The following is a 144,179-nucleotide window of genomic DNA, read 5'->3' on the forward strand; positions in this document are numbered from 1 at the left end:
TCATTGCCAACTGGGTTTCAGCCTACCCTTCATAGCTCATTTGGGGGAAATTAATGGTAGTTTCTCATTGTTCCTAAAAGATAATGGGCAGTTCTTGAGGGCAGGGTTGCCTTTTACTCAGACTGCCCTTTTACCCCTGTCCAGCTCACCCCAGCGCAGTGATGGTTTAGGGCCTTGTAAATGCCTGTTGTTCTGTCAGACTGCCCTGGGACATTGACATGCAAATGAGGGCAGGATCACCTTACTTGTTTTGCTGTCAGGGTTTGCATTATATGCCCTGAAGATTGGTGGGAGTAACAGCAAGCAAATCATCATAGAAAACAACAGATCGTCACAAGGTTAGTGAGTTATAGAGAACTATCTTACAAGGTAACAGTAGTCATATTAGTGGCTGCACACCAGGCCCTGAGCTAAGTACTTTTTACTATTGACTCATTTAACTATTACACTAAGAAGAAGGTCATATTATCCCCATTTTATAGGTGAGGAAACTTGAAATTGAGAGATTAAGACAAACGTCAAAGTGGTGCAGCTTGTAAGAGGCACATCTGGGGTTTGAACTTGGATAGGTGAGGTCTGCATTTTGCTTTCTGCCCACAGGCTCCTTAGGGGCTTCCCTGTAGCTTAGCTGGTAAAGAATCCGCCTGCAATGTAGGAGATCCCGGTTCGATTCCTGGGTCAGGAAGATCCCCTGGAGGAGGGATAGGCCACCCACTCCAGTATTCTTAGGCTTCCCTGGTGGCTCAGTCGGTAAAGAATCCACCTGCAGTGCGGAAGACCTGGGTTTGATCCCTGGGTTGGGAAGATTCCCCTGGAGGAGGGCATGGCAACCACTCTGGTATTCTTGCCTGGAGAATCCCACGGACAGAATGGACAGAGGAGCCTGGTGGGCTACAGTCCATGGGGTCACAAAGAGTCAGAAATGACAGCGACTAGGCCCACCGCAGCGTAGCTGCCTTCCCATTCCTGTTGACCTTGAATAACCAGAACCCCACTGCTGCCTTCTGCCTGGAGCCCCATGCAGGGTGCATCTGAATCACACCAGGATTCCGTACCTTCTAGGCTTTAGTTGGGGAAGAATTATGAGTGATGGGGAAATACCACCACCTCTTTAGTAGTCTTTCTCATTTTCAGTTTAATGATTCCCACAGGAAAATAAGTCACAGTTAATTTCCCTACCAGGTTATCTTTACATATTCCTCCTCTTTTTTATCAAGCAGTGTCTCTTTACTGGTTAAAATAAGTTCAGGGTGTCTGCTCCTTTTATTGTTTCCTCCAGTTGTTTCCTTCCTGCTGAGTGTTGAGATGGTCCAGAAGATTGTTCAGGAATTTGTCAGGCTCACTTTTTAGAGAGTGAGACTTTTGGCCGGCACCAGCATCATTGACGTCCCCTCTCATTCTCTCTTTACTGTTCATCTATTAGCTCTCTGCCGTGCTTTGAACCTCAGGGTCCTGCTTGTCCGTATTGGTGTACATCTTGACGCTTTCTTCTTTCTCTCCTCTACCTGTCACTTGGAAAAAAGGTGGTCTGTCATAATAGTTCACTGAAGGCTGTGCAGTCAGAGAGCCTGCATTTGAATCTCTGCTTTGGTCAGAGCAGCTGAGTGAACTCTGGTGAGTTTCCTAATGTTCCATGCCAAGATTTTTGTTGTTTTGTTTTCCTGTGAATAAACCAGGGGTAATAGTAGTCCTACTTTTATGGCCCTCCTGTGAAGAACGTAGTAAATAATACATGGAACTTACATAGCACATAGTAACTGCATCAAGTGCTCAGTACATACTGGATGTTATTACTGTTGTTGCGGTTATTTTAAATAAGGTGTATTTCTCTTCCAGTCACCACATCCATCTCACTGAGTCTCACAGATCCTTAGAGGGCATTTCAGTTTATCGTCCTTTACGTTTTTATGGTTGTATTGTCAACACCTGTGGATTACTGAGCACGTGTTCCACTGTGGTCATTCTTTTTTCTTGGTTTTGTTCTTGCTCTTCTATGGCTATTTCCTATTAACCTGGGCATCTTTTTAAACTCAGAAGCCACGTGGGCACCTGTCATATGCCATGCATCCATGCAGCCGGGACGTAAGGCTGAATATAACAGGGCTCCTGCATTGAAGGAACTCGTGGTGTAGGATGGTGGGGGTTGGGTGGTGAAGACGAAAGCAGGAGGCTGTGTAGTCAAGTATGATACCCTAGTCACAGTAGAAACAGTCCTGCGAGACACAGAAGAGAATAGTTAGGTCAGAAAGCGGCATGAACAGAGGTCCCGAAACTTAAAGGTCTATGAAACATTCAAAGAGAAAACACAAAAAGTAGTTTGAGGCTAGACCGCAAAGGGCATTGAAAGCTTGCAGAGAACTTTGGCAGTAGGAGCCTTAGAAGGTTTCACAACAGGGACATCTCATCAGAATTATCCTTTAAGAACCGTGCAGACAGGGGAAAGGTTAGAGGGAGGAAAGCAGAGAGGTCATTAGGAAGCTACTGAGTAAGCCTGGGAAGGGTTAGTAGAGTGGGGATGAGAGGTGACGTGACGGCTGTATGGGATTCACATGGACTCATTCATCTGTGTGCCTACTGTGTGCCAGATCCTGTTCTAGGCCCTGAGCTGGGGATGCAGAGAACACATAACTCCTACCCAGGATCTAGTGGTGACAGAACGCGTGTGTTGGTGGTAAGAGAAGAGTCAGAAGAAAATTTTGAAGCTTCTGCTTGGGCAGCTGCTGAGATAGTGACATTTTTATTTGAGACTAAGGAATGTGGGCACTGGGGCCTTGAAGATCCCCCTTCACGGATTACAGCCTTGTTGTGGCGAAGGGACTTGGATAACTCACTGAAGCTATGAGCCATGCTGTGTAGGGCCCTCCAAGATGGACAGATCATAGCGGAGAGCTCTGACAAAGTGTGGTCCACTGGAGGAGAGAATGGCTAGCCACTCCAGTATTTGTGCCTTGAGAACCCCATCAACAATATGAAAAGGCAGAAACATACAACACTGGAAGATGAGGGCCCTAGATTGTCAGGTGTCCAGTATGTTACAGGGTGGGGGAGGGCAACGGAGGGTGAGATGGTTGGATGGCATCACTGATTCTATGGACGTGAGTTTGAGCAAGCTCCAGGAGATAGTGAAGGACAGGGGGAACCTCACATGCTGCAGTTCACAGGGTCACAAACAGTTGGGCATGACTTAGCTACTGAGCAACAACAACAATGAACATGGATGTGGGAGCAGATTTGAGAAGATGGAAGATACTTAGTTTAGTTTTCTTTAGTTGTAGACTTTCTAGCTTATATTTGGGAGGGTGAAGATTAATGAGTCTGGTGCTCAGAAGAGATGCTGAGGCAAGAGTGACATTTTTTTTCTTCCCTTCAGACACATTGTAAGCAGATTTTTGTGAGATAACCTTCAGATGTGGCCAGGATTCCAGCTTTCTGATGTGGAAAGCCATATTGTGGGAAAGATTTCTAGTTGTCTACTTGTTTTCACGATATGGGGTTGGTTTTAATCAGGAATGGTATGATGACAGAGGCAGCTGTCTGTGAGAGAAGAGCTCCTTACTTGCAGTTCTCGAGTGGAGGGCATGGGCCACACCGTGCTCACATGGGGAGGTGCCAGGGTAAGTCAGGAGGCAGCAGGAGCAAGGGGGAAGCGTGGGTGAGACAGGATAGGGGAGCCGAGCAAGTTTAGGGTTAGTCAGCTCGAATACATTTCAGTAGGCAGTGGGTAATGGGTCGTCCCTGGGTGTCGGGTACCAGGCTGTGGGGGGATTTCAGGCAGAGGAATAGTGTCGTGGTGAGGGCTGTGAGCTCAGGAGGCTGATGGGGGCTGTGAACTCAGGGCTGCTTGATGTGCCTATCAAAGGCATGCTTGTGGGCAACTCCTCAACTGTTTCTAGGAATCAGCTACCGTTTGGGGGTGGGGTGGGGGCGGTGGCTCCCATGGTCTGCCGGGCCCCAAGATGTCAAAACATCGTAAAATACAGAAAATAAGACGCATTGTTTAAAAGAAGAAGCATGCATTTGCTGCCCAGTATCTGTTATTCTTTCTACATTTACGGAACCCATACTTTTTGGGGGTGATGGTGTAAACAGCAAAAGTACTGCATTCCTATTCTCCTCTGCAGTTAAGAATTGCTCGGGGCCTGGGGGGTGGGGGGCGCGTGTAAGCAGAAGTCATCTGTTGGCATTTCCAGGAAAGTTCCTTCAGTGACCTAAGTCTGCCGGGAGGCTCATCCTGTGTGCTTCTCTTCACCGTCATCTGACTCTTTCTTGCCTAAAATGTGGCCGTGGTGGCTGAATCTTCAGTAGCCATCTTGAAGCGTGAGATGGTCTTCGGGCTGTGGAAGAAAGAGGAAGCTGGGATCCGTGATGACCGTGGAGCCGCCATACCAGTCCCGGACAGTCTACTCTGGACTTCTTTTGGCGACACAAATAAATCTACCTTATAGCCACTTGTTTGTGCTTTGCAGTTAAATCTAATTAACAAATTCACGCATTTGTAACCTTTTATCTCCATACACGTGATCAGCTCATTGCTCTCACCTTTCTCCTGCATGACTCTCCACTGAGAGTAGAAGTGAAATCTTACTTCTGCTCACACAGTCCTCCAGGCTTTTCGCTTAACGTCTTATTCTGAATTCGAGGAGGAGATTGGGACATAAGACCTACACAGAACCTTAACAGCATTAAAAAGAGTGAATCTGAGCACCCTGTCAAATAAATACTGCATAATTTTGCTTGAATCCCTAATGAGGACCCTTAGTTTAACAACTCCCTGTTAAATAAAGAAGCACTTAAGAACAGAAATACTACCCTCATACTTCCCCTGCCAGTATAGCAGACCAAGTAATCTGGAGTGAGGTTTCCCAGAGGAAAAGTAACTGAATCCTGAGTTTAACATAGTTTTTATTGCATCATTGAATGTCTTAATTGAGGGTGCTATAAGAAAGTACTATAGACAAAGTGACATAAACAACAGACATTTATTTTGTCACCATTATGGAGGCAGGGAGTCCTAAGATCAGGCTGCCAGCATGGTTTCTTGTGAGGCTTGTGCCCCTGGCTTCGAGGTGGCCGCCATCTTACTGTGTGCTCACATGACCTCTTGTTTGTGAGTGCTGGTAAAGAGAGAGCTCTCATGAGGAACTAATCCTGTTGTATTGGCACAGTGAGGAAGGGGAAAGAAAAAAGTATTAAGATAGCAAAGAAAGTTGCAGATGCTGGGATTCCATAGAGTATACAAGGGAATCAATAGATGAGTAGTTAGGAGTTGCTGGAAATAAGATCAGTATATGAAAGTCAATTGCAGACAGCCAAGAAAATGTAATTTCAAAAAGATCCTATACACAAGAACATCAGAAGATGGAAGGTGTCCTCAAGTGTGTGGTCCCTTTGGAGGATGTTATAAAACTTTTGAAATGCATGAAAAGAAGACAAACATGGTATGTCATGTTTATTGGAAGCATCAAAATGTAAAGATGACAGTTCTCCCCTAGTTGATGTTTTACAGATCAAAAAATTCCCACAAGTGTTCTGGGGGCAACTGGACAAGCTGATAGTAAAGATGTATTCTTGAGCAAAAGTCTGAGACCAGGCAGTATGCTCCAAAAGAGGAAGGGTGAGAGGGGGGCTTGCTCTGCCAGTTGGCAAGACAGGTGTTTTTTTCTTTTTTAAGTAATAAATGAAGTATACTATGGGTGCAGAAATAAGCAAATAGAACAGTGGTATAGAATAGAGAACTCAGAAACAGGCCATGCATATATGGAAATGATAGGGTGAAAGTGGCATTATAGATCACTAGATTAAGTATAGATTATTCAATAAATGTTGCTAGGAAAATTTGTTATCCATATAGGAAAAAAATGAAATCGAATCTCTACATCTTATACAAAAGTCAATTCTTGGTTATTTAAAAAGTGAAAGGCAAAACAAAATTTTAGAAGAAAGTACAGGACAATGGCTAGGTTTTTTAAAATAAAATCTTGAACATAGAAACAAGCAATAAATTTAACTTAAAAATAACCTTTTTAAACCAGAAATCACCACAAAGCAAAAGGACAAGTCACAAACTGGCAGAAAAGTTATTTGAAATAATACACCTGAAATAGTCTGGAATATAGAAAGGCCTAGAGAGTAAAAAATATGAGCTGGAATATATGAAAAGCACAAAGCAAGGAAATAAGAGCTTAGTAAGAAAAATGGTCAAAGACAGAAGCACTTAACAGGAAATATAAATTATCCACTAATGTATGAAAAACTGGTCAATCTCGTTAATCCAGGAAATGCAAAACCAGAAACTTCAATAAACTCTGACTTTAAGACCTCCGTGCTAGCAAGTTTCAGCACATTTGATAGAACAGAGTGTGAAGGAGGAGGTTGTAGACCATGGAAACTAGCGGGGGGATTAAATTGACACTTTTGAGGCAGATAACTTGCATTTGAGAAAACATTTTGACATTAACTTGTAATGTTGACATTTCACCTAGTTATTCTACCTTTAAGATAGACTCTATAGACCAGTCTTGACCGTGTAGACTAAGAAACAAGTCCAGAGGTGCTCATAGCAACAGTATGTAATAGTGCAAAACTGGAAACAATCCAAGGTTTGTCCACATAGAATGGGTAAATAAATGCCCACACAGTGGATTATCATACAGCTGGGTAGATACAGTTATATCGTGACAAGAATAACTTTATAATACACTGCATTAGTATCAGGTTGCAGGAGATGTTTGTATAGCATGTTGTTTTTATACAGGTTAAAACCAAGCAAGTATACAATATTTTTAACAGATAGGGACCTATATAATGAAATTATTCAAAAAGGGAAGGAGTGATAAATACAGAATTCAAGGTGAGTTTCCACAGGAAACGGGCAAGGCACAGGGGTAGGACAGAAGCAGCGCACACACACGTGCCACTGTACACTTTGTGATACCTAAGTTGGATGGTGGGATTATGGGTACTTACTTTGTTTGCTTTATAGCTTACATATATGTTACATGTATTTTTATATGTATTAAATATCACAGTAAACAGCAGTTTTCATAAAAATATCCCAAGTATGGTTAGTGTATAGGGCAGTGACCCTGTTAATAGCTAACGTTTAAAAAAGACCCCTACGGATTTCCCTGGCCATTCAGTGGTTAAGACTGTGTTTCCAGTGCATGGGGCCTGAGTTAAATCCCTGGTTGGAGAACTAAGATCCCACATGCCATGTGGTGTGGCCAAAAAAAAAAAAATTTTTTTTTTAAAAGCTTGCATTTTACATTTTTATACTCACTGTCTTACTTAATGACTGTAACAATTCTATGAAATAGGTACTAGTATGCCTGTTTTACAGATGAGTGCATTGAAGTTTAGGAAGATTCGTTTGCTTCAGATAATATAACTAATGAGCAGAGCAGTGGCACTCAGATTTCAGATCTAGGCCTGATTCCAGAACCCAGGTCCTTAAACGATTCATTCATATTGACTGTCTGCTACCTCCTCACCCTTCCAACCTGAGGATCAGGGAGATCAGGAAGTTTGCCAGATGCCACCCACACAATTAGCTTAAAGCATTTCTATGGCAAGGGTGCAGGTAGCGTAGGTTGCTGTCTTCGGGGATTTTTCCAGTTTATCAGATCACCAATTGATAAAATGTGTTACACAGATAAATGAGGAATGTTAAAGGCAGAGAATGGGACCCAAATGTTTCTCAGTGAAACACCTGTTGGTTTAAGGTACATCCCATGATTTGGGAGTTTATAGGGATCATTAGGAACCAGAGCAGATGAAGCAGTGTGATATAAAAGAAAGGGGCTCTAAGATCTTGTCCCTGACTAACATTACTGCTCCAGGCCCTATTTTTTTCTCTTATATTTATTGAGGTGTCACCAGTAGGTGGTTTTTGCGATCTTTAGTTAAGGCAGTGGATTCTGAAGCCCTGCCTGGGTCAGAATCCTTGCTGTGCTGCTTACTAGCTCTATGAGAATCTCTGAGCCTTAGTTTTATCCTCTTTAAAAATGAGGACAATAATAGAACTTACCTCATGTCTTGAAAATTAAATGACTTACTCCAGTTACCTTAAAACAATTTGTAGCATATAATTAAGTGCTATGTATATTTATTATTTTACAAGTGCATGGTTAGTTGCTCAGTCGTGCCCAGCTCTTTGAGACTGTTTGGACTGTAGCCTACCGGGCTCCTCTGTCTGTGGGGTTTTCCAGGCGAGAATACTGGAGTGAGTTGCCATTTCCTCCAAGGGATCTTCCTGACCCAGGGATCGAACCCACGTCTCCTGCATTGCAGGCAAATTCTTTACCCACTGAGCCATTGAGGAAGTCCATTATTATTTGATATGTATTATATATTGGTCTGTGGATATATTGGCAAATAAATCATCACCACCATTATCGCTTCTATTTTTGAGGTACATGGAATTCCCTTTTCTTTACCTTGCCTGCCAGGTGAAAAATGTCATCTCTTCTTTCAAGCCTGTGACTATTCCAGGGAAAACTTGTTCCCTTGTCTGTGCAGACATGTATATTTTGTATCTATCTCTTACAGCATTGGTCATATCTTTTTTTTTTTTTATCTTTCTCAATAGCAGTCTTTAATTTTTTTTTTAATTTTAATTTTTACTTTATTTTACTTTACAATACTGTATTGGTTTTGCCATGCATTGACATAAATCCACCACAGGTGTACATGTGTTCCCAAACATGAACCCCCCTCCCACCTCCCTCCTCATAACATCTCTCTGGGTCATCCCTGTGCACCAGCCCCAAGCATCCTGTATCCTGCATCGGACATAGACTGGCGATTCGTTTCTTACATGATAGTATACATGTTTCAATGCCATTCTCCCACATCATCCCACCCTTTCTCTCTCCCTCAGAGTCCAAAAGTCTGTTCTATACATCTGTGTCTCTTTTGCTATCTCGCATACAGGGTCATCATTGCCATCTTTCTAAATTACATATATATGTATGGTCATATCATTACATCATTTTTTTTGTAGATATGTCTCTCTTGCTTACTAGTCCATGAATTCCTGTACCTAGTACACTGCCTGTCACATTAGTAGATTCTCAAGAAATGTTAGATGAGTGAATGGCAATACAGAAATAAGATTTAACTTTGAGTTCATCTATTTCCATTATTTTCCCTGAAATCCAACAAAATGAATCCAGTACTAGAAAATGAATCTAAAGCTTGAGATAAAAACAGTAATCAAACTTCTGGGAAATTTATTTATTCAATATGTATTTATTGAAGTTCTGCTGTATTCCCAGGACTGAGCTTAGGGCCTGAGTGTTCAGTGAGTAAAACTTCAAAAGGGGGCATTATTAATAGTTACTTGGAGTGACAGTTACATAACCATGATTGCCCTAGACAAGTGGGAAATATGATCACTCTTATTACAGGAAATTTATACTGTAAAGAGGAAGGTTGTCCAGAAATAACCCTTAGAGTTCAATCTAGGTTGCTTGGATGACTCATTATCTGGGCAAAGAGAGGCTCTTGCACTTACATGAAGCACTTATGTATTTCACATAAGCTCAGTTCCCTCAGAATTGATGATTTTCTCCTTCTGACACTGGGAACTAACATCAAGGTCCTCAGGTGTTGGTCAGGTGGCCTTCCTGACCACTGTAGTGGCTGGCTTCCTAAATCCAGATTTTTCTGACATTAAGCAGACTGCTTATTTTCCTAGTGGTGATTGCTTTCACACTTTGATTACAAGAAGTGAGACCAACAGAGAGCATGAGGTATCTCTCTGGCATACATATGTCCACTGCTGACCTAGCAGTGCCCAGATCCCTGGGTGGAGAATGAGGAGGAGCCAGGCTTTCATTTCTGTTGTTACCTAGAAGGTTCCTCTTACTCCAGTAAAGCCTGTTTCTTAACTCAGACCATGTGGTATTAGACAGTTTATTTTGAATTCTGTTGAATGCAGAAGGTTATTTAGAAGAGGTTCTCAGTATAATGCACAATGTTGTCAGGAAGCATTTACCAGGAGGCTTCCTGTGTGCTGTTTTGGATCTGTCATGAATCCTCTGTCCCTTATTAATTCCTGAATATTCAGGAATTAAGAGGAGTTGGCAAACCGCTCCCAGGGCTGAGGAATGCATGCATTTCCTTTGTTAGTTTTTCCATACGGTGATAAGTAACTATTTACGATCCTCTTCCTTTTTATGAACCATACGGTAAAAGTGGTTATTTACAACCCTCTCTCTTTGATATGGATTGCCTTATGATAATTTGTAAGTCTGGACATTTGATTTTTATCTTTGCTGAAAATAGCTACCTTGTAAGACAGTATATATACCCACACTATGTTGAATAAAATACCTTTGCTCCATCAGAGCTTGGGTCCCTGAGTCTGTCTGTCTGTCTTTCTTTCTCTCTCTCACTCTCTCTCCAGCTAATTCTCTGGAGCGTAGAAACCCGTCGTGCTCACTCTCCTGCCCGGGCTTCTAAGACCCTTTCGAGAAGGCACATTGTGCCTTCACTCCCTCAAGAGGGCGCTCGGTGCCTTCGTGAGTGACTCAAGCTCTGTGTCAAGAGCTTTATTGGTTTTCTGCGTAAAACAAGGAATATCAGCCTCTTTCTCTATCTCTTTTACTTTCTTATTGTCGACTCCAAACCACAAGGTTCTGGTCCATTAAAGGACCTCAACATATGAGGAGTTTATGGTTTGTGTAGTTGTACTGGGAAACCAGGGAAGTGTTTTAAGTAGTGGAGTGGAATGATCTAATTTACATGTTCAGAGGATCATTCTTGTGGCTGTGTGGAGAATATATTATGGGGGAAAAGGTTAGAAGTAGAGAAATGAGTTAAGAGGCCATGAAGCAGTTTAGAGGAGAGGTCGTGGAAGTCTGCACCAGAATGGGGCAGTGGAGATGGAAAATTATCTATGTTATTCATGTTAGCCACATTCAGAATGTATTTATGCATATAAGGTTTGAAGGTGGGCCTTCAGGATCCTAATTAAATGCTCACTTAGACTTATTAACTGGATTACAAGATGGTGGAGGAGAAGGACGTGTGGTCATCTTCTCCTGTGAGAACTCCAAAATTAGAACTTGCTGTTGAACAACCATCAGTAGGAGAATGTTGGATCCCACCAAAAAAAGATACCCCATGTTCAAGGGCAAAGGAGAAGCCCCAGCAAGACGGTAGGGACAAAATCATGTTTAGAATCAAACTCCATACTCGCCAAAGATACTCGGAGGGCTCCAACAAAGCCTTGTGCACACTGGGAAACCCCGCAGAGACTGAGCCAGACCTGCCTTTTGAGTGTTTGAGTGTCTCCTGCGGGGGTGAAGGTCAGCAATGACCTGCTGCAGGGGCAGGGGCTCTGGGTGCAGGAGGCCTGGGTATGGCATAAGCCCTCTTGGAGGAAGTCACCATTAACCCCACCATAGAGCCACCGGAACTTACACAGGACTGGGAAAACAGTCTCTGGGAGGGCACAAACAGAATCTTGTATGCACCAGAACCCAGGAGAAAGGAGCAGTGACCCCACAAGAGACTGACCCAGACTTGCCTGTGAATGTCCAGGAGTCTCTGGTGGAGGCGTGGTGCAGGGTTGGAGCCACTGAGTGTGTCAGTGAGTGCACAGGTCCTTTTGAAGGAGGTCGCCATTTTCTTCATTACTTCCACCATAGTTTGGCCCCAGGTAAATAGCAGGGAGGGACACAGCCTTACCCATCAACAGAAAATTGGACTAAAGATTTACTGAGCATGGTCCCGCCCATCAGAACAAGACCCAGTTTCCCCCTCAGTCAGTCTCTCCCATCAGGAAGCTTCCATAAGTCTCATCCTTCTCCATCAGAGGGCAGACAGACTGAAAACCACAATCACAGAAAACTAACCAATTTGATCAAATGGACCACAGCCTTGTCTAACTCAATGAAACTATGAGCCATGATGTGTAGGGCCACCTAAAATGGATGGGTCATGGTGGAAAGTTCTGATAAAACGTGGTCCAGTGGAGAAGGGAATGGCAAACCACTTCAGCATTCTTGCCTTGAGAACCCCATGAACAGTATGAAAAGGCAAAAAGATAGGACACTGAAAGATGAACTCCCCAGGTTGGTAGGTGCCCAAAATGCTACAGGAGATCAGTGGAGAAATAACTCCAGAAAGAATGAAGAGACAGAGCCAAAGCGAAAACAACACCCAGTTGTGGATGTGACTGGTGATGGTAGTAAAGTCCAGTGTTGTAAAGAACAATATTGCATAGGAAACTGGAATGTTAGGTGCATGAAGGTAGGCAAATTGGAAGTGGTCAAACAGGAGATGGCAAGAGTGAACATTGGATGTTTTAGGAATTGGTGAATTAAAATGGACTAGAATGGGTGAATTTAACTCAGATGACCATTATATCTACTAGTGGGCGAGAATCCCTTAGAAGAAATGGAGTAGCCCTCATAGTCAACAAAAGAGTCCAAAATGCAGTATTTGGGTGCAATCTTAAAAACGACAGAATGATCTCTGTTCGTTTCCAAGGCAAAACATTCAATAATCACACTAATCCAAGTCTGTGCCCGAACCAGTAATGTTGAAGAAGTTGAAATTGAACAGTTCTATGAAGACCTACAAGATCTTCTAGAACTAACATCCAAAAAAGATGTCCTTTTCATCATAAGGGACTGGAGTGCAAAAGTAGAAAGTCAAGAGATACCTGGAGTAACAGGCAAATTTGGCCTTGGAGTACAAAATGAAGCAGGGCAAAGACTAACAGAGTTTTGCCAAGAGAACATACTGGTCATAATAAACACCCTCTTCCAAGAACACAAGAGAAAACTCTACACATGGACATCACCAGATGGTCAATACCAAAATCAGATTGATTATATTCTTTGCAGCCAAAGATGGAGAAGCTCTATACAGTCAGCAAAAACAAGACTGGGAGCTGACTGTGGCTCAGATCATGACTCCTTATTGCCAAATTCAGACTTCAATTGAAGAAAGTAGGGAAAACCACTAGACCATTCAGGTATGACCTAAATCAAATCCCTTATGATTATACAGTGGAAGTGACAAACAGATTCAAGGGATTAGATCTGATAGAGTGCCTGAAGAACTATGGACAGAGGTTTGTGACATTATACAGTAGGCAGTGATCAAGACCATCCCCAAGAAAAAGAAATGCAAAAAGGCAAAATGGTTGTCTGAGGAGGTCTTACAAATAGCTGTGAAAAGAAGAAAAGCTAAAGGCAAAGGAGAAAAGGAAAGATATACCCATCTGAATGCAGAATTCTGAAGAATAGGAGAGATAAGAAAGCCTTAGTGATCAATGCAAAGAAATAGAGGAAAACAGTAGAGTGGGAAAGACTGGAGATTTCTTCAAGAAAATTAGAGATACCAAGGGAACATTTCATGCAAAGATGGGTACAATAAAGGACAGAAATGGTATGAACCTAACAGAAGCAGAAGATATTCTGTGCAAGAATGCACAGAAGAACTATACAAAAAAGATCTTCTTAACTCAGATTACCACAATGGCATGGTCACTCACCTAGAGCCAGACATCCTGGAATGAGAAGTCAAGTGGGCCTTATGAAGCATCTCTGTGAACAAAGCTAGTGGAAGTGATGGAATTCCAGTTGAGCTATTTCAAATCCTGAAAGATGATGCTGTAAAGTGCTGCACTCAATATGCCAGCCAATTTGGAAAACTCAGCAGTGGCCACAAGACTGGAAAAGGTCAGTTTTCATTCCAATCCCAAAGAAAGGCAATTCCAAAGAGTGCTTAAACTACTGTACAGTTGCACTCATCTCACATGCTAGTAAAGTAATGCTCAGGATTCTCCAAGCCAGTCTTCAACAGTATTTGAACTTCCAGTTGTTCATGCTAGATTTTGAAAAGGCAAAAAAGATCAAATTGCCAACATCTGTTGGATCATCGAAAAAGCAAGAGAGTTTCAGAGAAATATCTGTTTCTGCTTTATTGACTATGCCAAAGCCTTGTGTGGATCACAACAAACTATAGAAAATTCTGAAAGAGATGGGACTACCAGACCACCTGACCTGCCTCCTGAGAAATCTGTATGTAGGCCAGGAAGCAACAGTTAGAACGGGACATGAAACAACAGACTGATTACAAAATCGGGAAAGGAGTATGTCAAGGCTGTGTACTGTCACCTTGCTTGTTTAACTTATATGCAGAGTACATCATGTGAAATGCCAGGCTGGATGAAGCACAAGCTGAAATCAAGATTGCCGGGAGAAATATCAATAACCTCAGATATGCAGATGACACCGCCCTTATGGCAGAAAGCAAAGAAAAACTAAAGAGCCTCTTGATGAAAGTGAAAGGGGAGAGTGAAAAAGTTGGCTTAAAACTCAACATTCAGAAAATTAAGATCATGGCATCTGGTCCCATCACTTCCTGGCAAATAGATGGGGAAACAATGGAAACAGTGAGAGACTTTATTTTGGGGGGCTCCAAAATCACTGCAGATGATGACTGCAGCCATGAAATCTTTTAATTTAACACTTGCTCCTTTAAAGAAAAGTTATGACCAGCCTAGACAGCATATTAAAAAGCAGAGACATTACTGTGGCAATAAAGCTAGTCAAAGCTGTGGATTTTCCAGTAGTCATGTATGCATGTGAAAGTTGGACTATAAAGAAAGCTGAACACTGAAGAATTGATACTTTTGAATTGTGGTGTTGGAGAAGACTCTTGAGAGTTCCTTGGACTGCAAGGAGACCCAACCAGTCAATCCTAAAGGAAATCAGTCCTGAATATTCATTGGAAGGACTGACACTGAAGCTGAAACTCCAATACTTTGGCCACCTGATGTGAAGAAATGACTCAGTGGAAAAGACCCTGATGCTGGGAAAGATTGAAGTGAGAGGAGAAGGGGATGACAGAGGATGAGATAGTTGGATGGCATCACCAACTCGATGGACATGAGTTTGAGTAAGCCCTGGGAGTTGGTGATGGACAGGGAATCCTGGCATGCTGCAGTCCATGGGGTTGCAAAGAGTTGGACACAACTGAGTGACTGAACTGAAGTAGACTTATTACTGGACATGGTGCATTCTTCAGGTCAGGACTTGAAAGGCCCTGCAAGGCTGCAGACCAGTTATCATTTTATTTGTATTGCTGATATCTCTGCTCTGTACACTCAACTCTGCTGATTTCCTTCTGTGTTCTTCAGATTAGTGAACTTTGATCGGTATAAATGCATATTGTCTAAGATTTGTCTTGATGTCAGTCTGAGTATACTACTAACATTTAGCCACACAGTTGTCATGTAGAGTAGTATCAGAAGCAGGAATGATGCAGAGACTTGGACCATGATGTCTAAGTCCTTGGGGAGAAAGTGCCAAGAATAATGAAGGGGTGAAAGATTATCTGAGAATGCCTTGTTAGTCTGCTGACCGGTATTCTCTCAGCTGACTCTCTTCAGGGTCTCCCAGCTGAAAAAAATCTCAGCTAACGGTCTGGAGGTCCCCTCTACACACAGGTGTCTCTCTGGGAGTGGTATCATATTATAGTGCCCTCTCTTCCTGCCCTGGAGTCCTAAACTATCTGTATATAGTTTCCCTAATACTCTGTCTTCATTTAAAAAATAATTCCTTTTTAAAACACTTCTGGAATGACCTAGTCTGCAAATTATTTTGGCCAGTGCCCTGACTTTCCTTACTTACTTTGGTCTTTTACTGAAAAGAATGGTTGAGAGCAAATGTGTGATCTCAGTATTCTTTCTAGGTATCTGCAGCCTGGGTTGCCACAATATCACAGCTCCAGTATTGATTTCTCCAACAAACTGCAGGCTTAATAGAATGGAAATACGTGTGTTTACTTGGTAGACTGTGGTCAATGTACATTTTGGAAGCAGCCTTTAGTAATGCTGTGGTTTTAGTTATAGTATGATGGTTCTACTATTTATGTTAAGAAATGAGAATAGTTATAACTGTGGGCTCATAATTCATATCACTGATACCTGATGGAATGATGGCAGTGATAATGATGATATTCAACAAAGTCATTTGAGAAATTGAATTCTGGTCACCAGCTAATGAGATATACATGGAAGTACACTGTCCTAGGAAATTTGTAAGGCACTGTTTTGGTTCACAGAGAGTGTCTATATATGTTTTTTTGGTCAGCCTGAATTATTACTGACATGTCAATACAGTTCAGGCCCTCTGAAAAAAATCCATCCTTTGAGCAGCTTTTATGATACTTCATTATTGTTATCATTTAAACATTCAGGTACTTAAGAATTTCCGATATCCTGGCTCCCTAGAGATGAGCCTGTAGCCCCTTCATGTGAGGCATACTCTAAGAAAACAAGGAAAGAGGCACTAAGAGGCACACCATTTAATTCTGATTCAGGACCACTGACTCTGAGTTTTTCCTGTTTTATGAATGTAAACCTCCCTCCAGGATGATTGTGATAGTGCCATATGGTGAAATTTTGATATTTCCCCCTTTTGTATGTGTCCCTGAGTCGTTCCTCCTGAATGATTCTGTGTGACCCTTCTGGTGACCCACCTTTCCACTCTGGGTTTCCACTCCACTTTCCACTCAGAGCCCTACTACCTTTGAAATGGAGTCCAAATCCTCCATCTTCTTGTGACTCATCTCTTCCTTCTTTGCGTGACACTGGACACTATTTGCATTTTGGCAAAGAGCTTCTGAGTTTAGATCGTAGATGGAATGTGACAAACCAAGTCGTTCTCTGAAGAGGACAGACTAACCTGAAAGAGCCAGAAGAAGGTTTGCTGTGTTGTGTCTACAACAGACCAAACTGGGCAGAGATAAGAGACAAGTACAGAGAAGCAGCAGATAGAGGTGATTAACAGGAATTTCAAATCAGGAAGAGAATGTTTCTCAATGGAAAGAACAAAGATCAGGTCTGCTGAACAGCTAACATGTTGAGACTCAGCAATTTGGGGTTTCTGGTTCTGACCACCATTCAGTTCATCCTGGGAATGCTGGGGAATGGTTTCATAGGGTGGGTCAATGGCAGCAGCTGGTTCAAGAGCAAGAGGATCTCTTTGCATGACTTCATCATCACTAACCTGGCTGTCTCCAGGATTGTTTTGCTGTGGATTCTCTTGATCGATGGTGTTTTACTGGTGTTCTCTCCCAAACTACACGATGAAGGGATAATCATGCAAATTATTGATGTGTTCTGGACATTTACAAACCATCTGAGCATTTGGCTTACCACCTGTGTCAGTGTCTTCTACTGCCTGAAAGTGGCCAGTTTCTCCCATCCTATGTTCCTCTGGCTCAAATGGAGAGTTTCCCGGGTGGTTGTATGGATGCTGTTGAGTACCCTGCTGTTATCATGTTGCAGTGCCATCTCTCTGATCCGAGAATTTAAGATCTCTTCTGTTCTCGGTGGAATTGATAGAACCGGGAATATGACTGAGCTCTTTAGAAGGAAAGAAAAAGAATATAAACTGATCCATGTTCTTGGGACTCTGTGGGACCTCCCTCCCCTAGTCGTATCTCTGATCTCCTACTTTCTGCTTATCCTCTCCCTGGGGAGGCACGTGCGGCAGATGCATCAAGACTGTGGCAGCTCCAGAGATCCCAGTACCGAGGCCCACAGGAGGGCCGTCAGAGTCATCCTCTCCTTCCTCTTTCTCTTCCTACTCTACTATCTTTCCTTTTCTGTTTTAACATCCAGTTATTTCCTACCAGCAACTAAGACGATTGCGAAGATCGGAGAAGTAATTACAATGTTCTATCTTGCTGGCCACTCTTATGTTCTCATTCTGGGAAATAGCAAGCTGAAGCAGATGTTTGTGGCGATGCTCCGGTGTGAGCCTGGTTGTCTGAAGCCTGGATCCAAGGGATCTGTTTATCCATAGAGCATCGTGGGGTGTGGGAGGGAGCCTAGGGGTCCATTAGACCTAGGAGTCCTTAGCCAGGATCACAGGGCTCTTCCTTACTCTCCTGTGGCACCAATTCTATAACTATTGCTTCATCCTGTCCCCCTTGGGGACACTTCCCATGGCCTCTCCTTTTGTAGTTGCTTTGAAGAGGCTGAAATAGTCTTTGGAACATGTAGACAAGGAGTTGTATTTTAATAAATATCAACTCAACATAATGAGCTGATTACTAGCTTTAAGTTGAAGTTTATACTGACAGTGTTGTAGTGAACTAGAGGGGAGAGAGCAAAAAAAGCATTGTAGTCCCACAGGCTCGGGTTTGAATTCTGATTCAGTCTGTTTTTCAAGACTTCTTTTTGGCCTTAGGGGAGTTACTTTAATTACCTGTTTGATTCTGTCTTTCCCCATTTTAAAATGCAGACTGTGATACTGACTTCACAGGGTTTTAAAGATTCAGAAGACAGTGTGAGCTGTCATTTCAGCACAGTGCATTGTGTCAGGATTATATCAGAATTAGAGGAGAAGGGGGCAGTTGAATGGCATCACTGACTCCATTTACATGAGTTTGAGAAAACTCAGGGAGATAGTGATGGACAGAGAAGCCTGGCGTGCTGCAGTCCACGGGGTCACAAAGAGTCAGACATGACTGAGTGACTGACCAAGAAGGAAATCTGCAGGCGGTGAAGCTGTTACTATAACAGTGAAGTGTGCCGCCGCAGCAGTCACCGCAGGAGACCTACTTCCACAAATCCATGTACTGATAAGCAGAGAAATGCAAGTCAAGACCCGTGGATACTAGGTTCCAATCCAGTCTGCTGGTTAAGTCATTTTACTCTAATTTCAATAGTCCTTTGCTTTCCTTTATAATTTTGCTGAAGCAAATTTTCAAGTAATCTTTAATTTTTTAGATTGGCCAAAATGTCCAAGCATTTTTAAAAAAATTATCCAAGATGCATATCTGTTTTTAAAATGTCAGAGTTTTATGCAAAATAAGTGGTTTTTCTAAATGTAATCACTTTTATTTTAATAAAATTATGTAGGCTTTGATTTCTTTCCTGTCACTGAGCATTGCTGACAGGTCAGTGAGAATGTTATTGCTTGAGATCTCAAACTTGTAAACATATTTAAGACACATGGCAACTCTAAATCTGGATTTCTGTCACTAATGGAGCTCTCAGGTATAAAGTTTTGTGGCTAAAAATGTAGACCAGGTGGCCTGAGCTCAAATCCTGACTCAGACCCTAACAAACTAAGTGACCTTGGGGATGTTTCTTAACCTCTCTCTATTTCACTTTCCTCATATAGTCAAAGGTATGGTTTTTCCAGAAGTCATGTACAGATGTGAGAGTTGGACTGTAAAGAAGAATGAGTGCTGAAGAGTTGATGCTTTTGAACTGTGAACTGTGGTGCTGGAGAAGACTCTTGAGCGTCCCTTGGACAGCAAGGATATCAAACCAGTCAATCCTAAAGGAAATCAACCCTGAATTGGAAGGACTGATGCTGAAACTGAAGCTTCAGTACTTTGACCCACCTGATTCGAAGAGCTGACTCATTGGAAAAGATCCTGATGCTGGGAAATATTGAGGGCAGGAAGAGAAGGGGGTGACAGGATGCGATGTTTGAATGGCATCACCAACTCAAAGCATGAGTTTGAGCAAACTCTGAAAGATAGTGAAGAACAGGGAAGCCTGGCATGCTGCAGTCCCTGGGGTTGTAAAGAGTTGGATGTGACTTAGCAACTGAACAACAACAATTTGTAAAATAGAAATAGTATTTTCTTAATAGATTGTTGAAAGCGATGAGTGAATCAACACATGAAAACTAGAGTCCCATGTGGAGTAAATCAGTAAATACTGCTATTATTATTGTTTTTGTTCTTGTTTTGTGAAAAAGGTTACATTCTGACATAGCATAAAGAGTTAACATATTTCTTAGCACTTTGTCATATGTAGCCCAAAGTGAGTTTCCAGGTTGTTCTGATTTATACATTCATTTTCAAAATTATAGAAATAAAATGTCTTTTGGTCTGAATTGTCTGCTTTCAAATCGATAATTTGCCTCTTGGAGGTGCTAGGAAAATTCCTAATTCTGACATAAAGTTCTCTTTGAAAAGGTATCTATTGAAACTTAAAATAATGATTTTTTTCTTAATAAAAATTTAATATGAAGGAAGAAGGAATTTTCCAAGACACACAGAGAGAAACAAATGGGGAAAAAAAAGCTAAAAATATATAGAGAAAAATTGTCAGTGGAAATAATGATTTAATATTCATGCATAATTCACTAACATTGGATTCTAAAAGGGGAAATTCTGTAATTAAAAAATCTGTGCTTCTTTTCAGCACAGGGAAGTTTAACTGGAAAAACTGCAGTCTCAACTGATATGTGCTTTGTTCACCTTGAACCCTACTCTTGGATTTATCTTCTTTGACTCTTGAACACTTGTTCTTACTTCTTGTCATTTTGACAGCTTCTCCACCTAGCCCTGACTTTCTGGTTCTTTAGTCCTTACTGGAATTCCTAATCCTGCCTTCTGCCTTGGGTATGGGGATTTTCTTCTCTTTTAATTGAACATAGCATTGTATTAGAGATTTTGGCTTGGCTGTTGTTTGTTTCTTGGTGCCTTTGGCTAACTCCTGGATGTTTCCTCCTCCTTTTTCTACTGAGGTTTCATTAAATCCTACCCCAATCTAACAGATTCAGATGGGTGGGTCCAGTAATCAGACGGGTGGGTCCAGTAAACTTGCTCAGGCTACCACTAATGTTCATTCCACTGGAGCCTGGAGTATGGATGGAAAATGTAGAATTCCCCAGTAGGGAGTCTGTTGTGGTAGTCAGTTGGCTGAGTGCAGAGTTGTCGCTCCCTGAGAGCAAATGAAATCAGATTCATAGGTGTGGCATTCCCAACCCCTCCCATTTCCTCTTTCAGAGAAATCTGGAGGTGACTCCTGGGAAAGCTCAGGCTTCGTTATGTGACTTCAACAATATATTGGCTGCCCTTAATCAAAGACTGGGGTGGGAGTGGGGACGTGAGTCTCAGTAGTAGGTGATTTGCTGAGGAAAGGAGTCTTACTTGTGGCTAGAGGCACACTGAAGGGAAGTTTAGCTCTTTTGGAGAGGATATGGTCTTCTGAACCCACCAGGGAAAATACTTAATCTGCCTTCTCCTAACTGAGTCCAAGGCCATAGGGGAGAATTACCTAATACCTCACTCCCATTTTTGGGAAATCCTGCAAGTGGCCATCTTGTTTATTTTGTTTTCATTAAATTAGCTTTAGTTGCTAAATCTCTTAAGACTCTTATATCTGGCCGTTTTAGGCACAAAGGACCAGAGCATATCTTTGCTCCACTGTGACCAGGTTCTTAGGGTCAAAGTATGAGAACAAGAATTGTCCTTGCATTTGGAGTCCAGTTACAGGCTAGAGCTTGTTCCTGAGGCCACGTGTCTCCACCAAGCACATCTGTTCTTTGGTGTATGGTGGAGAGGCCTTTAACACATGAATCCACAGTAAATTATGACAGTACCTCATGAAACATTCCACCAGGTTTCCACCAGGGCCCCCTATATATCCTGTGTCTCATGGAACTACTTCTCGTTTTTTATACTCTCTGACCTCTCTGGCTTATCTTGATTCTACTTGATTCTTTCACACTACAGACACTTATTTAACACTCTCTCTGCACCAGTGTACTAGATCAACCATTATTCTCAGAAGAGTTGCATGTAGTGGGCAATACAGATGCAGAAATCAGTATTCCATCTCTCCATCACTGAAACATGCTTCAGGTATGATGGAGGGATCCTGTCATTATCAGGGTTCTGGCCCAGGTGATCTTTATCTCTAGCTCTCTCTGACAGCTATTAAAATGTACTGTTACAATATTGTAAAGTAATTAGCCTCCAATTAAAATAAATTAAAAAAAAAATAAAATGTACTGCTCATTTCTCTTGCCCTGGGGAACAAAGCTGACTGAGGGCTCCAGCTGCTGAGGCCATACTTCCTGAAGACTGCTCCCAGCCAGTGATGGAGACTGGAGGTCTAAGGTAGGTCTGCTCCACTGAGACATGAGACTCTTCCAACAGGCAGTTTTGGCCCAAGGACTCTCCGTCAGCTTGGGTGACCCTTTTTTGAAACTGTGCTGCAGTCTAGAGGTCTTCTTTCCTAATTCTTTCTTCTCCCTCCCTTTTATAGGTATCAGACGTACATTGCTATCTGAATATTCACCTTCTTTCGCTTCCTGCCACCTAAAATCTCTTGCATGTCTAATCCTATTTCTGCCTATGTTTCTTGTGTAAAAGGTATGTGTTGTGTTTTTTCAAGTGAACTAGAATTTTGAAAATCATCCCAGATTCTTCCTTTTCCTTCAGTTTTGATATTCATTTGGTCACTAAATCTGTTTGGTTGTACTCTAAAAATTTTTCTCTCAAATGCCCCGCTAGTCTCTATTTGTACTCTTTTCATTCCTTAAGAGTGACTGCAGCAGGATTTATTTATTTATTTATTTATTTTAATATCTGTTTATTTAGCATCACTGGGTCCTAGTTCCAGTGTGTGGGATCTAGTTCCCTGACCAGGTATTGAACCTGGGCCCGCTGCATTGGGAGCTCAGCGTCTTAGCCACTGGACCACCAGGGAAGCACCTTAAGCATGATTTAACTAGTTCCCTTTTCCAATTCCATCCCTTCCAGCAAAGCATTTCCACATTACTGGGTTGTGGGCTTCATGCAGTGAACACAGAATCACAGTGCTCTTCTCAAAATCCTGCAGTGACTCTCCATTGCTCACTCCAGTCTTTTGCTTGGATAACCTCTTTGCATCTTCAATAGTTAATTTATATGTTTCCTTAAGGATGCCTTTTGTGAATCCTCAAAGCTGTGTTAAAGGCTCCTCTGGAACACTCCCAGTGTACCCTTTGTTTTTCCTTGTTATAACACCTAATACATGATCTAATTGTCTATTTGTCTGTCTCTCCCACTATTCTGTATGTTCTTTGAAGGCAAGGTGTGCTGTGGGTGATTCTTCCCTGTTTCCTTAGCACCTAATATATAAGTGACTGGCTGATAATAACAATTTACTGAATGAATAAACCAATGAGGAGCTGCCTAGTGTACTGGACAGAGCTCAGTCTCAAAAGACCTTCCAAATTAGCCAGTGATTTTCTGTGACATTTGGCAGTCAGAGAAAAGGAAAGATATAAGCATCTGAATGCAGAGTTCCAAAGAATACCAAGAAGAGATAAGAAAGCCTTCTTCAGCGATCAATGCAAAGAAATAGAGGAAAACAACAGAATGGGAAAGACTAGAGATCTCTTCAAGAAAATTAGAGATACCAAAGGAATATTTTATGCAAAGATGGGCTCGATAAAGGACAGAAATGGTATGGACCTAACAGAAGCAGAAGATATTAAGAAGAGGTGGCAAGAAAACACAGAAGAACTGTACAAAAAAGATCTTCACGACCCAGATAATCACAATGGTGTGATCACTCATCTAGAGCCAGACATCCTGGAATGTGAAGTCAAGTGGGCCTTAGAAAGCATCACTACGAATAAAGCTAGTGGAGGTGATGGAATTCCAGTTGAGCTGTTTCAAATCCTGAAAGATGATGCTGTGAAAGTGCTGCACTCAATATGCCAGCAAATGTGGAAAACTCAGCAGTGGCCACAGGACTGGAAAAGGTCCGTTTTCATTCCAATCTCTAAGAAAGGCAGTGCCAAAGAATGCTCAAACTACTGCACAATAGCACTCATCTCACACGTTAGTAAAGTAATGTTCAAAATTTTCCAAGCCAGTCTTCAGCAATACGTGAACCGTGAACTCCCTGACATTCAAGCTGGTTTTAGAAAAGGCAGAGGAACCAGAGATCAAATTGCCAACATCCTCTGGATCATGGAAAAAGCAAGAGAGTTCCAGAAAAACATCTATTTCTGCTTTATTGACTATGCCAAAGCCTTTGACTATGTGGATCACAATAAACTGAACAATTCTGAAAGAGATGGGAATACCAGACCACCTGACCTGCCTCTTGAGAAATCTGTATACAGGTCAGGAATCAACAGTTAGAACTGAACATGGAACAACAGACTGGTTCCAAATAGGGAAAGGAGTACGTCAAGGCTGTATATTGTTACCCTGATTATTTAACTTCTATGCACAGTATATCATGAGAAATGCTGGGCTGGAAGAAACACAAGCTGTAATCAAGATTGCCGGGAGAAATATCAATAACCTCAGATATGCAGATGACACCACCCTTATGGCAGAAGGTGAAGAAGAACTAAATAGCCTCTTGATGAAAGTGAAAGAGGAGAGTGAAAAAGTTGGATTAAAGCTCAACATTCAGAAAATGAAGATCAATGCATCTGGTCCCATCACTTCATGGGAAATAGATGGAGAAACAGTGTCAGACTTTATTTGTGGGGGCTCCAAAATCACTGCAGATGGTGATTGCAGCCATGAAATTAAAAGACGCTTACTCCTTGGAAGAAAAGTTATGACCAACCTAGATAGCATATTGAAAAGCAGAGACATTACTTTGCCGACTAAGGTCCGTCTAGTCAAGGCTGTGGTTTTTCCTGTGGTCATGTATGGATGTGAGAGTTGGACTGTGAAGAAAGCTGAGCGCCGAAGAATTGATGCTTTTGAACTGTGGTGTTGGAGAAGACTCTTGAGAGTCCCTTGGACTGCAAGGAGATCCAACCAGTCCATTGTGAAGGAGATCAACCCTGGGATTTCTTTGGAAGGAATGATGCTAAAGCTGAAACTCCAGTACTTTGGCCACCTCATGTGAAGAGTTGACTCATTGGAAAAAACTTTGATGCTGGGAGGGATTGGGGACAGGAGGAGAAGGGGACGACAGAGGATAAGGTGGCTGGATGGCATCACTGACTCGATGGACGTGAGTCTGAGTGAACTCCGGGTGTTGGTGATGGACAGGGAGGCCTGGCTTGCTGCGATTCATGGGGTTGCAAAGAGTCAGACATGACTGAGTGACTGAACTGAACTTTCTTTGATCTAAATTTTCCTCATCTGGAAGTAGGAATAACCAGATTTCCCTCTTAGAACTGTTTTAAAGATGAACTGAGGTTTATAATGCCTGGCAACATAATCACTCAAGTCTAAGAAATTTTAATAAATGTTTTCTTCTTTCTTCTAAGCAACATTGGTACTCTTTTGAAAACAATTCAAAGTTTTTAATTCCTGTTTATCCGCGCCTGATCTCATTCTTCAAAATCTTCATCAAAGAAACCAAGGCATCCTTTTGCTTTAGCTGTTTGCCCTAAGACTTTTCCTACAGATCTACTGAGTAGCAAAGTATGGGCTCAGGACTGCACTGTATCCACCCTGGGTCGTCTTGGGCTCTATAAATAAAACAAGTAAACTGTCAGGCTCACAAGACTGTCTTAGGCCACTCTGGCACTAGTGTACTCAGATGGGTATAGTTCAGGGATCCAGTTCAGCATCAGGGGAATGTAAGACCTTCTTCTTTTGCAGTGTGCTTGCTGCCAGTTACACAGTTCAGGTACAAGAAGAGATCCACCTTTAGGTAAGGTTAGAAGCTGCCCTAAAATAAAAGCTTCATGTTTCAAAGAATCAGTTTCTCTTGTAATAATTTCATGGCCTTAGTTTCCAGGTTGAGCCAAGGGATACACACCTAGGAGTTATCCATCACATTCAAGGAAGCAAGAGGTCTCCATAACATATTTAACTGAAGGTCAAATTCTCATGCAGGGGGAGAAGGGATTTTGTTAACACTTTGCCTATAGTGACCCTTTCAGGAATGACTTCAGATAGAACCAGCTTACTCATTGCTCTTGCTAGTTAACATGATCACATCTTAATTCCATGCCTCCTGCTGCTGAGAACTCAACCACTTCATGTATCAGCCTCTGAATGTGGCCTATTACTGCAAGACACTGGGTTTTCTCTTCTTTTTTAGAACATTTACTACTTTTTTCTTTCAATTAAAGTATAGTTGATTTACAATGTTGTGTTAGTTATTGGTATATAGAAAAGTGGTTAAGATACACACACACACACACACACACACATATATTCCTTTCAGATTTTCCCACGATATTACAAGATCTTGACTATAGTTCCCTCTGCTATACAGTAGCTGCTTGTTATTTATTTTATACATAGTAGTGTGCATCTGATAATCCCAAACTCCTAATTTATCCCTCCCTTATCTTTTCCCTTAGGGTTGCTTTGGCAGCTCTGGGTCTTCTGTGGTTCCATATAAATCTTAATACTTGTTTTAGTTCTATGAAAAAATATCATGGGTAATTTGGTAGGGACTGCATTAAATCTGTAGATTGCTTTGGGTGGTATGGCCATATATTCTTTTAATCCAGGAGTGTGGGATAACTTTCCATGTGTTTGTATCACCTTCAGTTTCCTTTATTGGTGTTTTATAGTTCACAGTATATAAGTTTTTCACCTCATTTGTTAGTTTTATTAAGTAGTTTTTTAGATGTGATTTTAAAAGGGATTTTTTTTCACTTTCCTTTTCTGATATTTCATTGTTGGTATAAAGAAATGCAATTGATTTCTGTATACTAATCTTCTATACTGCTACCTTTCTGAATTTGTTTATCAGTTCTAGTAGTTTCTGTGTGGAGTCCTTAGGGTTTTCTATATATAGTATCATGTCATCTACATATAAAGATGATTTTACCTCTTCCCTTCCAGTTTGGATACCCTTTATTTCTTTTTCTTGTTGGATTGCTGTGGCTAGGACTTCCAATAATATGTTGAATAGAAGTGGTGAGAGGGGACATCCTTTTCTTGTTCTGGATTTAGTGGGAACGTTTTTAGCTTTTCACTTTTGAGTGTTATGTTGGTTGTGTATTTGTCATAAATAGCTTTTATTATGTTAAGATAAGTTCCCTGGATATCCACTTTGGTAAGAGTTTTTGTATCATAAATGGATGTTAAATTTTATTAAAGCCTTTTCTGTATCTATTGAGGTGGTCATGTAGTTTTTGTTTTCTTTTGTTGATGTGGTGTATCACATTGATCGATTTCCATATGTTTAACCATCCTTGTGACCGGGAATGAATCCAGCTTGATCATGGTGTATGATCCTTGCAGAAGCTAACAAATCAGGAGAACACATTGGTCATAGAAATACCTTCTTCCAACAACACAAGAGATGACTCTACACATGGACATCGCCAGGTGGTCAATACTGAAATCAGATTGGTTATATTCTTTGCAGCCAAAGATGGAAAAGCTCTATAGAGTAAGCAGAAAAGAAGACCTGCAGCTGAGTGTGGCTCAGATCTTGAGCTCCTTATTACAAAATTCAGGCTTAAATTGAACAAAGTAGGGAAAACCACTAGGCCATTCAGGTATGACCTAAATCAAATACCTTATGATTAAACAGTAGAGGTGATGAATAGATTCAAGAGATCAGGTCAGGCAGACAGAGTGCCTGGAGAACTATGGATGGAGGTTCATAACACTGTACAGGACATGGTGACTAAAACTATCCCAAAGAAAAAGAAATGCAAGAAGGCAAAGTGATTGTCTGAGGAAGCTTTACAAATAGCTAAGAAAAGAAGAGAAGCAGAAGGCAAGGGAAAAAGAGAAGGACATACCCAACCAAATGCAGAGTCCCAAAGAATAGCAAGGAGAGATAAGAAGGCTTTCTTAGGTGAAATGTAAAGAAATAGAGGAAAGCAATAGAATGGGAAAGACTAGAGATCTCTTCAAGAAAATTGGAGATATCAAGGGAACATTTCATTCAAGGGTGGGCATGATAAAGGTCAGAAATGGCAAGGACCTAACAGAAGCAGAAGAGATTGAGAAGATGTACCAAGAATACACAGAAGAACTATGCAAAAAAGATCTTAATGACCTGGATAACCACAGTGGTGTGGTCACTCACTTGGAGCCAGACATCCTGGAGTGGAAATCAAGTGGGCCTTAGGAGGCATTATTATGAATAATGCTAGTGGAGGTGATGGAATTCCAGAGGAGCTATTTACAGTACTAAAAGAAGATGCTGTTAAAGTGCTGTACGTAATATGCCAGGAAATTTGGAAACTCAGCATTGGCCACAGAAGTGGAAAAGATCAGTTTTCATTCCAATCCCAAAGAAGGGCAATGCCAAAGAATGTTCCAACTACCATGCAATTGCACTCATTTCACATGCTAGCTAGGTTATGGTCAAAATCCTTTAAGCTAGGCTTCAGCAGTATGTGAACTGAGAAATCCAGATTTACAAGCTGGATTTAATAAAGGCAGAGGAACCAGAGATCAAGTTGCAAGCATTCATTGGATCATAGAGAAAACAAGGGAATTCAGAAAAACATCTATTTCTGCTTCACTGACTATGCTAAAACCTTTGACTGTGTGAATCACGACAAACTATGGAAAATTCTTAAAGAGATGGGAGTACCAGACCACCTTACCTGCCTCCTGAGAAACCTGTATGTAGGTCAAGAAACATCAGAACTGGACATGGAATAACAAACTGGTTCAAAATTGGGAAAGCAGAATGTCAAGGTTATATATTGTCACCCTGCTTATTTGACTTATTGCAAAATACATGATGTGAAATGCTGGGCTGGGGGAAGCTCAAGTGGGAATCATGGTTGCTGGGAGAAATATCAGCAGCCTCAGATGTGCTGATAATACCACCTTAATGGCAAAAAGTGAAGAGGAACTAAAGAGCCTTTTGATGAAGGTGAAAGAGGAGAGTGAAAAAACTGTCTTAAAAGTCAACATTCAAAAAACAAAGATCATGGCATCTGGACCCATCACTTCATGACAAATAAATGGGGAAGAAATGAAAACTGTCACAGACTTTCTTTTTTTCTTGGGCTCCAAATCCACTGGGGACAGTTACTACAGCCATGAAATAAAAAGATGCTTGCTCCTTGGAAGAAGAGCTGTGACAAACCTAGACAGTGTATTCGAAAGCAGAGACATCACTTTGCTGACAATGGTCGTATAGTCAAAGCTATGGTTTTTCCAGTAGTCATGTATGGATGTGAGAGTTGGATTGTAAAGAAAGCTGAGTGCTGAAGAATTGATGCTTTTGAATTGTGGTGCTGGAGAAGACTCTTGAGCGTTCCTTGGGCAGCAAGGAGATTAAACCAGTCCATCCTAAAGGAAATCAACGCTGAATATTCATTGGAAGAACTGATGCTGAAGCTCCAGTCTTTGGCCACCTGAGGTGCAGAGCCAACTCACTGAAAGAGATCCTGATGCTATGGAAGATTAAGGGGAGGAGAAGAAGGGAGCGACAGGGGATGAGATGGTTTGATGGCATCACTGACTCAATGGACATGAGTTTGAGCAAACTCCAAGAGATATTGAAGGACAGGAAAGCTTGGTGTGCTGCAGTCCACAGGGTTGCAAAGAGTCTGAAACGACTGAGTGAACAAAAACAATTGATAGATATGTATTTATTGCTGCTCTAAACCTTGTTTTCCAGTTGATTTTGTATTTCTTTTTGTTCCTTTCTTTTTCTTTTTTGTTTTTCCTTTTGTGGTTTGAAGGTTTTCTTTGTCTCATGCTTGAGTTCTCTTGTTTTTGTGTTTGTGAATCCATTGTATGTTTTTGATTTATAACTACAAACCTTGGTTTTCAAATATTGAACGTTAATTCTTATCAGTTCAGTTCAGTCGCTCAGTCGTGTCCTACTCTTTGTGATCCCATGGACTGCAGCATGCCACGCTTCCCTGTCCATCACCAACTCCCGGAGCTGGTGATATAATTAAGATGTAATTCTTGTATCTTATTCTATATTGTTTATTCTGTTTAAATGTGGTAGGTATAATATTTCAGTGTAGTTACTTCAATGTAATAATCAATTTTGTAGATAGTTAAGTGGCAATATGTGCTCTGATACAACCTTTCCTTTAATTGTTGCCTTGCTTGCTCACTCTGTGTTGCCTGTTTGATGTGGCCACCTGTGGTTGTGTGTGTGTGTAGGAGCGAGGCATGGGAATTCCCACCATATTCTGAGGTTGCTATGAAGAGAAGTCCAGGCATGCTGGACCAGAATTCAGTCATTTGATTTTGATAACCTTGGAGTCTGCTGTAGTTTTTCCCTCTAGCTTTCCTTCTCCTGGAGAAGTGGACTCCCAGCTTCACTTTGGTGGTTTTAATTAGGCATTTCTAAGGAAAACAGGATATGAATGAAGAAATAGTAATGCAATCCTTGGAAGATTTGCATCTCAGTAAAAGCAGCTGGCTCTTAGATCACTAATGGTTCATTTACCACAGTGGGGAAATTAAAATAGGAAATATCTTTTCTGGCTTGGTATTGGTGCCTGCTTGTACATTACAATATTTTCCCTGCTCCCAGCATCAGCACCACATCTCCTGAGTCCTCAATGAGTAAAGATGCTTCGGATAGTCTTTTTTTCTTCTATCGTTGTCTCTGAAATTTTAACTTTTGTAGGACTCATTGTGAATCTCTTCATTGTAGTGGTCAGTTACAAGACTTGCATCAAAAGCCACAGGATCTCTTCTTCTGACAGACTCCTGTTCAGTTTGGGCATCACCAGATTTTTTATACTGTTACTGAATGTTGTTGTCATCATCTCTCCAAATGTGGAAAGGTCAGTCTCCTTATCCTCTTTCTTCCTGTCATGTTGGATGTTTTTGGACTCTAGTAGTCTTTGGTTTGTAACCTTGCTCAACGTCTTGTATTGTGTGAAGATTGCTAACTACCAACACTCCGTGTTTCTCCTGCTGAAACGCAATCTCTCCACCAGGATGCCCCGGCTGCTGCTGGTCTGTATGCTCCTTTCTGTCTTCACCACTCTCCTGTATGTTATGCTCAGACAGTTGGCACCCCGTCTTGAATTTGTGACTGTGAGAAATGGCACAGTATTTGACATCAATGAGGGACTCCTGTCTTTGGTGACTCCTTTGGTCTTGAGCTCATTTCTCCAATTCATCATTAATGTGACTTCTGCTTCTTTGTTGATCAATTCCTTGAAGAGACATATACGGAAGATGCAGAGAAGTGCCACTGTTCTTTGGAATCCCCAGACTGAAGCTCATGTGGGTGCTGTGAAGCTGATGACCTGTTTCCTCATACTCTACATTCCATATTCAGTTGCTACCTTGCTCCATTATCTCCCTTCTTCTATAGGGATGGATTTGAGAACCAAGTCTATTTATGTTATTATGTCCACCATTTACCCTCCAGGACATTCTCTTCTTATTATTCTCACACATCCTAAACTGAAAACAAAAGCAAAGAATATTCTTTGTTTCAGTAAATAGTGGAATTTCAGTAATAAATGGCGCTAAAGTCACTGCAGGGGGAGCAAGATTTTCTTTGTTGGTAGTTTTCCCAGTGATCTGAGAAATTCATTTTTGTAATTACTGATCTGACTCCATAAACCTTTAAGTGCCCGTATTTCAGTTCATTCTACAATATATTGTTTAGTAATATTCTAAAATCAGGCACTTTCTGTAAGGAACTTGTTGGAGGCATTGCTTATCATGTTTTGCATGGGCATCACATCCCTGGATCATGGACATCACCACACTGTTCCACTGGCTACTGAAGTGTAATGGCTAGTTCCCCCAAATTAAGCAATATATTAGAGGTCACTTCATTAGTTAAATTTTTGAAGTTTAGCTGAGGAACCCTGGGTAAGAGATCAGCAATGGGTAAATGGTCATCGGGAGCCACTCAACTGGCTTAGGCATAACAAGAGGGTGCAGCGAGAAAAAGAGGAAGGGAAAGTTTCAGAGAGAAAAGAGAGGAAAGAGAAACATCAAAGGAGATACATGAACATTATGTTAGATGTAGAGAAAAAGGGTCCTCAACTTCCTGACAGTAACTGCCAGGAAACTCAGGACTGAATTTCTACTTTTGTTCTGGAAAAAAGGGAAGGGTCAGAATTAATGGGTGGAGGGAAGTGACCAGCATTAAAGAAGCCCAATCCAGGATGGCTTTAAGGATCTTCAAATCTGGGAAGCCAAGTTCAAAAGCATGTGCCACAGAGTGAAATCAACACATTCTGAGTGCCACTTTACAAAAGATTTGACCCTATCATATGATACGGAATTCAGTAGAAAGCTGAGAGGAGCCACTGGACTAGTGGTGGAAACACCTGACCTTTGGTGAACTTCCGTCATCTCTGTGTGAATTTATGCACTGAATTGTATGGGCACTGCATAATTCTCCAGAATGTTGCACTTTCTGTTTATTTGTTTGTTTGGAACAGCAGGACTGTGGCTACAGGGGAACAGAAATCTGAAGTTGAAATACTGATGTTTTGAAACGGGATTTGGGAAATAATAATTTATATAGTTTTTCGTGTGTTTACAGGATATGTAATATTTACACATCTCAAAATCATCTTATTAAAATAACATTTTCCTTATTAAAAATTATCCCAAGAAATCACCAAATTTTACAGTCTACCTGACATCTCTCATCCAAGCCACCAGAATCTTGACTAGAGTATTCAGTAAGGTTACCCAAACCAATATTTTATACTCCGAAACCTGGAGGTATCTGTTGGATTAGAATCTGAAGATTAGGAGATAAAAGGATTGCTGAGAGTGATTAAGCTACACTATGACATCAGAACTCTAAAGGAATAGCAGAAACCCTGATGGACCCCAACATCTTTTCTTTTCCCCCATAAATTGATAGTTATGGAATTTTTAGCTGCTTAGAATTCTGGTAGCTTTCTCTTGTAATTAGGTATTGCCATATGATTGAGTTCTGCCAATACAGTATGAGCAGAAGCTGTGTATATGATTTCTAGGTGGTGCCCCCAGAACAGGTGTTAAGAGGTGCCTTGCCTTCCTCTTTTCCCTTCTTTCCTGTGGGCTGGAACGCTGATACAAGGATTGGCTGTCTTGCATCACAGATGAGGTGGCGGCCTGGCGACAGTGGAGCAGATTTTCATCCTAGGCTTGGCTGTTTGGTTCCTAACGCTGTGGAACTGCCTTACCTAACTCCAGGACCGCTTATGAAAAATAAACATCTCCATTCTTTTCGACTCTGTAGTTTGATGTTTCTATTGCCTTACTCAAATGACTTATGCTATACCGTATGTACAATAGCATATATCTTTATGATGAAGTAGTGTGTAGCTATTTACCATTTTATAGTCAAGGAACATTTTTATATGATCTGATAAAATACTTACACTAAGTGAAATAAAAATAAAGTAATGCATATGCAAAAAAATTGAAAACAATTATTTTTAGGTAGAAAGTTTTGAGTTTTGCTTTCCTGGTGGCTTAGATGGTAAAGAATCTGCCTGCAATGCAGGAGACCCAGGTTTCATCCCTGGGTCACGAAGATCCCCCGGAGAAGGGAATGGCAGCCCACTCCAGTATTCTTGCCTGGAGAATCCCATGGACAGAGGAGCCTGGTGGCTACAGTCCATGGGGTCGCAAAGAGCTGGACACGACTGAGTGACCAACACTTTCACTTTCAGAAAGTTTTGAGTAATTCCACCCCCCCACCCCACCACCAAGTTTCCAAGTTTTCTATGGTGAACATATATTTATTTGGTAATCAGGACAAACTACATACTTTAAAATATAAACAGTAAGAAATTATCTGTCTGTCTGTCTGTCTAGAGGAGCTATGGGGTCTTCTGATGTCAAAATTCTAATTTTCCTCACTAAGAAAGGCTGCGTGAGTAACTATTCTTCGGGTTTATCTGGATTCTTTTTCTAGTATTGACAAAGTTCTGCTAATTCATTTCTTGATTGTCTTATATTGTATTCATTTATTTCCTATTTGGACTGGATGTATTGGTTTTGTATTAGGAATTTTTAAAATTAGGTTTTGCTATTTGAAGAAAGTCTAGAACCTTCCTTCAACTTGAGACTCTTTCTTCAAACTCTTTCTTGAGAAGAGTCACTTTCTGAAATGAATGGCAGTCACCAGGACAATGTCTGTATAACATCATGAAATATTCCTGAGTGAGTAGAAGGTGGAAGTGGTAATTTGATAAAACTCCCTAAGGATTTAGATAACTGACCCTTGGCCAGTCTGATTCCTTAAGTGAAAAAGGGAGAAAAGAAACTCCATGGATGTGTGAGAATTTGCCTGGCATGGAAATTGACAACAGGTAGGTGATAGAAGTTAATGGAGGTTAGGGAGGGGTGGGAGGAGGAGAGGGATCAGAGGGTAAGGACCACAGCAGGGGGACGGGCACAGACTGCACGCCAACCTCCCCAAGTGGCTGGGGTGGGTGTAAGGTCAGCCTTCTTGGGGCATGCCAGTAGTAACTTCACATCAGAGCAGCTGGCTTGTTCTCTGGATGATGACTGAGGGCTGGGTAGGGTCTGGGAAAAGGCAGAAATGTAACTCGATGTCAGGAGGAAGGGGCCTGAGGCCCTGGGTGATTGCTCCATGTGTGCACAACTCGCAAATGAGGTGTCTAAACACAGGTATATGATTTGTTTCATGCTTTTCTGACCTATTTTATATATAAAGTGAAGTTGCTCAGTCGTGTCTGACTCTGCAATCCCATGGAGTGTAGTCTACCAGGCTCCTCCATCCGTGGGATTTTCCAGGCAATAGTACTTGAGTGGGTTGCCATTTCCTTCTCCAGGGGATCTTCCTGGCCCAGGGATTGAAGCCAGGTCTCCCGCATTGTAGACAGATGCTTTACCATCTGAGCCACCAGGGAAGTCCTATTATATATATATATATATATTTTTTTTTTTTTTAATTAGAGTATAATTGTTTTATAATGTTGTACTGACTTATTTTAAATACAGAAAATTATTTGTCTCAGTTTTGCTACTTTCATAGTTGGGACAATGACTGTATAATGACCTGAATTCAGGGCTCTCAAGAAATAATCAAACATAGTGATATTACTCAGAAAAATCTCTCTAATTCCCACTTGTTCCTCTAGATCTTTGACTTCTCTGCCTGTTTTTAAAGGCCTGTCTCCTATCATCACTCTTACTGTCCAGAAATTCTGAAATTGTGTAGAGCTGATCACCTTTTTAGAAGCACCATCCCAGTTCTTATATTTGCATACTGTGAATACCAGCAGACTTCAGATGTTCCCCTACTTTGTTGACAGGAGTGAGTATGGAGAGAAATCACCAAGGAAGGAAAGAAAAATACTGACGTTAATTTGTAGGAACCAGGCTAGGCAAATTCATATGTCCTTTTGTCATCACAATATCCCTGTGAGGTAAGCATTATTATCAAAACTTTCTTTATAAGGAGGAACCAGGAGCTCTGAGATCTTAATTGACTTGTCTAAGAACATGGCTTCTGACTGGTTGAGTGGGGAGGCACACCCAAACCTGTCGGATTTTGAAGCATGGTGCCTTTCTGTGAGTGGCCCCAAGCACCCCTCTAAATTCCCCTTACAAGGAGCTGGTCAAGAGATTTGTGTCCCATTGAGGGTTAGCGTTAGCACGGGACTGTGGACACTTAACTTTGGATGAACAGATAACCATAACATCCTGTCTGCCATCTCTGTCGCTCAACTCTTTTCTTAGCATGATCTTGCGAGGGGAAAACCTCCATCTCCCAAATTTCCTCTGGAAAAGCACAAGTCCCAAAATGTTAAAAATGTGATTGTCATGCAAACAGCATTCTGTAACTGGGTTTTATGTAACTTTTCAAAAATAAAGTTTTAATTTTATTTTGCAGAAAAGTTGCAAAGAGAGTATGTCGGGTTCTTATATTCTCTTCCATCAGCTTTTCTGATGTTAGTACCTTACATAACCTGATACATTTGTTGAAACCAGGAAACCAGCATTCATACACTGGTAACTAAACTACAGACTTCATCCAAATTTTACTGGTTTTCTCATACATGTTCTTTATCTGTTCCAAGATCCAATCCAGGATATCACCTTGCAGATAGTGTTGGTCTCCTCTGGTCTCTGATGTTTCTCAGTCTTTGCTTGTTTTTCATGACCTTGACAGCCTAGAGGGTTACTGTTTGGGCATTTTGTAAAGTGTCTCTTCACCTGAGTTAGTGTGATGTTTTCCTCATGGTTAGACTGGGTCTGAATGCCTTTGGGGAAGAGTACAGCAGCGGTGAAGCACCTTCTCACCACATCACGTCCCATCAGGGGTGCATGACGCCGTGATGACTATTCACTGGTCCTGTTAACCTGGATTGCTTGCTTAAGGTAGTGTCTGCAGGTTTCTCCACTGCCTGCTTACTCTGCCTCCCTTTCCAGACATTCTAGTTTAGAGGTAAGTCTCTACGTCCGGTTCACTCTCAAGGGAAGCAGCATTAAGCCATGCTTCCTAGAGGGTCTCCCAAATCTTGTCTGTCTTACTTATTTCTCCTCCGAAATTTTCATACTAATGGAACCAGATAAAATAGCTTCTGCTCTCCTATCTTGGAGAAGGCAATGGCAACCCAGTCCAGTACTCTTGCCTGGAGAATCCCATGGACAGAAGAGCCTGGTAGGCTGCAGTCCATGGGGTCACTAAGAGTTGGACATGACTGAGTGACTTCACTTTGACTTTTCACTTTTATGCATTGGAGAAGGAAATGGCAACCCATTCCAGTATTCTTGCCTGCAGAATCCCAGGGATGGGGGAGCCTGGTGGGCTGCCATCTGTGGGGTTTCACAGAGTTGGCTACAACTGAAGCGACTTAGCAGCAGTAGCAGCAGCAGCAGCTCCCCTATCTGCCAGGTCCCCTCACTACCGTTTCCTTTTTCTGTCCCAGCATTGCTGCTGCTGCTTATATTTTTACACTGATCCTTGCTGCACACAAGCCATGGAGGATGATATAATTTGGCACTTCCTTCTCCCTGCAGACATCTGAATTCCAGTACCCAAGACATGGTACCAACCCAAGAGAGCAAGAACTCCACCTCTTCATAAAGTGATGGGAAAGAAGCTGGAAAGACAATAAATATATGTATATTGATAGTTTTGGTTACACATGCTTATTAATAACATGCTTAATTTGCTCAGTTTCTGAATGTTTAGACTCATACAGTGTATTAAGAGAAGAATTAATTTGCTCAGGTGAACACCTGCTATTGGTGAGTTGCCTTCTAGATGCCTTCTGATGGCAATGCGGGCACATTTCTGGGAAGCATTGAAAAAGGCTGTGTGCAGGAGTACAGAATGGTTGAGTCCCCGAGATATGTCAGATGTAGGAGATGGAGCTGGACTGAGTCTGGTAGTTTGTAGGCGGGAGGCATTTTTTGGATGAAAGTGTCAGACTTGAGCCTTTGAAACCAAAGTCTCTTAGCTGCTTCTTCCTTCTTCATGTGGCTTTCATGCCTTGGCTAGCCTCTCTGCCATCCTGTCCAGCTCTTCCTCTGCTGAACCCACCACTGGCTCATCTCTGAGATACTCATGGCTGCCTTTATGTATTGGGCTTCCCTTGTAGCTCAGCTGGTAAAGAATCCACCTGCAATGCAGGAGACCTTGGTTTGATTCCTGGGTCGGGAAGGTTCCTGGAGAAGGGATAGGCTACCCACTCTAGTATTCATGAGCTTCCACTGGTGGCTCAGATGGTGAAGAACTTGGCTGCAATGTGGTTAGATCCCTGAGTTGGGAAGATCCCCTAGAAGAGGGTATGGCAGCCCACTCCAGTATTCTTGCCTGGAGAATCCCCATGGACAGAGGAGCCTGGCAGGCTACAGTCCATGGGGTCAAAGAGTTGGACATGACTGAGCGACTAAGGACATTTAGATTATAATGGTTAGGAGGAATCAGACCTGTTGAAGAATTCTATGGAGGGTGTCCATGACATGGGAGGGAGATCGAGTCAGCCCTTACTCTAGAAAACTGCCAATAGTAAAATTCACTTACTGTAAAATTAACTTATTATAATTAACTTACTGTAGAGTTAATGAAATTTCTGTTCTCTTTTTCTTATTTCTTCTTTAAGTTTGAAATAAAATGAGAAACTAGTGTGAAAAGCAGAATAGAAATCAGAGCTATTGCTCTCTAAGCAATGCTAAGTGCTTGTTTTGTTAAACTCCAGGTGTCAAAACTGAGTTTTCATGTTTTGCATGGAAAGGATCACATTTTTCTAAATTATTATAGGTAATCCAATTCTCTTTGCCAATGTAGACTATATATCCCCTGATGAAAGGAAGTAAACAATTAGCTGTAATTTTGAAATAATGAGTGTTAAAAAGACTTGAACCTTGTGTTAGTTGCTAGATGTTTTTTAGACAAACATTTTTCTCATTAGAGTTAACTAATTATCTCAGTTCTCTATGTGGTTTCAGTTCAGTTCAGTTGCTCAGTCGTGTCTGACTCTTTGCGACCCCATGAATCGCAGCACGCCAGGCCTCCCTGTCCATCACCAACTCCCGGAGTTCACTCAGACTCACATCCATCGAGTCAGTGATGCCATCCAGCCATCTCATCCTCTGTCGTCCCTTTCTCCTGCCCCCAATCCCTCTCAGCATCAGAGTCTTTTCCGATGAGTCAACTCTTCACATGAGGTGGCCAGAGTACTGGAGTTTCAGCTTTAGCATCATTCCTTCCAAAGAAATCCCAGGGTTGATCTCCTTCAGAATGGACTGGTTGGATCTCCTTGCAGTCCAAGGGACTCTCAAGAGTCTTCTCCGACACCACAGTTCAAAAGCATCAATTCTTCGGTGCTCAGCCTTCTTCACAGTCCAACTCTCACATCCATACGTGACCACAGGAAAAACCATAGCCTTGCCTAGACGGACCTTAGTCGGCAAAGTAATGTCTCTGCTTTTGAATATGCTATCTAGGTTGGTCATAACTTTTCTTCCAAGGAGTAAGCGTCTTTTAATTTCATGGCTGCAGTCACCATCTGCAGTGATTTTGGAGCCCCCACAAATAAAGTCTGACCCTGTTTCCACTGTTTCTCCATCTATTTCCCATGAAGTGATGGGACCGAATGCCATGATCTTCGTTTTCTGAATGTTGAGCTTTAATCCAACTTTTTCACTCTCCTCTTTCACTTTCATCAAGAGGCTTTTTAGTTCCTCTTCACTTTGTGCCATAAGGGTGGTGTCATCTGCATATCTGAGGTTATTGATATTTCTCCTGGCAGTCTTGATTCCAGCTTGTGTTTCTTGCAGTCCAGCATTTCTCATGATGTACTCTGCATATAAGTTAAATAAACTGGGTGACAATATACAGCCTTGACGTATTCCTTTTCCTATTTGGAACCAGTCTGTTGTTCCATGTCCAGTTCTAACTCTTGCTTCCTGACCTGCATATGGATTTCTCAAGAGGCAGGTCACGTGGTCTGGCATTCCCATCTCTTTCAGAATTTTCCACAGTTGATTGTGATCCACACAGTCAAAGGCTTTGGCATGGTCAATGAAGCAGAAATAGATGTTTTTCTGGAACTCTCTTGCTTTTTTGATGATCTAGCGGATGTTGGCAATTTGATCTCTGGTTCCTCTGCCTTTTCTAGAACCAGCTAAACATCAGGAAGTTCATGGTTCACGTATTGCTGAAGCCTGGCTTGGAGAATTTTGAGCATTACTTTACTAGTGTGTGAGATGAGTGCAATTGTGCAGTAGTTTGAGCATTCTTTGCCATTGCCTTTCTTTGGGATTGGAATGAAAACTGACCTTTTCCAGTCCTGTGGCCACTGCTGAGTTTTCCACATTTGCTGGCATATTGAGTGCAGCACTTTCACAGCATCATCTTTCAGGATTTGAAATAGCTCCACTGGAATTCCATCACCTCCACTAGCTTTGTTCGTAGTGATGCTTTCAAAGGCCCACTTGACTTCACATTCCAGGATGTCTGGCTCTAGGTGAGTGATCACACCATTATGATTATCTGAGTCGTGAAGATCTTTTTTGTACAGTTCTGTGTATTCTTGCCACCTCTTAATATCTTCTCCTTCTGTTAGCTCCATACCATTTCTGTCCTTTATCGAGCCCATCTTTGCATAAAATGTTCCCTTGGTAGCTCTAATTTTCTTGAAGAGATCTCTAGTCTTTCCCATTCTGTTGTTTTCCTCTATTTCTTTGCACTGATTGCTGAAGAAGGCTTTCTTATCTCTTCTTGCTATTCTTTGGAACTCTGCATCCAGATGCTTATATCTTTCCTTTTCTCCTTTGTTTTTTGCCTCTCTTCTTTTCACAGCTATTTGTAAGCCCTCCCCAGACAGCCATTTTGCTTTTTTGCATTTCTTTTCCATGGGGATGGTCTTGATCCCTGTTTCCTGTACAGTGTCACGAACCTCATTCCATTGTTCATCAGGCACTCTATCTATCAGATCTAGGCCCTTAAATCTATTTCTCACGTCCACTGTATAATCATAAGGGATTTGATTTAGGTCATACCTGAATGGTCTAGCGGTTTTCCCTACTTTCTTCAATTTGAGTCTGAATTTGGTAATAAGGAGTTCATGATCTGAGCCACAGTCAGCTCCTGGTCTTTTTCTTATTGACTGTATAGAGCTTCTCCATCTTTGGCTGCAAAGAATGTAATCAGTCTGATTTTGGTGTTGACCATCTGGTGATGGCCATGTGTAGAGTCTTTTGTGTTGTTGGAAGAGGGTGTTTGCTTTTCTTAGCCTTTCTTAATACCACTCATAATTTGTCAAGAAACCATCTTTTTGTTTCCAGTGATTTTTTTTCTTTTGAGGCAAGACTGCGCTTTCTGGATACATGTCAGTGGCTACCCTGCTTTGCCTGAGGTTGTACTGCCCAAGACCTTGAGTGCGACAGGTAGGAGAGAAGGACAGTTGTACCTGCTACCTGAAAAGTCACCACAGAAGCCTTGCTCTTGGAGAGGTTCATGCCTTATTCCAGCTCTCTTACCAGTGGCAGTTGTGGTCTTCCCCTTTGTCTCTCCACAGCTGCAGGAGGAGTTCTCAGGTGCCAGGTCCTCAGGTGGGTGGGGTGAGGTATAACATGTGCACCCTGGACACAGGGACTGTTCACTGCTGTGTGTCTGTGCCTGCTACACTGCCTGGCACACGATGAGTGCTCTGTGTATCTGACCTAAATGAACTGAAATCCAGTCCTACAATCCATTATATTTTTAGTGGAACAGCTGAGACCTCGAGCGGCTGGTGGCTCACTTGCAGCTTCATAGAGTGCCCAGGTACTGCTGGGACGTGGAACAGAACTCTTTTCACTACAGCCGTGCTGCCCTCCTAAGAAGCCAGCTTGGCCTTTCCCCTTCTCTCCAATCCAGTTCCACTGTCTTCTCGCTTCCTTTATAGTTGTTTCTAGCCTGTATCAAATACCATACTGGTTTTCTGTTCTCTGCATAGCAAGACAAGTTTAGCAGCTTAAAACAGTATACTTTTATTGTGTCATGGTTTCTGTAGATTAGGCTCCCAGCATAGCCCAAGTGGGCTCAGTGCAGGCTTCTCAAAAACCACAGTTAAGATGTTGGCTGGGCTGTGTGCCTTCTGGAGCTCCGGGTGCTCTTCCAAGCTCTTGGTTATTGGCAGGATTCAGTACTTTGCATTTGTGGGATGAGGTCGCATTTTCTTGCCAGCTGTCAGGTGGGGGTGTCAAATCTAAGCATCTTGGGGCCTCCCATAGTTCCTCAACATGTAACACTCTCATAACATGGCAGCTGGACTCTTCAGGGCCAGCAGAAGGGCTCCGTTCCTCCTCTAGGACATTAACTGATTAAATCAGGTGAATCTCCTTTTTGATTAACTCAGACTTGACTGATTAGGGCCTTAATTACATCTGCAAAAGCCCTCTGTCTTTGCCGTATCACCTAATCACAGGAGTGACACCCCCTGTTATTCATAGCTCTACACCTGCTCAAGGATTATTCAGGGTGTGTGCACCAAGGGGTGGGGACTTTGGGGGCCAGTTTAGAGTTCGGCCTCTCACAAACACGTTTACTTTTGGCTGGTCCCAAGGAAGTTGGAATCTGAACAATAAATGAAGCACTTTCCCTGTATTTCATGACTGTGCTAGTTGTTTTTTCCCCTTCTTCGAGCCCATCTCCTTTCTCTTAAGATTTTGATGTGAGATATACACTAAGTCAAGTGTGTGTGGATAATTGATCATGAGGGCATATGACCTCAGAGATCTTGATTAATAGTGATGGTTTCTGTACCCTATCTCCTATATATTTTTTTTATTATTTGCCGCTTAAGTGAAATATGTTCTGGTTCTCTGATTGTTTTCTTTCCCTGGACTCCCCTAATTCTGTCTTTAATAATAAAATATATTTTGAAGTTCTGAGTTTATTCAGCTTTCATGCTTACATGTTCAAAATTCTTTTTATGAAAATAGATTTTCTTTTTTATGTGAACAAGCTCACATCTGGCATGGTGTAGAACTAAGAATGTTTTGATTTGGTCTTTCTTGTTGATGTGCATATATGCTAAGTTGCTTCAGTTGTGTCCAACTCATTGTGACCCCATGGACTGTAGCCCAACAGGCTCCACTATGCATGGGATTCTCCAGGCAAGAATACTGGAGTGGGTTGCCATTTCCTACTCCAGGGCATCTTCCCAACCCAGAGATCAGACCCGCGTCTTCTTATGTCTCCTGCATTGGCAGGAGAGTTCTTTACCATAGTGCCACCTGGGAAGCCCTTATTATATGATGTGTTAGTATCTAATGTTAACCCAATATCCTTGAGAAGTAGACTTGGTATCTCTGATCTTTCAAACGTCTTGTTTCAGAGTTTGTCCGTGTTCATTCACGTGAATGCAAATACAGAGAGATTTGTAACTTCTAAACTCTTTGTTCCTGGTCAGAGCTGTTCAGTCCATGCTTGAGAACAGATTGCAGAAGGGTAAGACCAAATCCAGATTTTGTGATCTAAGAATTTACCTTGAGTGTGGTATCACCTTCAGGGAATCTGCAGTGTAGCCAGGAGCGGTATACACTTATCTGCACTAAAGCAGAGCACCTTCTGCGATAGCAGTGAGAGACTTCTCCAGCCATGCCGACTTCTATCCCAGGACTGATGATGCTGGTGGCAGTGGCTGAATGTCTCATTGGCCTCACTGGAAATGGAGTTCTTGTGGTCTGGAGTTTTGGAGAATGTCTTCGAACGTCCAGGGAGTCCTCGTATAACCTCATTGTCCTGGGCCTGGCGGTCTGTCGGTTGCTTCTACAATGGTTGATTATGGTGGACTCAAGTCTGTTCCTGCTTTTCCAGAGCAGCCATTGGCTTCGCTGTCTCAGTGTCTTCAGGGTTCTGGTAAGCCAGGCCAGCCTGTGGTTTGTGAGTTTTCTCAGTGTCTTCTATTGTAGGAAGATCATGACCATTGAACACCCTGTCTCCTTGTGGCTGAAGCAGAGGGCCTGTTACCTGAGTTGCTGGTGCTTTCTGGTGTACTTCATGATCCATTTGTTACTTATAGTCAGGGGTAGCTTAGACTTCTCCAGTCCTTCCCAAGGAAACAGCAGCATCTTATTCCCCTTTTCAAACTGGCACTATATATGTATATTACAGCTCAATACAGGAAGTATGATGCCTTTCATGATGTTTCCTCTGGGCTGCTGATTGTCTCTTTATATAGACACGACAGGAAGATGAAGGTCCGTACAGCTGGCAGAAGAGATGCTCAGGCCAAGGCTCGCATCACTGTCCTCAAGTCCTTGGGCTGTTTCCTTGTACTTTACATGGTCTACGCCCTGGCCAGCCCCTTCTCCATCAGCTCCAAGACTTTTCCTGCGGATCTCATCACTCTCTTCATCTCTGAGACACTCGTGGCTGCCTGCCCTTCTCTTCATTCTGTCATTCTGATCATGGGGAACCCCAGGATGAAGCTGACATGTCAGAGAATCCTGTGGAAGACTGTATGTGCTTGAAGAGTCCAGGGCCTGTGAGCTGGAGAGAGAGGAGTGGTCAGGAGACTGTTTTGAGATAAGTTTTTGATAGCTCTCCCAAAGAGGACTGACTTAAAAATTTATCCCTCTTTAAAATTTTTTTTATTTTATATTGGAGTATAGTTGATTAACAATGTTGTGTTAGTTTCAGGTATACACAGAGTGATTCAGTTATACATATATATGTATCTATTCTCTTTCAAATTCTTTTCCCATTCAGGCTATTACACAATATTGAGCATAATTCCTTGTGCTATACATTAGGTCCTTGCTGGTTATCTGTTTTAAATTTACCAGTGTGTACATGTCAATCCCAAACTCCCAATCTGTCCCTCCCTCAAACTCTTTCCCCCTGGTAACCATAAATTTGTTCTCTTAAGTCTGTGAGTCTGTGTCCCTTTTGTAAATAAGTTCGTTTGTATCAATTTTTTCCTTTTAGATTCTGCTTATTACCTCAGCTGGTAAAGAATCCACCTGCAATGCAGGAGACCCAATTCCTGGACCCAGTCCAATTCCTGGGTCATGAAGATCCACTGGAGAAGGGATAGGCTACCCACTCCAGTATTCTTGGACTTCCCTGGTGGCTCAGCTAGTAAAGAATCCACCTGCAATGCAGGAGACCCAATTCCTGGACCCAGTCCAATTCCTGGGTCATGAAGATCCACTGGAGAAGGGATAGGCTACCCACTCCAGTATTCTTGGACTTCCCTGGTGGCTCAGCTAGTAAAGAATCCTCCTGCAATGCAGGAGACCTGGGTTTGATCCCTGGGTTGGGAAGATCCCCTGGAGAAGGGAAAGGCTGCCCATTCCAGTATCCTGGAGAATCCCATGGACTATATAGTTCATGGGGTCACAAAGAGTTGGACATGACTGAGTGACCTTCACTTTTTATAAGTGGTATCATATATTTGTCTTTGTCTGACTTATTCCACTTAGTATGACACTCTCTAGGTCTTGAAAAATTTTTTATTGGAGTATAGTTGATTTACAATGTTATGTTAGTGTCAGGTGTATAGCAAAGTGAATCAGTTACATATATTCACATATCCACTCTTTTTGCAGACTCTTTTCCCATATAGCCATCACAGAGTATTGGGTAGATTTCCCTGTGCTATACAGTAGGTTCTTATTATCTATTTTATAGTGTGAATATTTCACTTTTTAATGGCTGAGTGAAAACTTTCCTTCTTTAACAGTAAATCAACAAATGGGAAATAGAAAATACAGAATAAAAATCAGTAGTGTTTCTCTCTTGACAGTACATTATTTTCATGTATTATAGAAATCAAGGCTGGAGCTTCATGTTTGGTAAAAGAAGTGTTATATTCTGTTTATATATAACAAATAATTCATTTCTTTTAAATTTACATATGTAAGTTGTGTTTTTCCTATTATATGAAATAGAGGTTAGGAACAATTAATATAGTGTTCATTAATTTGTATGAAATTTCATCTATCTGTTAATGTTAGTCATTTTCGATAAGTTTAATAAAAGTATCAATGGGTTTTCCCATTTCTCTAGTTATCTAACTGAAAAACAAAAAATATATTAATTTCTATTTCTGGAAGTTTCTTTGAGCCTTAGACCTGCCTTTTAGGATAAAAGTCAATTGGCTGCCATAATTGGTATTAAGTTCTGATGCCCAGGGTCTGGGGGAAGCAAGATGGGAGCGAGGGGCACTTGCTTCCGCTCCCCAAAAGAACACCGCTCCCTTCAGAGGTCAAACCTTATTTTCTTGGTCATTTAGCCATCCTGACTGTCCACTCCGGCCTCTCCACAGCCTAAAGGCAGAGTTTTAGCACGTTGAGTCTTTGAGTTGAATGGAGATCATCCAGCACATCGCATCCATGGCAGTAGGAGCTGTGCCTGTTTTTGTCTCCTGCGTAGGTTCCTGGAGCCTGGAATATTACCTGGCCTATAAGAAACAGTTTCTAAATGGTTGATTTGCTGTGTGAAGTAGCCTTTTAACTCCTTTTATATATTATAGAGAAAATGAGGCCCAGGGAGGGCAATGGGCTGCTCCAGAGTTTCACAGAGAGCCAGAACTAACTTTCCTGACTCCTGTCCCAGGCTTTCTTTATATCACACTACTTTCCTAAGGAGTTAGCTTTGTGTTCTTTGTATGTACTTCCTCAGCCTTCTTTTTAGGCTTATTTGAACACATTTCCCCTCTGTAATCTAAAGAACAGTGCTTGATATCCTTACACTGCTTTCATTTCTTACTAACCATGCTAGTCTACTTTCCTAACATGTTCTAACACTTATCTTTCCTTACCCAAAGCTGTGAACTGAGCAGTGGGCCAGGCGCATGTGGGTGCTGGCATCATTCAAGGGAGGCATGGCTCCACTGACGTCACTGTGAGTTGTGTGAGGTCAGCACCATGTTAGTCTTCCGGAAATGATAATAATCATCCTTTTCAAGAAGAGAGATACCTCTCTCTGGCTATATTTTTAGTAGTAGTATAGATTTTCCATTATGCCATGCCTATACAGCTGTCTGTTGTGACCAGTTGTTGTAATAATGATAATTACCTAACATTTGTATTGGGCTTTATATCAAGTATTCTTCTATGTAGTCTGTTCTCTCATTTGATTGAAATAGCAACTCTATGCAAGTGGTAATTGTTTTCCCATTATGTAGATGACAAAACTTAGGCTAGAGTGATGATTTGCTCAAGATCATCAGCTAATAAAACAGTCTCAGATGTTTGAACCCCAAATCTTGTGCTTTCTCCAGTAAACCTTAAGTTCCTCTTGTTTGTACTTGTGAGACTTCATTCTGGGATTAGCCTGTGGCATGCTCAAGTTTTTGAGTATTTTTAAACAGGTGAAATAAGCAGCTAATCTTTCAAGTTTGGTGTTAGTGGGATGCTTGGGAGCCAAGATCCAAAATCATGACAGACTGAAGTTTCTGTGACTTGCTTTTCTCAGGGACAGAACACTTGCATTTTCATCTTTTGGGATTGAATTTCCTTCCTCTTCTGTATGTGATTTAGCTCATGATGGATGTGAGGCTACTTTGTGTTTTACCCAAGGAAACAAATCTGGAGGCAAATCTGTGCTCTTGAGTTAAATCCTGTGTAATTAAATCTTTTATAGTTTGCATTCTCAGAGCTGCAGCTGGGTCCGTGTGCATGTGTGTATATGTGTGTGTGTTGGGGGGCGGGGGGTTCAGCTAACCTTCCTTTCTCTTATGGACTGGGATCTCTAATGGTGCAGCCTAGAGGGGAACTAGAAGAGATGTGCGCAGTACAGGAAGGCAGAAAAGGTACAGCAGCATTTTCCCATTCCATGCCCTGAAGTTAGTCCCAGATGTAGTCACATCTTACCTTTCATCTTCATTCTTCTGGCGATGACTTTCACAACTCGAAATATTTTGCCTCTCTTACTTGGTTTATTAACTTTGAACTGTAACTTTTGAATCCCATTCATCAACGTTTGGGGATTGTCTCACTTAACCTCAAATTTATTCCCCTCTCCAATATTTGATTATTTTTACATACTTGTCATTCTTCTGGTCACTAATTTTTATGACTTTAAGTAATATATTTTTCACTTTGCTTTTTAAAAATCATAACTTATGACAGTATCTACTGAATCTGAACTATGTAGAAGGGAGAAATTAGTTCTTTAACTCTCCTGTACTCTCCCCACATCCCAACTCATGTGTCCAACTTGATATGACTTAAGAATAAATTTAATTTATTGGAAGGGAATTGGCTATCTCTTGGGATCCAAGGGATGTCTGAAGAATCAATATCAGAAAGAGAATCAGGGGGTTTAAACAACTGAGAACACAACCAAGTCATTCTTGAGGGACTGATGCTGGCACCACCATTCATGTTTCAACTGTTAGCATTGTGTCTTTGACACTGCCACTGCCTCTGTGAACATGTCCCTTTGAATTACAGTACCAAGGTCTAAAATCCTGGCTAAGAGCCTCTGCTTGGTTGATTCTAGGTCATACGTGCCATAGATGACAGGTCCTGTGGCGAGGAAAAATCTGATTCCACTTTGGTTTCTGAAACATGTATTTTTAGATTAGATGACATATTCAACAGTGACATTAAGCATCAGAATTGATACAGTTGATGGTGAATTAATGAACTGGAAGTTCAGCTCAAAGAACGCTCTGAGAAGGTATCAGCAAACAGTAAAAAGATGGAAATAGGAGAAACAGACCAAATAAATTAAGCATATAGACTGAAGACAAAATGAACTGTTGGAGACACCTTACTTTCAATTAAAAGAGAAAACATTAGCAATGTATGAGCATTTTAAGAACAAAGCTGAAAACTTTGCTGAGGTTCTTTCCTTTAGTGCAAGCTAGTGGAATAGCTTCAAAACTTCAACATTCTACATTAAATACAGTTACTATATAAGCCAGCAGTTCCTCTCATAGGTATATAGCCAAGAGAAATGAGAATGTATGTCCACACAAAAACTTACCAATGAATGCTCACAGCAACACTGTTCATACTAGTCAAGAAGTGGAAACAACCCAAATGTCTGTTGTCTGATGAATGGATAAACAAAGTGTGATGTGTGTGTGTGTGTGTGTGTGTGCGCGCGCACATAATCATATAATAGAATATTATTCAGCCATAAGAAGGAAGGAAGTACTGATACATGGCACAGCACAGATGGACCTGGAAACATGCTAGCTGAAAGAAGCCTGTCAGAAAGACTTCATGTTTTATGATTCCCTTTATATGAAAGGTTCAGAATAGGCAGATCTGTAGAACAGAAAGTAAATTAGTAGTTTCCAGGTGCTGGGACTGTAGGTATTGGGTAGTAACTTTTTATGGATATATATGGTTTCTGTCAGGGTCATGAAAATGTTCTAGAATTAGATAGTGCAATATTTTTTGCTTAAGTCTGTGACTATATGAACAAAACCCACTGATTTATATGCTTAACAACACATTAAAGAAATAAAAAACTTTACATATTAGAAAAGAAGAAATAAAACTGTCATTATTTTAAGCAGATATGGTTGTCTACATAGACAATCCAAACAATTAAAAAATTTTAGGAAATAATTTAATTTAGAAAGGTAACTATATATAAGGTCAATATCTAACAGTTAATATGTTTCTATATTAGCAGTATGAAGCAATCAGTAAACATGAGTTTTTAGAAAACCATTTTTTGTAGCCTCTAGTGTTCTATAAAATTCTGGGAAAGCTTTAGATAGTACATGCTTCATGGTAAAAGTTAGTTTCAAGTTCTCAGTCTTGGCAGCATATGAGAATCACTTTGGCAGACTAAAAGGTATCACAAATACCCAAGTCTTGCCCAAGAGCAATTCTGTCAGAGTCTCTGAGATAGGACTCAGGCATGATGTCTTTTAAGTGTGCAAAAGAGGTTAGGAAGAGCAGAGTATTAATCTCATTGTAGTTTTCTTAGCATAGTGTCATTAAGATGAACTTATCCTGAATTTAAGGTAAAAGGTAACTGAAAATCAGGTATCAACAGTTTAGGCTTTCTTTTAATAAGGTTTTGTAGCTTGGCACTGGATATCTCTGAGGAGCTAGTAGAAGAGTTGGGGGACTACCTGATGGCAGCATCTTTCACTCCCAGGCCCCTAGCTTTGTAAATTGGTTTGGGGCTTTCCCAGTATCTCCAGAGGAATGGTAGCCAATTCAACCCTTACTCCTGAGATTCCTGTCCTGGACGTTCCCTTGATGGATCTCTTATCCTCTTCCCTTCTTCTGCCCATTTGTCAGCATCAGTGCCTTCTGGGTACGTTCAAGACTCAGGAGCCACATTCCGTCACACTTTACTATCACAGCTTGTCATAAACATGCTCCTCATCCTCACTTCCTCACTCCTGATCGTCGCATTTTGACTCTTCTGTGTTAATCACGATTTCTCTAGGAGGGCAGACACCGCCTTTCCCAAGCACCTTTCAACTCTATTTTCTGCATCTCCAAGAAGATTTCATAGAACCTACTCCAGTTTTGGGGATCCTTGTTGAGTAATTCTCAATGTATGTTTTCTTTAAAATGTTACCTCAGTGTTCCCAGTTTTACTCTAGTTTTTTTTCATAGTACTTACCTGACATAATACATTTTAAAATTTACCTGTGTCTCTAAACTAGAATGTATACTCCATGAGGACAGAAATCTTTGATTTTCTCCTGTGTCTTCAGTGTTTAGAACAGTAGGTATTATTGAATGACCACACGTATTATTGTGTATGATTGTACTGCCTTTTAAAAAATGAGCCACACTCTGTGGCCCCCCACCCTACCAGTGTTTTGCTCTCTATGGTGTCACAGTGAACATCCTTGTAAAACTCTAAAGGTAGACGTCAGAGAATATGCGAATGCGTAGTTCTAAGATTTATCCTATGCATTGCCAAATTCTTATGGAGGATGAACACGCGCCAGAAGTGAGGTCCTAATTTTAGATAGGGTAGTCAGACAAGACTTTACTAATAAGATATTTATTATTACTTAAAAAATTGTTTATTTAATTTACTTATTTGATTGCACTGGGTCTTAGTTATAGCATGTGGTCCTAGTTCCCTGACCAGGGATTGAACTCAGGGCCCCTATATTGGGAGCATGGAGTCTTAGCCACTGAACCACCAGGGAAATCCCTGTATGCTTTTAAAAAATGTATTTATTTATTTACTTTTGACTGCTCTGAATCTTAGTTGCTGTGTGGGGGCTTTTTCTAGATGCGATGAGTAGGGGCTGCTTTATTACCATGTGCAGGCTTCTCATTGTGGTGGCTTCTCTTGTTGCAGAGCACAGCTTCTGGGGTGCACAGGCTTCAGTGGATGTAGCACACAGGCTCAATAGTTGGAGCTTCGGGCTGTATAACGCAGGCTCAGTAGTTGTGGTGTATGGGCTTAGTTGCTCTGAGGGATGTTAATCTTCCCAGACCACAGAGCAAACCCATGTCCCCTATGTTGGCAGGCAGATTCTTATCCACTGTGCCACCAGGGAAGTCCAGGAAATATTTAAACAAAGATTTTAGGGAGTGAGGGAAGTAGCCATTCAGGAATCTGGGAAGAGTGTGAAAGTTTTGAGTCAAATAGTGTCAGATGTGTTCAAGGGAGAGCAAGGAGGCCAGTGTGGCTGGAGTAGAGGTGTGGGTGATGAGGTCAAAGGGGCGGGGGTGGGGTGGCATGGTTTTAGGGCCTATATAGTCCATTGTACACATTTTTTGTTTATTCTGAGTGAGGGAACCATTGGAGAGTTTTTAGCAGAGACAAGTGACAGAACTTGACTTATGTTTTAAAAGAAGTTGTATTGAGAGTAGGTTGAATTTAGTAAGGCAAAAGTGGGAGATACTGCAATACTCCAGGTTTACCAGAGTGGTAGCAGTGGAGGCGGAGAGAAGAAGTAAGATCTGATAGACAGAGTGCCTGACAAACTATGGACGGAGGTTCATGACATTGTACAGGAGACAGGGAGCAAGACCATCCCCAAGGAAAAGAAATGCAAAAAAGCAAAATGGCTGTCTGAGGAGGCCTTACAAATAGCTGTGAAAAGAAAGGAAGCCAAAAGCAAAGGAGAAAAGGAAAAATATACCCATTTGAATGCAGAGTTCCAAAGAACAGCAAGGAGAGATAAGAAAGCCTTTCCTCAGTGATCAGAGCAAAGTAATAGAGGAAAACAATAGAATGGGAAAGACTAGAGATCTCTTCAAGAAAATTAGAGATACCAAGGGAACATTTCATGCAAAGATGGGCTTGATAAAGGACAGAAATGGTATGGACCTAACAGAAGCAGAAGATATTAAGAAGAGGTGGCAAGAATACACAGGAGAACTGTACAAAGAAGATCTTCATGACCCAGATAATCACGATGGTGTGATCACTCAGCACGAGACATTCTGGAATGTGAAGTCAAGTGGGCCTTAGGAAGCATCACTACGAACAAAGCTAGTGGAAGTGATGGAATTCCAGTGGAGTTATTTCAAATCCTGAAAGATAATGCTGTGAAAGTGCTGCACTCAATATGCCAGCAAATGTGGAAAACTCAGCAGTGGCCACAGGACTGGAAAAGGTCAGTTTTCATTCCAATCCCAAAGAAAGGCAATGCCAAAGAAAGCTCAAACTACCACACAGTTGTACTCACCTCACACGCTAGTAAAGTAATGCTCAAAATTCTCCAAGCCAGGTTTCAGAAATATGTGAACCGTGAACTTCCTGATGTTCAAGCTGGTTTTAGAAAAGGCAGAGGAACCAGAGATCAAATTGCCCAGATCCGCTGGATCATGGAAAAAGCAAGAAAGTTCCGGAAAAACATCTATTTCTGCTTTATTGACCATACTAAAGCCTTTCACTGTGTGGATCACAATAAAGTATGGAAAATTCTGAAAGAGATGGGAATACCAGACCACCTGACCTGCCTCTTGAGGCCTTACAAATAGCTGAAAAAGAAGAGAAGCAAAAAGCAAAGGAGAGAGGTACCAGGGAACAGAATCCAGTATCTGTTGTAATGCTATGGACTTGCCTATAATTTCAAGGGTAAGAGCACAGGGCTAAGAATCCGGCATTTTGGGGTTCCATTTCAGGCTCTGCTAAACTACCACCTATAGATAATGTTAAGTAACTTCTCTTTGTCTCATTTTTCCCATTTGTAAAGTGGGAAGAAAAGACAACCTCACGGATTTGTTATAAGCTTTAAATGGATAGTAGGTATAACCCAGGACAGTGTGGAAAGTGCTTATTTCATGTTTCATTCTTGGTTCTTCAGCTCATTGTGGGATATGCGCAGAGATACAAATGAGAGAACACGAGACACTGGTGTGATAAATCCAAATATTTCTATTTGGATGTTTTATTTTGAATTTGGGGTAAGTTGTGGTTGGTATCGTCCATGGCAGGGCCACTGGGACGCTTAGGGAGAAACATGGTCTCATTTGTCTTTAGTGGTGCTCTCAATCCAGCTGACATATTTCTGAACGTTGGTGTAGATGCCCACATCCCCTCCCATGAAGTGTCCGACCTCGATCCCCTGCAGCTTGTTTTTGCAGATGACAGTAGCAACGGCCACCTCCTACAAGGGATCACACAGAGAGAGGGAGGCAGACAGATGCGGTCAGATCTCCTTATAGGCACTCTCTAGTCCCCATGTGGATGCACCCTGGCTAGAGGTAGCGTGCTGCATCAAGATAAGAGTCCGCAGACTGGAAGCTTGATTCATTCATCTGACTTTGTCGCAACTAGCCTTGCGTGACATTGAGAAAGTCAGAGAAAAGCCTTTCTAGAACTCACATGTAAAAGGAGTCAAACTCCACTTACTTGAACTGGTAAAGCCTGTTTCAATTTGTGAAGTATTTGAATTATATTTTTTTAAGCGCTACCCATTTTCAGTTGCAGCTATGAGAATAAAAACCAATTATTAACTCTAGGTGTTGCGTGATGCCCCTTAATGAATACAGACATCTCTAATGAGGGTCCTTTACTGAAGATAATGGGAGGCTTTGCTGCAGCCTTACCAAATTCTCAAAAATTTATGAAGTTGTGGGCTTTCTATTTTTTAAATACCGTGGTTAAATAGTTAACTAGACGTATCCAAATGAATGAAAATTGGATAGAGAGAAAAGATTACCCCAAAAATTCGACTGAACACTTTTAGAAATTTAACACATATGGAGTTTCTGTGGCTTTTTCCTTGTTCGGTTTCCTGGCAGGCTGTGTTGGACATCACAGGGGCCTCCAGGTTCTGCCTTAAATCAGGGTGTCTGCCTGAGGGAAGACAGAGATAAAAGAAACCTTCCTGTTCACAAATGCCATTTAGCTCTCCAATCCCCAGTCTCTGTTTCAACTGATGTTTTGTGTCTGTCTGAACAATACTTGAGCCACCTGATGTGAAGAGCTGACTCATTTGAAATGACCCTGATGCTGGGAAAGATTGAGGGCAGGAGGAGAAGGGGACTACAGAGGATGAGATGGTTGGATGGCATCACTGACTCAATGGACATGGGTTTGGGTGGACTCCGGGAGATGGTGATGGACAGGGAGGCCTGACGTGTAGCAATCCATGGGGTCGCAAAGAGTCAGACACGACTGAGTGACTGAACTGAACTGAACAAAATAATGAGGAAGAAAGAAGACGTGATTTTGTGCATGGTTATGAGAGTTAATCTTGAGGATTTTGAAATGGCCTTTATGCCTCTTTAAAAAGCAGCATTTTCTTTCTGCTCTGTGTCTGTTCTTGGAGGAATAAAAGGTGACCTGACTCAAGTTCTCAGGTGTCCTCCACAAGAGAAGTGAGCCAGTATGGGAAAGAGAAGCCTTTTTAATGTGAACTCTGACCATCAGGAGGCGTGGCTTCTGTGCTGAGTCAGGTGGCCTGGTGGCTCCATCTGCCAAAGCTCTGAAGAAGCAGTAGGGCTTTAGACACCCTGGGAAAGGAGGACTCTGGGCTTCTGGGAGGGTCTCTTTTTGCCAGACCCCTCAGATAGTACCTCCCCTTTGTCTCCCTTCAACCCTCTTCCACTCTCAGTTACACAGACATGGGGCTCCTTCCCCACCTATCTCAGCAGATATAACTGACAACCTGATGTTCGGGGGCAGGTGCACTCACCATTGTTGTTTTGGCTCCAGTCCAAACCGGAAAGCATGCAGATGGTGCCTGGCTTGACGGTGCTGGTGGCGAGGGCAATGGGCTGGACTTTTTCGTTGAGGATGGCGGGCTTAGCCAGCCTAATGAGCATGAGGTCGTCTTGGGGCGCACTATGACTGTGGTTCCAGTAGCGGATAATCTGGATAGGGCTAATTGTCTGCTCTGTCCCATCTCTGATTCTGATCCTGAAGTTTCCCAGCATCACCTTCAGATTTCTGGAGGGATAAGGGGTTGGAAGTCACCATCATCATCACTGTTGGTATCATCATCAAAGCTGAGGTTACAGTGGCCCAGGTGCTTTGCCAAGAGCTTTATCTGAATCCTGGATTTGCTAATTTACTACTCACAACAAAGCAGTGATTCGAAACAGAATCCCCGTGTTACAGGTGGAGGAATGGAGGCACACGGGAGGATTCATCCATGGTCACACAGTTAAGTGGTAGAGTCTTTAACTTCTCCATTTTCATGTAGTGGGAGAGAAAAGAATGCATGGTCTAGAAATATTATTTCCCCTCCTTTCCAGCTCCAGCCTGTCTGGGCATTTCCAATCTGGTGTCGGGAAGAGAATGAGGTGACTTGAGTGTTGGACAGCTCCTGTTTGCTTTATCAGATCTCCTCACAACTCTATTTCATCCATCTCTGTACTTTGGAAGGTGAAATAGGTGGATTAAGTCAATGAGCTTTCTTGTCCTCTGGCATTTGATTGGTATTTGGCTGATAAGAAGCACCAAAAAGGAATTGGAAGGAGAAGGGAGAGGTTGGGGTGTTTATCCTCCCACCCGCCCCACCCCATTGGGTTGCCGCAGGGTTGTGGCTGTCGACCGTCTCCTGACAGAAGGTTAGGACCTCTATCAGGCCATCTCTGCGCAGTGCTGTCTCTTTCTCTCGCGGACTCTTTTCCTCTCCCGGCTTAAAATCATTCTCCCCCTGCCCCTTTAGGTCTGGGAGTAGTAGGTGCATCTTCCTAGTACTGAACCCCAGAGGAACTGAACTGCTGTCTATGTTTTCCCTGCAACTAGACCATTCCTTTGTCATTAGTTCTTTTTATAAATTCTCCTCAATTTAATAAAATCTGAGAGCACCATCAGTTGCCTGCTGGTTCCTTAACTGACAAAACTCATATTGCCAGTAAAAAAACCTTGGGAAGACTGATGGGAGACTGAGGAGGCTCCCCCGCGGTCCTGTTGACATGCGGGGCTGGATGACTGTTGCGGAGGCGCTGCCATGTGCAGCGTAGGATGTTAAGCAGCATCCTTGCCCTGGCATCTGTTCACCAGGCAGATGCCGTTAGCACAGCCCTCCCCGCAGCGCTCACTCTGTTGTGACAACCAAGAATGTCTTCCTTTGCCAAATGTGCCCTGGGGGGAACGTTGCCCCTGTTTGAGAATCACCAGTGCAAAGGGAGTAGAGTGGGTGAGGATGCTCAACACTCACGGTAGGTAGCAGTGAGCAGGGGCCAGCACCCAGTTGCTTTTGATAAGGACGCCCACACAGGGGTTGAAGTGAGACTTGAGGTAGACCAAATAGGGGGCAGGGTCATCTTTCTGCACAGATGAGTGAGCGGAGAAAAATGTCCCTGAGGAATAGATATGAGAAGTTCTTAGAACAAACAAGACAGTCACCAGCTTCCTAGCTGAATGGAAATACGGACGATTTTAAAGTAGTAATCAGTTGGGCAGGAAATGTGAAGGTACTTGACATTAAAAAATCAAAATGTACATGAAAATGACATACCATTGTATCTAATAGTTTTGATAATGATTTTTGTCTGAAGGACATCAGCTCTGGGATTTCTTTGGAAGGAATGATGCTAAAGCTAAAACTCTAGTACTTTGGCCACCTCATGCGAAGAGTTGACTCATTGGAAAAGACTCTGATGCTGGTGGGGGGTTGAGGGCAGGAGGAAAAGGGGACGACAGAGAATGAGATGGCTGGATGGCATCACCAACTTGATGGATGAGTCTGAGTGAACTCTGGGAGTTGGTGATGGACAGGGAGGCCTGGCGTGCTGCGATTCATGGGGTCGCAAAGAGTCGGACGCAACTGGGCTACTGAACTGAACTGAACTGAACAATATTCAACCTAAGAAAGTATGATGAGAAAGACTCTCATTTACTACTTATAGGAATGGAAATTGATTCTGTCTTCTTCAAAAGCAATTTTAAAATGACCACAAGAATTGCAAATGGTTTGTCCCCTTTGACCTAATAATTACAACCCCAAGAATTCTTGATTCTAAAGAAATAATCAGATGTAGATCAAGATTATTAGTAAATATGCTCATTTTAACACTATTTATAATAGGTAATTCTTGAGCTTCCCTTGTGGCTCAGCTGGTAAAGAATTTGCCTGCAATGTGGGAGACTGGGTTCAATCCCTGGCTTGGGAAGATTCCCTGGAGAAGGAAATGGCAACCCACTCCAGTATTCTTGCCTGGAGAATCCCATGGATGGAGGAGCCTGGTAGGCTACAGGATTGCAAAGAGTTGGACATGACTGAGTGACTTCACTTTCTTTCTTTCTTACAATAGGTAAATGTTTTAAATGTGAATGTCCGATACAGTAATGTTGGATATTGAAATACAGAGGGATGTGAACAAATGGAACAGCATATATATTAAAACTGCATTTATAAAGAATATTAAACAACAAAGGAATACTAATAACCTTTCAGTTAAAAAATAATAAAAATGTACATTTAATCTAGTAATCCAATTATCTAAGAACAAGTAAAGAATCAAAAATAAACCATTAAAATAAATAAAGTAAAGCCTGGGAATAAATTCAAACAGTGCAGTAGCGTGTGTTGACTGAGGGGACTATGAATGATGTTTATTTTTTATACTTTTTAATATTTCTCAATTTTCTAGTGTGACTGTGCAGTGCTTTTATAAATGAATTATTTTAAGAAAAAGAGAAGAAAGAGGAGGAAGGCTGATTCTAATATTAGAAATATTGTTTTTGTTTCAGCTGCCCTTGGTTCTTATGTTAATCTTTTCCAAGCCTAGGCCTGTACCTCACCACACCCTTTTCTGTGAAGTCACACTGTTAGAAACCCCAAGGAAAAAAGGGTGGGGTATAAATAAGGACAAGAGCCATTGCACTCTTGTTCTAAATCTTCACAATGACTCTATAATGTAGGTAGTAATATCCCCATTTTGACTGTAGAAACTGAAGCCCAGATAGATTAATTAACTTGTCCAAGCTCACGAACAGCTAATTTGTGATGCAACAACCTAGGCAGTCAGGGTGTGGTGGGAAAGGCTGGTCTGGCGAATTCAGAAGAGCTTCACGATAGGGAGTACAGGATGGAGGGTCCTTGCATTTGGTCTTTTGTTCCCATCTTCTCCATTCCCCGCATTCTGAGTCTCTAAGCTTTTGCAACAGGGAGGCATATCAGTCATCAAAATGAGTTCTCTGTCCTTGTGACTGCACTGAGACTTGCCCCTGTGTGATGAAGCCTGTAATTTGGAATAGCCGTGGCGGAACACTCACTGTTGAGTGTTGAGTGTGGGACTCTCCAAGGCAGGCATACACCATAAACTGCCCCCAAGTTTAGCACTGGGCTCCTCAGCCTGTCCAGAGAGCCTTTGGCCAGTCTGAGAGGGGATCCCCAGTGCTGCTCCTGACAGTTTCTCTTGACTCTTTTTTGCACCATCCCCACATCCTGCATCTGCTCTCCTCTGTTAACCTGTGCCTTATATGACAGAGTAGAAAGTCCTGGATACATACCAGCAAGGACACTCAAACAGAAGGTAAATTTCATAGTCTCCCCTTGTGAGGTGCAGAAGATCAGCAGAGTATGGAGCTCTCCGTTCAGTAGTTTCTCTGGAACACCTAGTAGAACCAGTGGGTATGGTTAGGCAGGAGGGTTGAAAGGCAGCTCTGGGCAAGAGCAGAACAGGGGAAGAGGGCTCCAACAGGCAGATGGAGGCCCTTCTGTTCCAGGGAAGGTGGGGGACTATGCCTCTCATGGAAAGACAAGGAAGCTTTATGTCTGGACTTCAGGACCCAGGTCCCTCAATTTGCTGTCCCTAAAAGCCCATCTGCCTAAAAGCAGTTCAGCTGTCTGTGGGAAAGGGAACTCCAGGCTTAGGACTTATGTCCCCATGGAGTTTTTCAGGCCAGAGCTGTGGGGGACAGGATTCTACACCTTAGTTCAGGAAGACGGTGTGCCCAGGTTTACTCTGAGCCCCCTAACAGTTACTTATACTTTTCTTCAGCCCCTCCCCTCTTTATTACATTAGCTTCATCTTTCCCTGGGGTCACTATTTCATCACTCCGCCATCATAGCTTGGCCTGGTTGTTGTCATCAGCAGGTCTGAGCCAAGGAAATGGGGAAACGTAGAGCATTCATTGAGCAGTCATTTTGACAGTCAGGGAATGATTTACATTCTAGATTACATTAGATCTAGGTTCTACTGAATGGCTGGCAGGACCTCTAAGTGCTTTTTGCCTAATGAAGAGATTGGTCAGCCAATAATAGACTGCCATGTCATCCTTGGATAATTGGGAACACAGAGTCTGGATGCTAATAGCCAACATTCTGTGAGCATTTACTGCATCCCAGCCACTGACCACAGTTCTTTACAGACATTGTTAGTGGTGATTTTATGTCAGGTTTTATATGAAAACCTGAGATACAAAATTAAGTAAGCTTTGTATCATTCTTACCCCTGAAAATTTCATAAACTCATAGTCTCATTCCAGTGTCACAACCACCCTGGAAAGATGAGTCAGGGCTGGTATGATTCTTTTTGTTCTCCTGATCTGTAGTGACAGGACTGAAACAAAGAATTTAAATGATTTTCTCAAAATCACACGTGGCTGGAAAGACTAGAAGTACAGTATCTATATTTTATTACTGGATACCCACCGCTTTTTAGCCACATCCTCCAAGCTTCACCTCATCAGCCAGCATTCATGAATCCTGGAAAATTACACAGTCATTCAGACAAATTTCCTGAAGTGTAGAATGAAAAGTTAGCATGGGGACTTCTCTCGTGGTCCAGTGGTTAAGAATCTGCCTGCCAGTGCAGGGGAGACGGAGTCAATCCCTGCTCGGGGAAGATCTCACGTGGTGCAGATCTCTTGGTGCAGCTGAGCCCCTGTACCACAACTACTGAGCCTGAGCTCTAGAGCCCACTAGCTGCAACTACGGAAGCCTGTGTGCCTGGAGCCTGTGCTCTGCAGCAAGAGAAGCCACTTCAGTGAGAAGCCCGGACACCACAAGGAACAGTATCCCCTGCTTGCCATAACTGGAGATAGTCCGCGCGTCGCAATGAAGACCCTGCGCCACCAAAAACAAATAAGTTTTTGAAAGTTACTATGGCACATACTTTCCTAAACCTCACAATGAACACAGAGCCACACTGGGATTAGGGCTCATTTATGAAATACACTTGAGATTCCTGGACAGGATGGAGTTGTGGAAGGTTTTCTGCAGTGGGGGTTCAGTTCAGTTCAGTCACTCAGTCGTGTCCGACTCTGCAACCCCATGAATCGCAGCACGCCAGGCCTCCCTGTCCATCACCAACTCCCTAAGTTTACCCAAACTCACATCCATCGAGTCGGTGATGCCATCCAGCCATCTCATCCTCTGTCGTCCCCTTCTCCTCCTGCCCCCAATCCCTCCCAGCATCAGAGTCTTTTCCAATGAGTCAACTCTTCGCATGAGGTGGCCAAAGTATTGGAGTTTCAGCTTCAGCATCAGTCCTTCCAAAGAACACCCAGGACTGATCTCTTTTAGGATGGACTGGTTGGATCTCCTTGCAGTCCAAGGGACTCTCAAGAGTCTTCTCAAATACCATAGTTCAAAAGCATCAATTCTTTGGTGCTCAGCCTTCTTTATAGTCCAACTCTCACATCCATACATGACCGCTGGAAAAACCATAGCCTTGACTAGATGGGCCTTTGTTGGCAAAGTAATATCTCTACTTTTCAATATGCTGCCTAGGTTGGTCGTAACTTTCTTTCCAAGGAGTAAGCATCTTTTAATTTCATGGCTGCAATCACCATCTGCAGTGATTTTGGAGCCCACAAAAATAAAGTCTGACACTGTTTCCATTGTTTCCCCATCTATTTCCCATGAAATGATGGGACCAAGATGCCATGATCTTCGTTTTCTGAATATTGAGCTTTAAGCCAACTTTTTCACTCTCTTCTTTCACTTTCATCAAGAGGCAGTTTAGTTCCTCTTCACTTTCTGCCATAAGTAGGGGTCATTCTGCATATCTGAGGTTATTGATATTTCTCCTGGCAATCTTGATTCCAGCTTGTGCTTCTTCCAGCCCAATGTTTCTCATGATGTACTCTGCATATAAGTTAAATAAGCAGGGTGACAATATACAGCCTTGACGGACTCCTTTTCCTATTTGGAAGCAGTCTGTTGTTCCATGTCCAGTTCTAACTGTTGCTTCCTGACCTGCATATAGGTTTCTTAAGAGGCAGGTCAGGTGGTCTGGTATTCCCATTTCTTTCAGAATTTTCCACAGTTTATTGTGATCCACACAGTCAAAGGCTTTGGCATGGTCAATGAAGTAGAAATAGGTGTTTTTCTGGAACTCTCTTGCTTTTTTGATGATCCAGCGGATGTTGGCAATTTGATCTCTGGTTCCTCTGCCTTTTCTGAAACCAGCTTGAACATCTGGAAGTTTACGGTTCACGTTTTGCTGAAGCCTGGCTTGGAGAATTTTGAGCATTACTTTACTAGCGTGTGAGATGAGTGCAATTGTGCGGTAATGGTGGGGGTGGGATTAGTTAAATAGAGGTTAAAAATTTGAGAAGGAGAGAGACTTTACTGTCAGGTTGTTTTCTCCTAGTTCTTTTGGATGAATTCTGGGCCAGGAAGGGAGTTTGTGTGGGGATGTGAGGACTGAGAGCAGAAAAGCAGATTTTCTGGAGAAGCTGGCACCGGGGTCTGCTGCCTGTTGATGAGCTTCACACTGGTGTCTGTAGCCCAGAGCTCTGGTCCTGCATACACGACTGCTTCCTGGAAACCACTCTTTGCATCTCCTCTCGGCTCCTGAAATGTAGCCTGTCAAGCTAAACTCCTTATTCCTCTAGCCTTTCAAATTCAGTCTTCTGCCTCTTTTCCTCCTTTTAGGAGACAGCCCCACCTTTCAGTTAAAATTTTTTCTCTTTTTCTGACCACTCAATCCCAAAGTCCATCCTGCTTCCCCAGATCTCTCCAATCCATCCATGGCTTTCCATTCTCACTGCTGCCACCCTACTCCATGCCATAATCTTGACTTACTTGAACTAATGCATGTGCCTGCCTACTATTGCTCCACTTAACCTTGTTTTACTCAGACATCTTTCCTAAAATGTACATGAGAGAGTATTAGTCTCTTTCTTAAAACTCTTGAGCAGTTCCCTACTGACTGTAGAATGACCCCTGGCATGGTTTAGGAAGATCCCTTGACATCACCTCACTTCGTCATGTCTCATCCCCTCTTTGCCACCCCCTGCTGCCTGCCCACCCCACATACTTATTTGCAGGCCTGCAAAACTACTTTCAAGTGTGAATTTTCTTGTTTCAATAAATAACTTTTTTATGATACATTAGTCTTTGAATGTTTCCTTTAGTTTGCCAATTTCATTTTTTCCCCCTTTTTCTTTTGAGATATTGATATCTGATATGGCATTGTTCTCAGAGTTTCTCTTTGTGAAAGATAACTTTAGAATCCTATGAGTATATATGTATATGTACGATATTCAACATTTCCTCATGTTTGTAAATTTCTTATCATTAAGTTCTTTATTAGAGTTATTATAGATTCCATACATATACATACATGGAGATATACCTGTCCGTGGCCTCATTCCACAGAATATCTAAGGTTTAAGGGGACTCTAAATCTATTACTGTTTCATTCTGTCATCTAACAGATTTTCTATTTAAGTAATATCCTTGTTGTATTTGGGCTTCCCTTGTGGTTCAGCTGGTAAAGAATCTGTCTGCAATGTGGGAGACCTGGTTTCGATCCCTGGGTTGGGAAGATCCCCTGGAGAAGGGAAAGGCTACCCACTCCAGTATTCTGGCCTGGAGAGTTCCATGGACTGTATAGTCCATGGGGTCACAAACACAAAGAGTCGGACGCAACTGAGCGACTTTCACTCACACTTGTTGTATTTGCTGCCAAAAAATCCATTTAAACAAGGCAGGCACAGAGAAAGGAGAGAGTGAGTGAACAAGAGTATGCTGTCCCAGAGGGTAGTGTAGTAGGAACAGATTTGGAGGTCTGACAGGGGCCTCTAGTACTGGTGTTGGTTGAGAACTTTTCTCAAATGGTATTTGGGAACACAACCTGTACAAGTGAAGCGGTTCTGAGGAGGGGTGGGCTGAGTGTGACATGAATAAAGGAGAAGGGAGTCCATGTCACAGAGAAGGGTGGAGACATAGCTCTGCTTCATCAGAGTAGCCCAGAAAGCAGAGGGCCAATGGGACATGTAGAGGGAGGGGTGCTAGTTAAACATTGTGGGGAAGAAACTGGTAAAAAGAACTGCGAAGCTAGGGAAAGAACTTGGGATGAATTTTAATACCACAGAAATTTCACTCGGTTCTCACTTCCTTAGATAAGCGATAAGGCTCAGACCTCTGAAACTCATCTTCCCATAGGGCAGATATCAATTAGACTGCAAGGATTTCCGTGCCAATTGACTCCTTTTTTATACTAAGGATCAAGACTGGGAGAAGCGGCCTCTAAATGACAGACTTATAGAGTCCTCATCCCAGTTCTCTCATTTGCACTTCATCCTGCTCTTCAGAATCCTTAAGTGGGTTATAAGTTCTGTTCCTGCTTTGTGACTATTCCTATTACAACCTTATCCTCAGGACGAGATTCAGGCATCAACATGAAGTGTATCCTATTATCCTTGCTGATGATAACTGGTGAGTGACTAAAGGTATCTCTGTCTTGTTTGATTGGGCCTCAACTATGAGATAAGGCTGTAGAGCTCTGTTGGGAGGGAGAGCTGATGGACCAGAAACAGGGAAGTTTGGGAACTATGTCATCTACCAGTCATTGTCTGTACAGGCTGTGCAGAAGCTTTTTAGTTTGATGTACCACCACTTGTTGATTTTTGCTTTTGTTGCTTGTATTATTACTCTTGTATCAAAAAAATTGTTAAGACCCATGTTAAGGAGTTTCTTTCCTATGTTTCCTTCTAGGAATTTTATGGTATCCCATTTACAATAGCATAAAAAAAAAATACCTAGGAATAAATTTAACAAAGGAAGTGAAAGATCTGTACAATGAAAACTGTAAGACTTTGAAGAGAGAAATTAAACAAGACATAAACAAAATTGAGATATCTCATGTTCATGGATTGAAAGAATTAATGTTGTTAAAATTTCCTTACTACCCAAAACCATCTATAGATTCAATGAAATCTCCATTAAAATTCCAACGACATTTTTCACAGAAATAAAAGAGCAGTCCTAAAATTTATATGGAATCACAAAAGACCTTAAATAGCCAAAGCAATCCTGAGAACAAAGCCAGAAGCATCACACTTCAGACTATACCACAAAACTATAGTAATTAGAACATTGTGGTATTGGCATAAAAATAGAAACGTAGAACAGTGAAACAGAATAGAGAGCCTAGAAATAAATGCTTATATATTCAATCAGTTGATATTTGACAAAGGAGGTAAGAACCCTCTATGAAGAAGGGATAGTTTCTGCAATAAATGGTGTTGGGAAAACTGAATAACCACATGCAGAAAACTGAAATGGAAAACCTGTCTTACACCACTCGCAAAAATTAACTCAAAATGAATTAAATACTTAAACAAAAGACCCAAAGCCTTGAGAGTCCTAGAAGAAAACATAGTAAAGAAGCTCCTAATTGATTTTCAAATGTTGAACCAGTCCTGCATACATAGCAGAAATCCCACATGGTCTTAGAGCATCTATAATTTTTTTTATACATTGTTGAATTAGATTTGACTAATGTTTTGTTGACGATTTTTGATCATGAGAAGTTTTTTTTTTTTTTTTTTTAGTTTTCTTGTAATGAGTTTGTTTTTGGTATCAAGATAATGCTGGTCTCATAGAATAATTTAGGAAATATTCCTTCTGCTTCTATCTTTTGAAAAAGATTGCAGAGAATTGGTGTAATTTCTTACTTAAATGTTTGGTAGAATTCATGAGTCAACTCATCTGGGCCCAGTGCTTTCTCTTTTGGAAGGTTATTGTTTAATCGATATCTTTAATAGATATAGACATATTTAGATTGTCTATTTCTTCTTGTTTGTGTTTTGGCAGAGTGTATCTTAGACAGAATTAATCTAGGTTTTCATGTTTGTAGGCATAGAGTTGTTTATAGTGTTCCTTTATGGTCCTTCTGGGCTTCCGGGTGGCACAGTGGTGAAGAATCCACCTGATTATGCAGGAGACGTGGGAGATGTGGGTTTGATCCCTGGGTCAAAAACATCCTCTAGAGTAGAAAATGGCAACCCACTCCTGTATTCTTGCTTAGAAAATTCAGTGGACAGAGAAGTGGGGTTGCAAAAAGTCAGACATGACTGAGCATTCACGCTAACAAGAGATGGTCTGGATTCAGGGATAGATTGTGGGAGTTAAATAAGAATTAGATTTATGTGCTGGAAGAGTTTAGAGTAAGAAGGAATGAGAACATTGTCTATGCCAGTGGTTTGCAACCTTTTTGACCATAAGAACCCCTCTTAGTCTTATTAATAAAGCATGATGTATTAACGTCATATATCTTGAGAGTCCCTTGGACGGCAAGGAGATCAAACAAGTCAATCCTAAAGGAAATCAACCTGAAATACTCATTGGAAGGACTGATGCTGAAGCTGAAGCTCCAATATTTTGGCCACCTGATGCGAAGAGCTGACTCAGTGGAAAAGACCCTGATGCTGGGAAAGACTATAGGATAAGATGGTTAGATATTATTACTGACTCAACAAACCTGAATCTGAGCAAACTCCAGGAGGCAGTGAAGGACAGGGAAACCTGGTGTGCTTCAGTCTATGGGGGTGCAGAGTCAGACACGATTTAGTGACTGAACAACAACATTAACATCATAAAAAGATTCAAAATATTTTAAGACTAAAAGGAGTTCTTATGCTAAAAAAGTTGTGAAGCAGGTGGTGCTAGTGGTAAAGAATCCACCTGCCAGTGCAGGAGATGCAAGAGACACGGGTCTGATCTCTGGGTTGGGAAGATGTCCTGGAGTAGGAAATGGCAACGCATTGCAGTATTCTTGCCTGGAGAATCCCATGGACAGAGGAGCCTGGTAGACAAAAAGTCCATGGGGTCGCAGAGAGTCAGACATTACTGAAACAACTTAGCATGCATTCATGTATGCATGGCAGAAACCAATTAGTATTCAACAGATTTAAAAAATGCATGCATGTATATATTTGGACAGAAGTACACATGTCTGTATACATAATATTAGCCTTTAGTGATGATGCTTGCTTCATATATGAATCCATAAAACCCATACATTAATTTCAGAGCCTTCCCATGGCCCCTTGCATGCAAAATGAGTTTTACTCTAATCTCTCATTAATTCATTTGTATAATACCTATGTATTGAGTTTATACAATGTGCTGGGCATTATGCTGAATGCTTGGGGATATTGCATAAATCATTGTTCTTTTACTGCTTATTAGATGAAAACCCATAGACCCAGAAATATAAATTGATATAGCAAGAGAAACCCCAGTTGGAACAGAGATTTTTTAAAAATAAGTAATAGTTTTATATTTTCCTGTCTCCTTTCCTGAACTGGAGAAAGCAATATTTGACCTAACTTGTTGAACCCACTAACCAGATGCCACCAAGAACAACACCAAGAATTTTTTAAAGTGACGTTTATTTAACTTTATGCAGCAGGGACAACACACTCCAGAGAACGTCACATGTCCCAGTAAAGGGAACTTGGGAGGAGCATCTTAAATGGTTTGATGGATAATTTGGAAGATGGAGTTAGAGAAATGGAGTCAGTTCAGAATTTGGTGTTGTCAAGAAGGAACATTCTGACTCTAATTGGGGTACCCTAACCCTAACTGGGTACTTCAAATGTTTTAATTAGTAGGTAGGAGGATTAAATTAGGGCTGGAGCTGTCACTGATAAACAAGTAGCAATAACGCAAATAAAGGGTGATATCAGTCAGTATCCAGTGTTTAGTTGTTTGGTAGGTAATGGAGAGGCTTTGTCTGTATCTTTTTCTGAGTATTAGTTTGCAATTTATCAGTATAAAAATATTTTTGAAACTGCTATAGTATAAAATAACATTTATTGAACACAGATTTTATGCATTATATGCCAAACATTCTTTCAAGGTATTGACATACATTAATGCATTCAATTTTCACAGCAACCTTAGGAGAGAAGTTCGTTTGTGATTTCAGTGTACAAATAAGGAGATTAAGCTGTAGAGATCTACCTAATTTGTACAAGTTCCTACTACTGGTAAGGATAGAGCTAGAATTTGAATCCAGATAGTCTGTTTCCAGAGAATAAGTACTGTCCTATATTTAAGTGCCCATCTGTTCAGAATATCTCTCCCTGTATTTTCATGCCAGAATTGAAGTTTTAATTTTGATTAACTAATGAACTTATTGCTGTTGGAGTCACAGTGACTGGTCTCTGAGCATCCCTGCAGTGTGCTAGTAGGAAAAGTCAGGGAGCTGCAGGACAGGCTGCGTGACTGTGACTGTGGATAGAACCAGGAAGTCCTAAGCCTTTGGGAGACTGGAATGAACTAAGTCATCCTGGAAAACTGCAGACAGGGTGAAGAAAAGCGGGAGATTGTGTGGAGGAGAAGGATGTACATGGGATTTGGAATCAGATAGACTGAAATTGGGATCCTTGAACAAACCATCATTTACTAGTTGTATGACCTTAAGTATATTTCCTAAGGTTAAGTTCTTACCTTGTAAAATAATATAAAATGTATCCACTCTATCTTGTTTCCTGTGAAAATTAAAAAAAATTTCTTTTTTTTAAAGAACTTGAAGTGCTTAGTGTGGCTTCACAGGTGGTCCAGTGGTAAATAATCCACTTGCCAGTGTAAGAGACATGGGTTCAATCCCTGGTTTGGGAAGATACCCTGGAGGAGGAAATGGTAACCCACTCTAGTATTCTTTCCTGGGAAGTATTCTTGCCCATAGACAGAGAGGCCTTGTGGGCTACAGTCCATGGGATCTCAAAAGAGTTGGACACAACTGAGTGACTAAACAACAATAACAAAATGCTTAGTACAGTGTTTGTACAGTATGGGACTCTAGTACCATGAAGTGAAAAGTGAAACACTGGACTAGGTTGCCATTTCCTTCTCCAGGAGTACTTCCTGAACCAGGAATTGAACCCACGTCCCTAACATTGACAGGTGGATTCTTTACCACTGAACCACCTGTGAAATCCCACTAAGCACTTTCAGTTCAGTTCAGTTGCTCAGGGGTGTCTGACTCTTTGCCACCACATGAAACAGCACTCTGTCCATCACCAACTCCCGGAGTCCACCTAAACCCATGTCCATTGAGTCGGTGATGCCATCCAACCATCTCATTCTCTGTTGTCCTCTTCTCCTCCTGTCCTCAATCTCTCCCAGCATCAGGGTCTTTTCAAATGAGTCAGCTTGCACATCAGGTGGCCAAAGTATTGGGGTTTCAGTTTCCATATCAGTCCTACCAATGGACACTCAGGACTGATCTCCTTTAGGATGGACTGGTTGGATCTCCTGCAGTCCAAGGAACTCTCAAGAGTCTTCTCCAATACCACAGTTCAAAAGCATCCATTTTTCGGTGCTCAGCTTTCTTTATAGTCCAACTCTTACATCCATACATGTCCACTGGAAAAACCATAGCCTTGACTTGACGGACCTGTGTTGACAGAGTAATGTCTCTGCTTTTTAATATGCTATCTAGGTTGGTCATAACTTTCCTTCCAAGGAGTAAAAGTCCTTTATTTTCATGGATGCAATCATCATCTGCAGTGATTTTGGAGATCAAAAAAATAAAGTCAGCCCCTGTTTCCATTGTTGGCCCATCTATTTGTCACGAAGTGATGGGACCAGATGCTGTGATCTTAGTTTTCTGCATTTTGAGCTTTAAGCCAACTTTTTCACTCTCCTCTTTCACTTTCATCAAGAGACTCTTTAGTTCTTCTTCACTTTTTGACATAAGTAGGGTGTCATCTGCATATCTGGGGTTATTGATATTTCTCCCAGCAATCTTGATTCCAGCTTGTGCTTCTTCCAGCCCAGCATTTCTCATGATGTACTCTGCATATAAGTTTAATAAGCATGGTGACAAATATACAGCCTTGATGTACTCCTTTTCCTATTTGGAACCAATCTGTTGTTCCATGTCCAGTTCTAACTGTTGCTTCCTGACCTGCATATAGGTTTCTCAAGAGGCAGGTCAGGTGGTCTGGTATTTCCATCTCTTTCAGAATTTTGCACAGCTTATTGTGATCCACACAGTCAAAGGCTTTGGCATAGTCATTAAAGCAGAAATAGATGTTTTTCTGGAACTCTCTTGCTTTTTTGATGATCCAGCAGATGTTAGCAATTTGATCTCTGGTTCCTCTGCCTTTTCTAAAACCAGCTTGGACATCTGAAAGTTCAGGGTTCATGTATTGCTGAAGACTGGCTTGGAGAATTTTGAGCATTACTTTACTAGCATGTAACAGAAACAAAAGATATTGAGAAGAGGTGGCAAGAATACACAGAAGAACTGTCTAAAAAAGATCTTCATGACCAAGATGATCATGATGGTGTGATCACTAATCTAGAGCCAGACATCCTGGAATGTGAAGTCAAGTGGGCCGTAGAAAGCATCACTATGAACAAAGCTAGTGGAGGTGATGGAATTCCAGTGGAGCTATTTCAAATTGTTAAAGATGATGCTATGAAAGTGCTGCACTCAATATGCCAGCAAATTTGGAAAACTCAGCAGTGGCCACAGGACTGGAAAAGGTCAGTTTTCATTCCAACCCCAAAGAAAGGCAATGCCAAAGAATGCTCAAACTACCGCACAACTACACTCATCTCACATGCTAGTAAAGGAATGCTCAAAATTCTCCAAGCCAGGCTTCAACAGTATGTGAACTGTGAACTTCCAGATGTTCAAGCTGGTTTTAGAAAAGGCAGAGGAACCAGAGATCAAATTGTCAACATCCGCTGGATCATGGAAAAAACGAGAATTCCAGAAAAACATCTATTTCTGCTTTATTGACTATGCCAAAGCCTTTGACGGTGTGGATCACAATAAACTGTGGAAAATTCTGAAAGAAATGGGAATACCAGACCACCAGACCTGCCTCTTGAGAAACCTATATGCAGGTCAGGAAGCAACAGTTAGAACTGGACATGGAACAACAGGTTGGTTCCAAATAGGAAAAGGAGTACGTCAGGCTGCATATTGTCACCCTGCTTATTTAATTTCTATGCAGAGTACATCATGAGAAATGCTGGGCTAGAAGAAGCACAAGCTGGAATCAAGATTGCCAGGAGAAATAGCAATAACCTCAGATATGCAGATGACACCACCCTTATGGGCAGAAAGTGAAGAGGAACTAAAACGTCTCTTGATGAAAGTGAAAGAGGAGAGTGAAAAAGTTGGCTTAAAGCTCAACATTCAGAAAACGAAGATCATGGCACCTGGTCCCATCACTTCATGGGAAATAGATGGGGAAACAGTGGAAACAGTGGCAGACTTCATTTTTTTGGCTCCAAAATCACTGCAGATGGTGATTGCAGCCATGAAATTAAAAGACATTTACTCCTTGGAAGGAAAGTTATGACCAACCTAGATAGCATATTCAAAAGCAGAGACATTACTTTGCCAACTAAGGTCCGTCTAGTCAAGGCTATGGTTTTTCCAGTGGTCATGTATGGATGTGAGAATTGGACTGTGAAGAAAGCTGAGTGCCGAAGAATTGATGCTTTTGAACTCTGGTGTTGGAGAAGACTTGCAAGTCCCTTGGACTGCAAGGAGATCCAACCAGTCCATCCTAAAGGAGATCAGTCCTAGGTGTTCTTTGGAACGACTGATGCTGAAGCTGAAACTCCAGTACTTTGGCCACCTCATTGACTCATTGGAAAAGACTCTGATGCTGGGAGGGACTGGGGGCAGGAGGAGAAGGGGAAGACAGAGGATGAGACGGCTGGATGGCATCACCGACTCAATGGATGTGAGTCTGAGTGAACTCCAGGCATTGGTGATGGACATGGAGGCCTGGAGTGCTGCAATTCATGGGGGCGCAAAGAGTCAGACAAGACTAAGTGACTGAACTTACTAGCGTGTGAGATGAGTGCAATTGTGCAGGAGTTTGAGCATTCTTTGGCATTGCCTTTCTTTGGGATGGCTTCCCTGGTGGCTCAGAGGTTAAAGCATCTGCCTGCAATGCGGGAGACATGGGTTCAGTCCCTGGGTTGGGAAGATCCCCTGGAGAGGAAATGGCAACCCACCCCAGTACTCTTGCCTGGAGAATCCCATGGATGGAGGAGCCTGTTGGGCTATAGTCCACAGGGTCGCAAAGAGTCGGACATGATTTAGTGACTTCACTTTCAGTTTCACTTTCTTTGGGACTGGAATGAAAACTGACCTTTTCCAGTCCTGTGGCCACTGCTGAGTTTTCCAAATTGGCTGGCATATTAAGTGCAGCACTTTCACAGCATCATCTTTTAGGATTTGAAGTAGCTCCACTGGAATTCCATCACGTCTTCTAGCTTTGTTCGTAGTGATGCTTTCTAAGGCCCACTTGACTTCACATTCTAGGATGTCTGGCTCCAGGTGAGTGATCACACCATTGTGATTATCTTGGTTGTGAAGATCTTTTTAGTACAGTTCTTCTGTGTTTTCTTGCCACCTCTTCTTAGTATCTTCTGCTTCTGTTAAGTCCCTACCATTTCTATCCTTTATCGAGCCCATCTTTCCATGAAATGTTCTCTTGGTATCTCTAATTTTCTTGAAGAGATCTCTAGTCTTTCCTATTCTATTGTTTTCCCCTATTTCTTTGCATTGATCGCTGAGGAAGGGTTTCTTATCTCTCCTTGCTGTTCTTTGGAACTCTACATTCAAATGGGTATATCTTTCCTTTTCTCCTTTGCTTTTGGCTTTCTTTCTTTTCACAGCTATTTGTAAGGCCTCCTCAGGCAACCATTTTACTTTTTTCATTTCTTTTTCTTGTGGATGGTCTTGATTGCTATCTCCTATGCAATGTCATGAACCTCCGTCTATAGTTCATCAGGCACTCTGCCTATCAGATATAGTCCCTTAAATCTATTTCTCACTTCCACTGTATAATCATAATGGATTTGACTTAGGTCATACCTGAATGGTCTAGTGTTTTTCTCCGCTTTCTTCAATTTAAGTCTGAATTTGACATTAAGGACTTCATGATCTTAGCCACAGTCAGTTCCTGGTCTTGTTTTTGCTGACTGTATAGAGCTTCTTCATCTTTGGCTGCAAAGAATATAATCAATCTGATTTCAATGTCAACCATCTGGTGAGGTCCATGTGTAGAGTCTTGTGTTGTTGGAAGAGGGTGTTTGCTATGACTAGTGTGTTCTCTTGGCAGAACTCTATTAGTTTTTGCCCTGCTTCATTCTGTACTCCAAGGCCAAATTTGCCTGTTACTCCAGGTGTTTCTTGACTTCCTACTTTTGCATTCCAGTCCCCTATAATGAAAAGGACATCTTTTTTAGGTGTCAGTTCTAGAAGGTCTTGTAGGTCTTCATAGAACTGTTCAACTTCAGCTTCTTCAGCATTACTGGTTGGAGCATGGACTTGGATTACTGTGATATTGAATGGTTTGCCTTAGAAGTGAACAGAGATCATTCTGTTGTTTTTGAGATTGCACTTTAGATACTTTAAAAATACATTAAAAAAATTTTCACAGGAAATAAAAAGGTGGAGTGGATGCAGTTTATATTATTTTACAAAGTAGGAACTTATCCTTAGGAAATTTACTTGAAATCGTATAACTAGTAAATGATGGTTGATCAAGGATCCTGACTTCAGTCTATCTGAGTCCAATACCCATGTATGTCCTTCCCCTCTGCGTGATCTCCCTGCTTCTCTTCAGAAGCAAATGGAAGCCCACTCCAGTGTTCTTGCGTGGGAAATCCCATGGACAGAGGAGCCTGGTGGGCTACAGTCCATGGGGTCAGAAAAGAATTGGACATCACTGAGCGACTAAGCAACAATAGCAAAGTGCTTAGTACAGTCTTTGTACAGTATGAGACTCAGTATTATAGGGTAGGGTAAGTGATTATTGTGGGAAATATTGATACTATCTGACACTGGCATCTTAAAATCTCCATATCCATGCCAGTTCCCTTTCATCAGCTGGGTTATATCCCAATGATTCTTCTCTTTGTGTGTTTCAGGTGTTATTTCAATTTTTGTTGAAGATACTGCAGACCTAAACAATCTTTTCTATTTATTATATCTGAAATCCAGTTACAAGCCCTGTATGGGGACTCTGATTGCTCCTCAGTGGGTGATAACGGCAGCACACTGCTTCTTACCGTAAGTGGTGGGGAATGTTCTACTCTATTAAGGCTTCCAGGCTGGGGCTCAGCACGCCTGTGGAAATTCTATAGAACTTGTGCTAGTCAGGAAGTCTTAATAATTTGATGGTAAAAGGGAGCTCAAGTACACAGATAAAATTTAACTACACATTCTTATGTTTAACATGTCCAGAAAGGAAACAGTTTTATGGTATAGTACAATATTTCATATACACATAAAAATAAACCTGCATTTTTAAGATTCATCCAAAACTGTTAGATGTAACTGTATTTCATTTTTCATTGCTGTATAATTTTTCAATGTGAATGTCACCCAGTTTGGTTCATTCTTTTCTTGATAGATGTTTCAGTTATTTCTAGCTTTCTGCTATTTTGAAGTATTACTGTAAACATACTTGTACCATGTTCCTTAGAATTTATTCTTGTATATGTATCTGTGAGAGATATTCTGTATCTATATATGTATTGGTATCACTACATATTGATTTGTATCTGTAAGTACACCTGTTGGTATATAAATAGAATATATAATAAAGAGTAGAATTTCTTGGTTATAGAGCTTGCAGATGTTTATTTGTACACACCTTCCAGCAATTTATGAGTTCTTCCAACATTGGGTATTGTCAAGCTCTTTAATTTTTTTGCTGATTAAGTGTCAATTATCCTAATTGTGTTACTTTGACTAGTAGTGATGATCAACATCCTCCCACCCCTTTCTCCTCTTCCTTCTCCTGACAATAATGTATCTATTGGGAAATACTCTCTTTTGTCTTTTAAACTTTTGTGTATTATAAAAATACTACTTCATAGGATTTCTATAAGTGCTCTAGATATTACTCGTTTGTCAGTTATACATGTTGAAAATATCTTCCACTCTGTGGCTTTATCTTCTCTTTAGGGTGTATTTTCATGCATAAGAGTTCTTAATGTAAAAAAAGAGAGAGAATATATAAATAAATAAATATTTATAAATAATAAATTATATATATATATATAAATAGAAACCCACATGGTACTTTGCAACTAACATTTAAGACATATATTCAAACATATAAAGCACGCAAGCTTTCAGTGAAAAAAATAAGTGATTCATTAATATAAAAAGAGTTCTTAACTTCAGTATAATTAAATTTAAAACTTGAATTTTCAGTCTTTATTTGTGGTTATTGATCATTGTGCCTAGTTGAAAATATCTTTTATGATCATAAGCAGAAAGATATTCCTTTACAGTTACTTTCAAAGATTTTAAAGCTTTGACTTTAATATTTAGATTTTTTGTGTAATTTGGAATTGATTTTTGTGAATGATGTGAAGTAGGGATCCAGTTTTATTTTTTTTAACATATTGAGCAAAATATCCAAATATCATTTGTAAGTAGTCCCTTCTTTCGCCACTGATCCACAGTATCTGTTTGTCATCTATCGAATTTCCATCTGTACATGGGTCTGTTTCTGGGCTGTCATTGCTATTCCATTGGTTTATTTATTATAGGCCACAGTGCCTTAATAATTATGACTTTATCATAATTTGTGATGTGTGATGTGGTTGGCCAGCCATCTTATTCTTCATCAGGAATGCTTAGGAATTCTTTTACATAAATTTAAAAATCAACTTGTTGCATTCTATGAAAAATTCTATTGGGATTTATTTGGAAATGCTTTGACTTTTTATATCAGTTGGACAGTAATATCACTAATTATTAAAGAAATGCAAATCAAAACCACAATGAGATATCACCCCATACCTGTCAGAATGGTAATCATGAAAAAATGTACAAATAACAAATGTTGGAGAGGATGTGGAGAAAAGAGGACTCATATACACTATTCGTGGGAATGTAAATTGGTGTGCCAGTGTGGAAAACATTATGGAATTTCTCAAAAAACTAAAAATAAAACTGTAACATGATCCAGCAATTCCATTCCTGGGCAAATATCCAGAAAAAATGAAAACAGTAATTTTAAAAGATACATGCACCCCTGATGTTCATAGAAGCATGATTTACAGTAGCCAAGATATAGAAACAACCCAAGTGTCCATCAACAGTTGAATGGATAAAGAAATTGTGATATATGTATCTCCACATATATATATTCAATGAGAAGTTACTGAGCCATAAACAAAAGGAATTCTGCCATTTGCAGCAATGTCGATGGACCTAGAGAATATTATGCTTAGTCAAATAAGTCAGAGAAAGACAAATATGATATGATTTCACTTAAATGTGGAATCTAAAAGATAATACAAATGAGTATATATGCAACACAGAAACAGACTCCCAGATAGAGAAAACAAGCTGGGATTTACCAGAGGGGAAACAGATGGAGGAAGGGGAAATTAGGGATATGGCATTAACAGATACAGACTACTGTGTTTGAAATACATATGCAACAAGGATATATTGTATAGAATAGGGAATTACAGCCATTACCTTTTAATGACTATGAATGGAGAATAATCTGTAAAAATACTGAATCACTATCTTGTACACTTGAAACTAATATAATATTGTAAATCAAATATACTTCAATAAAAAGGAATAAAATAAAATTTCCACTTGATTAAATCTTCCATTTGTAAGTTTAGCATTTGGGGAGTGAATTTTCTAAATTTTTCCAAATTGAAAAAATGTTTTGATAAGGGAAACTTCTTCCACTGTTGGTTGATGGGGATGTGAATTGGTACAGCCATAACAGAAAGCAACATGGAGGTCCCTTAAAAGATTAAAAGTAGAGTTACCATATGACCTAGCAATCCTACTCCTGGGCATATATCCAAAAGACAAGAACTCTAATTCTAAAAGATATATGCACCCCATTGTTCATAGCAGCATTATTTATTGTACAGTAATCAAGATGTGGAAGCAATCTAAATGTCCAATGACAGATGAATAGATAAAGAAGATGTGGTATAGCGATATAAAATGGAATATTCAGTTCAGTTCAGTCGCTCAGTCGTGTCCGACTCTTTGTGACCTCACGAATCACAGCACACCAGGCCTCCCTGTCCATCACCAACTCCCGGAGTTCACTCAGACTCCATCGAGTTGGTGATGCCATCCAGCCATCTCATCCTCTGTCTCCTTCTCCTCCTGCCCCCAATCCCTCCCAGCATCAGTCTTTTCCAATGAGTCAGCTCTTCACATGAGGTGGCCAAAGTACTGGAGTTTCATACTCAGCCATAAAACAGAATGAAATAATGCCATTCCCAGCAACATGAGTGGACCTGGAGATTATCACACTAAGTAAGTCAAAGACAAAGATCATGGGATATCACTTATTGTGGATTCTAAAAAAATGATACAGATGAACTTATATAAAAATCAGAAATAGATCTACAGACATAGAAAAAAACCTTATGGTTATCAAAGGGGAAATGTAAGGAGGGATAAATGAGGGATTTTGGATTAACAGATACACACTACCGTTTTGTGGTCTGAGAATGTGATCTATGTGATACTGATTCTTTGAAAATCATTGAGACTTAGTTTTGGGACTAGTATGGAGTCAGTTTTTATAAATGTTTCTTGTGTGGTTGAAAGAAAGTGTACTCTCTAATTTTATGGGTGAAGGTTTTATGTATGTTAAGTGTATCCAGTATATCAAACTTTTAAATTATGTAGTTCAAATCTTCTATATCCTTTCTAATTTTTTTTTTTTGGCTTGATAACAGGAAATGAGAGGATTGTGTTGAAATTATTCCTCTGTGTTAGTAGACTGGTCAAAATAGTTCTATGAATTTATTTTTATTACTTTTTGTTTTTTAAAAAAATATTTTAGGCTATTTTACTTGGTATCTATAAATTTAGGTACATTTATAAATTTAAGTACTTGGTACATTCCTGGCAAAATCAAACCTGTTATTATATGTCATTTCTTTCTCTCATACAGTTAATATGTTTTATCTTAAAACCTATTTTTGTCAGCTTTTAATACACCAACCTGGTTTTCTTTTGGTTAGTGTTGCCCTGGTATATCATGTTTATATCTTTTCTTTTCAACCATTCTGTATCCTTTTGATTTAAGCATGTATCTTAATTTATATATAGCAGGACTTAAAAAAATGTAATACTATATTTGTCTTTTAATTGGTGAATTTAGGCCATTTGTGGTTATTTTGGTTATTGCTATATTTATATTTGCTTTTTAGCTGTTTTGAATTTCTACTGTATTTTGTTTGGATAAAAAATACTTTTGCTTTCTTCTTATATTAGTAATTTAGATAACTTTAAAATTTTCCTTTTTTCTATTCTTTCAGTTATTACTTTGTAAATTTTAATGGCTTCCCTGGTGGCTCAGCTGGTAAAGAATCCACTTGCAATGCGGGGCACCTAGGTTCGATCCCTGGGTTGCGAAGATCCCCTGGAGAAGGGAACGGCTACCCGCTCTAGTATTCTGGCCTGGAGAATTCCATGGACTGTATAGTCCATGGGGTCACAAAGAGTAGGACACGACTGACTTTCACTTTTCAAATTTTAATATGAATATTTAATAAAGTCTTAAGTTAAACAATATCCTAATGCTCATCCTAAACTCCTTCTCAGTTACTTTCCCTCATATTTCTCAGAGGCATCTACTATTCTGGTACTTTTTCACCGTAAGTTAGCTTTCTAACATTATTTATTTTATTTTTGGTTGTGCTGGGTCTTCTTTGCTGCAGGTGGGCTTTATCTAGTTGCAGTGAATGGGGGCTGCTCTTTGTTGCAGTGTGTGGGTTTCTCGCTGTGGAGCATGGGCTCTAGAGCACAGTAGTGTACAGGCTCAGTTGTCCCGCGGCATGTGCCATCTTCCCGGACCAGGGATCACACTGGTGTCTCCCGCATTGTCAGATGGATTCTTTACCACTGAGCCATCAGGAAAGCCCTCCTCCATGTCATAGAGTTGTTTTAAGCTGAAATTCACTTACCATAATTTGCCCAAGAATCATCTGTTTTCTTATGAATTTTCTTCAATATAAGCAGACTTCTAAATTATAAATATATATTACGATGCTGTTGTTGTTCAGTTGCAAAGCTGTGTCTGACTCTTTGCAATCCCATGGACTGGAGCATGCCAAGCTCCCCTTCCTTCACTATTTTCTGGAGTTTACTTAAACTCCATGTCCATTGAGTCAGTGATGCTATCTAACCATCTCATCCTTTGCCGTCCCCTTCTCCCAGCATGAGGGTCTTTTCCAGTGACTTGACTCTTTGCGTCAGGTGGCCAAAGTATTGGAGCTTCAGCTTCAGCATCAGCCCGTCCAATGGATATTCAAGATTGATTTCCTTTAGGATTGACTAGTTTGATCTCCTTGTAGTCCAAGGCACTCTCAAGAATCTTCTCCAGCACTACAGTTTTATCTTAAAAACTCCCAACAGAGTGGCAAGAATAGATTGAAACAAATTATACTGCTGTTAGGAGACAAATAAATTTAGCATTTGAGATTGCAGCAGAAAAGTGGTGTTCAGTACCGATATGGTATTTATTTTACTGTTATGGTTGGAGAGATCCCTGAGTGGGAGACTCAGGGGTCTCAGAGAAGAGTCCTGTTCTGAATTTAGAATCTTGAGCCATGTTAGTGAGTGGATTTCAACTGGATCTCAGTGGAACATCCAGTATTTTTGACTCTTATTCTTGTAAAGGACCATCAGAAAACCCTGTTAATTCAGTGAATTTTTGATTGAGATGAGTAGAGCATAGCATATTTGGATGATCCTCCCTAGCTTTAAAATATTTCAACTCTCTAAGCTGTTAATTATTTCATTTGTACAATCTCATATTTCCTGTTTACCCCTAACACCCAAAGAAGTCCGACTTACAGAAACTACTTTCAGAGAAGCCTTGGCTATCCACTTGTGCAATTCTTTCAGCTATTTCTGGGTGTCAAATTGAAGCTTCTCCCTGGAAATATGCTTAAATTGGAGACCAAGCTATTATATGCTTAAGTCCTGGAGGTAACCATTCACATTATAGTCTGGGTTAATGGCAACCATAAAGAAGGCTGAGTGCTGAAGAATTGATGCTTTCAAACTGTGGTGTTGGAAAAGACTCTCGAGAGTCCCTTGGACAGCAAGGAGATCAAACCAGTCAATCCTAAAGGAAATCAACCCTGAATATCCATGAGAAAGACTAATGCTGAAGCTGAAACTCCAATACTTTGGCCACCTGATGTGAAGAGCTGATTCATTGGAAAAGACCCTGATGCTGGGAAAGACTGAGGGTAGGAGGAGGAGGTAACAGAAAATGAGATGATTGTATAGGATCATCAATTCAATAGACATAAGTTGGAGCAAACTCTGGGAGACAGTGAAGGATAGGGAAGCCTGGCGTGCTGCAGTGCCTGGGGTTGCAGAGTTGGACATGACCAACCAACTGAACAACAACAATGGCAACCCACTACATTTTATGGTAAACACCCTACATGACCACAAGTGGTAGCTATGCATAAAGGTTTAGATGGACAAAGATGAGAGGAGGTTAAATGGATTACTACGGAAGGAAAGTGCACGTGACTGTGTGTGTGTGTGTGAGGGAGATAGAAAGAGAGAGAGATTAGCCTTGTGATATGTGATAGTAGATAGTATCAACCTTTTTTCTCTCCATTTTCCAGAGATCTCCAGGTTATCTTAACTGGTGGAGCCATCACTTTTCAAGAGTTAATTGGGGAGATTCTGCCTTATGAGGAGATCATCATTCACCCAAACTTCACTTTTACTTCTCCTAAAAATGATCTTATGCTGATAAAGTTGTCTGTACCTCTCACCTTCTTCTCTGCCAGCATGTTTCAGTTGCCTGTTTCCAATTCAAGTGACATTGCAGATTGCTTGGTTTATACCTGGGTGGAGGATAAAAGATCTTTTGGTGAGTGACTGTCAAAAAAGAATAATTAGCTGTATTCTTGGATATGTTCACATCTTCAGAATCTCTGAGGAGTCAGGGGAAGGAATTGGAACTAATTTTTAAGCATCCAATTGTAACGGTAGAAATAGAGCAATGGTGTCAGCTTTTTAGAATAGAAGGGGTCATCTCCTTTAGGGCTTTGGGAATCCTAAATCAATGTGTTGCGTGTATGTATCACATCGGTACACACTGTAGAGGGTTGAGGCTCAGGGATTTATGTTTAAGTTTTGGTTCTACCATTTATTATATGATTACTGAAAGATCCTTTAACTTCTCTGAATCTTAATTTGCAAATTGATGAAAATCATATTTTTCCTTTACCTGCCTATCAGTGGTATGGTTATCACTTACAGCAATGATAGATGCTACCATTTGTTGAACACTAATTATGTCCCAGGAACTAAGCATCCTGTATGTATTATTCAGTCATCATCATATATCATGTAGATCAATTTTCTTAGGATTTATATCTTATAAATGAGGAAACTGAGACTCAGGGAGGTTAACTAGTTGTCCAAAGTCATAAACTTTGTGATGGCAGAGCTTGGATTCAGATATTGTTTGAAGTGTCTTGGTTGGTACCATACCTTGATGCTGATCATCTTCAAAGGTGATAAATGAACAGGAGGACATATTTAATCCATGATCTATTCCTTCCGTTCTTTCTCTGCAGTCCATTCTAACTGAAAAGAAGCCCTGATGGAGACGGAGGCAAAATACCTTATGAAAATGAAAATAGGAATGAAAGTCTCCTTTATTTATTATGCTTAGGAAATAGAAGAGGTTACCTGCAGAGCTTCATGACTGAACTGAGTGCTGATTCGGTCTGCAGAACATTACTGCATAAAACGTTTTTTGAAGACTTGTTCTGTGTGGGACACTTACGAAAAAACACAGATGAATGCCAGGTAACCTTTCTCATTTCATTTGCCCATAAGCTCAGTCTCTGTTCTTTCTCTTTGTCTTTGTGTCTCTGTTACCTCTCATCCTTCATGAGGGTCTGTATTTTGCAGACAGACTGAGAGCTCAGAGAGTAAAGGGCTGAAGAATGATGACTGTCTCCTCCATCCTGTGTGAGAGATGAGAGAAATAGATTGTTGGGGAGTGTAAGGCTGTCTTCCAGCTACCATTTTGAAATTTCTGTCGAGGGATGACTGGGAGGTAGTGGTGGTTAATGCAGTGGAAAGCTTGCACACTATTGTATCCCAGGTCCTTTTGCATGGCAGATATAGTGGCCTTCGCTTTTGTTCAAGAGTTGACAAATTTCCAGGTGGGAAGAAGTTCTGATCCCCTCTGTCCTGTCTGGCAGGTGACCTCAGCTGCGCCAGCCACATGTGACAATAAATTACAAGGAATTATGTCTTGGACAACTGGATGTTTTCTCACAGATCATTCTGCTGTCTTCACTAACATCTACAGCCACATTCCATGGATCGAGAGCATTATTTCTACATAAGCTGATTTGCAACTCCACTGATACCCTCCCTACATCCCAGCTGATCCATGGAAACCACTTTCTGTATCTTAGTCCCAATTTTTCCTAGGATCTAGGCTTGAGTGTAGTGTTAAAAGAAATCATTGATGACTCCTGGGTGTTGAAATTTCTCTAGTTTCTTTAACTACTTCTTTGCTTAATCCCAGCTCACGAACAAGTGTTTATAACATTGAAAACAGGATGCTAGTCTCAAGAAGTGTAGTCCTACCAACTCAGATACGTCTGTTAAAATACTGCCTGTCTTATCCTAAGGACACAGAAGACAAGTGGATATGAAGAACAATAACTTCTAGGAGTCTGTTTGGGCACGATGAAAACTACATACCTGAGCAGTAATTTGCTGAAATTAGTTAGATGATTTAGTAATTTTTCTAGTGACCAAATATCTCCTGGGTGAGTGAGAGACAGAGAGAGTGTATGTGTGTATGGGTGTTATAGTTAATGTTTCCATTACCTACTTAAAAGATCTGTGAAATCAAAATTTTCTGAGGTTTGCTGAGGAAACCCATAGGTCAGTGTAATTTTGGAATATGGATTTATATGAATTTTGTAATTCATATTACAAATATCAAGGATTTCATAAGTGGTTGGATTGTTTTTTTTCCAATGTATTTTCCTTCCAATACATTTTCCTTTCTTACAGGGAAATGCAGTAGTGAAATTCATGAGGATTTTGGCTGAGAGATTTTATTCATGACCCTGAATGCATTCTCTAGGCCATACATATATTTGTGAGCACACGCTTTTATTCTCAAGCACACCCAAAAGACACTTGTTTGTTGTTCCACAAATATATTCTCCACATATCAAGTTTCATTAATCCATGATAGAGTAAACTGATTTTGATCTAAAATTTGCTAGTTTTTATATAAAATACTGAGTGATCAAGAAATTTTAGTATCTGAAATGTAAAACACGTATTTATTTTGTCCAATGTAGTGAAATATTGGGATTCTTTTGTTTAAACTGCTGATTGATATAAATTGCTTACTTTCACAAAGCTTCTCAAAATCAAAGCCGTTATTTCTTTTAAGACTATCATGGTGATCAGAGATAATGTGCTAAGTATATTGGAATGCATAGGAGGGATTCAGGAATTGGCAACGGTTAGTAATTTTAACAATTTCCAACTGTTTCATTTTTTGTTGCCTACTTAATTCCTACTCCAAGTTGTTAAGAGATATTCTCTGTCCTTACAGGATATGCCAGATGGTATATTGGCCTCAGCCATTTGAATTGCAACATGAACTTTTTATTGGCATGATTTTCCTAACAACCTGCCTGTACTTCTGTCCTCCTTTTTCTGGCCTCATTGTTACAGTTCTCAGTGTCTTTGTCCCCCTGCAGTTGTTCTGGATTGAATCAGGCCCTCTACTTGCAGCCCTGTCTTATTGATTGGGTCACCGATACTTCAACCATTAGGCATTTTTGCTTCTTCATATCTTCTGACTTTGGATTTTCCTGGTATGAATTGCCTTCTTTCTATCTCACCTTGCTCTCCAATGTAAAAAGGAAAGGGTAAATCATTGCCTCTCTCTATATATATTTATCTATGAATGAATGTGCTTCCTTGGTGGCTCAGATGGTAAAGAATCTGCTGCAATGGGAAAGATCCAGGTTTGATCCCTGGGTCAGAAAGATCCTCTGGAGAAGGAAATGGCAACCCACTCCAGTGTTCTTGCCTGGAAAAACCCATGGACAGAGAAGCCTCGTGGGCTACAGTCCCTGGGGTCACAAAGAGTCAGACATGAATGAGAGACTAGCACAGGAACAGTTAATCAATCAATCTACTAATTTGTGGAGAGTGTGAATACTGTCTACTTATCCGGTCAATTTCTTCTAAACTCAATTCTGGATATGAAAGAAAGTGAAAGTGTTAGTCACTCATTCCTGTCTCACTCTTTGCAAGGCTATGGACTGTAGCCCACCAGGCTCCTCTGTCCTTAGGATTCTCGGCAAGAATGCTAGAGTGATCGCCCATATCACAGGCAGATCCTTTACCGTCTGAGCCGTCAAGGAAGACCCAATCTTGCATACGGTTGCAAAGCCTTTTCATTTCTGTCCCACATTTAACTTGGTTTATCAGTAACTTCAGGTAGCCTCTGCCCTGTCTTCCCTCCACCTCCCTCTCCTGACGTATCCACCAGTCACTGTTGTATTCCCTTTCTGGTTCCTTTTTCTCTTTCCATGGATTGGGGTTAATATCCCATACCCTTCTCTTTAGCTTAGGTGTGTTGCACTTAAATGGACCCCTGATGCAAAACAGCAGATTTCAATGTGGTGAATGAAGAACACAACAAAAATGGGAATGAATGATGGGCCTGGTCAGGTGGCTGGTTCTCCTCTGCAGCGTGGAGGAGAGCTATCTTGTCTCCAGCCTTCTGATTCAATCATGTCTGATCTTTAGCTCATGAGAGAGATCACCTTTCATGGGTCTATAACTTATAGATTATTTCAAAGATCCTTTCTGAACTCACGTGTAAATGTTGCCTATTAACTTCTATTTTTCCCCAATTTATTCTGTTTTTATTTATTTATCTTAGCCCCATTCCAGTGTCCTAAAGAGTTCATTCCAAAATCTGATTATGGGTCTTCGTTTCTGTTGGTTCCCTTGGTAAACTATTCTACTTGCACCACCTCTAATATTACCACATACTTGCCGACTTTTGCAGACTTCTGACATCACATCTTTCCGTCCTCAGTCTACCTTCTTCTTTGGAAATATGTGAGGGATGATATGCAGTAGATTGTGGTTCCTTTATTAGAACTGACAGACTATGTAAATTTAGGAAAATAATTGGGCTTTGGCTTTTAGATTTATTTGATATACAAAATGAAAGTGTTAAACCTGTGGATGCTGTGGTTGCCTTCCCAGCATCCACTTTTACCTCTCCTCTATTATGTCATTTATCATGCACTAGGGATGTGACCTGCTTGTCCTAAGCTTAGCAGTGAAATCCCTGTGTTTGGCTCAGGAGTGGATATATGACACAGTTGGTCATATGAAACATCAAACCCTTTATTTATCTTCAGTGTTGGGATAACACAGAATGAGCTGTGTTGAGACATTGCTCTGGGCATATGAGCATGGCCTATGAATGAGAAGCAAAGTTGCTGCTATCATTTTGCAGTGACCACTGGGGAAACTGCCTGAGGATGAAGCCCACACACAGAAGTCAAAAGAAGAGAATTGCCCAGAAGTGGAGCGGAAGTCCTAATAAAACTGTGACAGAATGTAGGCTTTTTCTCTAGACATTTTCCAGTTATCATCTACTAAATTCCTTTCAAGGTATAAGATAGTTTAAGTCAGGCTTTCAGTTGCTACAATTACAACCATCTCCAATGATAGTTTCCAAAACCTCTTCCATCTCTGCATCAAGCTATACTTAATGCTTGTGCTATCTAGCTATACTTGTGCTATATAGCATTAGCTATACTTAATGCTAGAACAAATGCTTTATATGTTTATTCTTATTTTCATAGCATATCCGTGGGGTCATTTTAATGGACACAGATCTATAGCTTCTCAGATCCTCTCAACCACCTCTTTCTTTCCAAGGGCACTGCCTGCATCCTGGGCCATACTGCTATCACCTATTCTGGGCTCTTTCCAAGCTGACTGGGGCCACATGAAGCTCTGAGCATGAATAATTCTCATGTCCCTGAAAAGTGAAAGCTAAAGTTGCTCAGTCATGTCTGACTCTTTGTGACCCCATGGACTATACCATCAATGGAATTCTCCAGGCCAGAATACTGGAGTGGGTAGCCTTTCCCTTCTCCAGGGGATCTTCCCAACCCAGGAATTAAACCTGTGTCTCCTGCATTGCAGGCAGATTCTTTACCAGCTGAGCCACAAGGGAAGCCCAGGAATACTGAAGTGGGTAGCCTATCCCTTCTCCAGTGGCTCTTCCTGACCCAGGAATCAAACTGGGGTCTCCTGCATTTCAGCTGGATTCTTTACCAACTGAGCTACCAGGGAAGCCCATAAGCTGGGCCTATCCAGGCCAACTTGCCATACTACTTTAAAACTTGTCTGAAAAAAACGTTTCAGACCTTGCTTTGGGCTTCCTGGGTGACTATCAAGGGAAAGATGATGCTATCGTAAATTCTGAATAGTTATATCCTGGGATATGAACCTTGACCTTTGAGAAATGAGATGGGGAGCCATACAGATACACTGCCAAGGGCTGGTCTGAGCTGTGTTTTTGTCTATCACATCCTCCTATAGCTTTACTTCATGTGTCTTTTTACCTCACTTTCACTTTCTTCTCACCCTTCCTTCCCTGGTGTTCAAATTGTGTTAGTTCTTGAATCCTTGCCTCTGCTGCTGAAAGGACCATCTTTATTCTAAAAGGGTAACACCTCAGGTATTAGCTTGTTCCGGATCACTCAGTAGCAGCTCCTGGATTTGCATCTGGGTCTCACAGGAAGCTAGATTTCCATAAATGTTTCTAAATATTTACTTTGCATGCATGCTTGCATGCTAAGTTGCTTCAATCGTGTCCAACTCTGTGTGACCCCATGGACAGCAGCCCATCAGGCTCATCTGTCCATGGGATTCTCCAGGCAAGAATACTGGAGTGGGTTGCCATTTCCTTCTCTGATTTAATTGCTAAGTCACATCTAACTCTTTGGAACCCCATGGACCGTAGCCCACCAGGCCCCTCTGTCCATGGGATTTTTTCAGGCAAGAATACCAGAGTGGATTACCATTTCCTTCTCCTAATATTGACTTTACAGTTTGTAATTTGCTTTTCACAGAACAGTAACAAACAGTTTAAAGACCACTGGTCATTGGACCACACTTCACATAGTGCTGTTCATACTAGCACTACAGAAGCCTCAGAGTCTCCAGTTGTGTTCTCTTGGCCTCTTCACCCCAGGCATCCTTCCTGCCACACTTGCTGGGAGTGGACTTGACTGGTTGGGAAGATATCAAAGGGACTTTATTTAGTCCATTCATTTATGCATTAAGTAATTCACACTTCATTGTATACTTTCTTTATTTGGAGATGCAATTCATGCTTTTGGGCCCTGGAACATCTCCCAAGAGTTTGTAATGGCATTGTGTTTGATGCAGGGGTAAGATTGGAATTTGTTTCCTAGGCTTTTAGTTTTTCTATAGATATCTATGGGGCTTGCCTCCTAGTACAGTCAGTAAAGAATCTGCCTGCAATGTAGGGGACCTGGGTTCGATTCCCGAGTTGGGAAGATTGCCTGGAGAAGGAAATGGCAACCCACTCCAGTATTCTTGCCTGTGAAATCTCATGGACAGAGGAGCCTGGCAGGCTACAATCCGTGGAGTTGCAAAGAGGGTCACAAGAGTCAGACACGACTTAGCGACTGAACCATTACCATAAATCTCTATAATAGTCACAAGTATTTTAGCTTGTATTTCACTCAGGCTGTATCCTGTCTTCCTGAACTGAGGCCCAAAGCTCTGCCACTTAAAATATTTCTAAGTTTATAAGACATGAGAAGAGGTTCATTTGTAAGGAAAATAGTAGATGGTAGGAGTTGATATGAAACTGTATAATCAGATAAGTCTAATTTAAAAAACCAGCCTCACTATTAATAAGCTGTGTGTCTGGGGGAAAATTATTTAAACCCTCTGGTCCTTAGTCTTGTCAGTCCAAAGGTGGAGATAATAATAACTAGTCACTCTCAGGGTTCAGTCTACAGAGTCAGGCTGCTGGCATTTGCATCCTGGCTTTATTATTTATACCTAATGAGAATCTTGAGTGTGTTACATAGCTTCTGTTTCATTCTCCTTACCTATGTGTAATACACTAAGTCCTCACTTTTTACAACTTAAAGGGGAAACAGTGACAGATTTTATTTTCTTGGGCTCCAAGATCACTGCAGATGGTGACTGCTGCCATTAAAAAATGCTTGTTCCTTGGAAGAAAAAGTATGACGGACCTAGTTCAGTTCAGTTCAGTTGCTCAGTCATGTCTGACTCTTGCGACCCCATGAATCGCAGCATGCCAGGCCTCCCTGTCCATCACCAACTCCCAGAGTTCACTCAAACTCATGTCCATTGAGTCGGTGATGCCATCCAGCCATCTCATCCTCTGTCGTCCCCTTCTCCTGCCCCCAATCCCTCCCAGCATCAGGATCTTTTCCAATGAGTCAACTCTTCGCATGAGGTGGCCAAATATTGGAGTTTCACCTTCAGCATCAGTCCTTCCAATGAACACCCAGGACTGATCTCCTTTAGGATGGACTGGTTGGATCTCCTTGCAGTCCAAGGGACTCAAGAGTCTTCTCCAGCATCACAGTTCAAAAGCATCAATTCTTTGGCGCTCAGCTTTCTTCACAGTCCAACTCTCACATCCATACATGACCACTGGAAATACCATAGCCTTGACTAGACGGACCTTTGTTGGCAAAGTAATGTCTCTGCTTTTTAATATGCTATCTAGGTTGGTCATAACTTTTCTTCCAAGGAGTAAGCATCTTTTAATTTCATGGCTGCAGTCACCATGTGCAGTGATTTTGGAGCCCCCACAAATAAAAGTCTGACAATGTTTCCACTGTTTCCCCATCTATTTCCCATGAAGTGATGGGACCAGATGCCATGATCTTCGTTTTCTGAATGTTGAGCTTTAAGCCAACTTTTTCACTCTCCATTTTCATCAAGAGGCTTTTTAGTTCCTCTTCACTTTCTGCCATAATGGTGGTGTCATCTGCGTATCTGAAGGTTAGGTGTATTAAATGCATTTTTACTTGTGATATGTTCAATTTGTGATGAGCTTCTCTAGATGTAACCCATTGTCCAAGAAGTCTAGGAATATCTATATACTCTTACCATACAATCCAAAAATGAGCTCCAAATTTGCTCATTTGGATATTTACGCAAATAAGTTGGAAACTTATGTCCAGACAGAAACCTGCACAGGTATGTTTACTGTGACTATATTTATAATTCCCCCAAATTGGAAGCAGCCAAGATGCCTATTATGGGTTGAATTGCATCCCTCAAAATTCATTTGTTGAACTGCTAACTCCCAGTAGCACAGAATGTGAACTTAATTAGAAATAGATCAATGCCAATGTCATTAGTTAAGATGAGGTTATACTGGAGTAGGGTGAGCCCCATCCTACACAATTATGTAATTGTAATATGGAAAGGTTTAATGTGCATGCACACACATACATAATGTGGAACACACACACATAGATATTATATAGATAGATATATAGCTGAATATTTAACCCTGTATTTTCATTGGAAGAACTGATGCTGAAGCTGAAGCTGCAATACTTTGGCCACCTGATGTGAAGAGCCAACTCATTGTAAAAGACCCTGATGCTGGGAAAGACCAAGGGCAGGAGGAGAAGAGAGTGACTGAGGATGAGATGGTTGGATGGCATCACCAACTTAATGGACATGAATTTGAGCAAATTCAGGGAGATGGTGAAGGACAGGGAAGCCTGGCGTGCTACAGTCCATGGTCGCAAAGAGTCGGACACAGATTAGTGACTGAACAACAACAAATGTTATATACGTATTCAGAAAAAGGTAGTAGGATAGTTTATTTATTAAAACATGATTTACTCAATAAAAATATATAGAGATATTCATGTATATACACAGAGAACTTCTATATTAATACAATAGAAATCTATAATAACATTTAGCTTTAGGAGATGGATCAGTAGAATCAAACAAATGGGGAGAGGGACATTTAAATTTTAGCCTGGGTCCTTCCATGTGAAATTTTAATTTTGATCTGTGCTAATTTTATAAAAAATGACAGTTGGTTTTGAAAGTGTAAAAAATAAATATTTAAAATATGATTTTGCTATTTTACTAAGCATCCCAAGCATGGTCACTTCTATGTTTTTTAAAAATCTTTTTTATCAGTCCTCAGTGTTGTTTCTAAACCACTGTTATCCCTCAATTCAAGCTGATGAGGGAGGTTACCCAATCGCATTTGGAGACCTAGAGGGGAATGTATGGCTGGACAACCCCACTTGGAACACATGGGGGTTAGAGAGATGGGAATAGGCTGTGGGATTAACAGGTGTGCGGAGTAGTAGGTCGCAGATCCTCTTAGTTCATCTCTGACCAGGATGCGTAACTGTGGCCAGGAGGGTGTGTGGTACAGAGAGGGCAGAGGTCATCTGGGAAAGACGGGCTTCATGCAGCCCTGGAGATGAATAGAGAATCTGGACAGACGTCCACTTGGTGGCCTCTTAGGTTCTCGACAAGTGTCTTGAATCCGCTGGTGGGTTCACAGCTTCGGGGTGACTTAGGCTCCATAGGGCTCCGTGTAGTCAGGGAGAAGCACATAGCAGCTGAGTTGGCTGACTGTTGACAGCTGGGGTTGTGTGGTGGTGTGTTAGGGCCTGGGAGGGAGGCAGCTGGTTGTTGAGAAGTTCCTGACTGGGAGCTTTCAAGTGTGCCCACTGCACAAAACTTAAACTTCCATGGTCTCCAACTTGATTAGCCTCAGGAGGGAAGAGTGAAAGTTTCTTCAGCTTTTCCTTGACTGCCTCCCTAGTGTGCATCTGCCTGTGAGAATTGTTCCTTAGTGAATAACCATCCTTGGGGACAGAGTAGGGAGAGGAGGAAAGAGGCAGAGAGAACGAGAGACAGGGAGACAGCCTGGTGCTGGATCCTTCTCAGCACCATTATTTCTGGACTTCTGCAAGTTTCTGTGTGTGGCCAGTTCCTCATTGTGGGTGGAGATAGCAGAATCAGACTGTCTGCCAAATATTGCTTCCTACTAGCTTTACAGGGGCTGGGCTGAGTTGACGCCTAAAGGGTGGTAGAAGTTACATTCTGTCTCCTCTGGAGGTGAGTGTCTTCCAAGCGATTTCCCTCTGTGAAAAGCATCACCATGGGAAGTCCTGAGCTGAGCTGCCTCCTGCAACAAGGACATCTAGAGGCTGACGAGTGAACTGAGAAAGCTGCAGAGGAGACAAGCTGTCCATCAGACCTTCCCTCCGTAGCAAGGAGCAGGTTGAGGGGTGTAGGTCCAGCCCTCTGCCTGAGAGAGCTAAGACCCTACCCTCTCTTTTCTCACTATCTCTTCATTACTCACTTGCCATTTGTAAGGGATCTGCAGCAAGAGAGACTCCAGGCTAACTGGACAATGGTTTAGAGAAGAATGAGTGAAGGGAAAGCGAGTCAGGTTAGACATTATTTATTGCATGGTTCTTTATCTACTAACTGATATATTCAGTGTATGATATTTACAGAGCACCCATGTTGTCAGACTCTATTCCTGTCACTTGTTGTGATATAAGAAGAATGTGCCCTCAAGGTTCAGTTCAGTTCAGTTCAGTCACTCAGTCATGTCCGACTCTTTACGACCCCATGAATTCCAGCACGCCAGGCCTCCCTGTTCTTCACCTACTCCCGGAGTTCACTCAGACTCATGTCCATTCAGTCAGTGATGCCATCCAACCATCTCATCCTCTGTCGTACCCTTTCCCTCCTGCCCCCAATCCCTCCCAGCATCAGAGTATTTTCCAATGAGTCAACTCTTCACTTGAGGTGGCCAAAGTACTGGAGTTTCAGCTTTAGCAGCATTCCTTCCAAAGAGCACCCAGGACTGATCTCCTTTAGAATGGACTGGTTGGATCTCCTTGCAATCCAAGGGACTCTCCAGAGTCTTCTCCAACACCACAGTTCAAAAGCATCAATTCTTCGGCACTCAGCTTTCTTCACAGTCCAACTCACATCCATACATGACCACTGGAAAAACCATAGCCTTGACTAGATGGACCTTTGTTGGCAAAGTAATGTGTCTGCTTTTCAATATGCTATCTAGGTTGGTCATAACTTTCCTTCCAAGGAGTAAATGTCTTTTAATTTCATGGCTGCAATCACCACCTGCAGTGATTTTGGAGCCCAAAGATATAAAGTCTGCCACTGTTTCCACTGTTTCCCCATCTATTTGCCAGGAAGTGATGGGACTAGAGGCCATGACCTTAGTTTTCTGAATGCTGACCTTTAAGCCAACTTTTTCACTCTCCTCTTTCACTTTCATCAAGAGGCTCTTTAGTTCTTCTTCACTTTCTGCCATAAGGGTAGTGTCATCTGCATATCTGAGGTTATTGATATTTCTCCTGGCAATCTTGATTCCAGCCTGTGCTTCTTCCAGTCCAGCGTTTCTCATTATGTACTCTGCATATAAGTTAAATAAGCAGGGTGATAGTATACAGCCTTGAAGTACTCCTTTTCTTATTTGGAACCAGTCTGTTGTTCATGTCCAGTTCTAACTGTTGCTTTGGCCTTCAATGTACTTAATTCTAATGAAGGGATTTTTTTGGGGGATGGGATTTTGATTTTGATGATAAATGAATAAACAAGTAAAAGCGTGTTAGATATCAGATATTGATTAGAGCCAAGTGAAAGCCATCTGGTTGCAGAGGAATTGTAATCTCAGAGCTAGAAATCATCAACTAGAAACTGGCCAGGTTTTTCCTGCATAGAGGAGACATATTCAGTGAAGGCAGAGATGGAAGATCATATTTATCATAAAAGTAAAGAGGAAGACATGGATAATTCATTGTGGGGAGCCAGCTTCCCAGAAATCAGAGAAGGACTTTGTTTCAAAAATAGGTTTTATCTCATGACAATGTTTTGGATTAATCCAAATTCCCAACAGCATGCCCAAAATGATAAATATAAAAGACAACAAATTTAAAATGAATGTAATTGAAATGGAGCCTGTTTTTAGCAGATACAGAGGAAAGAAGTAACTATGTCTGGCTGTGATTAACTGGGAATTCTGTCTCACAGGCTCCTCTGGTGGCTGAGGAGGTAAAAAATCTGCCTGTAATGCAGGAGTCCCAGGTTTGATCCCTGGATCTGGAAGATGCCCTGGAGAAGGGAATGGCAACCCACTCTAGTTTCCTTGCCTGGAGAACTCCATGGACAGAGGAGCCTGACGGGCTCCATCGGGTTGCAGAGTCTGACATGACTGAGCGACTAACATTTTTTTTGTCTTATAACTGTTTACGTACAGCAGTTTTTGCAGGACATGGACAAAACAGGCACAGAAGACAATTTAGGGCATTCAGAATGGAAGGGGTCATTGTATAAATGAGCATGTTGCGTTCCAGAAAGTAGATAGGGTAACAGGTGAGAGCAAAGCTGTGAACTGAGAGGCAAGGGTGCCTATTGGGGACGGTGGGTTTTCATGCCTAGGGTGGTATTGGTGACCATTGCTCATCTTTTTGGACCCATGTTATTATCTTAATATATTACACGTTCCTTCATAAAGTATCTACTATTAACTTTGTGTAGAAAATAGTCATGTTGTAGAGCCTAGGAGTAGGGTGTATTTCCTCAAGTTGAAAATGTTTTTCGTCTTTCTGAGGTTAGAAGTATGTTATCTCTCCCTTGCTCTTTAGACTTCACAAGGAACAAAAGTCCAAGCTACATGTTGGGGAATCACTCCAGTGCCACTGAATTCTATCTCCTTGGCTTCTCTGGATCTAGAGAACTACGCCATATCCTCTTTGCTACCTTCTTCTTCTTCTACTCAGTGACATTAATCGGTAACACAGTCATCATTGTGATTGTCTGTCTTGATAAACGGCTGCAGTCTCCCATGTATTTCTTCCTTGGTCATCTCTCGGCCTTGGAGATCCTGGTGACCACCATTGTCGTCCCCGTGATGCTCTGGGGGCTGCTGCTCCCTGGGATGCAGGCAATATCTCTGGCTGCATGTGTCACCCAGCTTTTCCTGTACCTTGCTCTGGGAACCACAGAGTTTGCCTTGTTGGGAGTGATGGCTGTGGACCGTTACGTGGCCGTCTGTAACCCCCTGAGGTACAACGTCATTATGAACAGCCGCACCTGCAACTTGGTGGTAATTGTGTCATGGTTGTTTGGGGTCCTTTTTCAAATTTGGCCAGTTTATGCCACATTTCAGCTTTCCTACTGCAAATCAAATGTGGTGGACAATTTTTTCTGTGACCGAGGGCAATTGCTCAAACTATCCTGCGATAATACTCTTTTCATGGAATTCATCCTCTTCTTAATGGCTGTTTTTGTTCTTTTTGGTTCTTTGATCCCTACAATTGTCTCCTACGCCTGCATCGTCTCCACCATCCTCAAGATCCCCTCGGCCTCTGGCCGCAGGAAAGCCTTCTCTACGTGTGCCTCCCACTTCACCTGTGTTGTGATTGGTTACGGCAGCTGCTTGTTCCTCTACGTGAAACCCAAGCAAACGCAGGCCACGGACTACAACAGGGTTGTTTCCCTGATGGTTTCCGTAGTCACTCCTTTCCTCAACCCTTTCATCTTCACTCTCCGGAACGACAAAGTCATAGAAGCACTTCGGGACAGAGTGAAACAGTGCTGTCATCTGTTCAGAAACTAGTCTTGCCCTAAAGCTTTTTATTCCGGAGAAGGCAATGGCACCCCACTCCAGTACTCTTGCTTGGAAAATCCCATGGACGGAGGAGCCTGGTAGGCTGCAGTCCATGGGGTCGCTGAGTTGGACACGACTGAGCGACTTCACTTTAACTTTTCACATTCATGCATTGGGGAAGGAAATGGCAACCCACTCCAGTGTTCTTGCCTGGAGAATCCCAGGGACGGGGGAGCCTGGTGGGCTGCCGTCTATGGGGTCGCACAGAGTCGGACACGACTGAAGCGACTTAGCAGCAGCAGCACCAAAGCTTTTTATATGGAAGAATACATTCTGAATTCTAGAATGGTCTGAAAAGCACTTTGAACCGGAGCCTAATCATCATCAAATAATCTGTGTGCAACAGAACTCTTTTATATTATGGCCATGGTGTTTATCATTATAGGTTGTTATATAAAAATTCACTTTATTTTATATATATATATTTCACTTATGGTACATTTCACAATAAAATGTTTTAAAATTAAATGTAATAATAATATATGTGATATTTAGGTTTCTGAAGAGGAGAGTATCAGAAATATATTCTCTGGCTCCAGAATTGAATAACTACTTGATTCCAGGTTCTTGAATCATCGTCTCATAAATTGTCCTTATCTTTATATCCTCTGACTGTGGGAAGCTCCCTATTCCTTCTCTGGCTCCAGCATATTCTCTTGTTTTCCTATCCCAAAGTCCTGTGGCCTGAATACTTCTCTGCACAGTTTCTTGGCTGGCTATGAACTCAGTGCACAGTCTGATACCTGTACAGTTTCAGGGGTGGCTGTTGTTTAGGTGCAGACACACCTCTCTAATCTGTGGACTTTCTCAGGGTGTGGGAGGAAGGGCTGAGCAAGGAGTTCTCCCACCTGCTGGCCCCCAGGTTGTGCTGCCCGCCAGGAGCGGGGTGGGTCAGCAGAGCTGCTGTGCCCAAGCTGGAATGGAGGGGAGAGCTGGCCTTGGCGGGTGGCTGGGCTGAGGGCAGTGCAGGAGTGGAGGAAGAGGCAGCCTTTGTCCCCTCCCTGTATTTCTCACATTCTGCCATCCCTTCAAGGTCCCTGCTTCCTGTCCCTTCATTTGTTCATCCTCTCCTGGCCGCTTTCTCTCCTGATTCCTCTCTATAGTTCTCTTTCTGTGGTTCCAGGTCTTTGATTCATCTCTGGGTCCTTCTTTTCCCTTCCCTTCCTTCACCCCGAGTTTACCACACTAGTATCCAGACTTCCGCAGAGATGTCTCATGCCTCGCTTATAGCACTGGCAACCTCAACACTCCCCTAATCAGCACCCTCTACCCCAGTCCTAATCCATCTCTCCATTTCTTATGTCATTAGCACAATATTATCAGTGTTTTTGTTACAGTGTCTTTGTAATAACAACATTGATGGCAATGAGATATCTATAGGTGGCTGGTTAAATAAATTCTGTTTCATCTGTATAATAAAATAATTTTTTGTTCAGTCGCTCAGTCGTGTCCGACTCTTTGTGACCTCATGGGCTGCAGCACACCAGGTTTCACTATCTCCTGGAGTTTGCAAAACTCCTGTCCATTGTGTCGATGATGCCATCCAACTATCACATCCTCCGTTGGCCCCTTCTCCTCCCGCCTTCAATCTTTCCCAGCATCAGGGTCTTTTCCAGTGAGTCAGCTCTTCACATCAGGTGAACGTATTGAAGTTTCAGTGTCAACATCAGTCCTTCCAATGAATATTCAGGACTGATTTCCTTTAGGATTGATTGGTTTGATCTCCTTGCTGTCCAAGGGACTCTCAAGAGTCTTCTCCAGCACCACAATTTGAAAGCATCAGTTCTTCAGTCCTCAGCCTTCTTTATGGTCCAATTCTCACATCCGTACATGACTACTGGAAAAGCCATAGCTTTGACTATATGAACCTTTGTCGACAAAGTGATATCTCTGCTTTTTAGTATGCTGTCTAGATTTCTCATGCTTTCCTTCCAAGGATCAGTGTCTTTTAGTTTCATGGCTGCAGCCACCATGTGCCGTGATTTTGGAGCCCAAGATTATTTTATATTAATCTATAAAAAAATGTGAGACAGAATTTTTCCTATGTGATGCTGGTGATGCTGAGATAAACAGCTTATTCTACACCAAGTTCCCAGCATTTGGAAGTCAAGAACTTCATCACTTCAGAAGATAAAAGTAAGAAAAAAAGATATGTTTTTGCACTTGATTTCTTACAGGGGAAGGGACATGATTAACTGGTTGAAAGAATTGCATCAGAGTCTCTCAAGAGAAATTCTGAGTGATTTTGTGCTGGAGGTATTAGTAGACGCTGAGTTAAGGTATATGCCATCTAAGAAGGAGATAATTGGTTTAATTCCTTACAAAGTTTTCAGATTGAGAAAATAATTAGTCCCTGTGAGTCAGTGCAGAGAAACTTTTCAGCTGGAGAAAAATATTTCTCCTGGTTTAGAATGCCGCCCAACACTTACAGATGCTCAGCGATGGAGAAATCTCCCCCTCCTGACTAGTAGCTTTTGGAGAAGACCCTGAATTAGGGATTAAAGAGCTCCGTGTTATCTACAGGTTAGCATTCATAAAGTATGTTCCTACCATATACTTATGTGTGTGCACACACGCAAGTGCACACGCACATGCCTGAGTTTAACCCACCTCTCCACCTCCTGTGCAAAACCAGCAGCCTTGGGTCAGAGGGTAACCATCCACTCTGATATTTGTGTTAGAAATGTGAGGAACGCCACTTCTCCAGTTACAGTGTCAGCAGTTCCTTGCAGTATTTAGGGTCAACTTATAAATATTTATCTTCTTACTTTTCCAGTTTTGACCCTTTCCACACTCAATGTCAACCAAGAAAACAGGTATTTTCTAAGCTCTTCATGCATCCCTCCTCTCTGCATGACTCCCTAATTCTAAGAGAGAGCTCAGAGGAGGCACCTCTCCTAAATCTGCCCCTTTTCAGCCATTCCAGTCCTCCAAACCAAAGCACAGCTCTAGTTTGTTCTCTTCCTCTGTTCCAGATAGGAGCACATTCACTCTTTGTGAGTGCCCTAATAACTCCTTTGTTCCCTGACAAGTCCGGGGCCAGAAGATAGAGAATGAAGCACCAGGGAGGGTCAAGATTCATGAAAAAGAAACAGCTGACCCCTCACCCAGGATGCTACTGTTAAGTTCCAGGGAGGAGAATAGTAGTTCTTTCTATTTAATGTGATCAGCTGACCATTTCCACTTACTCTCCCAGTCACACTAAAAGGCATTGTAGGAATCAAAAATTGTTAATTAGCAAGGACAAAGAGAATGGAGAAAAAGTTACAACAGATAATATTTTACAATTTTTAAATATGGAAAACAAAAATAAGTGTTTCTAAGGTAATAAGACTGAGGTACAAACTAAATTCTGCAAAGGGGAAAGTAAGAAGAAACAGGTCAATTCACCCAACAGAACTCGTCAGTCGGCACATGGAGGCCTCAGCTACCAAGGACTGTGAGGGTGAGAGCTTATAAACAGGAATACTGCTTAAAAGTTTGTACAAATAGCAACCAGGCACTGCAAGTCCCTTGCATTTTCTGTGTAGGCAAGGAAATACCTGTTCCACAAGTAGAGTGACCCCCCATCCCACGTTATCAAGGACTGTCTCATTTAAAAAACTGAAGGTCCCATATCCCCAAAACTCCTTAGTCAACTGTGAAGCCAGGACAGTTGGTCACATTATCTATATCCAGATGACCTACCACAGCAGTTGGAGGGATCAAGAGAACGAAAAGCAGAAGAAAAAAAATTTGAGGAAAACGAAGATCAGTTAGGAAGCAAAAACAATTTTAAAAAATCCTATAATGCATATCCTTTTAAAATTAGAACATGTTTTGTTCTGAAGAAGAGGATGCTGTGTGAAAAAAAATCAGAAAATAAAGGAAAATGCTCCTAGAATATAAGATTAGGACTAGAAAAAAGAAATTCATTAATAGACTAAAGAAAAAAATAAAAGCGCCCAAAGTATATCAAAAATAGACTAAAATTTGGAAAATTAGAAAGGTAAGAAAACTGCAAGCTTAGTTCAGGAGTCCCATATCTGAATATAAAAGTTCTACAAAGATAGACCAAGGGAAGCATAAATGGGTCGCTTACAAAAGAAAGTGTCAGACAATCTCCCAGTTCTGAAGAATTTGTCTCTGCAGTTTGAAGAAGTCTCTAAATGCAGAGCACTGTTAGCATATGAATGAAAACCTGCGTAAAGGCATCTGGCATCCAAAGGTGGGCAGCTGGAATACTGCAGGGTCAGGAGTCCGTGGCATAGATACAGCGACTGATAAGATTTTGTATAGAATTTTGAAGATTCAAGTGGGAAGATACTTAAAAGCCAGTCCATGTAACTCAGGGCTTCCCTTGTGGCTCAGATGGTAAAGAATCTGCCTGCAATGCAGGAGACCTGGGTTCAATCCCTGGGTTGGGAAGATGCCCTGAAGAAGGGAACGGCAACCCACTCTAATATTCTCACCTGGAGAATTCCATGCACAGAGGGGCCTGGCAGGCTACATTCCATGGGGTCACAAGGAGTCAGACATGACTGAGCGACTAAAACTTTCACGTTTTTCACGTTCCATGTGACTCAAAAGGGTAGAAGTTGGACAAAGGTAGACGTTACATTAAGTTAGTTTAAGGCTTGACATAAAGTTAAAGAGTTTAATAATTAGAGCTTACTTCCACAGCCATGTGTTCATCCCTAGAAATGGTAAAGCTGTGTTTCAATTTTCACCTATTAGTAATGCTACAGGGAAGATTCTTTCAATAGGGAACCTCCCCGTGGCCTTCTTGTTTGTAAGTTTTGAGTCTGTCACATCACTCTTACATTTGGGAAAGTCATCCCTACACACCTCTCCAATGTACATCCCGGGACAAATAGACAGAAAGTAAGGATAAGAAGCCCTGACACACTCACTAAGAAAGAATTTAAGAATATATATGTAGATAATGGCAAGAATGAACATCAACATTGTAGGAATCCGTGAACTAAGACGGACTGGAATGGGTGAATTTAACTCAGATGACCATTATATCTACTACTGTGGGCAGGAATCCCTCAGAAGAAATGGAGTAGCCATCATGGTCAACAAAAGAGTCCAAAATGCAGGATTTCGATGGAATCTCAAAAACAACAGAATGATCTCTGTTCATTTCCAAGACAAACCATTCAATATCACAGTAATCCAAGTCTATGCCCCAACCAGTAACGCTGAAGAAGCTGAAGTTGGATGGTTCCATGAAGACATACAAGACCTTTTAGAACTGACACCCAAAAAAGATGTCCTTTTCATTATAGGGGACTGGAATGTGAAAGTAGGAAGTCAAGAGACACCTGGAGTAACAGGCAAATTTGGCCTTGGAGTACAGAATGAAGCAAGGCAAAGGCTGATAGAGCTCTGCCAAGAGAATGCACTGTTCATAGCAAACACCCTCTTCCAACAATGCAAGAGAAAACTCTACACATGGACATCACCAGATGGTCAACACTGAAATCAGATTGATTATATTCTTTGCAGTCAAAGATGGAGAAGCTCTATACAGTCAGCAAAAACAAGGCCCCGGCTGACTGTTGCTCAGATCATGGACTCCTTATTGCCAAATTCAGACTTAAATTGAAGAAAGTGTGGAAAACCACTAGACCATTCAGGTATGACCTAAATCAAATCCCTTATGATTATACAGTGGGAAGTGAGAAATAGATTTAAGGAACTAGATCTGATAGACAGAGTGCCTGAAGAACTGTGGATGGAGGTTCGGGACATTGTACAGGAGACAGGGATCAAGAACATCCCCAAGAAAAAGAAATGCAAAAAAGCAAAATGGCTGTCTGAGGAGGCCTTACAAATAGCTGTGAAAAGAAAAGAAACAAAAGCAAAGGAGAAAAGGAAAGATATACCCATTTGAATGCAGAGTTCCAAAGAATAGCAAGGAGAGATAAAGCCTTCCAAAGTGATCAATGCAAAGAAATAGAGGAAAATAATAGAATGGGAAAGACTAGAGATCTCTTTAATAAAATACGATACCAAGGGAACATTTCATGCAAAGATGGGATCGATAAAGGACAGAAATGGTCTGGACCTAACAGAAGCAGAAGATATTAAGAAGAGGTGGCAGAATACACAGAACTATACAAAAAAGATCTTCATGACCCAGATAATCATGATGGTGTGATCACTCACCTAGAGCCAGACATCCTGGAATGTGAAGTCAAGTGGGCCTAGAAAGCATCACTACGAACAAAGCTAGTGGAGGTGATGAAATTCCAGTGGAGCTCTTTCAAATCCTGAAAGATGATGCCATGAAAGTGCTGCACTCAATATGCCAGCAAATGTGGAAAACTCAGCAGTGGCCACAGGACTGGAAGAGGTCAGTTTTCATTCCAATCCCAAACAAAGGCAATGCCAAAGAATGCTCAAACTACCACACAATTGCACTCATCTCATACGCTAGTAAAGTAATGCTCAAAATTCTCCAAGCCAAGCATCAACAATATGTGAATCGTGAACTTCCAGATGTTCAAGCTGGTTTTAGAAAAGGCAGAGGAACCAGAGATCAAATTGCCAACATCCATTTGAACGTGGAAAAAGCAAGAGAGTTCCAGAAAAACGTCTATTTCTGCTTTATTGACTATGCCAAAGCCTTTGACGGTGTGGATCACAATAAACTGTGGAAAATTCTGAAAGAGATGGGAATACCAGACCACCTGACCTGCCTCTTGAGAAATCTGTATGCAAGTCAGGAAGCAACAGTTAGAACTGGACATGGAACAACAGACTGGTTCCAAATAGGAAAAAGAGTATGTAAAAGCTGTGTATTGTCACTCTGCTTATTTAACTTCTATGCAGAGTACATCATGAGAAACGCTGGACTGGAAGAAACACAAGCGGGAATCAAGATTGCCAGGAGAAATATCAATAACCTCAGATATACAGATGACACCACCCTTATGGCAGAAAGTGAAGAAGAACTAAATAGCCTCTTGATGAAAGTGAAAGAGGAGAGTGAAAAAGTTGGCTTAAAGCTCAACATTCAGAAAACGAAGATCATGGCATCCGGTCCCATCACTTCATGGGAAATAGATGGGGAAACAGTGGAAACAGTGTCAGACTTTATTTGTGGGGGCTCCAAAATCACTGCAGATGGTGATTGCAGCCATGAAATTAAAAGATGCTTACTTTTGGAAGCAAAGTTATGACCAACCTAGGCAGCATATTAAAAAGCAGAGACATCATTTTGCCAACAAAGGTCCAGCTAGTCAAAGCTATGGTTTTTCCAGTAGTCATGCATGCATGTGAGAGTTGGACTATAAAGAAAGCTGAGCACAGAAGAATTGATGCTTTTGAACTGTGGTGTTGGAGAAGACTCTTGAGAGTTCCTTGGACTGCAAAGAGATCCAACCTGTCCATCCTAAAGGAGATCAGTCCTGGGTGTTCATTGGTAGGACCAATGTTGAAGTTGAAAGTCCAGTACTTTGGCCACCTCATGCAAAGAGTTGACTCATTTGAAAAGACCCTGATTCTGGGAAAGATTGAAGGTGGGAGGAGAAGGAATGACAGAGGATGAGATGGTTGGATGGCATCACCGACTCAATGGACATGGGTTTGGGTGGGCTCTGGGTGTTGGTGATGGACAGGGAGGCCTGGTGTGCTGCGGTTCATGGGGTTGCAAAGAGTTGGACATGACTTAGTGACTGAACTGAACTGAAATGATTACACATTTTTTCCATGGAAAAACCCAAATAAACATTTTGACCAATCCAATATATGTTTTAGTCTCAAGATTCCTTTAAAAGACACCTGAATCTTTAAAGCAAAAATCATGATCTTTTTATAGTACCTGTAGACATTAATATATGTGATAACAGTACCACGATAGTATAGGGGCACAAATGTAACTGTAGTTTCACAAAGCTTTTACATTTTTATGCTAAGTGGTGCAATATAAATTCCTGATTGTTGTTGTTCAGTCACTAAGTCATGTCTGGCTCTGCGAACCCATGAACTGTCTTTCACGATTTCCTGGAGTCTGCTCAAATTCATGTGCATTGAGTGGGTGATGTTATCCAAACATCTCATCCTCTGTCAGCCCCTTCTCTGGCTTTCAATCTTTTCCAGCATCAGGGTCTTTCCCAATGAGTTCGCTCTTTGCATTAACTGGCCAAAGTATTGGGGCTTCAGCTTCAGCGTCAGTCCTACCAATAATATTCAGAGTTGACTTCCTTTAGGATTGACTGGTTTGATCTCTTTGCTGTCCAGGGAACTTTCAAGAACCTTCTCCAGCACCACAATGTGAAAGCGTCAGTTCTTTGGCTCTCAGCTTTCTTTATAGTCCAACTCTCACATCCATACATGACTACTGGAAAAACCATAGCTTTAACTATATGGACCTTTATTGGTAAAGTGATGTCTCTGCTTTTTAATATGCTGTCAAGGTTTGTCATTGCTTTCCTTCCAAGTAAATAGAATCTTTTAATTTCATGACTGCAGTCGCCATCCACAGTAATTTTGGAGTCCAAGAAAATAAAATCTTTCACTGTTTCCACTTTTTCCCCTTCTACTTGCCATTAAGTGAGGAACTGGATGCCATGATCTTAATTTTTTGAATGTAGAGTTTTAAGCCAGTTTTTTCACTCTCCTCTTTTACCTTCATCAAGAGTTTCTTTAGTTCCTCTTACTTTCTGCAATTAGAGTGGTATCATCTGCATATCCGAGGTTGTTGATGTTTTTCCTGGCAATAACTCCTAGTAGACTGTGATAGTTTAAGAGTGCATATTATAATCCCAGAGAGCGACACTAAAGTAATCAAAAGATTATGTATAAAATGCAAAAAGAAATTATAACAGAAAAGATAAAATATTAATTAATCCAGAAAAGGAAGAATAGAAGAAAAGAAATGTATCTAGGACAAAATAAAAAGATAGGAAAATGGTACACTTAAAAAAATAAAAAATCATATTCTATGTAAATGGACTCAATGCTAAATAAAATTGTCAGGCCAGCTCTTGATGTCTATCCTTGATACACTTGAAATATAAAGATAGGTTGAAATAAGAATGACAGGTAAAGTTATAACATGCAAACAAGAAGCTTAAGAAATTTGGCAGTGTTCTATAATATTAGAAACCATAGACTTAAGGCAAGAAATATTACCAGATGTAGAGAGACTACCAGATACTCCAAGATAATCTCCCCATTTTAAAAACCTTAACTTAATCACAGCGTTAATGTCCTTTTTGCTGTATAGGATAACATTCACAGGTTCTGGCAATTAGGGTGTAGATTTTGGGGCAGGGTGATCAGGCATTATTTAGCTACCACTACTTGTAATTACAAATTTTCCTGCAAAGAAACTCTTGGTCTGGATGTTTTTACTAATTAAGTTTTCCAAATATTCCAGGGGGAAATATAGGCATACTTCAGAGACATTACAGGTGTGGCTCCAGACCACTGCAATAAAGTGAATAATGTAATAAAATAAGTGATACGAATTTTTAAATTTTCCAGTGAGTGCATATGTTATGTTTAGACTGTCTTACCTGTTAAGTGTGCAATAGCATTGAGTGACTTCACTTTCACTTTTCACTTTCCACTTTCATGCACTGGAGAAGGAAATGGCAACCCACTCCGGTGTTCTTGCCTGGAGAATCCCAGGGATGGCGCAGCCTGGTGGGCTGCTGTCTATGGGGTCACACAGAGTCAGACACGACTGAAGCGACTTAGCAGCAGCAGCAGCATTCTGTGTAAAACAATAATGTACTTACCTTAGTTAAAAATACCTTATTGCTAATGAAGGAGGAAACAGACAGAACAGGCTCCATCTTGAAAGCAGGACTCCATCTTGGGCTGTGGACTTTGAGCTATATGCCCAGTATCTATGGAAATGACATACCAACTGGAAAACCAGACCCCTCGGATGGAAGAACCACAGGGCTCATACCTAGACTCTCCATTGCCTAAAAGAATATCCTAATTATCTGTGTAACCAAACAGAATAATAAATTCTATTATGCTTATTGGGTATGACCACAGGCCTATTGATAATTGTCCACTGTTAACTACCTAGGCTTAAGGCATATGAATCACGGGTTAACTTTGTATTTTTCTCTCCTTTGTTCAGACTAGTTTCAGGGAATTTGGGGAGGTGGGTTTGGGCACGTGCACTTAAGGTATATAAGGTTTTCACAAAAACTGGTTGGGGTTCTTGGCTAAGAGGAGACTGCCTTGGGCCCGCTGGTGTAATAGACTGCACTTCACTATCTGCATTGTCCTTCTGAGTGGGGCTGTTTCCCGGAACGCGTGACTACAACACTAACATGGATTATGATTATTTTTGACCTATTTTAGAGCATTTATAGTGGACTCATAAAGTTGGAGAAGGGAAAGGCTACCATTTCACTATTCTGGACTGGAGAATTCCATGGACCATATAGTCCATGGGGTCGCAAAGAGTTGGACACGACTGAGTAATTTTCACTAAACTTCATAAAATATTCAATCTTTTCTGTGCCTGGCTTCTTTCATTCAGTGTAATGTAGGTCAGGATTGTCCACGCTGTGTGTCTCAGTAGTTTGTTACTTGTCATTGCTGAGTAGTATTTTCTCATATGACTATACAGTTGATTCTCATTATCTGTGTGGTTATGTCTTTGAAGTTTCTGAGAACACTGAATACTAATTCATTGCTGTAGGAGAAATGTTCCTGGGAATATTTCTCACAAGATTTTCATCAACTGATGGGCCAATAGCCTTGTTTTATGTTTGTTGATATTCAAACACACCTTACTTAATAAATATTATTTATCCATTAATATGGACACAGAGCCAACACCTGTAACTCATGCCTGAAGGAAGTTTTGTTGTTGTTTAGTTGTTCAGTCATGTCCAACTCTTATGTGACCCCATGGACTATATCCTGCCAGGTTCCTCTGTCCATGGGATTCTCCAGGCAAGAATACCGGAGTGGGTTGCTGTTTCCTCCTCCATTCCGACCCAGGGATGGACCTGCGTCTCCTGCATTGGCAGGTAGATTCTTTTCTAGTGAACCAGCAGGGAAGCCCAAAAGGAGTTTGCCTAACACATTTGTGTGTGTGTGTGTGTTTATTCAGTTAGTTTTGGTTGTGCTGGGTCTTCGTTGCTGGGTGCCAGCTTTCTCTAGTTGTGGTGAGCAGGCTTCTCATTGCCCTGACTTCTCCTGTTGTGGAGCATGGGCTCTTGGCTGGAGGCCTCACTATTTGTGGCTCAGGAGCTTAGTTGCTCTGCGGCATGTGGAATCTTCCCAGGCCAGTGAAGGAATCTGTGTCCCCTGCATTGGCAGGTGGATTCTTATCCACTACACTACTAGAAGTCCCTGGAATATGTATTTTGGGTAAAAACGCTTGTTTAATGCTTATCTAAACTCATTTTCTCTGTAAGAAACGTAACAGCTTTCTTACACTTAGCAACAGTAGGTAGGCACCTCAGCACTGTGCTTGGGAGTCATCTTTAAGAGCAAAATCACCAATAAAATGTCAAAAACATGCTGCTAATTAGACAGCAAAGAAGCCATCATTTATGTTGTAGGAGTTGCAACAAGAAGATGGGGATTTTGCCATTTCCAACTTTAGTTGAGAACATGTGCTCCCTTGAAAGCTCTTGGAAATATTGATTTTGGAGCTACACATAAGTTTTCATCAGTAGATGAATTCATAAATACAGAGTGTGTGAATAATGGGGATTGACTATACCATTCTCTTGTTGATGGATATTTGTTTTGTGTCACTTGATGTAATGAACTAAACTGATATGAAGATTAAACTAGACATCTCTGTGAGGATGTATTTTTTCATTTCTTAGGTAGATAACTGGGAGCAGAATTGCTGAGTCATAGAGAAGGTGTATACTTAGTTTTAACTAAATGACAACAGACAACATTTTTCCTAACGAGATTTGCTAGTATCCACTGCTTCCTACTTCTGAAGTATCTGTTGGGTTCCTGTGGCCTTAACACTGGAGGGGCATCTGGAGTAAATGAAGCGGGCCCTGAATTAGGGAAGCTGGTTTTGCAACAAGGGTTCTGAGAGAAGAGTCTAGTTTCCTTGGATTCCCTCCTTTGCCAGCACCTCGCCTCAGGCATCTCCAGCTGTCATAACAGGAGCCAGCATGATCCGAGCTCAGAGGCTGAGAGGCAGATGCTGGGGGTCAAGTGTCCTGGGCAGCTGGCAGCACAGTTCCCTTGGGGGTGAGAACTTCTGGGCTGTGTCTTTACTTCATGATGTAAGTTCTGACTCCTCATATGTTAGTATCATTACAAACAACTGCACACGATGAACATGGTAATAAAAACTTCCCACAGCTTCCTATGGAAATCTGTATGGCTGGCCCCCATATAATCTCATTTCAAGTGATTGTAAATTGATCCAACATTTTGAAGGGTGATTAGATAATAGCTAAGAAATGTAGCATAATTTAGGGAACTATTACTGTGCAAAGGTACGAGCTTATAAGTTCAGTTCAGTTCAGTCGCTGAGTCGTGTCCGACTCTTTGCGATCCCATGAATCGCAGCACACCAGGCCTCCCTGTCCATCACCAACTCCCGGAATTCACTCAGATTCATGTCCATCGAGTCTGTGATGCCATCCAGCCATCTCATCCTCTGTTGTCCGCTTCTCCTCCTGCCCCCAATCCCTCCCAGCATCAGAGTCTTTTCCAATGAGTCAACTCTTCGCATGAGGTGGCCAAAGTACTGGAGTTTCAGCTTTAGCATCATTCCTTCCAAAGAAATCCCAGGGCTGAGCTCCTTCAGAATGGACTGGTTGAGTCTCCTTGCAGTCCAAGGGACTCTCAAGAGTCTTCTCCAACACCACAGATCAAAAGCATCAATTCTTCAGCACTCAGCCTTCTTCAGGTAAAGGTATTTATTGCAGCATCATTACACTCATGAAAAACTAGAGAAGATGCAATGTTCTTGAGCAGGGTACTCAATAAGTAAATAGTGGTTATTTTCATAAGGTGAAAATTTATTTAGTAATAAGATGATGTGAGAAATATATGAATGCTAGTATGGAAAGGTTTCATACACCCACACACATAAACATATAACAAAGAAAGTAGCAAGACATTATGTCAACTAAACAAGCAAGTAAAAGACCATATAGAGAAATGCATGTGTATGATAGAAAATTTCTCTATGGATATAATAGATGTTAATCAGAGTATTTAAACATATGAGACAGATCAGGAGAATCAAGCTTTGGTGAGACAGACATTTGCATTTTGTTTTCTATTCCTCTATAAAATTTTTTTTAACCAGGAGTTTTTTTTTTTTTTTTAACTTTTTATTTTGTACTAATCACTGAGGAAGCCTTTTTTATCTCCTCTTGCTATTCTTTGGAACTACGCATTCAAATGGGTATATTTTTTCTCCTTTGCCCTTTGCTTCTCTTCTTAGCTATTTGTAAGGCCTCCTCAGACAACCTTTTAGCCTTTTTGCATTTCTTTTTCTTGGGGATGGTCTTGATCACTGCCTCCTGTACAATGTCACGAGTCTCCATCTATAGTTCATCAGGCACTCTGCCTATCAGATCTAATCCCTTGAATCTATTTGTCGCTTCTACTGTATACTCATAAGGGATTTAATTTAGGTCATACCTGAATGGTTTAGTGGTTTTCCATACTTTCTTCAATTTAAGTCTGAATTTGGCAATAAGGAGTTCATAATCTGATCCACTGTCAGCTCCTGGTCTTGTTTTTGCTGACTGTATAGAGTTTCTCCATCTTTGGCTGCAAAGAATATAATCAGTCTGATTTTGGTATTGACCGTCTGGTAATGTCCATGAGTAGAGTCTTTTTTTGTATTGTTGGAAAAGGGTTTTGATATGACCAGTGCATTCCCTTGGCAAAAGAGAGCTCTTCAAGAAAAATTAGAGATAATAAGGGAACATTTCATGCAAAGATGGGCACAATAAAGGACAGAAATGGTATGGACCTAACAGAAGCAGAAGATATTAAGAAGAGGTGGCAAGAATACACAGGAGAACTGTACAAAGAAGATCTTCACAACCCAGATAATCACGATGGTGTGATCGCTCACCTAGAGCCAGACATCCTGGAATGAGAAATCAAGTGGGCTTTGGAGGTGATAGAATTCCAGTTGAGCTATTTCAAATCCTCAAGGATGATACTGTGAAAGTGCTACACTCAATATGCAAGCAAATTGGAAAACTCAGCAGTAGCCACAGGACTGGAAAAGGTCAGTTTTCATTCCAATCCCAAAGAAAGGCAATGCCAAAGAATGCTCAAAATACCACACAATTGCACTCATATCACACACCAGCAAACTAATGATCAAACTTCTCCAAGCTAGGCTTCAGCAATATGGGAACCATGAACTTCCAGATGTTCGAGCTGGATTTAGAAAAGACAGAGGAACCAGAGATCAAATTGCCAACATCCATTGGATCATGGAAAAAGCAAGAGAGTTCCAGAAAAACATCTACTTCTGCTTTATTGACTATGCCAAAGCCTTTGACTGTGTGGATCCCAACAAACTGTGGAAAATTCTTAAAGAGATGGGAATAACAGTCTACCTGACCTGCCTCAGGAGAAGAGTTGACTCATTGGAAACGACTCTGATGCTGGGAGGGATTGGGGGCAGGAGGAGAAGGGGACGACCGAGTATGAGATGGCTGGATGGCATCATGGACTCGATGGACATGAATCTGAGTAAACTCTGGGAGATGGTGATGAACAGGGAGGCCTGGTGTGCTGTGATTCGTGGGGTTGCAAAGAGTCGGACATGACTGAGTGACTGAACTGAAGTGAAATGAACTGACCTGCCTCCTGAGAAATCTGTATGCAGGTCAGGAAAAAACAGTTAACTGGACATGGAACTAGACTGGTTCCAAATAAGGGAAGGAATACGTCAAGGTTCTATATTGTCACTCTGCTTATTTAACTTATATGCAGAGTACATCATGAGAAACGCTGGACTGGATGAAGCACAAGCTGGAATCAAGATTGCTGGGAGAAATATCAATAACCTCAGATATGCAGATGACACCACCCTTATGGCAGAAAGCAAAGAAGAACTAAAGAGGCTCTTGATGAAAGTGAAAGAGGAGAGTGAAAAAGTTGGCTTAAAGCTCAACATTCAGAAAACTAAGATCATGGCATTTGGTCCTATCACTTCATGGCAGATAGATGGGAAAACAATGGAAACAGTGTGAGACTTTCATTTTTTGGGGCTCCAAATCACTGCAGATGGTGACTGCAGCCATGAAATTAAAAGATGCTCCTTGGAAGAAAAGCTATGTACAACCTAGACAGCTATGGTTTTTCCAGTGTTCATGTATGGATGAGAGAGTTGGACTGTGAAGAAGGCTGAGTGCCAAAGAATTGATGCTTTTGAACTGTGGTGTTGAAGAAGACTCTTGAGAGTCCCTTGGACTGCAAGGAGATCCAACCAGTCCATTCTGAGGGAAATCAGCCCTGGGATTTCTTTGGAAGGAACGATGCTAAAGCTGAAACTCCAGTACTTTGGCCACCTCATGCGAAGAGTTGACTCATTGGAAAAGACTCTGATGTTGGGAGGGATTGGGGGCAGGAGGAGAAGGGGACAACAGAGGATGAGATGGCTGGATGGCATCACTGACTCGATGGACATGAATCTGAGTGAACTCCGGGAGTTGGTGATGGAGAGGGAGGCCTGGCGTGCTGCGATTCATGGGGTCGTAAAGAGTTGGACATGACTGAGCGACTGAAATGAACTGAACTGAGCTGAACCTAGGCAGCATATTAAAAAATAGAGACATTACTTTACCAGCAAAGGTCCATCTAGTCAAAGCTATGGTTTTTCCAGTAGTCATGCATGAATGTGAGAGTTGAACTATAAAGAAAACTGAGCGCTGAAGAATTGATGCTTTTGAACTGTGGTTTTGGAGAAGACTCTTGAGAGTCCCTTGGACTGCAAGGAGATCCAACCTATCAATCCTAAAGGAAATCAGTCCTGAATATTCAGTGGAAGGAGTGATGCTGAAGCTGAAACTCGAATACTCTGACCACCTGATGCGAAGAACTGACTCATTTGAAAAGACCCTGATGGTGGGAAAGATTGAAGTCAGGAGGAGAAGGGGACAATAGAGGATGAGATGGTTCGATGGCATCAGCAACTCTATGGACATGAGTTTGAGTAGGCTCTGGGAGTTGGTGATGGACAGGAAGGCCTGGCATGCTTCAGTCCATGGGGTTGCAAAGAGTTGGACTTGGCTGTGCAACTGAACTGAACTGATTTTATATTGAGGTATATATTCAGTTAACAATGTTGTGATAGTTTCAGTGAAGGGACTTAGCCATACATATACATGTATCCATTCTCCCCCAAACTCCCTTCCCATTGAGAGGGTAACAAGCAGAAAGTCCAGGGGTCTCCAAACAGAGGAAATAGCCTGCAAGTGTCAGATATTTTTATCTCTCTTAAGTGGCAGGAGGAAACAAACTAGTGATATTTTTTTCTTCTCTATACAAATTTAAAAGGAGGTATCTCTTAAAATACTGTGGTGCCGTAATGACACCTGGTTTCACCTAAAGTTAACTATTCTCAAACCTTCAGATAACCAATGCATTTTTCTTATGGAAATGTTTATCTTAAGGTATGGTAATGTACTATTCATTTACCCCAAACTCTGTCTTCAAGTCAATTCCGATTCCACTTAATGGCTCAGAACCTACTTGACAAACCAGTATATTATGCTCAGATATTTTCCCCCTAATCTATGTAAATGAAACTATTTGTATGGTAATCTGCCCTTCTACAAGATTCAAGTTAATCATTTTTTAGCCCGGGATGAACCTTTTGGTGACAGGATTATCCCAAAATACATCGTGTGGGTAAGGGGCCTGATGCCATTCTGAGTTGTAAGACATTCCTTTCTTTCATTAACAGATTGCCAGTGACTATATAACATTCAGCTGAAGACTAGCAGGAAGGTACTCTTTCTGCCCTCTTCTGATGCCTATGTCAGAAGCTTTCTCTATCTCCTTTATACTTTAATAATAAGTGAGGGTGGCTGCGAGAGCCAGCGCACTAAGTGCCGCAGAGAGGAGCTATCCCACATCCAAGGTCAGGGGCAGCAGCCTAGAGTGCCAGGCTGCGACGGCGCAGGAACGGCCGAGAGGAGCTAACCTGTGTTTGAGGTCAGGGGCGGCAGCCAAGAGGAGCTACCCCGCGACCGAGGTCAGTGGCGGCTGGGAGGAGACACCCCGCGTCCGAGGTCAGTGGCAGCCAGGAGAATCCACCTCGCGCCCGAGGCCAAGGGCAGCAGCTGGGAGGATACACCTCTGCCCGAGGCCAGGGGTGGTGACCCTGAGGAGCCACCCCAAGCTCGAGGCTAGGGGCGGCAGCTGGGAGGAGCATCCCGAGGAGGAGCGGTGGCTGCGCACACGCAGGAGGGCCTAGAGGAGCTATCCCACATTGAAGGTCAGGAACGGCAGCAGTAAGGAGATACCCCTCGTCCAAGGTAAGGAGCAGCGGCTGTGCTTTGCTGGAGCAGCCGTGAAGAGATACCCCATGCCCAAAGTAAGAGAAACCCAAGTAAGATGGTAGGTGTTGCAAGAAGGCATCAGAGGGCAGACACACTGAAACCATACTCACAGAAAACTAGTCAATCTAATCACACTAGGACCACAGCCTTGTCTAACTCAATGAAACCAAGCCATGCCTACGGGGCAACCCAAGACGGGCGGGTCATGGTGGAGAGGTCTGACAGAGCGTGGTCCACTGGAGAAGGGAATGGCAAGCCACTTCAGTATTCTTGCCTTGAGAACCCCATGAACAGTATGAAAAGGCAAAATGATAGGATACCAAAAGAGGAACTCCCCAGGTCAGTAAGTGCCCAATATGCTACTGGAGATCAGTGGAGAAATAACTCCAGAAAGAATGAAGGGATGGAGCCAAAGCAAAAACAATACCCAGCTGTGGATGTGACTGGTGATAGAAGCAAGATCCGATGCTGTAAAGAGCAATATTGCATAGGAACCTGGAATGTCAGGTCCATGAATCAAGGCAAATTGGAAGTGGTCAAACAGGAGATGGCAAGGGTGAATGTCAACATTCTAGGAATCAGCGAACTAAAATGGACTGGAATGGGTGAATTTAACTCAGATGACCATTATATCTACTACTGCAGGCAGGAATCCCTCAGAAGAAATGGAGTAGCCATCATGGTCAACAAAAGAGTCCGAAATGCAGTACTTGGATGCAATCTCAAAAATGACAGAATGATCTCTGATCATCTCCAAGGCAAACCATTCAATATCACAGTTATCCAAGCCTATGCCCCAACCAGTAACGCTGAAGAAGCTGAAGTTGAACGGTTTTATGAAGACCTACAAGACCTTTTAGAACTAACACCCCCAAAAGATGTCCTTTTCATTATAGGGGACTGGAATGCAAAAATAGGAAGTCAAGAAACACCTGGAGTAACAGGCAAATTTGGCCTTGGAATGCAGAATGAAGCAGGGCAAAGACTAATAGAGTTTTGCCGAGAAAACACACTGGTCATAGCAAACACCCTCTTCCAACAACACAAGAGAAGACTCTACACATGGACATCACCAAATGGTCAACACCGAAATCAGATTGATTATATTCTCTGCAGCAAAAGATGGAGAAGCTCTATACAGTCAACAAAAACAAGACCAGGAGCTGACTGTTGCTCAGATCATGAACTCCTTATTGCCAAATTCAGACTTAAATTGAAGAAAGTAGGGAAAACCACTAGACCATTCAGGTATGACCTAAATCAAATCCCTTATGATTATACAGTGGAAGTGAGAAATAGATTGAAGGAACTAGATCTGATAGGCAGAGTGCCTGATGAACTGTGGACTGAGGTTTGTGACATTGTACAGGAGACAGGGATCCAGACCATCCCCATGGAAAAGAAATGCAAAAAAGCAAAATGGCTGTCTGGGGAGGCCTTACAAATAGCTGTGAAAAGAAAGAGGCGAAAAGAAAAGGAGAAAAGGAAAGATATAAGCATCTGAATGCAGAGTTCCAAAGAATAGCAAGAAGAGATCAGAAAGCCTTCCTCAACGATCAACGCAAAGAAATAGAGGAAAACAACAGAATGGGAAAGACTAGAGATCTCTTCAAGAAAAATAGAGATACCAAGGGAACATTCCATGCAAAGATGGGCTCGATAAAGGACAGAAATGGTATGTACCTAACAGAAGCACAAGATATTAAGAAGAGGTGGCAAGAATACACAGAAAAACTGTACAAAAAAGATCTTCATGACCCAGATAATCATGATGATGTGATCACTAATCTAGAGCCAGACATCTTGGAAAGTGAAGTCAAGTGGGCCTTAGAAAGCATCACTATGAACAAAGCTAGTGGAGGTGATGGAATTCCAGTGGAGCTCTTTCAAAACCTGAAAGATGATGCTGTGAAAGTGCTGCACTCAATATGCCAGCAAATGTGGAAAACTCAGCAGTGGCCACAGGACTGGAAGAGGTCAGTTTTCATTCCAATCCCAAACAAAGGCAATGCCAAAGAATGCTGAAACTACCACACAATTGCTGTCATCTAACATGCTAGTAAAGTAATGCTCAAAATTCTCCAAGCCAGGCTTCAGCAATATGTTAACCGTGAACTTCCAGATGTTCAAGCTGGTTTTAGAAAAGGCAGAGGAACCAGAGATCAAATTGCCAACATCCGCTGAATCATGGAAAAAGCAAGAGAGTTCCAGAAAAACATCTATTTCTGCTTTATTAACTATGCCAAAGCCTTTGACTGTGTGGATCACAATCAACTGTGGAAAATTCTGAAAGAGATGGGAATACCAGACCACCTGACCTGCCTCTTGAGAAATCTGTATGCAGGTCAGGAAGCAACAGTTAGAACTGGACATGGAACAACAGACTGCTTCCAAATAGGAAAAGGAGTACGTTAAGGCTGTATATTGTCATCTTGCTTATTTAACTTCTATGCAGAGTACATCATGAGAAACGCTGGACTGGAAGAAACTCAAGCTGGAATCAAGATTGCCGGGAGAATTATCAATAACCTCAGATATACAGATGACACCACCCTTATGGCACAAAGTGAAGAGGAGCTAAAAAGCCTCTTGATGAAAGTGAAAGAGGAGAGTGAAAAAGTTGGCTTAAAGCTCAACATTCAGAAAACAAAGATCATGGCTTCTGGTCCCATCACTTCATGGGAAATAGATGGGGAAACGTTGGAAACAGTGTCAGACTTTATTTGTGGGGGCTCCAAAATCACTGCAGATGGTGACTGCAGCCATGAAATTAAAAGACGCTTACTCCTTGGAAGAAAAGTTATGACCAACCTAGATAGTATATTCAAAAGCAGAGACATTACTTTGCTGACTAAGGTCTGTCTAGTCAAGGCTATGGTTTTTCCTGTGGTCATGTATGGATGTGAGAATTGGACAGTGAAGAAGGCTGAGTGCCGAAGAATGGATGCTTTTGAACTGTGGTGTTGGAGAAGACTCTTGAGAGTCCCTTGGACTGCAAGGCGATCCAACCAGTCCATTCTGAAAGAGATCAGCCCTGGGATTTCTTTGGAAGGAATGATGCTAAAGCTGAAACTCCAGTACTTTGGCCACCTCACCAATGAAGAGTTGACTCATTGGAAAAGACTCTGATGCTGGGGGGATTTGGGGGCAGGAGGAGAAGGGGACGACCGAGGATGAGATGGCTGGATGGCATCATGGACTCGATGAACATGAGTCTGAGTGAACTCCGGGAGATGGTGATGAACAGGGAGGCCTGGCATGCTGCGATTCATGGGGTCGCAAAGAGCCGGAGACGACTGAGCGACTGAACTGAACTGAACTGAAAACTTTAATCCACAAAAGCTCTGAGTGATCAAGCCTCATCTCTGGCCCTGGATTGAATTCTTCTCCTCAGGAGGCCAAGAAATCCGGCGTCTTTTCATTCAGCAACAACCTTTCACCATCCAAGCTGCCACATAACACTGAGCAGAGTTCCATGTGCTATACAGTAAATCCTTGTGGTTACCCATTTTAAATATAGCGGTTTGTGCCTATCTATCCCCAACTCCCTAACTATCCCTTCCCACATCCTCCCCCCGCCCTCAGAAACCATAAGTTCTTTCTCTCAAGTCATTGAGTCTGTTTTTGTCCTGTAAGTAAGTTCATGTGTATATTTCTTTTTAGATTCCACATATAAGGGATATTGTACTGTTGCAAGAAGGGGGACCTCTTCCAGGGCCCAAAACTGGGCTCTTGTCTAACACTCAGAAATGAATTGTCTGAGGAGACACATGTGCTGACAAAGCAAGAGATTTTATTGGGAAAGGGCACCCAGGTGGAGGGCAGTAGGGTAAGGGAACCCAGGAGAACTTCTCTGCCGTGTGGCTTGCAGGCTCGGGTTTTATGGTGATGGGATTAGTTTCTGGGTGGCCTCTGGCCAATCATTCTAATTCTGAGTCTTTCCTGGTGGCACACGCATCACTCAGCCAAGATGGATGCTAGCGAGAGGGATTCTGGGAAGTGGACGGACACACAGTGTCTCCTTTTGATCTTTCCTGAACTCTTCAGGTTGGTGGCGGCTTATTAGTTCCGTATTCCTTATCAGAATCTCCTGTCATAAAATAACTCATGCAAATGGTTACTATGGTGCCTGGCCAGGGTGGGCGGTTTCAATCAGTGTGCTTTCCCTAACAGGACAATAGTTCTCCTTCTCTAACTTAGAGAAGTTCACTTAGTATGACATTTCCAGGGCCGTACATGTTGCTACAAATTTCATTCTTTTTAATGGCTAAGCCAAATTCTGTTGTACTGTACCACTTATACCATTGTATATATGTAGCACATCTTTTTTTTATGCATTCCTCTGTTGATGGGCATTTAGGTTGCTTCCATATCTTGGCTATTGGAAACAGTGCTGTAATGAGCACAGGGGTGCATGTATCCTATTGGATCATGTTTTCCTTGGGATATATGCCCAGAACTGGGATTGTAGGGTGATATGGAGAAGGTAATGGCACTCCACTCCAGTACTCTTGCCTGAAAAATCCCACGGATGGAGGAGCCTGGTAGGCTGCAGTCCATGGGTCGCTGAGAGTCGGACACGACTGAGCGACTTCACTTTCACTTTTCACTTTCATGTATTGGAGAAGGAAATGGCAACCCACTCCAGTGTTCTTGCTTGGAGAATCCCAGGGACGGGGGAACCTGGTGGGCTGCTATCTATGGGGGTCGCACAGAGTGGGACATGACTGAAGCTACTTAGCAGCAGCAGCAGCATGGTAGCTCTATTTTTAATTTTTTAAGGAACATCATATTGTTCTTCATAGTGGCTGTATCAATTTACATTCCCATCATAAGTGTAGGAGGGTTCCTTTTCTCCACACCCTCACTAGCATTTATTTTTTGTGGATCTTTTGATGATGGCCATTCTGACTGGTGTGAGGTGATACATCATTGTAGTTTTAATTTGCATTTCTCTAATAATTAATGATGTTGAACATCTTTTCATATGCTTCCTGGCTCTCTAAATGTCTTCTTTGGAGAAATGTCTATTTAGATCTTTTGCCCATTTGTTGGTTGGGTTGTTTGTTTTGATGGTATTAAGTACCATGAGCTGTTCATAAATTTTGGAGACTAATCCCTTGTCAGTCACATAATTTGCAAATATTTTCTCCCAATCTGTGGATTGTCTTAATTTTGTTTATTGTTTCTTTTCTGTGCAAAAGCCATTGAGTTGGGCTCGATAAAGGACAGAAATGGTATGAACCTAACAGAAGCAGAAGATATTAAGAAGAGATGGCAAGAACACACAGAAGAACTGTACAAAAATGATCTTCATGACCCGGATAATCACGATGGTGTGATCACTCATCTAGAGCCAGACATCCTGGAATGTGAAGTCAGGTGGGCCTTAGAAAGCATCACTACAAACAAAGCTAGTGGAGGTGATGGAATTCCGGTAGAGCTATTTCAAATCCTGAAAGATGATGCTGCGAAAGTGCTGCACTCAATATGCCAACAAATTTGGAAAACTTAGCAGTGGCCACAGGACTGGAAGAGGTCAGTTTTCATTCCAATTTCAAAGAAAGGCAATGCCAAAGAATGCTCAAACTACTGCACAACTGCACTCATCTCACACACTAGTAAAGTAATGCTCAAAATTCTCCAAGCCAGGCTTCAGCAATACGTGAATCATGAACTTCCAGATGTTCAAGCTGGTTTTAGAAAAGGCAGAGGAACCAGAGATCAAATTGCCAACATCCGCTGAATCATGGAAAAAGCAGGAGAGTTCCAGAAAAAAAAACATCTATTTCTGCTTTATTAACTATGCCAAAGCCTTTGACTTTGTGGATCACAATAAACTGTGGAAAATTCTTAAAGAGATGGGAATACCAGACCATCTAACCTGCCTCTTGAGAAATCTGTATGCAGGTCAGGAAGCAACAGGTAGAACTGGACATGGAACAACAGACTGCTTCCAAATAGGAAAAGGAGTACATCAAGGCTGGATATTGTCACCCTGCTTATTTAACTTATATGCAGAGTACATCATGAGAAATGCTGGACTGGAAGAAACACAAGCTGGAATCAAATTTGCTGGGAGAAATATCAATAACCTCAGATATACAGATGACACCACCCTTATGGCAGAAAGTGGAGAAGAACTAAAAAGCCTCTTGATGAAAGTGAAAGAGGAGAGTGAAAAAGTTGGCTTAAAGCTCAACATTCAGAAAACAAAGATCATGGCATCCGGTCCCATCACTCCATGTGAAATAGATGGGGAAACAGTGGAAACAGTGTCAGACTTTATTTGTGGGGGCTCCAAAATCACTGCAGATGGTGACTGCAGCCATGAAAATAAAAGATGCTTACTCCTTGGAAGAAAACTTATGACCAACCTAGATAGCATATTCAAAAGCAGAGACATTACTTTGCTGACTAAGGTCCGTCTAGTCAAGGCTATGGTTTTTCCATTGGTCATGTATGGATGTGAAGAAGGCTGATCGCTGAAGAATTGATGCTTTTGAACTGTGGTGTTGGAGAAGACTCTTGAGAGTCCCTTGGACTGCAAGGAGATCCAACCAGTCCATTCTGAAGGAGATCAGCCTGGGATTTCTTTGGAAGGAATGATGCTAAAGCTGAAACTCCAGTACTTTGGCCACCTCAGGCGAAGAGTTGACTCATTGGAAAAGACTCTGATGCTGGGAGGGATTGGGGGCAGGAGGAGAAGGGGACGACCGAGGATGAGATGGCTGAATGGCATCACTGACTCGATGGACTCGAATCTGAGTGAACTCTGGGAGTTGGTGATGGACAGGGAGGCCTGGCGTGCTGTGATTCATGGGGTCGCAAAGAGTCGGACGGGACTGAGCGACTGAACTGAACTGAACTGAAGGGTCCATTTGTTTATTTTTGTTTTTATTTCCATTATTCTGGGAGATTGACCTATATTTCTATTTTTGTGCCCATATCATACTGTTTTGATCATAGCTGTGTAGCATAGCCTGAAGTCAGGGAACTTGATTCCTCTAGCTCTTTTTTTTTTTTTCCTCAAGATTGCTTTGGTTATTCAGTGTCTTTTTTGTCTCCATACAAATTTTAAGGTTTTTTTGATCTAGTTCTGTGAAAAATGCCATTGGTAATTTGATAGGAATTGCACTGAATCTGTAGATTGACTTTGGTAGTATAGTAATTTTGGCAATGTTGATTCTTCCAATCCACAAGCATGGTATACATTTCCATCTGTTTACGTCTCTTTGATTCCTTTCATCAGCACCTCAAAGTTTTCAGAGTGCAAGTCTTTTGTCTCCTTAGGTAAAATTATTCCTTTTCAACCTTAAATATTTTATTCTTTTCAATGTGATGGAAAATGTACTTGTCTTGAATTTCTCTTTCTAATCTTTCATTCCTAGTGTATAGAAATGCAACAAATTTCTGAGTATTAATTTTCTAACGTGAAACCAAATTTATTGATGAATTCTATTAGTTTTCTGGTAGACTCTTTAGGATCTGCTACATGTAGTATCATGTCATCTGTAAACAGTGACAGTTTAACTTTTCATTTCCAATTTGTATTCCCTGTACCTCTTTTAATTTCTCTGATTGCTGTAACTAGGACTTCCAAACTGTGTTGAATAACATTTACCAGGAGTAGTTTTAAATGGAAGCTGTTTTAACAAGGTAAATATGAATATTTTGTTTTAGTTATTATTTTTTTAAATTAAAAAAATTTTTATTTATTTTTGTTCATAGTGATGCTTTCTTTTTTCTATTAATTTTATTTTTATTTTATTTTACTTTACAATACTGTATTGGTTTTGCCATACATTGACATGAATCCACCACAGGTGTAGATGAGTTCCCATTCCTGAACCCCCCTCCCACCTCCCACCCCATATCATCTCTCTGGATCATCCCCGTGCACCAGCCCCAAGCATCCTGTATCCTGTATTGAACATAGACTGGCGATTCGTTTCTTACATGATAGTATACATGTTTCAGTGAGCATCCCAGACATCACCTTTACATACTATTTTTGGGGGTTGGTTCTGTACGTTTCTTCATCTTTTTCCTCTCACTTTAGACAGGTCAGGAAGGTGCCCTGGTAGCATTTCAGTTCAGTTCAGTCGCTCAGTCATGTCCATGTCTTTGCGACCCCATGGACTGCAGCATGCCAGGCCTCCCTGTCTTAGTACCTAGGGTAACATATAGCTGAACAGCACAGTTGGAAGGCATGCAGGTTAGAGAGACTGGAACCAGCTATGGCATTCACAGGTGATAGGTTGTTGTGCATGGCAGTTTCTCCCTTGTCTTTCCGTCTTACCAGGTTCCTATAACTGTGGTCAGAGAGTATCTGGTAGGTGGAATGCAGAGATCATCAGGAAAAAATGGGGTTCCTGGGGACCGGGATGAAGGAAAACTTTTGACAGAGGCTATTTGGTGGCTGTTGGGTTTTGATATGTCAAGCTGGTTTCAGAAAAGGCAGAGGAACCAGAGATCAAATTGCCAACATCTGCTGGATCATGGAAAAAGCAAGAGAGTTCCAGAAAAACATCTATTTCTGCTTTATTGACTATGTCAAAGCCTTTGACTTTGTGGATCACAATAAACTGTGGAAAATTCTGAAAGAGATGGGAATACCAGACCACCTGACCTGCCTCTTGAGAAATCTGTATGCAGGTCAGGAAGCAACAGTTAGAACTGGACATGGAACAACAGACTGGTTCCAAATAGGAAAAAGAGTACGTAAAAGCTGTGTATTGTCACTCTGCTTATTTAACTTATATGCAGAGTACATCATAAGAAATGCTGGACTGGAAGAAACACAAGCTGGAATCAAGATTGCCAGGAGAAATATCAATAACCTCAGATATACAGATGACACCACCCTTATGGCAGAAAGTGAAGAGGAACTAAAAAACCTCTTGATGAAAGTGAAAGAGGAGAGTGAAAAAGTTGGCTTAAAGCTCAACATTCAGAAAACGAAGATCATGACATCTGGTCCCATCACTCCATGTGAAATAGATGGGGAAACAGTGGAAACAGTGTCAGACTTTATTTTTTTGGGCTCCAAAATCACTGCAGATGGTGACTCCAGCCATGAAATTAAAAGATGCTTACTCCTTGGAAGAAAACTTATGACCAACCTAGATAGCATATTCAAAAGCAGAGATATTACTTTGTCAACTAAGGTCCGTGTAGTCAAGGCTATGGTTTTTCCATTGGTCATGTATGGATGTGAGAATTGGACTGTGAAGAAGGCTGAGCACTGAAGAATTGATGCTTTTGAACTGTGGTGTTGGAGAAGACTCTTGAGAGTCCCTTGGACTGCAAGGAGATCCAAAGAGTCCATTCTGAAGGAGATCAGCCCTGGGATTTCTTTGGAAGGAATGATGCTAAAGCTGAAACTCCAGTACTTTGGCCACCTCATGCGAAGAGTTGACTCATTGGAAAAGACTTTGATGCTGGGAGGGATTGGGGGCAGGAGGAGAAGGGGACGATAGAGGCTGAGATGGTTGGATGGCATCACTGACTCAAAGGACATAGGTTTGGGTGAACTCCAGGAGTTGGTGATGGACAGGGAGGCCTGGCGTGCTGCAATTCATGGGGTCACAAAGAGTCAGACACGACTGAGTGACTGAACTGAACTGAGAGTCAGTTGAGGTGTCTTCTGTTTGTGGGTCTCTAGGCTCTGCAGGGCTGAATGGAATCAGGGAGACACAGAAGAGCACAGGGTTTGGCTATTTTCTGATCATTTTGATGACAACCAGGACTTGGGGTCTGAGGGAAGGCCATCTGGGTGCTGAGAAACACCTTGCCCCAGGCAAGTTTGTCCGCTTAGAATTCTTCCATGTTCTAAACTTGATCAGCCTCTAGAGGAAAAGGGAAACATTTCTTTGACTCTCCTTTCACTGCTTCTTTAGGGATTCTCTGAACTTGGATGATTTATTTCCATTTCAGCTACTGATGAGAGCTAATAAGAGGAAGATACAGTTTAAAGAGAGGACAGAGTATGAAGAAGCGCATGTATTTCCTCGGTGAATAAGTCTCCTTGGGGCAGAGAGATGAAGAAAAGAAGGGGAGAGAGAGAGACAGAGAAACATGGTGACGCTTCCATAGCACGTTGATCTCTGGGCTTTCCTTTATGCTGCTAGTGCGAGGTGTTCCCTCTTTCACTGAGAGTGAAGACACCAGTTGCTTGCTCTGGCTCACAAACCGTGCTCAGCACTCATCAGGCTGGGGGTACCCAGGGCTGATCCTGGAGCCGTAGAACTTTGCAGTCCAGTTCCCTTCTCTGGAGGTGAGTATATGCCATGGGTTCCCCTCTGGGAAAGAGTGAGCGAGAGAAGATGAGTATAAGAAGTTCTAGGCTTCGCTACCACGTAGAAGAAAGACATGTGGGATGCAAACAGTAGACTCAGGGAGCTGCATGGTGAGCCAGCTCTACATTCACTGTTTCCTCTAGAGCAAAGAGCACATGCAGCTGTTCTCAAAGCTGGTGGCAGACAGCTCTGCCATTGCCGAAGACCCTGCTCTCTGACTTCTCCGCTGTCTCTCTCACTTCTCCCCACTCTTCCTTTTGTACACTTGCCATCATGCAGGGCATCACCAGGGAGAGAGGCCACAGATTGAGCAGAGTAGTCCTCACTAAAGAGTGAAAGCGAGCCCTATCCTATAGGAAGAGGAAAAGTAGATCAGTATGGACATCCTTTTCTATTCATTGACCTGTAGTGATTCATTCACTGATGTATTTACATCATAAATATTAGAAGAGTACTTGTTCACTCTGTGTCAGACTCTGTTCTTAGCACTGGAGTTGTGATGATGGACAAGAAAGACTGTGATGGAGAACAGCTGTTCAAACTATCATGTGATAGTTTGTGCTTTTTTAAATGGCTACTTTTGTTCTTTTTGGTTCTTTGATGCCTACAATTATCTCCTACACCTACATCATCTCCACCATCCTCAAGATCCTGTCAGGCTCTCGTCACTGGAAAACCTTTTCTGCATGTGCCTCCCACTTCACCCGTGTCGTGATCGGCTACAGCAGCTCTTTGTTCCTCTATGTGAAACCCAATCAAACACAAGCAGCTGAGTATAACAGAGTGGCATCACTGATGGTTTTAGTGGTGAACCCTTTTCTGAACACTTTTATCTTCACCCTCCGGAATGATAAATTCACAGAGGTGTTTCGAGACATCATGAAAAGCTGCTACCGATTCCTCAAGGATTAGCTGTGTTGTAAGGACCACGATGGACTCATCATCTTGGGCCTCAGTAAGCTGAGAGCTCTGATTCAAATCTGAAATAATCATTTTCATCATCAAATAGTTTATGATCTACAATGTGACTTTTAGCTTTTGAAAATTGCTTCCATATTTTTCAGTGGATGTATTCATTTATACACATTATTCTAGTTAAAGTACATCTCACAAAATAAATTTAATGCAACTTTTCTGGTGTTCCAGTGGTAAAGAATCCACTTGCCAATGCAGGGAAATAGGTTTGATCACTTGTCTGGAAGATCCAACATGCCACAGGCAACTAAGCTTGTGTACCACAACTACTGAAGCCTCTGTGCCCTATAGCCTGTGCTCTGCAAAAGAGAAGCCATCACAATAGGAAGCCTGAGCCCCAGCTAGAGTAGCCCTGACTCACCCCAACTAGCAAAAGCCCGTGTGCAGCAAAAATACCCAGCATGGCCAAAAAAATAATAATAAATAAAAATAAAACAAATACATAAAATAAAAAAATTAACAACTAAAAATATAAAAGGTGTTCATCATTATTAAAAATAGCAATGAGATATCTGAATGGGAAATGTGTAGAAAAGTGTCATTCATTCTCTGACAACTAACTGACCTAAAAGTTTGAATCTAGGTGCTGGGTCATCTTCACCTATATTGTCCCGTGTTTCCCTGGTTTTCTCAAAGCCTCAGCTTCCCATATGATTTCCATGAGTGATGCCACGTCCAACTCCAGGGTTTAACCTTTTCTTGAGGCTTCTGGCCCAAGGTGCAACAGTGATAGTGCCTTCCTGGAGATTTTCTCAACCAGCAGTTGTAAGAGGAATTCACACCTTACCAACATCAAGGTTGAATGTGTTAATACAGACAAGTCTCTATCTATTATGCTAGAAGTTGGTGAAAATAGGAAATGGAAAGTTGGCTCTAGGAAATGGATCAGAAGATTCAAGCAGATGGGGAGAGGGACATTGATGTTCCATCATTCTATTTGATTTTTGACTATGACTTGTGTTCATTTTATGAAAAATGTCAATTGTTTTTGCAAACGTATGGCTGAACAACATCACTTGGAGTACATGCATGCTGGAGAGATGGGAATGGGCCATGGCATTAACACATTGGTGGTAGAGTAGGTGGCAGATCCTCTCTGTGGATTTCTGACCAGGATCCATAAATATGACCAGAGGGTGTGTGGTCCAGAGAGGGCAGAGATCATGTGGGAAAGATGGGCTTCTTGTAACCCTGGAGATGAAGAGACAATCTGGACAGAAGTCCATTTGGCCACTAGGTTTTTGACAAGCGTCTTGAATCCACTGGTGAGTTCACAGCTTGGGGGTGGCTTAGGCTCTGTAGGGCTCCATGCAGTCAGGCAGAAGCACATGGCAGCTGTGTTGGCTGATTTTGACAGCTGGGAATGTGTGGTAGTGGGTGAGGAAGGTCCAGGGAGTAAGGCGGCCTGGGTGTTGAGAAGCTCCTGACTGGGAGCTTTCAATTTTGCCCACTGCACAGAACATCCATGGTCTCCAACTTGACTGTCCTCAGGTGGGAAGAGTGGAAGTTTTTCCAGCTTTTCCTTAACTATATCCCTGGTGTGTCTCTGATCCTGTGCAAATTTATTCTTCAGTGAATAACAATCCTTGAGGGTAGACAAGGAAGAGGAGGAAAGAGGCAGAGAGAATGAGAGGCAGAGAGACAGCAAGATTCCTCTTAGCACCATTATTTCTGTACTTTAAGTTTCTGTGCTTGGCTAGGTATTCCTCATTATGAGTGAAGACAGCAGAATCAGAATGTCTCCCAAGCATTGCCTTGTATTAGCCATGTAGGGGTGGCTTTTGATGCCTGAAGGGCAGGAGACCTTTTAGTCCTTCCCCTTCTCTTGAAATGAATGTCTTCCAAGTGATTCTCCTCTTGAAGGAGAGAATAGCAAAACATCTCTTTGGGAAGCCTGAGCTGGGCTGGCTTCTCAAACCAGGAGTAAAGTGAGGCAGCTGCAGAGCAGATCAGCTGTACTTCAGATCATCCCTCCATAGCAAAGAGCAGGATGAGGATGTGCAGTGCTGGTGTAGGCCCAGCCCTCTGCATGAGAGACCACAACCCTGCTCCTTCTTCATCTCTTCTTTATGCCACTTCTCAGTTTGTAAAGGGTCTGTGGCAAGAGAGATTTCAAGTTGAGTGGACATGCTTTAGAAAAGAGTGAGTGGAGGGAACGCTAGTCAGGTTGTGCATTCTTTGTCTATTGTATTGTTCTTCAATCTACTTATTGATATATTCATTGAATAGTGTTTATAGTGTACACATATTGTCAGACTCTCTTCTTATCACTGGTTGTGATACTAGAATGCCAAAGAAGGTGACTTCAAGGTGCATAATTTTAATGTGGCATTTTGATGTTAAATTGATAAGTACAAATGTAATATGATTTGAGATGTTGATGAAAGCCAACAGAAAGAGAAGTACATCCTAAAGAGTTTAGAGAGTGAGCTGTGTTTGTGTTGTTATACAGGCGATGATGTGATAAAGGGATCGATTGAGCAAATATATGCATCTAGCGAGTGAGGAGCCTGCATCTGATTTGGTATCTTCTAACATTTTCCTTGCTCTAGGGCTCTCAACAAAACAGAAAAATCAGAGACAAGCAGATATGTTTTTGAGGACTTTACAAGTTACTCTATGAAGCTGAGATGATGGCAGTTAGGTCCGCGGGACAAACTATCTATTTGAAGGTCTGGCTCCTTGCTGCAGCTAGAGATTTGGGACCTCAGAATAGAGAGGATGTTGCCTCTAAATTACAGCTGCTTTCTTTGTGTCCTGATCCTCAGATGGAGACTGTGTCAGACAGATGGGACATAGGGATCAAAGTCCTGAGCTTCTTCATTCCTTAGGACCTCTCCTCTCTCTTGGCATGTGATCACAAAAGAAAATATAATGTCAGAGCTTGAGGTCATCAGCTTGGAGCTGGCCAGGTTATTCCTGCTTAGAGGAGACACATTCACTGAAAGCACAGATGGAAGATATCTTTTTATCACAAGAAAAAAGTTGAAGAAGTGCATAATCCATACTAGGGAGCTGAAACCATTTACTCAGATTGAGTCTTGAACTCATGTGCTGGGACTCAAACCCAGCCAAAACCCTCAGTACCTGGTTTCAGGACGTATTGGAGTTCAGGTTCTTGATGTCTCATCTCAGAAAGAATTCAGTGAGAGACAAAGTAATAAGTAAGAAGTGGATTTCTTTAGAGTAGAGAGACGCACACTCCACAGAGTGTGGGCCATCTCAGGGTGCAAGTCTGGCCACCTTGAAATGTGGCATGGTTAGCTTTTATGGGCTTTGTAATTTCATGGGCCTATGAGTGGGAGGATTATTCCAATTATTTTGAGGAAGGGACGGAGAGTTCTAACAGTTGGGCCACCACCCACTTTTTGGTGTTTTGATGGTGACTTGAAACCATCACGGCACCTCTGCGTGTGCCATATAGCTTTCTGATTGAGGATCAGTTCATTTCAGTCACTCAGTCATGTCCGACTCTTTATGACCACATGGACTGCAGCACACCAGGCTTCCCCGTCCATCACCAACTCCTGGAGCTTGCTCAAACTCATCAAGTCCATCAAGTTGGTGATGTCATCCAACCATCTCATCCTCTGTTGTCCCCTTCTACTCCTGCCTTCAATCTTTCCCAGCATCAGGTTCTTTTCCAATGAGTCAGTTCTTCACATCTGGTGGCCAAAGTCTTGGAGCTTCAGGTTCAGCATCAGTCCTTCCCATGGGTATTCAGGACTGATTTCTGTTAGAATTGACTGGTTTGATCTCCTTGTTGTCCAAGGGACTCTCAATAGTCTTCTCTAATACCACAGTTCCAAAGTGTTGATTCTTCAGTGCTCATCCTTCTTTATGGTCCAACTTACACATCCATACACGACTACTGGAAACCACAGCTCATTTTCAAGGTCTAGTCAAAGTCGACTTGTCTTCCATCTTGGGCCCATTTGATTCTAATCCGTTTATATTGTGTCCTTAAGCTATGTCATTCTATGTCATTCTTTCAAAAGTTGTGCCCTACCCCCTTTCCTCCTGTTAACACTCTCAGCAGGGCACACTCAGAGTCCTAACCAGTGGACCACAGGGAATCCCAGGGATACTTTCTTAAATCTGTTCACATACAGCACTTTTTTCACGACGTGGACAAAACAGGCACAGAACACAGTTTACAGTTGATTATGTCGCTTCCCTGATGGTTTCAGTAGTTATTCCTTTCCTCAGTCCTTCACCCTCAAAGTGACAAAGTTGTAGGAGCACTTTGCGATGGAATGAGATGATGTTGTCATCTCCTTTCAAGGAGATAATTGCAAGATAATGGTCTTTACTTCCTCAACTCCTCCCCCTCTCTGTCCTATAAAATAACCAGGCATCTGCAACCCCCAAAATATTAGTGTGAGATATTAGTCTGCCATCTTCTTGGTCAATCGGCTTTCCAAATCAAGTATTCCTCGCCTGAACACGTTGTCTCTTGGTTTCTTGGTCTGTCCTGTGGTGAGGAGACTGATGTTGGACTAGTTAACAAATTCTAGGTTTGACTCTTTGCTAGCTCACCAAATTTGTACTTACTGATTTAATTTTCCTTTCATCAGCAAGTCAGTTTATAACCTTGTTTTACATTTGTTTCTACTGAACAACATGTTGCTTAATATGTATTACTGATTCACTAATATTGACACAGCCAACAGACTGTAACTCATGCCTGAAAGAAGTTTATCCAACAGATATTTTAGATGATGATGCTTGTTTAATACTTATCTAGGCTTCCCTGGTAGCTCAGCTGGTAAAGAATCCACCTGCAGTGCAGGAGACCCTGGTTCAATTCCTGGGTTGGGAAGATCCCCTGGAGAAGGGATAGGCTACCCACTCTAGTATTCTTGGGCTGCCCTGGTGACTCAGATGATAAAGAATCTGCCTGCATTGTGGGAGACCTGGGTTGGGAAGATCCCCTGGAGAAGGGAATGGCTACCTACTCCAGTATTCTCACCTGGAGAATCCTCACAGAGGAGCCTGGTGGGCTACAATCCATGGGGTTGCAAAGAGTCTGACAAGACTGAGTGACTAACTATAGCACACGCTTGTTTTCCCCATTAGGTACCTAACATTATTTCTGCACTTAGCACCAGGAGATCAGCATTTCAGCATTATGTTTGAGAGCCATCTTAAGCAGCAAAATCACCAACAAAATGCAAAGAAATGCCAAAAAATGTTGCTAATTAGACAGCACAAAATATATTTATTTATGGTATAGGAGCTGCAACAAGAAGGCAGGGTTGTTGCCTTTACCTCAGTTGAGAACTGTGCTCCAGGTGACTTCAATTTTTTACTATGAGCATACATGCCCATGTTGATTTATGACCTGAAATGTGCTTGAAATTTTGATTTTGGAGCTACACATAAGTTTTTGTGAGTAGATGAATGAGTAAATATAGAATGTGTGAATAATTTGGCTATAGCATTCTCTTGTTGGGTTTATTTGTTTTGTGTCACTTGAGGCAATGAATTAAACTACTATGAACATTAAAACAGATTTTTGTGAGGATGTATTTTCAGTTCTTAGGTAAATACCTGGGAGTAGAATTGCTATGTCAAGGGGGTAGGTATATCCTTAGCTTTAAGAAGCTGACAGAATTTTTCCTAATGCATTGTGTTAGTGTACACTCCTTTCTACTTCTGAAGTGTCTGTCTGGCTCCTGTGGCCTTAAAGAACACTGGAGGGGCCTCTAAGGTCAATGAACCATGGCCTGAATTAGAGAAGCTGCCGGTGCAATAGAGGTTCTGAGAGAAAATACCTACTTACCTCTGATTTCCTCATGTGCCAGCAGCCTTACTTCACATTCAATGAAGTCAGGATAAGAACGACGACTGGAGCTCAGAGGCTAATAGTCAGTAACTGGGACAGTGGTGGCCTGGGCAGCTGGCAGCACAGTTCCCATGGAGATGAGCACCTCTGGGATGTGTCTTTCATTCACCATGTAGTTGCTGCCTTCTTGTATGTTAGTATCATTACTGGGAACTCACATGGTGAACACGGATATAAAAATTTCCTGCAACTTCCTGCAGAAATCTGTTGGGCTGGCCCCAATAGAATCTCATTTCAATAGATTATAGATAGATACAACTTTTTGGTGGGTGATGGATGTCAGCTAAGATATGTAATATGATTTAGGAAGCTATTACTGTGGAAATGTACATGTTACAGGTGAAGGTATTTATTGCAGCATCATTATACTGGTGAAAAACTGGAGAACATGCCATGTTCTTGAGCAAGGTACTCAATAATTACACGGTGGTTATTTTCATAAGGAGAATATTTATTTAGTAATCACTTGAAATGTGAGAGAGTGCTAACATAGAAAGGTTTCATATGCAAACAAACACAAACATAAATATATAACAAAGAGAAAGTAGCAAGGCATTATGTTGGCTAAACTAGCAAGTAAAGTCCATATAAAGATATGCATGTGTATTATAGAAAATTTTGTGTGGACATAATAGAAATTAATTATAGTATTTACATGTACAAGATGAATAGGAGAATCGTACACTGGTAAGGGGGAATTTGTTTTCTATTCCTCTATAAAATTTTATTTTCTAACCAGGAGTTGTTTTAAACGAAAGTTGTTCTTAAAAAGGTAAATATAAATACTATAAATGTAATTTTACTATCTTACTCAGCATCCCGGCTGCTCTCAGTTTTATATACTATTAATATTTGTGGGAGTCCTGTATATTGCTCCTTCTGCCTGTACCTCTCACTTCAGGCAGGTCAGGAAGGTGCCCTGGTAGCGTTTGGCACCTAAGGGAATATGTGAATGAGCCGCACAGTTGGACTGCATGCAGGGTGGAGAGCATGGAAGGGTCTGTGGCATTCACAGGCTGTGGGGTTAGGGTGCATGGAAGTTTCTCCCTCGTCTTTCCCTCTTCCCAGATTCCCATATCTGTGGTCAGAGTATCTGGTAGGTGGAATGCAGAGATCATCGGGAAAAGATGGGGTTCCTGGGGATTGGGATGAAGGAAAACTTTTGGCAGAGGCTATTTGGTGGCTGTTGGGTTTTGATATGTTTGAGAGCCAGTTGAGGTGTCTTCTGTTTGTGGGTCACTAGGCTCTGCAGGGCTGAATGGAATCAGGGAGACACAGAAGAGAGCAGGGTCTGGCGATTTTTTGACTGTTTTGATGACAACCAGGACTCGGGGTCTGAGGGGAGGCCAGCTGGGTGCTGAGAAACACCTTGCCCCAGAAATGTCAAGTTTGCCCGTTTAGAACTTTTCCATGTTCTAAACTTGATTAGCCTCGAGAGGAAAAGGGAAAAGTTTCTCTGACTCTATTTTCACTAATTCTCTAGGGATCCTCTGAACTTGGCAGATTTAGTTAATCAGTGAATCAGTCTCTCTGGGGACAGACAGGTGAAGGAAAAAAGGAAAGACATAGAAAGCCATGGTTGGGCTCTCACAGCACTTTGATCACTAGACTTTCCCCTAAGTGCTGGTGCGAGGTGTTCCCTTGTTCCCTGAGTGTGGAGAGAGCAATAGTTTGCTGTGACCAAAGGCCTTGCCCAGCACTCGTCAAGCAGTGGCACCCAGGGCTGACCACAGAGCCATAGAACTTTGCAGTCCAGTCCCCTTCTCTGGAGGTGAGTGTCTGCCAGTGGTTCCCCTCTGTGAAGGAGCTAGCAGGAGAGGATGAGGATAGGAAGTTCTGGGCTTTGCTACCGTGTAGAAGAAAGACACCTGGAACATGAAGAATGGATTAAGCGAGCTGCACGGTGAACCCTTTTCCTTCAGAGCAGAAAGCACATTTTGCTGTTCTGAGTGCTGGTGACAGAGCTCTCTGACGTTGCCTGAGACCCTACTCTCTCATCCCTCCCTATTTCTTCTGTGTATGCTTCCTATTCTGTAGGGGATCCCCAGGAAGAGAGGCCACAGATTGACCAGACACGTCCTCTGTAAAGAGTGAAAGAGAGTCCTATCCTGTAAGCAGAAGGAAAAGCATGTCAGGATGGATACTCTTTGTTCATTCATTAACCTGTCTGTGACTCATTCACTGATTTATTTAGTGAATAAATATTAAAAGCGTACTTGTTCACACTGTGTCAGGCTCTGTTCTAGGCACTGGAGGTGTCACGGTGAACAAGGAAGAAAACAATCTTTGTGGTAGTTCAATTTCAGCTTCTGGTGAGAGCTAATAAGGGGAAAATACAGCTTCAAGAGAGAACAAAGTGTGAAGAGGCACATGTGTAGCTTTAGAAAGTTTGGAAGAGCCACAGGATTTGAGACCTTAGAGCAGTCAGCTGCAGGTGGTGAGGGCCTTGCGGCTACTGCTGCTGGTAAGTCATTTCAGTCGTGTCCGACTCTGTGCGACCCCATAGACGGCAGCCCAGCAGGCTCCCCCGTCCCTGGGATTCTCAAGGCAAGAACACTGGAGTGGGTTGGCACTTCCTTCTCCAATGCATGTAAGTAAAAAGTGAGAGTGAAGTCACTCAGTCGTGTCTGACTCTTAGCAACCCCATGGACTGTAGCCCACCAGGCTCCTCCGTCCATGATATTTTCAGGGCGAGAGTACTGGAGTGGGGTGCCATTGCCTTCCTCAGGTGAGGGCCTTACCTTATTGAATTATCCAGTGGAGCTCAGGGTGATCCTTTTTGATATTTTCTGACAGTTTTCCTTATTTGTAGGACTCAGGAGACAATAGAGGACTTAGATGAGCAAATGTGGTCTGGGGACGTTTCCACACCTCCTATAGTACTCAGATAATAATGGGTTGAAATAGGGGTGCACTGCACCTTTGGATGTCTCTTCTTCCTAGAGCTAGAAATCTGAAACTCCAGAAGGCCAGCAGTCGCTACCATTAAATCATAGCTCCTTTCTAGTTTCTGGTCCGAGATTATGCAGTAGGGACGGGAGTGATGGAAGTTGGCAAAGACAGTCCCAGCCTCTTCACTCTTCCTGTTCCCCTACATTCTGCAGTCCCCTGGTGACAAGAGGAATCATCAATCTGAGCTGGAAATCACTAACTAGGTTATGCTGAGGCTTTTCCTGTTAGGAGGAGACACACTGAGTGAAATGGGAGGCAGAAAGGGACTTTTTTCATAGGAATAAGGAGGAAGAAATGGAGAGCTCCCTCCAGGGAGGCTGCTGCCCAGAAGTCAGGAAAAGACTCAATAGTTTGTCTCAAAACAGCTCTTGTCTTAGGCCATCGACCCCATCTCCCTGCCTGTCATCCTTCCCAAGAGGCAGAAATGATACAGATAACTGAATTGAAATCTTTAAAGGGAAGATAAGGCAAATGAATCTGCATTCAAAGGAAGGAAGGAGAAGGAACCATGTCTCAGTGAGATTGACTAGGAATACTTTCTTGTAGCTGCTGAGGTGCAGCAGTTATCTCAGGGCATGGATGTCAGAGACAGATTAGGACACTCGGAATGGAAGGGTCATGATGTAAGTAGTATGTCGTGGCCAGGGAATTAGACAAGGTGGTGAGGGATGGTGACAGAGCTGGAGTCCAAATGATTCTTGGTTTGGTGTGTCCTTATAATGATACTGGTGATTATTTCTTATCTTACTGGAGATACACACTTATCTTCATATATTATATATTTGTTATTTTTCAGTCACTAAGTCCTGTCTGACTCTCTGTGACCCCATGGACTGTAGGCCACCATCCTCCTCTGTCTGTGGGATTTCCCAGACAAGATCCTGGAGGGAGTTGCCATTTTCTTCTCCAGGGCTTCTTCCTGGATCCAGGATCTAACCTGTTTCTCCCAAGACGGCAGGCATATTCTTTACCACTGAACCACCAGGGAAGCCCATATATTGTTTATAAAACATTTAACATCAACTTTGTACCGAGAATAGTGAAATATGAACCCAGCTGGTCATTCTGTGGAGCCTGAAAGAGCAAGAGATAATATCCTGTCAACCTGTGAATGTCTTTAGTGCGTTGAAATTAGCAGCACGTTGTCTCTCCTTTGCCCTCCAGATTTCAAAAAGAGCAGAAGCACCCAACTAAATGTTGAAAAATTACTCTAGCACCACGGAATTTTATCTCCTTGGTTTCCCTGGCTCTAAAGAACTACGTGATATTCTTTTTGCCACTTTCTTTTCCTTTTACTTGGTGACAATGGTGGGAAATATCCTCATTATTGTGGTTGTCTGTGTTGATAAACGTCTGCAGACCCCCATGTATTTCTTCCTGGGTCACCTCTCTGTCCTAGAGATGCTGACCACAACCGTGACTGTCCCCTTGATGCTCTGGGGTCTGCTACTTCCTGGGATGCAGGCAATATCCTTGACAGCCTGTTGTGTACAACTGTATCTGTACCTGTCTTTGGGAATATCGGAGTTCATATTATTTGCTGCGATGGCTGTGGACCGTTATGTGGCTGTCTGTAACCCTCTGCGGTACATCATCATTATGAACAGCCACACCTGTCTCTGGGTGGTAGTTGTGTCCTGGGTATTTGGCTTCCTGTTTGAAATCTGGCCAGTCTATGCCACGTTCCATCTTACTTTCTGCAAATCAAATGTGCTAGATCATTTTTACTGTGACCGAGGACAGCTATTCAAGTTATCGTGTGATAATAGCCTTTTCACTGAATTTATTCTTTTTTTAATGGCCGTTTTTGTACTTTTTGGTTCTTTGATCCCTACAATTGTCTCCTACACCTACATCATCTCCACCATCCTCAAGATCCCTTCCGGATCTGGCCGGTGGAAAGCCTTCTCTACATGTGCCTCCCACTTCACCTGTGTCGTGATCGGCTACAGCAGCTGTTTGTTCCTCTATGTGAAACCCAAGCAAACGCAGGCCGCTGAGTACAACAGGGTAGCATCACTGATGGTTGTAGTGGTGAACCCTTTTCTGAACCCTTTTATCTTCACCCTCCGAAATGACAAATTCACAGAGGTGTTTCGAGATGTCATGAAAAGCTGCTATCGACTCCTCAAGGCTTAGCTGTTGTAAGGACCGCCATGGATTCATCATCTTGGGCCTGAGTAAGCTGAGAGCTCTGATTCAAATCTGAAATAGTCATTTTCATCATCAAGTAGTTTATGGTCTATGATGTAACTTTTAGCTTTTGATAATCACTCCCTTATTTTTCACTGGATACATTCATTTGTACACAATATTTTATACACATTATTCTAGTTAAAACGCACCTTGCAAAATAAATTTAATAGGACTTACCAGATGATCCAGTGGTAAAGAATCCACCTGTCAATGCAGGAGACCTGGTTTCAATACCTGGCCCAGAATATCCAACGTGCCATGAGCAGCTAAGCTTGTGTACCACAAATACTGAAGCCTCTGTGCCCTAGAGCCTGTGCTCTGCAAAAGAGAAGCCATCACAATAAGAAATCTGAGCCCCAACTAGAGAGTAGCTGTGCCTCACCCCAACTAGCAAAAGCCTGTGTGCAGCAAAAAGACTCAGCACAGCCAAAAAAATTATAATAAATAAAAACAAAACAAATAACATAAAGAAAATAAATTTAACAACTAAAAATATGAAAGATGTTCATGGTTTTTAAAGCAACGCTGAGATATTTGAATGTGAAGTGTGTAGAAAAGAATCAATTCTCTGACAGCTGACCTAAATGTTTGAATCTAGGTGCTGGGTCATCTTTACCTATATTATCCTGTGTTTCCCTGTTTTCTCAAAGCGTCAGCTTACCATATGATTTCCATGAGTGATGCCAAGTCCAACTCCAGGGTTTAACCTTTTCTTGAGGCTTCTGGCCCAAGGTGCAACAGTGATAGTGCCTTCCTTGAATTTTTCTCAACCAGTAGTTGTAAGAGGAATTCACGCTTTACCAACATCAAGGTTGAATGTGTTAATACAGACATGTCTCTATCTATTACACTAGAAGTTTAGTTTGTGAAAATATTTAGCTCTAGGAAATGGATCAGAAGACTCAAGCAGATGGGGGGAAGGACACTGATGTTCCATCATTCTGTTTGATTTTTGACTATGACTTGTGTTCATTTTATGAAAAATGGCATTTGTTTTTGCAAATGTAATAATAAATATTTCAGATGTGATTTTGCAGTTTTATTTACCATCTCAGCCATTCTCACTTTTATGTAGCATTTTTGGGATTAATTTTGAATGTTTTTTAAACCTTTATCCCTCCATCCTAGCAGCTGAGGTTTTTGAGCGGGGCTCCAAAACGCAATCGCATTTGAGGACCTAGAGGGAAACGTATGGCTGAACAACCCCACTTGGAATGCATGCATGCTGGAGAGATGGGAATGGGCCAGGGCATTAACACATTGGTGGTAGAGTAGGTGGCAGATCCTCTCTGTGGATCTCTGACAGGATCCATAAATATGACCAGAGAGTGTGTGGTCCAGAGAGGGCAGAGAACGTCTGGGAAAGATGGGCTTCTTATAACCCTGGAGATGAAGAGAGAATCTGGACAGAAGTCCATTTGGCCACTAGGTTTTTGACAAGCGTCTTAAATCCACTGGTGGGTTCACAGCTTGGGGGTGGCTTAGGCTCTGTAGGGCTCCATGCAGTCAGGCAGAAGCACATGGCAGCTGCGTTGGCTGATTTTGACAGCTGGGAATGTGTGGGTGAGGAAGGTCCAGGGAGTAAGGCGGCCTGGGTGTTGAGAAGCTCCTGACTGGGAGCTTTCCGTTTTGCCCACTGCACAGAACATCCATGGTCTCCAACTTGACTAGCCTCAGGTGGGAAGAGTGGAAAATTTTCAGCTTTTCCTTGACTATATCCCTGGTGTGTCTCTGAACCTGTGCGAATTTTTTCCTCAGTGAATAACTATCCTTGTGGGTAGACAAGGAAGAGGAGGAAAGAGGCAGAGAGAATGAGAGACAGGGAGACAACCTGATTCCTCTTAGCACCATTATTTCTGTCCTTCTTTAAGGTTCTGTGCTTGGCTAGTTATTCCTCCTCATGAGTGAAGACAGCAGAGTCAGGCTGTCTCCCAAGCATTGCCTTGTATTAGCCATGTAGGGGTGGCTTTTGATGCCTGAAGGGCAGGTGACATTTTAGTCCTTCCCCTTCTCTTGAAATGAATGTCTTCCAAGTGGTTCTCCTCTTGAAGGAGAGAATAGCAAAGCATCTCTTTGGGAAGCCTGAGCTGGGCTGGCTTCTCAAACCAGGAGTAAAGTGAGGCAGCTGCAGAGTAGATCAGCTGTACTTCAGATCATCCCTCCATAGCAAAGAGCAGGGTGAGGATGTGCAGTGCTGGGTGTAGGCCCAGCCCTCTGCATGAGAGACCACAACCCTGCTCCCTCTTCATCTCTTCTTTATGCCACTTCTCAGTTTGTAAAGGGTCTGCAGCAAGAGAGATTGCAAGTTGAGTGGACAATGCTTTAGAAAAGAGTGAGTGGAGGGAGTGCTAGTCAGGTTGTGCATTCTTTGTCTATTGTATTGTTCTTTAATCTACTAATTGATATATTCACTGAATAATATTTATAGAGTGCCGGGAGCCAGCGTGAGAAACTCCGCCCATGGCAAAGGTCATGAGGAAGGAGGCTTCGGCATATGCAAAGGTGGGATCAAGCCTCAGGAAACCCCCCCGTTCCCGAGCATCTGCCCCCAAAACCAGAGTCTGCCTACTTTACTGTTTTAGGCTCTCACCTACACCTCTGACTTTATGGGGGGCTCTCCCCCATCACCTCTCTCGGAGAAGGAGTTAACCTACTGCTCCAGTTAATAAAAATTCCTGGGCGTGACAAGAGTGTTTCAACTTACGAACTCCTCGGAAGGTTATCTAGCCTGCCTGTACAGGTTCGTCCGGCCACATGTGATTGTTTACAGCCTCCCAACTGTGAGAGGCACGAGATGTTTTCGACTTACTAAAGGCAGATTCTTTTAGGAAGTTAGAAATTGTTAGTATAGTGGGTTGATTAGGAATTGTATTGGTGAAGGGTTTTTCATTTGTTGAGCCAATATTTGCTGCTAAGTCTCCATATTCCCTGCCCTTATAATGAATATATAACTAGCATATAGGAGAAATAAGTATTAACCTTTAGATTAATCATGTTAACCTTCAGTTCAGTTCAGTTCAGTTCAGTTCAGTCGCTCAGTCGTATCTGACTCTTTGCGACCCCATGAATCGCAGCACGCCAGGCCTCCCTCTCCATCACCAACTCCCGGAGTTCTCTCAGACTCTCGTCCATTGAGTCAGTGATGCCATTCAGCCATCTCATCCTCTGTCACCCCCTTCTTCTTCTACCCCTAATCCCTCCCAGCATCAAAGTCTTTTCCAATGAGTCAGCTCTTTGCATGAGGTGGCCAAAGTATTGGAGTTTCAGCTTTAGCATCATTCCTTCCAAAGAAATCCCAGGGTTGATCTCCTTCAGAATGGACTGGTTGGATTTCCTTGCAGTCCAAGGGACTCTCAAGAGTCTTCTCCAACACCACAGTTCAAAAGCATCAATTCTTCAGCGCTCAGCCTTCTTCACAGTCCAACTCTCACATCCATACATGACCACAGGAAAAACCATAGCCTTGACTAGATGGACCTTAGTCGGCAAAGTAATGTCTCTTCTTTTGAATATGCTAACCTTAGGCTAAGTAAATTTCTTTCTTAATTGTAGCCCACTACACCCTCACCCTATAGGAATGCAACTTTATCTGGTACCTTTGGAGAGTGGTGCCTGGTTTAAGAAAAATCACCCCAGGAATATAAGTTTTTTGGTTATTAGAAAGAAAGGATCATAAAATGTCAGCAGGCCTTATGGCCAGAAGATGATCTAAAACCCCTAAGACCTTTATGTATACTTTTATATGAAGCACCTGTTTTTGATAAAGGTCAGAACTGCTGACCCCCGCGTGACTTTAAAATTTCCATTTGTCTCTATGTGTAACAAAAGGTATATAAACAAACCTAAATATAAAGAAATCAGATCAGTTTCTGGAAAGACTGATTCCCCCATGTTGTTCTTTCTTGTTCTCCATTTTTCTGGCTGAATTTCCATCTGGAGCGTGGGTGCTCGCCAAGCCTGCTAATTTTGCCCTGGCATTTAAGTTCCACGCGAGAGGGAGCCCAAGGCGGCTCACCCTTCAATATTCAAGTGGGCGCCAGTGGCCTGCGTAGGTGGTGCAAGCTTCTTGTCTCAAACCTTTATTGGTATCCCACGTAAACCAAGTTATTCAGCCTCTTTTTCTCCACTAATTTTCCTACTATGCTATTTCTTTCTAATCTCCCTCTATATCTTTAATTAAGCAATTAATTCCTAGGACCCTGACTCCATCTCCACTTCGAATTACCCTGGATCCACCAGGGCTGGACCCTGGCAATAGAGTACACATTTTATCAGACTCTCTTATCACTGGTTGTGATACTAGAATGCTGAAGAACGTGCCTTCAGGTACTTAATTCTAGTGTGGAATTTTAATGTTAAATGATAAGTACTAATGTAATATGATTTGAGATATTGATGGAAGCCAACAGAAATAGAAATACAGCCTAGAGAGTTTAGAGAATGAAATTTTGTATGTATTGTTATACAAGCAATGAGACTAAAAGGGGTTAATTGAGCAAAGGTATGCATGCAGTGAGCAAGGAGCCTGGCAACTAAGGAACACAGTACCATCTGGTTTGGCATTTTCTAGCATTTTTCTTACCCTAGTGAAAGTGAAAGTGAAATTGCTCAGTTGTGTCTGACTCTTTGCGACCCCATGGACTGTAGCATACTAGGCTCCTCTGTCCATGGGATTTTCCAGGCAATAGTACTGGAGTGGATTGCCATTTCCTTCTCCAGGGGATCTTCCCGATCCAGGGATTGAGCCTGGCTCTCCCACACTATAGACAGACACTTTACCATCTGAGCCACCAGGGAAGTCCCTAGGGCTCTGGACAAAATAGAAAAGTCATAGACAAGCAGATAAATTTTTGGAGACTTTACAAATTGCTCTATGAAGCTGAGAGGATGGCAGTTTGGTCCGAGGGACAGAGTATCTATTTGAAGGTCTGGCTCCTTTCTGCAACTAGAGATTTGGGAACCTCAGAATATAGAGGATGTTGTCTCTAAATTTTCACTGCTCTTTTGTTTCATGATCCCCAGATGGAGACTGTGTAGGATAGATGAGACATAGGGATGAAAGTCCTGATCCTCTTCATTTGGGACCTCTCATCTCTCATTGCATGTGATCACAAGTAGAAATATAATGTCAGAACTTAAGGTCATCAACTTGAAGCTGGCTGGGTTCTTCGTGCTTAGAGGAGACACATTCACTAAAAGCACAGATGGAGGAAGACTTTTATCACAAGAATAAAGTTGAAGATACTGGATAATCCACACTTCTGGAAGCCAGCTCCCCAGAAATAAGGGAATGATTCAATACTCTGTGTCAAATTGTCTTATGACAATGTCCTTGATAGGCGCAGATTCTCAACAGCACCCCTAAAGTGATACATAAAACAGGTAACAACTTTAAAATGCATATAATCCAAATGAAGCCTGAGTTCAGTGGATACAAAGAAAAGAAGTAACCATGTCTGGGTGGGATTCTCAAGGCAAACTTTCTTTTGTTTTGTTTGCATCATGGGGCTTGCAGGATCTTAGTTCCCCTACTGTGGATTGACCTGGAAACCCTGGCATTGAAAGCTCTGAGTCCTAACCAGTGGGACCAACAGAGATTCCCAGAAATATTTTCTTAAAACTGTTAATATACAGCAGTTTTTTCAGGATGTGGACAAGACTGGCACAGAACACACTTTACATCCAATTACAATACAGTGGTTTCCCTGATGATTTCAGTAGTTATTTCTTTTCTCAATCCTTCAAACTCCAAAGTGACAAATTCATAGGAGCACGTCAGGATGGAATGAAACTATGTTGTAGATGTTCATTTCAGGAGATATTTGCAAGGTAATTGTCTTTACTTCCTCAATGCCTCCTCCTAACTGTCCTATAAAAGAACCTGGCATCCACACCCCTACAAAATGGTTATTTTGAGACATTAATCTGCCATCTTCTTGGTCAACCGGCTTTCCAAATAAAATTGTGTTCCTTGCCTCTATACCTCATTTCTTGGCTATGTTGACTAAAAAGATACACAAGTTGAGAGTTGTCAGTGAGTTTTATTTGGGGCAAAATGAGGACTGAAGCCCGGGAGTTAACACTTCAGATAGGTCTGAGAAACCTCCAAAGAGGCAGTGAGGGAAGGTCATTAAATAAGATTTTGGTGAAGGGGCAGTTCAATGCAATCAAATGCTTACTTTACAAAAGGTTTTTTGCTAGTCATGAGGATCTGATGTCACCATGAAGGGATTTGCTGCTTTCCTAAATATGAAGAGATGCAAGGATTGGGATCTTGAAATTAGTTCCTGAAAATATCTATCTAAAGACTTGTTCCATTGGCAAAATGCTGTTAGCCTTTGCCCTGCTTCATTTTGTACTCCAAGGCCAAACTTGCCTGTTACTCAGGGTACTTCTTGACCAGTCAGTCATAAAGGAAATCAATCCTGAATATTCACTGGAAGGGCTGATGCTGAAGCTGAAGCTCCAATATTTTGGCCATCTGATGCAAAGAGCCAACTCATTGGAAAGGACCCTGATGCTGGGAAAGATTGAAGGCAAGAGGAGAAGGGGATGACAGGGGGTGAGATGACTGGATGGCATAATTGATGTAATGGACATGAGTTTGAGCAAACCGTGGGAGATAGTGAAGGACAGGGAACCCTGGTGGGCTGCAGTCCATTGGGTCACAAAGAGTCAGACACGACTGAGCAACTGAACAACAATAACAAAAGACCTGTTCCCCCAGATTCCCTGGAGCATAGAGTGCCTCACTCTCACCCTGAGCTCCCTCAGGGTGTGTTGAACTGCACAGGGTTCAGTCTTTGCAGAAGCAGATGGCAAATACCCTTGGCAAGTGCCAATTTCTAATTGACAGTTAACCAAATGTGTTTTTACTGATTAAATCTTCCTTTCATCAACTAATCAGCATATAACTTTGTTATATGTTTGTTTCTATTCAATGCTGCTGCTGCTTCTAAGTTGCATCAGTCTATTCAATGACACCTTGCTTAATATGTATTATTGATCCATGAAGATTGACACACAGCCAACAGCTTGTAACTCATGCTTGCAGAATTTTAGCAAACATGTATTTTAAATAATGAAGCTTGTATAATACTTATCTAAACTTATTTTCCCCATAAGGCACATAACAGCCTTCTTACCCTTAGCACCAGGAGATAAGCATTTCAGCATTATGCTTCAGTTCAGTTCAGTCACTCAGTCATGTCCAAGTCTTTGCCACCCCATGGACTGCAGCACACCGAGCTTCCCTGTCCATCAGCAACTCCCAGAACTTACTCAAACTCATGTCCATCGAGTTGGTGATGCCATCCAACCATCTCATCCTCTGTCATCCCCTTCTCCTCCTGCTTTCAATCTTTCCCAGCATCAGGGTCCTTTCCAATGAGTCAGTTCTTTGCATCAGTCCTTCCAATGAATATTCAGGACTGATTTCCTTTAGGATTGACTGGTTTGATCTCCTTGTAGTCCAAGGGACTCTCAAGAGTCTCCTCCAACAGCACAGTTCAAAAGCATCAATTCTTTGGTGCTCAGCTTTCTTTATGGTTGAACTCTCATATGACTACTGGAAAAACCGTATCTTTGACTAGATGGACAATTGTTGGTAAAGTAATGTCTCTGCTTTTTATTAGGCTATCTAGGTTTGTTACAGCTTTTCTTCCAAGAAGCAAGTATCTTTTTATTTCATGGCTGTAGTCACCATCTGCAGTGATTTTTGAGTCCAAGAAAATAAAGTCTGTCACTGTTTCCATTATTTTCCCATCTATTTGCCATGAAGTGATGGGACTGGATGCCATGATCTTCATTTTTTGAATGTTGAGTTTTAAGCCAATTTTTTCACTCTCCTCTCTCACTTTCATCAAGAGGTTCTTTAGTTCCTTTTCACTTTCTGCCATAGGGTGGTTTCATTTACATATCTGAGGTTTATTGATATTTCTCCCTGCATCTTGCTTCCAGCTTGTGCTTCATCCAGATCAGCATTTCATATGATGTACTCTGCATATGAGTTAAATAAGCAGAGTCACAATATACAGCTTTGATGTACTTCTTTCCCTATTTGGAACCAATCTGTTGTTCCATGTCCAATTCTAACTGTTGCTTCTTGACTTACATACAGATTTCTCAGGAGGCAGATAAGGTGGTCTGGTATTCCCATATCTTTAAGAATTTTCCACAGTTTGCAAAAACATTATGCTTCAGTTCAGTTCAGTTCCTCAGTCGTGTCTGACTCTTTGCAACCCCATGAATTGCAGCACGCCAGGCCTCCCTGTCCATCACCAACTCCCGGAGTTCACTCAGACTCACGTCCATCGAGTCAGTGATGCCATCCAGCCATCTCATCCTCCTGCCCCCAATCCCTCCCAGCATCAGAGTCTTTTCCAATGAGTCAACTGTTTGCATGAGGTGGCCAAAGTACTGGAGTTTCAGCTTTAGCATCATTCCTTCCAAAGAAATCCCAGGGCTGATCTCCTTCAGAATGGACTGGTTGGATCTCCTTGCAGTCCAAGGGACTCTCAAGAGTCTTCTCCAACACCATATTTCAAAAGCATCAATTCTTCGGCGCTCAGCCTTCTTCACAGTCCAACTCTCACATCCATACATGACCACAGGAAAAACCATAGCCTTGACTAGATGGACCCTAGTGGGCAAAGTAATGTCTCTGTTTTTCAATATGCTATCTAGGTTGGTCATAACTTTTCTTCCAAGGAGTAAGTGTCTTTTAATTTCATGGCTGCAGTCACCATCTGCAGTGATTTTGGAGCCCCCCAAAATAAAGTCTGACACTGTTTCCACTCTTTCCCCATCTATTTCCCATGAAGTGATGGGACTGGAGGCCATGATCTTCGTTTTCTGAATGTTGAGCTTTAAGCCAATTTTTTTCACTCTCCTCTTTCACTTTCATCAAGAGGCTTTTTTTAGTTCCTCTTCACTTTCTGCCATAAGGGTAGTGTCATCTGTATATCTGAGGTTATTGATATTTCTCCCTGCAATCTTGATTCCAGCTTGTGTTTCTTCCAGTCCAGCGTTTCTCATGATGTACTCTGTATATAAGTTAAATAAGCAGGGTGACAATATACAGCCTTGACGTACTCCTTTTCCTGTCATCAAATTGGACAATCTTTAAGGAAATCAACCCTGAATACTGTTTGGAAGTACTGATGCTGAAGCTGAAGCTCCAGTACTTTGGGCACCTGATGAGAACGGCTGACTTATTGGAAAATCACCTCATACTGGGAGATCGAAGACTTAAAGAAGAGGGTGACAGAGGATGATATGGTTGTATGGCATCACATATTCAATGGACATGAATTTGGGCAAACTCCGGAAGATGGTGAAGGACACGGAAGCCTGGCATGCTGCAGTTCATGGGGTCACAAAGAGTCAGATGCGTCTTGGTAACTGAAAAGCAACAATAGCTTAAGCAGCAAAATCACCAATGAAATGCAAACAAATTTCAAAAACATGTTGCTAATTGGACAGTACAAAAGACATTTATTTACAGTATAGAAGCTGCAACAATGTTGTGCCTTCTTCAACCTCAGTTGAGAACATGTACTCCAGGTGTCTCCAGTTTTCTGCTATGAGCATACATGCCCATGTTGATTAATGACCTTTAGAAATTGCTTGGAAATACTGATTTTGGAGCTACACATAAGTTTTTGTGAGTAGATGAATGTGCAAATACAGAATATGTGAATAATGAAGACTGACACTACCATTCTTTGGTTGGGGCTATTTGTTTTGTATCACTTGATGTAAAAGAATTAAACTGCTAGGAACATCAGAACAGACATCTTTGTGAAGATGTATCTGTTCATTTCTTAGGTAAATTTCTGGGAGCAGAATTGCTGTGTCCTAGCAGCTATATCCTTAGCTTTAAGAAACTGACAACATTTTTCCTAATGGGTTTTGTTACTGTCCATTCCTTCCTACTTTTGAAGTGTCTGTTTGGCTCCTGTGGCCATAAACATCCCTGTAGGGACATGTAGGGTCAATGCACCATGTCCTGAATTGGGGAGGTTGGCTTTGCAATAAGGGTTCTGAGACAAAACGTCTACCTACCTTACCTCCCTCAGATGTCCTCATGCGCCAGCAGCCTTGCTTCACATACTACAAACAGTCTTGATAGGAGCTGACACGTTCAGAGCTCAGAGGCTGAGAGGCAGTAGCTGAGACAGCAGTGTCTTGGGCAGCTGTTGTCACAGTTCCCATGGGGATGAGGAACCCTGGGATGTTTCTTCCCTTCATAATGTAATTACTGTCTCCTTGTATGTTAGTATGATTACTGGGAAGGTCATATGGTGAACACGAGAATAAAAATTCCTTCAACTTCCTGTGGAAATCTGTCTGGGTAACCCCAATATAATGTCATTTCAAGATTATAAATTGATACAACTTTTTGGAGGGTGATTGGAAAGCAGCTAAGAAATGTAATATGATTTAGAAGCTGTTACTGTACAAATGTACATGTTACAGGTAAAGGTATTTATAGAGATATGCATGTGTATGATAGAAAATTTCTGTATGGACATAACAGAAATTAATCATAGTATTTAGATGTATGAGATGGTGAGGAGAATTGTACATTGGTGAGAGGGAATTTGTTTTCTATTCCTCTGTAAATCTTTATTTTCTTACCAGGAGTTGTTTTAAATGGAGTTGTTTTAATAAGGTAATTATAAATACTATAAATGTAATTTTGCTATCTTATTCAGCATCCCGGCTGCTCTCAGTTTTATATACTATTAATATTTGTGGGAGTCCTGTATATTGCTCCTTCTGCCTGTACCTCTCACTTCAGGCAGGTCAGGAAGGTGCCCTGGTAGCATTTGGCACCTAAGGGAATATACGAATGAGCACCACAGTTGGACTGCATGCAGGGTGGAGAGCATGGAAGGGTCTGTGGCATTCACAGGCTGTGGGGTTAGGGTGCATGGCAGTTTCTC

At 41.8% G+C, this 144,179-nt stretch overlaps 7 protein-coding genes and 1 non-coding gene across 8 annotated transcripts; 6 read left to right on the forward strand and 2 right to left on the reverse strand.

Moving 5' to 3' along the window:
- The first annotated feature begins 16,883 nt into the window (after positions 1-16,883).
- On the forward strand, positions 16,884-17,834 carry TAS2R3 (taste 2 receptor member 3). The gene has a single exon (XM_068973402.1). The coding sequence runs from the start codon at positions 16,884-16,886 to the stop codon at positions 17,832-17,834; it is 951 nt and encodes a 316-aa protein (XP_068829503.1).
- A 4,585-nt stretch (positions 17,835-22,419) lies between these two features.
- On the reverse strand, positions 22,420-22,492 carry TRNAG-CCC (transfer RNA glycine (anticodon CCC)). Its single transcript has one exon. It is a non-coding gene; the product is annotated as a tRNA-Gly (tRNA).
- Positions 22,493-30,219: 7,727 nt separating this feature from the next.
- On the forward strand, positions 30,220-31,110 carry TAS2R4 (taste 2 receptor member 4). Its single transcript, XM_068973313.1, has one exon. The coding sequence runs from the start codon at positions 30,220-30,222 to the stop codon at positions 31,108-31,110; it is 891 nt and encodes a 296-aa protein (XP_068829414.1).
- Positions 31,111-42,688: 11,578 nt separating this feature from the next.
- TAS2R5 (taste 2 receptor member 5) lies at positions 42,689-43,563 on the forward strand. Its single transcript, XM_068973375.1, is given in 2 exon segments — positions 42,689-43,232; positions 43,235-43,563. Coding segments are annotated over 2 exon segments (873 nt in total).
- An 8,897-nt stretch (positions 43,564-52,460) lies between these two features.
- On the reverse strand, positions 52,461-57,938 carry PRSS37 (serine protease 37). The gene is made up of 5 exons (XM_068973466.1): positions 57,905-57,938; positions 55,608-55,749; positions 54,135-54,388; positions 53,157-53,293; positions 52,461-52,601 (listed from the first exon to the last, which is right to left on the reverse strand). The coding sequence occupies exons 1-5, from the start codon at positions 57,936-57,938 to the stop codon at positions 52,461-52,463; spliced, it is 708 nt and encodes a 235-aa protein (XP_068829567.1).
- A 343-nt stretch (positions 57,939-58,281) lies between these two features.
- Positions 58,282-81,029, forward strand: LOC138079741 (serine protease 58-like). Its single transcript, XM_068972429.1, has 6 exons — positions 58,282-58,342; positions 62,952-63,065; positions 72,552-72,693; positions 79,284-79,534; positions 80,345-80,481; positions 80,883-81,029. The coding sequence occupies exons 1-6, from the start codon at positions 58,282-58,284 to the stop codon at positions 81,027-81,029; spliced, it is 852 nt and encodes a 283-aa protein (XP_068828530.1).
- Positions 81,030-92,470: 11,441 nt separating this feature from the next.
- OR9A4 (olfactory receptor family 9 subfamily A member 4) lies at positions 92,471-93,415 on the forward strand. The gene has a single exon (XM_068973337.1). The coding sequence runs from the start codon at positions 92,471-92,473 to the stop codon at positions 93,413-93,415; it is 945 nt and encodes a 314-aa protein (XP_068829438.1).
- A 38,813-nt stretch (positions 93,416-132,228) lies between these two features.
- Positions 132,229-133,173, forward strand: LOC138080344 (olfactory receptor 9A4-like). Its single transcript, XM_068973334.1, has one exon. It carries the CDS (start codon positions 132,229-132,231, stop codon positions 133,171-133,173), a length of 945 nt encoding a protein of 314 aa, XP_068829435.1.
- Positions 133,174-144,179: the final 11,006 nt, after the last annotated feature.

This window comes from Capricornis sumatraensis, chromosome 5, assembly GCF_032405125.1.
Source record: "Capricornis sumatraensis isolate serow.1 chromosome 5, serow.2, whole genome shotgun sequence".
Lineage (NCBI taxonomy): Eukaryota > Metazoa > Chordata > Mammalia > Artiodactyla > Bovidae > Capricornis > Capricornis sumatraensis.

Excerpts from the sequence above, each read along its gene's own strand:
- TAS2R3 (XM_068973402.1), top strand. The coding sequence starts at position 16,884 with ATGTTGAGACTCAGCAATTTGGGGTTTCTGGTTCTGACCACCATTCAG.
- TAS2R4 (XM_068973313.1), top strand. The coding sequence starts at position 30,220 with ATGCTTCGGATAGTCTTTTTTTCTTCTATCGTTGTCTCTGAAATTTTA.
- PRSS37 (XM_068973466.1), bottom strand. The coding sequence starts at position 57,938 with ATGAAATTTACCTTCTGTTTGAGTGTCCTTGCTG. Across the intron at positions 53,294-54,134 it reads CTGGAGCCAAAACAACAATG|GCAGACACCCTGATTTAAGG; the intron begins GTGAGTGCACCT and ends GTCTTCCCTCAG. Across the intron at positions 52,602-53,156 it reads TGTTCAGTCGAATTTTTGGG|GAGGTGGCCGTTGCTACTGT; the intron begins GTAATCTTTTCT and ends GATCCCTTGTAG.
- LOC138079741 (XM_068972429.1), top strand. The coding sequence starts at position 58,282 with ATGGAGTTTTTCAGGCCAGAGCTGTGGGGGACAGGATTCTACACCTTA. Across the intron at positions 58,343-62,951 it reads CACCTTAGTTCAGGAAGACG|TGGGTTATAAGTTCTGTTCC; the intron begins GTGTGCCCAGGT and ends AGAATCCTTAAG. Across the intron at positions 79,535-80,344 it reads GGAGGATAAAAGATCTTTTG|GAAATAGAAGAGGTTACCTG; the intron begins GTGAGTGACTGT and ends TATTATGCTTAG.
- OR9A4 (XM_068973337.1), top strand. The coding sequence starts at position 92,471 with ATGTTGGGGAATCACTCCAGTGCCACTGAATTCTATCTCCTTGGCTTC.
- LOC138080344 (XM_068973334.1), top strand. The coding sequence starts at position 132,229 with ATGTTGAAAAATTACTCTAGCACCACGGAATTTTATCTCCTTGGTTTC.